The sequence below is a fragment of the Genypterus blacodes genome, unplaced genomic scaffold, assembly GCF_046128005.1.
Source record: "Genypterus blacodes isolate CSIRO-AG114 ecotype Tasmania unplaced genomic scaffold, CSIRO-AGI_Gbla_v1 ptg000076l_1, whole genome shotgun sequence".
NCBI lineage: Eukaryota > Metazoa > Chordata > Actinopteri > Ophidiiformes > Ophidiidae > Genypterus > Genypterus blacodes.
In genome coordinates this window covers 1,381,831-1,524,626 of record NW_027466885.1, presented here as the reverse complement: position 1 = coordinate 1,524,626, position 142,796 = coordinate 1,381,831, and the positions used below count along the sequence as shown (strand labels likewise).

The window sequence follows — 142,796 nt, the reverse complement described above, 5'->3', positions numbered from 1 at the left end:
TAACAATTCACAAAGCTGTCTTCCTGCACTTATGGAGTACAGGTGCTGGGTGAAAGAGATTACTCATCAAACACCTTTTCCCTGTTGCCAAACTGAGAATTGGTAAAGGCTTTAAAGAGGGGGTTTCACAAGACCCTCAGAACAGGATTAGGAAAAGGCTAATTAATGCTGCAGATTGTTGCATTTCATTAATCTTAGCACCTTTACCAGCATGCATGCTTAGCAATTGATCCTAGAATCCATCTTTAACTCCATTGCAGATTAATATTGAAAACAGGTACACAGTATCAGCTCCTAAGGGATCACACTCAGAAATGGGTGGTAGAAATATCTCTTTGGCTGTCACCATCTAATTTCCCCACATACACAAACAGGCTTTTCTTAAAAAGTAAGTAGTAGTAAGTAGTAAAAACTCGGATCCTCACTGACGTTCTGTCAAAGGGTCAAAAGAAAATCGGAGATGCAACTATGCTCCTCAATTCTATGACAACATTAGGGAGGTGTGCTCAGTTAGAGTGTGAATGAATATAAATAAATTATCCCGGGATCAATCAAGAAAATCCTCAAGAAAATGATGTTCCTCACTCAGTTGTTATACATGTACACAGGCCTGAAATGCACACATGCAAACACAGCAGGACAGTATTGTGAGCTGAAATTGTACACATTAGCACCTGAGTGAAGTTCCACCTCAGGACTAACTTTCCTCATTAGTGGAAGAGTTTAAATGAAGAAGGCAGAAGCCTTTTCCATTTAGCACCAGTGATCTCTTACTTATTCAAACCATCTGCTTCAGTCAGACACAGCCAATATCTCAATTAGTGCTTTCACACACAGGACTCATACTGAAGCTCTGTAATTTCTCCCATCACCAGCAGCCACACTCTCTCACTCCAAACAATAGCACCATCTTGTTTTGATTTGATTAAAATAGATTAATTAATTACTGCGCGCCAAAGCTGTTGTTTGTGATTAATGAGGCAGTGACTCCTAATCAGCTCGTGTCCAGAGCATCCTGATTGGCTTTCCTCTGTCTCACCTTGGTGTTTGCTGCACAACTAAACTAACCTACAGTGGATGTTAACTGTTTCCAGATACTGACAGTATCTTGACATGGTCTTATTTTTTATGACTGCCTCACAAAAAAGTGCTAGTGTTCAATTTCAATGCACAAACTGCAGGAAATTACCTTCCAGATGACATCTGGATGTCAATGTCAGATCTCCTTGACACTGCTATTGACGAAGCGCTGAAGGTAAATAGAGGAAGAACCAAACCTAGAGTCAAATTCCATCACATTCCTGCTAGGTTTATAAACTGGATCAGAAGAGTTCATCTGGTGCTACCATTAACCATGCTTACTCTGCAACCAGTGTGTCTCTACATTTGAGCATATTTAGCATGCACTCTTGTCTACAGCATGTGTGTGTGAGAGAGAGAAAGAGAGAGAGAGAAGTTAACATTTTTACTAGACCAATTTAACTGTTACTGAAGCCTTTGCTTACTATCTCACCAGCTACCTAAAGTAACATTACATATGGTTATCATGCAAAGGCAGAGATTAATGTTTATCCTGGGAATCTACACCAAACATATTTAGAGTATTCTAGAAAATGAAACCCTGTGAGCATTGGAGCAATATGTGTTTGCAACCAGACTAATCTGGCCTGGACTTCCTCTTGCCAGACTAAGCATGGACTAATTAAGGGAACTAATTATGGGATGCATGGACAAGATCATATGTTGGTCTGAATAATGGTCTTGGTCAGACCAAAAATCAAACCAGTGTTGTGTAGGTGAAGGTAGCTACGGCTGTGCGCATGCCATATGCACATTCTACCAAACAGGACACACTGCATGGATAATGTGCTCATATGAATTCAACTCCAATACTGCATACAAACTGGATGCTTTTTTATAACGGCTTTATTTTGCATTATAAAACACAATCCTTTTTTCATTCATGTCTATGTGTTTCCATGGGAACCTACAGCACAGCTTCAACTCTCTGGCATGGTATTTTCTTTTATTTAACTAAACTTGAAATATTAAGAATTAGAAGAGAACAAATGTAATGTAATGTGTAATGTTGGTTGCAGCTTAATGTTAATATCCTTTGTTTTGGTCTTCTGTTAATATCCTGTCTTGTTTTGTAGTAGTCTGTTTCCCTTGCTTTGCTTCCTGCCCTCGTGTTTCCTTTTTTGTGTTACCTGATTGTTTTCACCCGTTGTATCGTATCCTACCTGTTCCCCATTTTCATCTGCCTTGTGTGTTATTAATCTGCATCTTTCCCTCTCCTCTTGTGAGTTCATCCTGGTTTTGTTCCCTTGTTCCTGTTGGCCTCAGAATACTAAGTCTCCTGCCTCCACCTTAGTATTGTCTGTATATTGCTTTGTTGCTCTGTTTTGTGTTCCTCTCTTTAAGGGGGTAAAGAGACCTGTTGCTTGCTTCCCTTACATTTTTGGTTTTGCTGTCTGAGTTATTGTTGTTTAGTTTGTTGTTCCTGATTTCAATTTTTTTTGTCCTATCACTAGTATTACTTATATTTGAGTTCTGTCTCCCTCGTTTTCCCTTTTGCCTGTTAATCGTGTTCCTTGTGTGTTCTGTACTTGTGAGTCTGTCATTAAACCCGATTTGCTCTGATGTCCTTTGTTGCCCTGCCCCTTTGAATTCCCCTGTAACACTTCATTAGAGTCCAGAGAGGTTTTCACACCTAGTGGCAATTCCCTGCCATGATTTTAAAGCTCTATCTACTGTCTACGTGCCACACACTGACCTCCATTCCCTTCACTGTAGCTTCTGATGGGAAAACAAATGGGGTTTCTTGCAGCAGAATAAACAAATATAGTTTAACAGAATGGCCTTTTACAGGGGGCTCAGCGCCCTTCTTTTTACAATTTTCTGAAATGTCAGCTCCCCTCTGTACACTGTTTATCTAACCATCTAATGCCTGTCACTGAGAGAGGCAGCTGAAGACAGACGGGTTACCAGCACCACAGTGTTTTATAGAGCAGTTATGGAAGGATTGGCCTTTTTGGGGGTTTGAACAATGTTCTGGTCATTTTACACTGTGACTTTTAGGAGCTCATGACGGATGGGCCGCCTCTTCCACTTTTAACATGGAATGGTATCACTCAAAGTAGCCCTGTAATGCACAAATAACTGGCAGCCATTTTAGAATAAATGCATGGCTGTGGCAGTGGTATGTGGCAGACCTTTGAGTGAACCCAAATGGAGCCTTCTGTTTCCTATTTAGACAATGCCTGTGATCTGTCATATATACATACACTGTATACAACTGTCTACCGAGTCTTGATGCAGGCTGGATATTATCTGCTCCGCACTTTTGAGAGTTAGCGAGCGGTTTGCCTGGCATGGGATGAGATACTTATCCATGGTGATGTAGAAGCTGTCAATCTTGCTTTTCTAAATATTATTCTATTTGGTTTAATTTCTATATTTTCCTTAAAATGGAAAATGGTTGTTAGAAATGTGGTGAACTTTTTCTTGGCTGTGACTTATGTAATCAGGATTCCAGATTGAACCACTTTCCAAAACAAATAACTTTCTGTCTTCTCTTATTTAAGCCAAATAGTTAATTTAGGGATTAGTTTAAAGTACACCTTTTCATATCCATCAAACATAGACATGCTGTTCTCACAGATTCCATTTAGTGGGTACAACCTGGCTGTGATGGCTGTTTACTGGGCAACAGCCTTTGTTGAGATGCGTTGTTAAAAGATCTGATTTGTGGTTGCCTGCTGAGTGATTGATACATGTAATCCAGGCTGAATATAGGGAAATTGCTGTTTTTTCACTCGCTGATTCATTTGAAGGTGAGTGGGGGTGTTTGATGTTGCCATGTTGGATCCAGGTGGAAGTCAGCAGTAGTCCAGAGCTTTCCATTACTTGATAATGCTTTTAACAAATAGACAGAAAGGAAACAATGTTGCTTCTAGATTCACACATATTTGGCTTCACTTACCTGGTCTGTAGGAATTTCGAATATTGCGCAATTTTCTCAAGATGGAACTTAAAACCTTAAGCTGTTTTTGACATTCTGCTAACTAACAGAGGAACTCAGGCAAATGGGACCAAAGTAAAAAATAGTCACAATGCCACAATGCTTACCAATTTCAAGTGAATATCATTCTTGTTATTCTCTGTGTGGTTGCTGTAATCTCTTTGCTATGAACATTTCAAGGAAATCACTAGGAAATCAAGATAGGCAGAACATTTGGCACCACATGAACACCATGTCATGCATAATTGAAAGCAGGAGCCATGTTTTCTGCATTTACAATCACCAAAGACAAATGAGTCAATCGTCAGCCTAATGGCAGCAGGAAGCCAGCGGCAGGGGAAGAGAGTTTGTGTAGTATGCCCCAAAGTGTCCCTAACCCAGGCATGGTGGGCCAGCGGGGAGCCTATCTCATTACACATGGCCCTACATGGGATGTTAAGCTCTCACTCTGCTTTGACTCATCATTGGTCCAGAAGGGGACTGGGAGCCAAAGGGGGACTGGAGCAGAAACCTTTGTGTTCACTTCCTATCTCTATCTCATCTTTATCCAATCGCACAATCTCCCTAAAGCACCCCTGTAGAACAGTGGAGGCATTATTTTGTGACAGAATCTCTCAGACTATTAGGCACCCAGAGGCACCTTTGGGAGTCATATTTCTCTTTCTTTACCTCTCTCGCTCGTCCACTTTCTTCCCCTACTGTTTCCCTCTCAATCTCACTCCCTCTCCTGGCAACACAGCTGTTATCGTTTGCAGATGAACGCTAACATGTTCACATACACATACTTGGAGAAGCACTTCCCTATGAACGTTTGTCATTCACTTACACACATGCACACACACACACACACACACACACACACTGCCTATGGCATGCACTCTTGGTCATGGACCTTGTTAATATCAGAGGAAGGGTGGTGACTACTGGTTATATTAGCAATGTTAACCCCCCTTTTTTTTTTTTTTTTTTTTTTTTTTTTTTCCCTTTTTGGTGTCTTCTCTATAATTACTAAAAAAGAGACAACCATTATAATGCTTATTGTCTTTATGGCTGTAGCTAAGAATCCTATGGAGAAAAATAACTTTCTCTCTTTTATCAAAAAGGAGAAAGTGGAAATTGCTGTCATGTAGGAAAGTCATTTGAATACTCAGAACAGGTATTCAGGTAAATATTTACCACTTGGTTAAGCATAGGGAAGATGGTGAGCAGAGGAACGAAAAAATCGGCACCCACTTCCTGTATAGTCTCGAGCTTTGTGATTACATCGTGATATACCTCTTAAGTCACCTTAGTCTTGTGTATTAGGTAACTTTTCTCTAAGACACACAGTACACACATTTTGAAGAATCCACTGCATAACCTGGTAGCTTTGGCTTTGTACTTTCTTTTTACCCTCGTTTTTGTATATATATTTTATACATTCCAACAGTGGTGGGAGGATATGGTTTCTGTCAGTTTGTTTTCCAGCATTTAAATCCCTGAGGCATGTGGGATGACAAAACACTGCTGTAGGATCCAGACTGCAGCAGAGGACCAGAGCTCTTCTGAATGATGTGGTTATGGAGTGAAATCCCATTATCCTGCGACTGGGAGATGTGGAAATGCACAGAGGTGTTGATTTGCTGTCAAAGGTTAGCAACTAGGCTGCACAATTTTCACTGGTGTCTACACACAGCTTAAGCACTGCACTGTAAATTTGTTGGATCCATTGGAAAACTACGTGTCAGTGAGGATATGATCCATACTGCTCCAGAAATTAAGGGAACACTTAATCATCACTCTGTCCTTATCCTTCCTGATTGATTCTTCTCTAGAATTGTGTTCTGCTAGTGTCCTTGTCACTGCTGGTACATTAGATGGCACCTGTAGTGGAGGAGATACCAGGAGACCAACTGTTACACAAGGGGAGCCGGACAGGGCCGTGGATGGGCATCAAACCAGCAGCAGGACCGGTATCTGCTACTTTATGCCAGGAAGAACAGGAGGTTCACTGCCAGAGCCCTATAAAATGACCTCCAGCAGGCTACTGGTGTACATGTTTCTGACCAAACAGACTCTATGAGGGTGGTTTGCTTTTTCAAATACAATGTTGAATCATCCATATGGGTTAAAGTCTTTAAAACCAATAATTGCACAGTGTACCATGGGGCAATGATGTCAACTTACTTATGAATCTGTGTGTTTTTCGTTGTCTGATGAAATTTTTGTCACAAACATAAAAGTTAGTATCAGTGACCTCCAACAATATGCTTACACGTGAACGCCTTCATGGACAGAAACTTTATAAATTAACACATAAATTGCCCAATCTTTGTTTCCCCTGTCTCCATTGTTGGCTTGTTTACAATTACATTGCCTGGAGCGGATCGCGATGTGCGTTCAACGGACAGCTTTCCTCATCTTTATGGCTTTCCCTACAAGGTCGTTGATTTATTCTAGTGCCTATGAGCGTTACAGAGACCAGTTGCAGACAGAAAATAAACATATGGCTTATTAATCTTTGCTCGTAAAGAGATGATGGCTGCTTAGTTTGAGGTTGTTTTCAGAGCAGGAATTAAAATGTGTTGTCCCATCAATCAGTTTTAATTGTTTAAACAGGCAAAATAATTCTGTAAATAAAAATATGGACTTCTTAATACTGCACAGAATTATTGTTGCTTAACAATTAATTAGATCTGTTACACAGTCCTTCTTGTGGCTCTTCACTTTATTTGTTTACGTGGCTCATTATTGAATCGATTGGTTTATAATTAAATTTCAAAATATAAGTCAACAATTAGGGCAGATTATTTTAGCTCTGTTAATAAGTGTTTTCTGCAATCAAGTGTAATTCTTGCCCATTGTAGCAGAGCCATGTGCCTTATTGAGGATTGCCTTGTCACTACATCAACCTGAGTTAACAGCTTGTCTCTACATGGAAGGACCACTGACATAATAAGTTATGGTTAACAGCACTCTATGCATATGTGCACTGACAGACCCCAGTGAATTAATCACTCTTTATTCAATGAATGCCTTTGTAGTAAAAAGGCTCATTTCACCCATCTTGTCTGATTTTACGTTACTTCAGATTGGGATTTCAAGCATTAACAGACAAAAGAATCCTTGAAATCCATGGTCATCAGTCAACAGTGGTTCTTAGATCACACGTCCACCGATTTTGTGGAGTACCAATTTAGTAGAAGGTGCAAACGGCAGCCTGCAATAAAACTCCAGGATCATGTTCATCAAGATCTAATGCTAGGAACTTGTAAATGAATTTAATCTCCTTGTGTGAAATAGTATTATAACATCTTGGTTAGAATGCTTGGTGAATTGTAATGTCGCAGTGGGGGGAAAATTATGCAGGAGGAAACATCAATATGTCATCCCGCTGCACCATTATGACAACCAGACTCCAAACTCAGGTGCACACCAAATAAACAGCACCAATACAGAACAAACAGGTGGTATCCATACACACACCCAGGTTCAGCTCAGTTCAGTTAAAGCTTGAAATAAATCTGAGTCAAATACATAAAGTGAAAAGCTTTGTGTGAGGAGAAGCTGTGACAGTGGGTTGTATGCAACTGTAACTATGGTAACATGAATGCTTCCCCTCGATGTGAGCAAACGGTTTGACAGCCACAGTATGGTTGTATGGCTTAATTTCACCTATTATAACCCACATAGTTATTCAATTAATATCACTAAGATTGTTCAATTGATTAATTGATACATATACAGCATATAACTATATTTCATCACAGTTGTACCTTTAGTTAAGTCTGCGTGTATTAGAACTGTGCAGAAACTGAACAGAACTGGGCAGTTTCTGCAAAGTTGATCTGCTTCTTCTTTTTCACTGGTAATATCTCAGTAGTGACGCAACATACCACCAGCTAAACCGTTATCATGTGGGTTTATATAAGGTTTAGATTTGCCAACAAACAAAACAAAACAAAACAACAACAAGCAAACTTAAGCTATTTGGATCCAGGGATGATTTTCTTGTCTGTGACCCTTTTTACACCTTGCGTTAAAAAGGAATCTCAGTATTCAGGCCTATTAACTGAATATTTTACACCATGTATTATGGCTGTCCCACACACTTTGCATTAATATGTGATTTTAGTTTAATCTTCCCATACATCTGGAAGAAATCAGACCACACAAATTCTGTTTCCTGCAACTCCAAAACGTCTTCTTCAGCACCGCACAGTCTACAAATAAGCTGTCTCTGGATAGAGGAATAAAGCAGGAAACCATATGGGACTCAGACACTCTGAGTGTCTGTGTTTATTGTCCTGTTGTCTTACTGACACTGTGCATGTTGCTGATGAACTGCAACAGGATGTGGATTCTTACCTCAATTAGGCACAAATATATAATTCCAGGACCTGAAGTGGTTCTGCTTGCTGAGAGCAAAACAGGTGCTTCAGGGATAGAGTATGCAAGAGAGAGAGAGAGAGAGAGGGAGAGAGTCACATATGAGGAGAGAGAGGAAAAACTAGAGAGATACTTGGTTGTAGGAGGCTCTGGAGGCTTAAATTATTGTCGTGAGCCTGACGTCTGCTGCAGTCATATTAAACAACAGCTTGTCTGTAGAAAGAAGCTCCAGGGCTATTGGTTTATCCTCCCTCTCCTTCTCTCCCCTCTTGTTTTTCTCCCTTCTTTTTCATTGTGTCTAGATATAAATGATACACATGTATCTGTGTGCATGTTTGGTTTGGTGTGTCTTTTAGTTCAGTGTCTAACCATGCAAATTTGTATATTTTGGTGTGCCTTTGTTGTGTATCGGGTGTGTATTTGTGTACATTTATTTCTGCTTGTTTGTCTTTGTGTGTACTTGTGTTTGTTGTGCACTGTATGTGTACACTTGTGTAATGCCTCCTTGTATCAATGTGTGTGAGCTTGTGTGTGTGTGTGTGGACTACAGTTTGCGGAGGCACTGTGTGTATTTGGAAAATACACACAGTGCCTCCTGTGTGCCTGGCTATTGATTTAGAAATGACCAGCCGGCTCACTCACACCATCTGCTCTGCTAGGGAAGAACGACAGAAACAGAGAGCAGGAGAGCGAGAGAGAGAGAGAGAGAGAGAGAGAGAGAGAGAGAACAGCAGAGGAACAACAAAGCAACTGTTCTCTGTACTGTTCTGTTCTCTCACGTCTGCAGCATTTTAAAACACGTAGAAGGAAAAAAGAAAAAAAAGAAAAAAAGCCAATCTTTCCCCTTGTTGCAGTGTGATGCAGGTTTTCTGGTGGAGAGGTTGCTGACTGACCAGCAAGGTCACATGTAAAGAGTTATTAAGAGCTAGTTCAATAATGCAATGATACTGACAATTATTTAGAACCAAATTGTGAAACTCCTGACAATAAGTGTGTGTTTTCCGCTCTTTTCAGCCATTTTTTTTTAAAGAAAATGACATGTCCTTTCTTCATTCTTTTTTTACTATAATATGCACAACGTGGATGCACTCAATAGTACAAATTATACCAACTAACATCAAACACAGGGAAGATGGCCAGACAGAGATGGCTCCAGTTCATTGTGACACTGGTTACACTGTGGTAAATACTTTGTATGTAATCAAGGAGATCAAAGGTTGCAGATGAGGCAGGTGATTCCCAACCTGTTGCTTTTTCTACCTACCTAACTACCAATGTAGTGTGAATTATGGATCCAGGTTGGTAATTCTTCATCACTGGAGTCCTAACTGTAACAACTGCAACGCCTTGTAAGATCTATTTCCTTTAGGTCTCTATTTTTCCTGCATGTATATCTCCACATCAAGCAAGCTGCAGGCTGTAAGAAAGCGTTTCAAGATCAAATATCATAGGAAAACACTTTCTAAGGCAACGGTCAATATATGAGTATCTAACAAAACCAATAACTTCAAGTAGAGTAGCTTTTAGAGGCTTTTCCGCATGATTCATGGATCACATTCTGAGTCCATTCCAGACTACGGGTCCACTGTGGACCTGCTAAGTGACTGCCAAATATACCAAAAATTCTCATTCAGATTTAATTTGATTGAATGAATGATTAAATATCACTGAACTCTATGCACTCAATTTGGACACAACCACATTCCCATTGAAAGACTACGGGTCCTTCCCACCACACTCATTCTTGTTACCTGATTTCCTTCTACTCCCTCCTTCTATTCCCCTCATTGCTTGCATCACAACACAGAACATGTCACTGAATTAATAAGAAAACATAAGGAACACCAATCATTATGGTTTTTTAAAAATCTACCTCTCCTGCTTTCCTACTCGGTCCTCATTTTAGCCGCCTCCCCTCCACCTCCTCCCCCAGTGGACGTCTGTCTGCAGCTTGTTATCCGTTGGCGTGAGGCAGAGTGTGACAGCGTGATAATCCATGCCGATGTGTGCCGCTGACCCTGTGATATGCTGCAAGACCTGCCCTGTGTATATGTGTGTTTCTTTGCTGCTTTGTTGCCTTTGACATCTCCCATTGTTGCTTGGATGTTTTTGTCCTTGTGTGCGAGCCTATGTGTCTGTGCATGAGTGCGCATTCTGATTTACGACTCCATCCAAACGCTTCTTCCTCCTCCTTTTCGTCATCTTCATTTATTTGGTCTTCCTTAACAGGCGTTCTGCCAATATGCATATTCTGCTTCAATCACACAGGATGTGAGGACGCTTTGCTGTTTGATATCCAGTAGAAGTAGCAGAGAGACCCTTTCACATTTACCACTGCTGATATACAAAGACATCTAACCACTGTAGTTTCTGATTAGCTGACATTAAAATATTCAATAACAGTTACAATATCAGTTTGGACCTGGGTCAACATTTGAGCGTGTGTGCGCTCTAAAGATTTAAAGGCCTCAATATGCATCATCCAAAGTGCCTGTCGTAGTAAATAAAGTCATAAAGGCAGAAAATCCCTTTCACAAATGAAATTGAGCCGGGCTGCAGCTACCAAAATTTGTAGCAACATATCCAGCAATCCAACAAGCATGCAACAATTGACCCAGGTGTGGTGAGGTGTGAAAGTGAGTTGGGTTTTCTTTTCTCTCTCAAGCTCTCTTTTTGGTAAAATGCTCCAGTGCCTTAAGGAGAGAAGTGAAAGTAAAAGTTTGCACTGTTATTGCTGTATCTCAATTTGTATGTGTGTAGATTACAGAATTCCTGTTATCAACCCATGTTTGCAATGGAAGACGGCAAAATGTTCTGGAACAATTCTGTCATGGACTTCATCCAAGTGGATGAAACTATACTTGGGCCATAAACCTCCCATGAGCTCTGCATTCAGAGAGAAAGCCCAAGAAGAGGGGCAGGTGCTGACATCGTGCCTCATGGAGGTAGCATGTGGCCACAGTGGGGGCCAAACCGTCCAAAATTCCAATAATAAGGTGGAAAAATATGTCCTCTGCCTCAGTTTGGGGAACAGTGTAACTACACTTATGAGATATGAACTGGAAGTGTGTTGTTAACTGGTGAAACGGACCAAATTATGAGTTAAAAGGACTGGAACCACACTTTAATAAGTCAACGATGATGATTCCCACACAACAGCAGCAAGTTGTCCATGTTTAATCATAATGTAAATAGAGAAAATGTTGCGCTGTAACTGTGTATACACTGTTATATATATATATATACATATGGGAATCTCCCTGCATGGCCCTCATGTGGGGTTATTATGTCATTTCTAGCCAAAGTTGCTGGCTTGATATCATGCTGGTCCTCATTTCCATTTGCCTATATCTCATTTATGCAAGAGCTGTTTCTTAATTATGTGTGTTTTTACCTTACATTCATTTCAGTTTGTGTACATGTCTTACCATTTACACCCGTTATTGTGATACATTACTTCTTTTCCCCTGTGTTCTGCTGTGGGAGAGGAGCTGGTGGTTGCGGATGTGAAAGATTTTGCGTCAGAAATAAACAGATGTCAGCTCCAAAGGTATCCAAGAAGAATGCAGTTATCTCTCTTCATTCACCCATCAAACAAAAGCAGAGACAGAAACCTCTGTTTACAATAGTTTCATTAATGAGGAGCAACACAATAACATTTCAAACAGGTGTGTCACCGTAGGGGCTAAATCTTAAAGTATCTTCCAAGGACAAACAGTGTCTGTGTTTATTGTACAGTTTGTCCCACACTGGCCAGGCTTTGATCAAATGCAAATGTATGTGCTGTGGAATATGTTTCCTTCAGATTTGAATATGCAATCATGTTCTTCCAATACCTTGACACTATATACTGCATGTTGCTTGGTTGCAGCACGTGTCCGTTTCATTTAATTAATTTTAATGCCCAGCTTCTCACTTTATTTAATTATGACCCGGACACACATAGAACACACATACACATAGCGCAACATGGACAGGAATAGAAATCTGGTTATGGCTATTATCGTCATGGTAACCAGATGACAGCGAGCATAAAGCAACCTCTCTCCACCCCTCCGTCCCTCCCTCTCTCTCTCTCTCTCTCTCTCTCTCTCTCTCTCTCTCTCTCTCTCTCTCTCGTGTTGGTAGAATTGCCTGAAAGTAAAGGTATTATTGTGTTGGACTCGTTCCAAGTATTCCCTTGTTCCATCTTCATACACAATCATGCATTCACACACACACACGCACACACACACACACACAGTGTCACATACAGCGCACATCATCTACAATTTTCTATAGTCATGCATACCTGTATATGGGCTTGAACATGCAGCAGCACGTACACACATGAAAGAATAAATGTATGTTCTAGTTGTAGTTCACACGCACATAAACGCACAATTTCCACATCTGCACTAGTACTTTTTTGTGTGAGGGTATAGCCAGAGCTCCCTCTGCTGCTGAGAAGTGTAACTGCAGCTACCTTCACCACATCAGCAGTATCATCATCATCATAATTGTCACCATTATCCCCAAAACTTTATGCTTGTCAATATTGAATGGAATTAATGAATACGTTTTGATTGCTAAGGTTGTTTCTTTTACATGATTTTTTTTAATTTTGTGAACTTTTCTTTATACAGTTCCCAACAACAAAAATTGATACATACATTAGACATATATGAATTTAATTATGTAATCTTCCTTGTGAAGTTTAATATATGGTGTTGACTGCTGCATATGGCTCAGTAGTTATTTTCTATAAGTTCTTACTGTAGTTTACCGATTTTGCCATTTCTACATATTGAGCAAAAAAACCTAAGGAGGTTTCTTGTCTTGATTTGCAGCACAATTTCAGCAGTGTTGGCTGTGAATAATCCATCCTGAGTGTAAAGAAGTGGAGAGGAAGAGAAGAATTAGAAAGATCCAAACACATTACACACGTGCAATCACATGCCCACACACACCTGGCACAGTAACTTGTTCTCTTGTGTATCTGGTCAGTAATCAGTCCCAGATGAAGGTTGTGTTATTTCAATTTAATCAGATACACTCCTTATGGCCTCCTTACGCCTCATACCATTCACTCATTTGCCTGTTATCCCAGACGGTTGTCTAACAACATGAGACACATTGTAAAACCGTGAGCGATATCATGCCGGCTGCAGGCAAACTTCAGTCTGAGCTGGCAGTTTTACATTTTAGACATCCAACAGATGCTCAAATATCCAGCACAGCTTACATTAAAGATGTTTGAAATGATCTTGCAGAATGTCGTAGAATGGTGTAGAAAAATAAATAAGGGGGTTTAAGTTCCCATAAGCATCTTGGACATGAATGAATTAGTTGTATGAACATGTATAAATGATTGTTTGATGCCTGATCATACCAAAGTGATCACAGATAGTTGGGTAAATCAAAAGCAGGATGCTGAAGATGGAGCTCCCAGGCAAGAGGAAAAGATGAAGGCCAAAGATGAGGTTCAGAGATGTGGTAAGGGGGCATGCAGGTGGTTGGCACAACAGCGAGAGGATGCAGAGGACAGGAAGTGATAGAAACAGATGATCCACTGTGGCTACCCATAACTGGAGTAGCCGAGATGGGGGGGGGGGAAGAAGCGATTAGACAACAATGACAAATAGTTTCCTCCATTTTTCTCCATTTTTCAGTGAATATCAAGCAGAAGAAATAAAAGGGAAAAAGCAGAGATGCCAGCTGTTTCCACATGCAGCTGCTCTCTGGCATCATTACACATTACATGTTTGCTCACACAGTCCAAACACATGCATGTAAGATTGGCTCCATCTCCTCATGACCCTGCACATGGGTATAAAGGGCTGAGTGGATCGCATCTGTCCAGCAGACCCCAAAGTGTAGTATAATAGAACAGAGCAAACAGACATTTGTCCTGGTGTGAAGTATAAATTGGCCTCTAAAGAACAATCCTGCACTCATGGTAGTTCGAGAACTGAATGGAGGATGTTCCAGTTTTAGTTTTGCATCATTTTTGGGGACTCTGACCAAGTTTTTGAGGTGGAACTGAGGTGAGCAGGAACCAACTTTTCCGCAATTTATGCAGTGGCAATGCTCCCAACAATCTCTGACGGGACGAGCATGCATGTGATTGGATAGACCGTTGAATTAACGGGGGTGTGGACGAGCTGGTTGACCGACAGACACAGAGCCGATTGGAGAAAGTAATGAATTAATGCAACATAGTTGACCACAAGCACGGGGTGACGGAGACAAAGAGGGCTGTGACTGGGAGGCAAGTCACAGTGGTTTGTCTTTCAGCGTGATGCTGTGTTAGGCCGGCTTCACGGTGTCTCTTGGCATCTTTGCTGGCATATCGTGTTGATTACAAACAGCCTGCAGGGTCAGAGCCCAGCCTTTTTATTCTGGGAGAGGATTTATTTTCCTCGGTGGGGAAGAGCGAGATGGGGAGCCATTCACACTCCCAAAGGCTGTAGTCATGCATAACCAAAACTACTGTGAAAGTGTGTTTTCTGGAGGAAAACGGACACAGCCTTAGTGGAAAATGCCAAACAACATAATTAGTGTTGTAGCAAGTGAAAATTATCCTGGACTAAAAAGATATGTTTTATTAGTTTTTTTTTAAAACCGAAGTATAAGAGCAGAAATGAGATGACCATGATTAATATGATCAGATACACCGGCAGAACACAGCAGGCTCACAGGAGGACCCACAAACTTTTAACTTCAGCTGTCTTCAGCTGACTCCTGCCATCCGGCACACAGACTGGTTGCCCTCCTGCCCTCTGGGAGGCGCTACAGGAGTCTCCGCACGAGAACCACCAGGTTCAGGAACAGTTTTTTCCCCACAGCTGTCTCCCTGCTGAACTCCCTCTATGGTTGACACACTTGGCTTTTTCAGTTGATCTTCCTGATTTGTTTGGACACCCCTGCATTACTGTATATACTCTACTGTAAATACCCCTCTGTAGCACATATTTAATCATTTTTATTTTGGGTGGTTAGACATTGCAATGCACAAATAACAAGGTGTATAAATTAATCTTTCTCCTGGGTGCAGATGGCTAAAATCAATAACAAACCTTATATGAGAAGTGAAAACACATTAGGGTTAGGGTTAGGGTAAGGGTTAGGCTTTTGAAGTGAAGAAGTAGTGACAAAATGGAACAAAACATGGATCAGTCTGCTTGCGTTCAAGCAATTGTGCACTATTTGATGCAATAAAATAAGTAGAGAAGACAAAAAGATTAGATTAGATTAGATTAGATTAGATTAGATTAGATTAGATTAGATCAGATTCAAAGTTTTGTCATTGCATGTCACAGGTACAAACAACACAATTTCTCTAACCAGAAGTGCAAAAGCGATAATTGTACCTTGTTGTTTGTGCATTGCAATGTCTAACCACCCAAAATGAAAATGTCTACTTTAAAAGTTGATAATAACTACATTTCACATCCAGCCTAAAAGTTTAGTCAGTTTTAGATGATTTGGTTTCCTGCAATGCGTGTGCTGCAGTGCTAAACACTGAACACGTCCATGTGCATGATTTATCTCCTATATTAACACCTGTCTCTTCACTCACTTTGACAATTTAATTATAGAATCATCAGGACTGGTAAATCATATACAAAATGAGCTAAATAGAAACTGTCAAATGATGCACTTTGACAAACAAACATTCCTGCAAGTACTCTGCTGGAAAATATAAATGACACCGCTTTAAGTGGAGTTGCCTTGATGAAAATTGTGGCGCTTATCTTCACTATCGGAAATTAATGATACACCGTTCTGCAAAATCACATGCAAATAAGCCGGAGTAAGTGTAGTTTTAACATTATTTCCTTATTCTATTGATGATGCTGCTGAACGTTGAATTATGGTTTCTATCTATCTATCTATCTATCTATCTATCTATCTATCTATCTATCTATCTATCTATAAAATGATGTAAAAAATGAGACTAATACGTTATGATGTTGTAAAATATTGAGTGAGGAATCTAAATCAACGAGAAGATCATTAGTTAACTTTTCCAAACTTAAAAACTCATTTGTCATTTGATGGATCAACATCTTTCTTTACAAAATAAGAAAGCGTGTCAAACAAGCTGACAAAACTGATTAATAACCAGTAATTAAAACAAGGAGTCACTGCAGTAATATTGGATTTTCTACAGCCTGGAGGTTACAACATGCACTTCCAACCAAGGACCAATGTGCTCTGTTTATGTTTCTTTGTCTTGGTGAAGATGAACTGTGATAGACTAGCAAACACTTTCCCACATGTGGGGATTGTGGCCAATCACATGCTGTTTCCAAATTGTTAGTGTTGCTGCCATGTAGACAGAAAGACACAGAGAAATGTGAGTAGAGGATATCCCCTCAGTGTGAACTAATATATCCACAGCGTTTGTGTCAATGTAATAGAAAAGTGTTTTATCACTAAAACAACAGAAAAAGGAGGAAAAGTGAGCATATGTCTTCCTTCTGTTTTAGTGCCTGTCAAGATGCAGTGCAATGGTGCCAACAAAGAAGTGTTTGAATACCTGAGCAGTAGGGGTTCAGGTCTGTGAATCGTAGGCTCATACCAATGGACCGCTCAAAATTTCCACCTTGGGCATTGTAGTTTTTTCCCAGTCGCTTTGGTACATTTCTCAGATCAGAATTGAAATTCTGCTTGTTGAACCTCCACACCATCCAGTGTCCATCCATTTGTGTGCATCATAAAAAGCAATTTCTCATTCTTTTGAACAAATTGTAAATGCTTTGGCACAGTCATGCAAATGACCATGTGCAATTGTCTGCTGTTCCCTACATTCATATCAATTGCTTTTGTCTCACCTCACAAAACATCTAGACATTAGTTCATTTTATAAGTCATTACATGCAAAATGGGTAAACAAGTTGTCGTAGCCTCTCATGCATATTTCTATACATTTCTATTATACTTTTTTATAAATGTGTCCTGAACTGATGAATTGCTCTCAGGTGAAGCTTGACTTTCACAAATGAAGGGGAATGTGTGAGGTGTTAGATCAACCAATGATCAACCAGTTCTCTCAGATAGCTTCGAGTCCTGATGTGAAGTAACTGATGTAAAAAGAAATTGGCTTTTTTGGCTGGCCCTGGTTTTTGTTTTGCTTTTCCGTACATGTACGTAATCTCATCAACCTTCAATTGGCACACGACAGAGCACAACACAGTGCTCCAATCTCTGACAATGGAACATAAAGGAAATGATCTTATCTGTGATCAATGACACAAGGACTTGTCATGTTCATTGAAATAAAACTTTACTTTTGACAGATAAACAAAGGATTTTGAGCAAGTTACATGCTTTTGCAGGTAAACCATTGTGTGTTGCCGTTTGTTGTAATTGTTTCAAGAAACAACACTTACGGTTCTGCAAAAGTTAAAGATGATTCGAGAAAAGCAACTAAGAGGAAAAGTAATCAGGCCTCACACCGCTCCTCTAACTCCTGGTCAGGCAGAAATTTGGCCACACTCAGTCGTAAATCTGGGATAACTCAGACGCCAGTTTGTGTTATTTAAAGGAAGCCACATTTATGAGAATATGCTGCTACTGGACAGAGCCAGCAAGAACAAACTAAGTAGACTTAAAAAAAAAGAGACTGAGCCAGAGCGGTGCTGTGACTGGAAGAGGAGACACAGGCAGAGCGAGAGGCTAAAGGAGCAGTTTCGATTTATGGCAGTGTGAAGGTGAGATAGATGGCTGTTTGACCAGTGGGCTGCTGAAAATGGCCAAGAAGCCCTTTATGGTCCAGGAGAGAAAATGAGGAGCCTCTCCCACACCTATCCATCAGAGCCATTTAGTGGCTTGTTGGGGCCTGTAAATGGTTGTATGAGTGTCTATGTGTGTGCTTGTGTGCTCATGCAGGCATTAGACTATTAAAGCCACCCCCGCCCCCCACTTCGCCGTCTTAATAGGTGCCAGCAAGCTCTAGCATGAGGGATGTGAGGCTGTGAGGTGAAAGGTGGAGCAGATAGTTGGCAGGATAGTTATGTTGTGCATTTGCAGACACACAAGTTATGTTTAAATCCAGGATTCAAATAGAAATTGAGCAAATATTTAAAATGCTGCTGATCGTGATGCTGAAAATTGGGATTGGTATTCAGAGACTGGGTCGTGTTTACAAACTTCTACCATAGCACACTGCTGAATATGTGTATCTTGTGGATTTAATAACACCTCAAGTCAAGTAACCTTTATTTGTAAAGCCTGATATCACATGCAATGTATCAAAGGGCTTTACAGACCCACAAGATCAGGAAAATTCCCGCCCCCGGCCCTAAGCTCTCTACGAAGACGACGAAAAACTCCTGAGAAAACCTTAATGTATCAAGCAAAACATTTTTTTGAGGTAGCATGCTACAGGTGGGTGTCCAAGATGCATAATGAATAAATAGAATTGGAATTGATGAATTGAATAGATGGCTCAAACTGTATAATAATTGTTTTAGGCAACCAAATCAACAATCTGTTCTCCTTTACAATGTTTTTGAGACCAATATCACATACAATGTCTCAAAGGGCTTTACAGGCTCACAATAACAGACACTTCCACACCCAACCCAATCTTTTAACCTGCTAGTAATATATTTAGACATTTCTATGCACATCTAAGTCTCCAGTGGAGCGCCGTGCTGATAGATTTGTGATGCAACAGGAAAGCTTTTATTGCTAAAAAACCAATACAGCTGCTCACTGGCAGAATGAAGACAAGGCTACGACATGGGAATAAAGCAGGAAACACAGGCACCGAAATAAAGGGAGGTTTTGGTTGAATAGTAGAGTGTCAAATTGATTGACTGGCTGAATTGATGTGCAGTCTGTTATTTTGCCGCGCCAGAGCCCCTTGTTCTGCTAATAGTGCCATTTGTTCATGCCGGCTGTCCCCCGATCGATAGATAGAGAGCGATATTAGCAACACCCCTCCTCTGATCACGGGGGACAGCCTTATACACAGCACTATTGGATTTCACTGGGCCATTAATGGAGGGGCATCTGACTGTTTTCCGGAGGGGCAAAAAGAGGTTAAAAGAGGCAGGGGAGGGGGGGAAAGGGGGTAAATGGAAGGAAAGATGGAGAAAGGAAAGAGAAAGCGGGGAAGGAAGATTGATGTACAGCAAGTGAAATCAATACACTACAGTGGCCACTTGTACATTTAATTTTGTCATAGCCTCCATTGGTGTGAGTTATATTTCATGTTTTGTTTCAGTATGTGCTGTTTCTTCTTTTCAAGTGCAACCCCAATATACACTCATATACATGTATACATATCTGAAAGCATGAAACATTAATCATTTTATTGACTTTCTTTTCTTTTTCACTTCATCCATTCACTATTCACACATTCTTAGTCTTCCTTATTCAAAGCAAACTCTTTTGTAACCACCTTTTAGTGTTATTTTAAATTCATAGATTTTTCTGTAAGCATGTTCTATCCATGGCCAAATTATTCTCTAATCCTATTTACCTATTATTATGTCGCCAACAATGGGAATTACTTGCATTTGTGTGTAAAAAAAGAGCAATACAGATAAAGTTATTATTGTAGTTATCATTGCAGTAACAGTGTAAAATTGGCTGCAGGGAAAAATAGCCCAATTATCTGTTGTTGATAAAGTAATGTTGCAAGTTTGTGGATCTGCTTGTGTCTACTCACTGGATGCCCCCACTCTACCCTCTAGCAATCACTGAAACACAGCACAACGGCGCATCTGTTGGTAGCCATGGGAACTGGAATTGCAAGGGCGTCCCACAGTTCATGCTGTATTTATACCCTCTGCCTTGATGAGCAGTGCCCTCTACAGCTGTGAGTGTGACTTTATGAGTAGTGACACTCTGTAGTGAAAGGGTAGTGGGTAAGTAAGGACACAGCCAAAGTGTCACAGTGGCAGTGTGGGTGTCTACAAGATACACAGGACAACGGTCTTGGCAGACAAGGACTACAGGGAAATGAGTATTCCAAGGTCCTGAGTAGAAAATCTAAAAAGATAAAACACCTTGCAGGCAGAAGATCATATTAACAAGTGGAGAATTTTAGGTGTTGCATTATTTCCTCCAGGTTGCCACAATTAAAACTACCATGTTAGATCCTGATGCAGACAGGTTTGTCAGCCTCTCCACAGCTGAGCATATAGTTACACAGTAGTTCTGCTTATATCAGAGAGAAGTCTTGTTATTGCTAGCTAGCTAGTGCTAACATTTTTTTACCCCACCCCTTGTACTGTAAGTACGTTCACTGTGCTCCACTTTCTCTCACCTATTTTACATCAAGCATTTCGTATTGTCAGCTGATTAATCTGACATGTCTTGTTGGGCCGGTCCCTCGCTCACTCTCTTCCCGTCCACTCACTGGGCAGCTCCTCGCTGTGTCTTGCTGGCAGGGAGCATGCCTATGTTCCCTCAGCCCTATGTTCCCTTAGCCCTATGTTCCCTCAGCCCTATGTTCCCACAGCCCTATGTTCCCTCAGCCCTATGTTCCCTCAGTTCTAAGATTTTTTCAAAATAAGGCTCTATGTTCCCTCATTTCTAAGATTTCTTTTCAAAATTAGGCCCTATGTTCCCTCATTTCTAAGATTAGATAACCCTAACCCTAACCCTAACCCTTATTAGAAATGAGGGAACATAAGGCTGAGGGAACATAGGGCCTAATTTTGAAAAAAAATCGTAGAAATGAGGGAACGTAGGGCCGAGGGAACATAGGGCCTTATTAGAAATGAGGGAACATAGGGCTGAGGGAACATAGGGCCTAATTTTGAAAACAATCTTAGAAATGATGGAACATAGGGCCAAGGGAACATAGGGCCTTATTAGAAATGAGGGAACATAGGGCTGAGGGAACATAGGGCCTAATTTTGAAAACAATCTTAGAAATGATGGACCATTGGGCTGAGGGAACATAGGGTTGACCCCTGCTGGGGAATACTGCACTTTTTGTTTATAGTTGGAACAATCTTTATTAGTTAATCTTTAAGCACATCAACAATAGTTATCATCATTGTCTTTTGATTCTGGTTCTTACCCATCAGTTATGTGTTGTCTTTCTGGGTTTTTTTTTCTTTGTGTGAGTGAGTGAGTGTGTGTGTGTTTTTGTGTAAGAGAGAGAGAGTGAGTAAGAGAGTGTGTACGTTTCAGTTATTTTACCGCCGCATTGCTCTCCTGTATTTTGATTTATTCTCTGTCACCTCTTCTCTATGGCTCTTATGTTATATTGAAACATTTCATGCGATTGGTGGTCTGGTAACAGTGTGGCTCTTCGAAATGGTGTTGGGCTTTGTTGTGGCTCTCTGAGCTGGACTGGTTAGCCACCTATGCTCTACCGTAAGCACGTTTTGTGCACATTTGCTTTCACTTCTTTGCTATAACACCTACAGTGAAACCTTGTCAATAACTTCTGAACCTGCCCAAATTGAATTTCAAAACTGCAGCTGAAGGTGTGCGTTTCTGACTGCATTTGTAGTTTGTAATCTTCTAATTGTATGTCTACTTTTTGTATCAAAATGTTTCACTTAGTATATATAATATATGTCCGAAATCGACACTTTCAAATGAATTAAACAGTTGCTGCTAGGGCTGTTAAACATGAGAATTTTTTTATTAGGACGTCAACGGATTCACAAGACATATCCATGTGTGATCTTATGAGGAGTGAAGGTTAAGGATTAAGTTCAGCAGTCTTGATTAAGATCTTTGTCTTGATTATTTGGTTGTCACTGAAGAAGAAAAAAGGATCTGACTGCTGCATTTATTTTCTTTGCTCTCAATAAACAAGACAAACTATTGCACACACCAACTGTCTGGAGCTCAGTCATCCTGCCCTTCCAAACCTAATAACCCAATAAACCTAATCTATCCTTAATGCAATCATGTCTATTCAAATCAAATCCCATTCCATACTTCTAATTGGATCTGGTGGATCATGTTACACCCTCTGGCTGTCTAGTTGTCAAGGTAGATACTTGCCAGCCATTGAAGCCAAGGGAGAAGACGCATCACATTTAATGGCTTTAAAGACAACATGTCCAACAGGAACGGATGAATGTGCCTGCAGACATTGTTTCCTGGTAAATGAAGGACACAGCAGGCAGTGATGACAACAAGTAACAGGACAAAATGTGTTCATTCACCTTTACTGCATTAGTAGATCCTTATGAATCCTTGTAAAATATAATCCTCGACATGTCCGCATGGTTCCAATTCTATCCCATTGCAGTATGTAGTTTTTTTTAACCCCTTAAAATCAGACTTAATAATTTGTATGTATTTCCCTTGACCTTTACACAGAGAATTCTCCATATTCTGAGAATTCAATTAAATTCATTTTGTAATGGCTCCTAGGTTTTTCCTGCATGGGTGTGTTTCTCTCTCTGTCCCTCCCATTCGGGTAGATGCTTTCCGGTGTCAGAGCCAATTAGCAGGATTGACTCTACCTGGAGAGGAGGCCTTAAAGCCTGCGTCTCCTCTCTTTTCTGTCTCTCTAACCTCCTGCCAGGATGGCTGCCTGGGCCCTATGAGTTTGTTTACTGTTGTGTTTTTGCTAATTTTGGTTAATTAAAATTAAAACTTTTGTTTAAACCAAACTCTGTACTGTGTGGTCTCCCCTTTATGTTATGATCGAGACGAGTGGTCATAACTGGGGACAAGAGACAAGGTAAGGTGAAGGCGTGTGAAGAGGCCTGAAACAGAGACAAGACAGTGAGTTTCAAAATAAAACAGGAAGTGGCACATGAGGTAAAAGAATGTGACAAATTCCAGGCTGTACCACCATTTTCAAGCTCACTTCAATTCTGATAAGGGTCATCGCAGTTTGTCCACGAGTGAACTCTTTCCCTGTCGTATTTTCTCTTTATGCTTCTCCTTTTCTCTCTTCAACCTTTCCCTGTGTGTCTGGGAAACCACATCTCCAGGCTTGTAAATAATTTAAGTTTCGATATGATGTATTTAATTCTACTCAGAAAAGAATATGAAAATATAATAACATTTGCATAATTGTGCATCAATTATACATTCAGTGGTTTTTAATGAGTTAATCAGACTTTTGGAGGCAGCTGGTCCTGTCTACAGCACAATGTGAGGTCAATCTCTGATGAATCACATGGTGAAATCTGAGAATGGGACTGGTGTGGATCCAGAGACGTGCGAACTACAGGAAAATCTGTGTCCAATTTTCTCTCTGTCTACATAGCTGTGAGGGGCTGGGCTAGGGTCGAAACTTTCACCAGCTGGTTATGTAAGGTTAGTCTGTACACAACAAAAATTTTTTTCTCTGTGGACACAACCACAAGGACGGAAACTTATGCTGACAGGTTGAAGTGAGACATTTCGTTTCCCCTGCCCCCCACCGTCCAAACACATTCAGGTAAGGTGGGCTGAAAGTGTGTGTTTGTCTGATCGACCTTATAGTGATGAAAGCGTATTTTCACCGCTGCACAGCACTGATTTACAATTGAAAAATCGGGGTCTGTTTGTTGGAGTTCCATGTATGTGGATTTCAACTGCATTATGGTGTTTACATCACGCTTGAAAATACAAAATAAAATGCCTCAGTCAGAGTATAATCAGAGTTTTACCATGCATGTTAATGTAATGATTGAAATCAGCAAGCGGGCTCAAAAACAATACATGCAGAGGAGCAGCAAAGAGGAAAAGGTGAAAATAAAACGACAGATGAAGATTACAACCAATAGAGACCTACAGTGTCTCTACAGTGTCTCATAAATGCACAGAGACACAGATTATTGCTATCCTGCCATATCTGCTTCTTTTTGTCAAGGCAGGAAACAAGGTAAGACACACACACCCACCCACACACACACAGAACAGCACCTATTTAGTGTAATAGAGATGGCTGTTCTGAATAAGCTGCGATTGGGGCTAGTATCATTAGAGGTGTCCAGTTCAGTAATGGGAAAATGGCAGAAAGAAACGTCATCACATGAAGCTGTATAATTGTGACATCACCTTCTAATCAAATTCAGGATTTCAAGTATTTTGGATTGTTAGTTGGATTTATTGCAACTAATTTAGCTGACTTTAATGTCGGCAGTTTGCTCTTTGACTCTCACCAGCACAAACATTCTGCTGCAACTGCACTGTTAAACAGTAAGAGCATATGGTTTTGGTGATGATTGTAGATTTCTTTTCATTTAGCACCTGTTTAAAGGCTTTAAACAGGCTCTCTGTGATTGTGAAAAGCCTTGTGTTCCAAATTGCATTTTATGTACCTGGAAAAGTTCCGGAAAGCGATTTATTATCCCCCAAAACTTTTTGAAAAACTTAATTATGGTAATCTTGACAAGAAATTAGGGGAATGCAACTAGTAAAAGGATGCCAATTGTTATTGATTATATGCAGAAGATCAATCTGTCAGATCTCTCGCTCTCTCTAAAAGACCGTCTAAAAGCCTCTTCTTCACAAAACTTGTTATTAAGATAACAAAAACATTTCCTTTAGAAAGACGGCCCCCTCTTTGTCGTCTGTATTTTGATTCATAATGAGTTCCCTCAACGCTGACAATGACAACTGGCTGAAAAGACACATGAGCACCTTGACCTGTGTGCAGTTCTCCCTGCAAAGCTCAGTTTGCCCGGACACACACACACACATACTGTATGTGTATGATTGTTTAAAAAGACTTTTGACGAACCTCATGTGTCAGGTTGGTCCAAGTCCAATGTCATTTAATTAAAGTCAGATTTGGAACCTAATAATGGTAAAATATGTCTTTACACGTGTGGATAGTAACGAAAGATTAATGGAGAACTTTTGAATCTTAACTGTAAAATAAGTAAAAATTAAATATTCCTTACTGAGTTTGACGCATGTGGTTAGAATTGTGAGATGTGTCATGGCTGTTGATCTCTTGAGCTGTTTCACTGAGCCATTGGGGTGAAATGAGCAAAAGTCCACTTGCACTACTTATTTGTGGCTGCTCAATAATTTAAGAGCAAATGTACCGGAAGACATGTTGGTTCATATGTCATATTATCCGCATTGGGCTGTTGTTGGGCTGTTTCAGTGTTACTGAAACCCCCCAAAGGCACATTTGATGTCTCTTATCTGTGCTGCATTAACAATGTAAGCAGTTCAACAGCACAAACAAACTGCTGGTATTTATACTAAAGTGATAAATGTCATCATATTGTAACCCAGGTTATTTGAGCAGCCTTTTTTTTCCAAGAAAGCTTGCTAAACGATAAAACACAAGTTTTAAACAGAAAATAAAGACCAGCTACCACTAAACATAGAAGAGAATTATTATTATCGTTTTTGGCAGTTTATCTAACTTCAAATCTTTTCAACCTGTTTGATGATCTTCTGATCTGCCAAAGGGGAACAGTAAAATGTCTATGACAGAGATTTATCTGTTGTATCACTATTTAGTGTGTTGCACTACTGTACAAGGGTATTTGGTTGCCTTAGGCTCTGGACAGCAGGCCAAAAACACCTGGACCATTCTTCAAACCAAACCCAGGCAGATGTTTGAACAAGAAGCATCAGTTGGATTTATAGGCCATAGGCTTCTGTGTGCGTGCGTGCGTGCGTGCGTGCGTGCGTGCGTGCGTGCGTGCGTGCGTGCGTGCGTGCGTGCGTGCGTGCGTGCGTGCGTGCGTGCGTGCGTGCGTGCGTGCGTGCAAAACTATAATTTTGTTCACCCATGAAACAGACTGCTCTTTGTCAAAGGATGCATTTGAATACATTGTGTCACAGGAGGATAGTAAACTGACAGCACTATTGGATACAGACTCTACCAGGGACAGAATTTAAAAAAAGTATATCACCCCTCCAGTATGACAATAATAATCATTTGAAAACCCCCATGTCAGCTGCTAGTGCAAATCTTGTGGTATCCATACACTATCCCCACCTTTTTTCTGCACTATATGGCTATGACAGCTATTCCAGTTTGATAGATGAAATAAAAAGACAGTGTGATTGTGTCAGTATATTATTCCTTTCAAGAGGAGCCATTTTCCTGGTTTATCATGTAATCTAACATAGAGAGATACAGAGGGCATTTACGGCAGCACTGATTTAGTGAGGAGACGAGGTGGAAACAGTTCCTTTTATGACGATGACACACCAGTCAAAGAACGTCTGCTGTGAGTTAAACATTTTGAAGTATGGCCAAATTATCCAGTCCACCAAACAACAATTACAGCCACAGGAGCAGTGCATTTTCAGCAGAATATGAGTAATTGTTGTGGTTTTAAGGAAGTAACAGTTAGCAGCTGTTCTGATTCTGTCAGCGATATTCTGTTTTCTGTACAGACACTGGACATTCATTTGAAGCTGGTTGTTTTTTCTCCAGCTGCAGGGGATTTCTGAATGTTTGCTCAAATCAATGATGAAGTGCAAAAAAATGTAAATACAAATGAATAAGCTTCTAAATGTTGCTGTGTTCAGTCCGATTCGTTTTTTAGTTTTAGAAGCATATCTTATAACAGTAGACCTGTGCATGTCAAACAGACTCTTTCTCTTTGCCACGTAAAATCTTTGAGCACTGGCAGTGTCAGAAATTTAGAATGAAAATCACAGTTGGTCTGTAAACCAGCTCAGATGGATGGCAAGCTGATGTCGTCTTTCTGCTCATTGCAGTTATCAAACTCCTAAAATGGCCTATATAAATGTAATGTCCATTTAATTGAACATTCATTATTCAGAGATTTTGAGCCTGACTCCAAATTTTGTGCAATTCATCCTTGTACAAAGCCGCAATATTAATGATTTAGTACTTAAGAACACTTTCTGACAGTAGCCAGCAGCATTACTACAAATCCATATAGATGTAACATTTTTAAAATAAACCAGAAAGCCATAGATGCTTCATTGAATCTTTGTTCAAGCTGATATAAAACTGTATGTTACTATGAATGTACAGAACATGCTGCTCCTCACCATAATCCCTGACACATTTCCCATTAAGTATGAGCAATCTCCTCACAGTCAGCAGTAAGAACAAGAGCTTAATGTTCTCTGCTGCCAAAAGAAATTATAGCAGGTGGGTTGGGTGGCACAATCAAAGGCAGGCAGTGTCATAAAGTCAACAAGCAGCTTTATTTGGTGGTGTCTGCCTGTTATTGTTCTGGGATCAGTCGCTCCTCTGTGCGATGATATGAGTTCATTTCACTGTCAGTCATCACTGTTTGAGCAATCAGTTTGTTAACCAGCTCTGTGTGTCTCAAGCAAATACACACTACATACGTGACTCAGAAACAGCATGGAGATACTGCTACTGATGAACATCAAACACATGTCCAGTCAAGTCAAGTCAATTTGATTTGTATAGCCCAATATCAACTTCAATGTGTCAAAGGGCTTTACATCAGGAAAATTCCCGACCTCGCCCAAAAGCTTTCTAGGAAGGAAAAACTCCTGAGAAGAAACCTTAATGTATGAGGAAGAAAGGAAGAAACCCCGGGAGTGGCAATTCCAAGAGATTCTCTTTCCACAAATGGAAAGGGAATTCTCGAAAGAAAGAAAGAAAGAAAGAAAGAAAGAAAGAAAGAAATGTCACTCTACAGAGAAACATGATGATGTACAAAATTTGCAGTCTAGCATTTTCAGACAGAAGGAGTCAAATAAATCTATACGTATAATCTATACACATATAGGTTTTATACATTTTCTAAAACTTCATCATCTTGGTGTAAAAACAAAAAAATCACACTTAAAAGGTGAGGTGAGCATGTGAGGTAAAAAAAATTATTTTGGTGCTCAAAATGCAGGATTAAATGAAATTCAGTTTTTTGTAATACAGTTTTTCACCAGCAAATACTTAAGGATGACAAATGACAAACAACATTTATTCAATCTGAAGAATTTGTATGTGTGTGTGGCTTGTGATCATCATGTCTCATTAGAATCTGCTTGGATTTGGAGTGTGGTGTAGACAGCCAGAACAGTATTGATAAATTCTACAATTTATGTGATCAATCAAACTGCATCATATCCATCCTATCAGAGGTGGGTCACCATAAATGTCAGACTCATATATTGGTCTAACTCTACTAATAACCTTTACAGGCTCGCACACACACACAGAGTATAAATCCCTCACTGGTCCAACCTCAAGCCATCGATCGTCTGGCTCCAGCCTGGATGAGATTCCAGATAAAGCAGCTGAAGAGGCATCAGACTGACGCTGACCTCTCCCTCAACAACAGCAACAACCACTGATACATCCAACCGCACTAAAACATGTTTGTGTCAGCTGTAAGCCCAGATTTGTGATTTGTAGCAAGCAGAAATATTAAACTAAGGCATGACATGTTACATGACAATTTTTATAGTCATGTAACATGTCTATAGATATTAGACATGTTAAGTGTCTATATATTTGTCAGCGAGGGAGATCAAGTAGCAGAATAAAACACACGAGAACAGAGTCCGGAGCGTCAGTGGGAGGCACAGGATCGGGAGCGGCAGGTGAGGACAAGGAAGCCAGCGGAGACACGAAGTTTGATTCTAGAGAGAAGCGACGTGAATAGATCTACGAAGCCCAGGAAGAGACACAGGCACAAATGACAAAAACTGACCAATCCAAGAAGGTGCAATACACATGTACAAAGCCTCCACAAGTACCGTGCAGCGTAGAACTCGCAACTATCTGGCAAAGAATGGTGGGATGATCCGGGTTTCAAATACCGCAGCTGATAACTTCTGGATGGTAGATGAGCCTCAGGTGTGTAGAGTGAGATTGCGGGAACAGGAGTCAGGTAGCCACGCCCAGACAGGAATGACAACGAGGAACGAGGGGAGAAACACGTAACAAAACATAGCGATGGCGATCAGCTCCTGACACAGAGTTATGTCTGCAGCCAGCACCATCTCAATAACATGAACAGCTTCTTTTACAATTATTAATATGGTCAGCTTTTTAACCAACTTAAGGATGTAGTCTAATTTTGTACTTTCACAATAAATATTAGGGTGCTGACACTTGTTAAAGCTTTGAATGATTTTAAGGTTAGAGAAATCAGTCGTTCTCCTGTTCTGTTTGTGTCAATGCTGCCGCAGGGGTGGGTCCCTAGCCGGTAGTTATACTATTTGATTAAAAGGAGATAAAAGAGGAATCTTCCACACCATCACGCTGTAATGATTTCCAATTGCACTGCAATTAATTTACTTTTCTGATCAACTCACTAAGGAGAGTTCTGTGTCTCTATCCTCTCTATCTATTCATTCATACACACCTCATGTGGCGGATTTAGACTTTATCATGGGTTTCTCAAAGGACTTTTCAGATCTCCACTTTTCTATTACTCTGAGTGGTTCAGCTGCAGACCGGACTTGTTGAAAATTAAATGACTTGATGTCACATCAAAACCAATGAAGATGTACCTTGAATAGCACCGTCCTCCTTTTTTCTAACCATTCCCCTCTGTTGTCATTCATCATGGCTCTTCAATTAGGACTCGGAAGAAACAATATGGCCTTGATTTCATTGGATGGTTGAATCTTTTCAACGTTGTGCTGTCCCTTCAACCTGCTGCTTTTATAAATAGTTAGATAAAAGGCAAAAATGGTGACCTGTGGGGAGCTGTTTGATCAAGCATTAGTTGTACAGTATCTGTTTTCTGTATATTGCAAAGAAATAAGATTTAATTAAATTTAAGATAAATTGATAGCATGGCCCAACATGTCAGTTTCACAGGTGATGGAAAATCATCTCATTTCCAGGATAAAAAAATATTCTACTGAAACATTTTTTCCATTGGATTAACTTGGATTAAGCAAAACCTTGATGAAAAGTACTATTTTCTGTTGGAGTTTAAAGTTGGAGTGTTGTGTAGAATTCTCAAAATTGTTTATATAAATGGTAATGATAATCAATGTTTTCATGCAGTGAAAATATTTTCAACAAAAGGATTCCACAATGTAGTTTTGGAATGAAATGACCTGAAAGCACCAGCTCAATTCAAACAGGCTGCGTATGAGGCAGGAGCAGAGAGAAACTGTAGAATTGTAAAGATAACAGCAAGAAGAAGCCTTCCTATTTGTAAGCATAAAAGATCATTACTGCTGGTATTTCAGAAATGCACAAAGAGGCAGCCATCACAGTCACACAAATGCTCTAAAACTTGAGTATCAGACAGCAACTATTAGTCTTGCCGTGCCACAACAAAATCTAAATCCTTTCAGATGTTGTCAGCATTTCAGAAGCATTTAGTTTGGGGGATTATATTCTTACATCCATCCCTAAATGCTTTCAACAATGTTCCTGCCCCCATCCTTTGACATCTTGTCTTCTTTGGCAATATTATACCCCTTTCTTTTAAGACATTCATTGTAATTAAAGGCGGTACAATACAACTGTATTATCGTGTCGGTATAATCATGAATGGTCACCCACTGTCACTAAGCAGACTACATGGACAGTTAAAGGCCACAGACTAACAGGTGCGACGTGACCTTTGAGAAGATTCACACATGCAATCTGCAGTTAGTCTGAGGCATTAATTACAGTTAATTCCCTTTATTTATCAAACAGAACCTTGCATGTTTACAGCCTCTGTCACTGCATCCTACATTGTTTGCTGGAACTTGGGTGTTAACATTTAGAATTTTATCACTTTTTATTTTTATATACATCATTACAGATATCATTTGATGAACAATGGGTTAATGTTTTATATGATTTTGCTTAAAACTACTAGATGTTGTCTGGACGGTCATGGGATCATATCCAGTTTGGAACCTACAATATGTCATCCACTCCATCCCTCTTTATTGTGAAATATCAGAAATACGAGTACATCCCACCACTATACCCCCATTGCTCTCCTGCACTCTCTCTCTCCTTAATCTTCTCTGCCAAAAGTAAGTACTCCCTCCTTCCCGGCAGGTGGCCTGATGCAACAAGACTTTGATCTACTGCGACCTTTTAACAAATTCTCCATTTCCTTGTGGAGCTAAAGAGATCGAAGGAGAGGGGGGGGAGGGGGAGGGGGAGGAAGAGGCACTGACAGCGGGAGGAGACAAACAGACAATAGAGGAAAGATTGAAGAGGAAACAGAGGCCAAAAAACAGGTCTCCATCAAAGCACCCCCACCCCTTAGTTACCTCCTCTTCTGCTTTCTCCTCTGCTTCTCAGGGATCATCAAGCTCAGAGATCATCAAACCACAGTGTGGCAACATTTCAGGCTTGGCTGGCTTATCGGAAAAGCTGTCTGCCCGCGTTGATGCAGCACTTCCTTAACTTCCAGCACACACTGGATGGGAAAGTGGCTTCCCCCCATACCCCCAACAATCTGGAGCCTGAACAATGACTTGGCGTTTACTACTACATACCTGAGCTACTTACTACGAACAAGTCGATAAAGCCAGCCGTCTATTAACACACCAGTTGAAAAGACAATCCACCTCCCGTCTGATACCCAAGATCAGTACTGTAACTAACACCTCCACTACTGACCCCGTGGAAATAAACACCATATTTAAATCATTCTACTCCGCCCTACAACTTATGTGTGAGGTCACAGACCAGTTAAAGTTCTTATGGTTTGAATTGAAATATAGTTGTTTCGGTTCTTTTGTATATATCTACAGTATATTATATTGATTTTGCACATGTACCATGCTGCAACTGATCAATAAATCACATTCAATGCACTTCGAAGAGGTTTTCAAGTCTGCCTCCTACTTTTCCAGCTACTCTGGCCAGGCTTCCCTACAGTGTCAGATTGCAGGATTGGCGTCAGGAGTGGGAGTCGAGTCTCAAGCATCCTTAGCTGCCAACAATCACCTAATTTGCTCCTCTCTTCTTAAACCCAGCACAAACTCCTGGAACATGCCATATTGTAGACTTATCTATCCAGTTAGTCCCATTTTTTTATACCTTGAATGTATTTAAAGTGTTTGTCCCCATTCTAATATGTCTTTATGTCCAGATCTTGACTCGACTCCACTCTCCTCCTCCAGCCCTGTCTGCCTGTAGTCTCTCCTGGATTACCCCCAATGTGAGTTCGTCCCTCTGACTCCGTCCCCCGAGCCGATGACTCCTCGGGACTCCAGGCACTTCTCACTCTCTCCTTTAATGTCTCCTTTAATGAATCCTTTGGCAATCATTCTGCTGCTCATCCTTGTGTCTCTTCCATTGAATCTGCTAGCTACTAACTGTCACAGTAACAAATTACAAGTGGACTGATGCCTCTAAGAAGGCAAATGGCAGAAACTAACATGATGTGCAGATATTCTAAACAATCTTCCCCATTTGTCATTTTGTCAAGCCAGTTTTCAACACTGTCACAAATGTCCTCTTTGTACTTTGTCAGCAAATACCCCTCGCACTGTTGATAAATCCTCTAACAAAGCACAAAAAACACAAAACCTCACTTTTGACACGCATGACAAACAGTGCAGCAGATATCAAAGAGGTTCATTGCTTCAAGAAGGCCTCAGCATGCGTACCTTAGAATGGGTCTTTGTAACATTAAAGACGTCTCTCAAGATTGCGTGATGACAAAATGCAGATTGATGTTTATTTTACAATATGGAAATTCTGTACAAGAGAATCAGATCAGTGAGCACTCGATGGATTTGGTTGAAAACAGAGGTTTTATCTCCGACTCTCAAGACAGATGACGTGCTGTACTCATCATAATTTATTGAGGCCATCATCTGGCTTGAGTAAACATATTAGTCTACATTATTAATTCCAATCTCTCTCAGATTCTGTTTGTTCAATCTCAACCCTGTATAACTGAGGTCAAGTCCTTCTTCTATAGCAAACAATACCGCCAAAGGCAGAGAGAGAGAGAAGTGGAAGGTTAAATACAAACTGTTTCTAGAGAGAAGAGATACAGGCTGCGTGTTTGTGTGTCTGTGTGTGTGTAAATGGTTGTATGGATTGTCTGACCCATATCAATTTCTGAAGCAGAAATATGTTTTACTGTGCATCTAAAAATAGATTGAATTTCATTTTTCATTTCATTTTTGGGAAATGAATCCTACATATCTGCTGTTTTACTACACACTGATGTGTATAACATTTATTTTCCACGTCCAGCACCCGGCTGCTGGCTGTTATAGCAGAATCGCATATTCCAATAAATGCACATTTGACCATTTTTCCTCCACAGAAGGAAAATGATTGTACCTGACATGCTGATACTTGTAAATATCAGCCCTTATCTTACCATAGTGATGAAAATTGTGATATTGACAATATAAACTATGTACAGTATACAAGTGGCTTGCAACTTTTACAAGACACACATTACAACACAGACAATCCCGCCTCCCTAAAAACCCAATTTCATTTATTTTGATACCGATAAGATGAAATAAAAGTTGTCTTTGTGTGTTTTGCTGTTGTTTCAACCACTTTGATATTTCCCATTTCTGAACGATCATGTTCTGACTGTGTGACAGAGGAGATAATCCTTCCAAAGCCCCCCCACCTCCTCTGTGCTTTTATAAAGGTCTCTACACCGGCGCACTGCCGTCAGCCCCAAATGAATCACTCACAATTAATTACTCTCCAACTGCCAAGAGAGTCTGCAACACCCCCCACCATGTCATGGTGAGGCCGTATATACCATGTCCAGCTCAGAGGGGGGTTGTGTTTGTCACGGTCAGCTAGGACACCGCCCACACCTCCTCCCGCTGTTCTGCTGCCAGATCTGTCGCTTCAGACAAGATAACAGATGATAATGGGGCTGATGCACCAGCCAGAGCCTGCTGGGACCGGCTGCTGTTTGGTGGATGGATACAAATGGCCCCTCAAGCCTTTCCCTCATCTTATTTTGCTCATCCTTTCTTTCACTTCTTAAGACAGGGGTGTCGAACTTACGGTTTAAAGTAATCATTTTCAATATGTACTTGTACCTCTTTGTGTTACAGGTATGGTGGCTGACACCGTGTAAAAGGATTATGTATTCTGCAAAGCAGATAAAACAAATGAGACAGGCACTTTGCGTCTGTATTGCTTTGCCTCGCTCAGCAGAATGAGGGAGATCGATACAGGTGTGTGTGAGCCGTAAAATGACTGCTGCAAACAGACTGCTGTGACGTGCTGCAAACAGTCGCTCAAGTAGCGCGAAACGCCCCCTGCTGGCTTCAGCAAGAAATGTTCATGAAGCAAACAATGAAACAAAAATGAAACGTTGACTGACACATGCAACACGAAAATATACATCTTCAAGCATACAAAAACAATTCACACACCCTCCGACCGATCGGCCGACCCGTATTGTTTTATGCCCCCCTCCCAAGACTGATCGGCCGACTCGTATGGGGGGGTGCGAAACAATTCTGATTGATAAAAGGGGGGCCCTGCAGAAAAAGTTTGGGTTTCTCTGGAGTTTCTCCTTTCTTCCAGCTCAAGGTCATGTGACTTCATCAGGCGCAATTCAAGTGTGAGCTGAGCTAGCCTTCCTGCTCTCTCGATTTAAGCTATCCCTATCTAACCACAAACCTTTTGAAGGCCCTTCTTCGCAATCCATGCTCAGACGCCTGTTGCGTTGTGTTGCCTCAGTTCACTTGACCACCACATTTCTGCGTCTGAACAATATTGCACAATGAGATATTGCACAGCGCGTTTGTTTTTAGAGCGAGTATACTTGGAGCAGCGCTGGTTGAAGAGTCTGCTGCAGGAAGGAAAGATCAATATCTCTCTGTGAGACACCGCGGGTGAAGCAGCCTGTCACTGAACGAGCTGCGCAGAGGTGTTAGAAGGTTACTAAGTTACTAAGTATACTACATCACTGATGACCCATTTGGACGAGACACTACAGTCAATATTAGGAGGCTTCTGGTTTGTTTGGGAGGATACAATGTGATGATATTTTAAACATGCAAAACACACCAACACACACCAACACACACACACACAAATAGTAGACCAGTGGAGTGTATGAATAAAGTAATTCTTTAGTTCAAAGCTAAAGTTGTTTCCTCTTCTAGACCGTCAAAAGTCCAGAGAGCAAGGGTCAAATCGTTTTAAATACAGAAAACGTTTTCTCTCCCTCACATTCTCCCAATAGTTTTTCTTCACTTTATGCCCTAATTATTGCTCAAGTCCAGCCAGCAAAATCGTTTTTCCAAGTTGAACATTCTAGCAAACCTTTCACAAAGTTTTAAAAATTAAAAGTGCTTGTGTGTAGAAATCTATATTATGTATGTTTTGTAAATGTAAATTTTGGATAAGTTTACATGAGTTTTACAGATTTGTGTGGGTGTTTGTCATATATTGTGAATAGTAACCTAGTTAATACTGCAATATCTAGGTCCAGTCAATTTGCAGGGGCAGAATAGTTCACATCAGCATCTGCTGCTGCCAGGACTGTGCTACATGTCTGTTGTCAGTGTTTTTCTCCTCTTGCTGCAATAGCCAATTGGTGATGTGCAATTTTACCTTTTAATCTAGGATCCGAACTCAAATCAATAACCTTGCAGACAGTATATGGGAAATATAGGTTTCCTACTGCCTTTCTTTTTGATGAACTTACACCAGTCTGCAGGGTATGCTACGCTCTTCTTTGTTGCCCCTCCAAATTTTTGTAATTATTATTTCAGCAGAGGAAGAGGTGATGAAATGTAACCACTGAGCCACTGCACTGCATCCATTCAGTTATGAAATCTAGCAGAGTGAGAAGGGTCAAAGCTCAAGTCCATTGTGGAACAATGCAAATTCATTCATAAGACCATCTGCATTGTCTGTGCTTCTTTTCTTTACTAGCGCAGAAGCAGAGGGGGCGGGGATGGATCGTTACAGACAGACAGATTGAACAGATGGCTCAAACCCTCCCCAGTTCCAATTAATCCTTGGCTCTCACTGCAACCTGCACTTACTGGCCCAATCATCGAGCAACACTGAAACCCATATGGCTGGGAAACTCACGCAGGTGGCAGTTCATCCCAGGCACACACCCAGACACTCACACTGGCAGATATACATCTTGATACACACATACAACATACAAATACAGTATGTGAACTTCTACTCATATATAGATGCAAGCAACCGTATGTGTATACAGTAACCTTTACATCTCCAGACAAATATAAACACAACAGTAGATAAGACTTTATTTAGTCTCACAGTTTCATACGCAGTTGTGCACACACAATTTTCAGTTTGGCATTAAAAGAAGAACCAATAGATTTATTCTGGTTTAAGCTAGATTTGGTGGTGGTGGTATGTGGGTACATGACATTTTGAAAAGGAATTGTGTCTCATAGTAATTTACAAAGGAAACAAATGGTCAAGTGAGTGTAGGCAGATACACAGGCACATGCTACTCTATGACTACAGCAAATATGCTCATCAGAACTGATATTTTGCTAAATCAGGTGTGTTCAAGAGAAGCTGCCTTCTACATCTTGGCCATACCACATCACAACACCAGCCAAAATTCAAAAGGCAGCTTCACTGGATCGACCAATCTGGATTAACTAATCACAGCACATTACAGTTTCACTTTCACTTCTCTCCTTATAGTGCAGCCAGGGACAGATGGAAAAGAAGAGAACTTCATAACAAAATTAAAACCCTACTCACTGTTATGCCTCACCACACCAGCCAATCACTGCATGAATGATGTATGCAAGTCGGGTCTGAAAAGTCCAACTTTTGTCAGACACAGCCCCCCTCCCATGAGGAAAGTTGGTTTCCTTTTCTTACTTTTTTTCAATATAAAAAAGAAAAACCTCTCCTTGATAATAATCCCCGAATATTAAATATGGAGGGGAAAAAAGCTTCCTTTAGCGAACACCTTGACAAATTAACACACCTGTCAGACAGTGAATCATATTTCACCAAAAGTCATTTTCATTTCTGCTGCTGTATTTGTTGTGATAGGTCTATTTTTACTCCCATACTCCCACACAGACATCACACTGTGCTTCATCTCAGGTGATGAGTTACTAATTACATTACTTTCTTTGGTGGGTGTGAAAATGTATTGTTCTGCTCATGATGTTTATACAGCTGACACTGACTAGTTTGTGAGGAAAACTTAACTTAGTGCTTCGCACACTGACATTCACACATAAACAAGCCTTCATATACAGGCACAACCCTCCACCTCCCATCCTTGTTCCCACAAGGCCTATGAGCCAAGCAGACCGCATGATGTAGAAGGTTCAAAGATTTGACCATCACACAGATTACAGCACAAAATGAAGGAATTTCTCTCTCTCTCTCTCTCTCTCTCTCTCTCTCTCTCTCTCTCTCTCTCTCTCTATGTGTGTGTGTGTGTTTGCGCGTTTCTGCATGTGCATATGTCTGGTTCCAGATAATGAATTCAATTGAAGAGGATGGTCGGAAAAGACAAAGGATGAGGAGAAGGTGCAGGACAATGGAGAGGAAACAAAGAGAGTAAGAAAAAAACACAATGTATAATTTAAACAATATGAGAACAAAAATGTAAAAAAAATGGCCCTGTGTGACAGATCATAATAATGGTTGTTATTGATTACCAACTGCTGCTGAGAGCTTTTCGGGTTACTCAACTGTTCGGTTTAGGTACGTTGATGAGATTCTGTTGCCTGCCTATACAGTATATTGATTGCCCACGTGATCTGCATCTGCATCTGTCAAAGTTTGGGGCTTAACCATCATGCACAACATGACATTTATAGCGCTGGTGGAAGGCATTACCATGATAAGGAACAACAGTAAACAACTGTGATAGGAGATTATCAGGATTACAGGGAAGATCAGCAACAGAAGAGAGGTTTGGACGCCAGCAGTTACACAGAGATGTGAGATGGTGAGGTTTGCTCAGGCAACCCTAATCCTGGAGTAAAAACACTTACGTAGGTTTAATGGACAAGAAAGAGTCTGCAGATGCCCTCCACCAGTTTGATGACCTCATACCTGCTGACACAGTCGATGTGGTGATGATGAGCTCCATCATCAGCCCCACCACCTCCACCTGTCAAATGGACAACTGCTGTTGAAAACTACATAGTACTTAGTTTTACTGACATGTGAATTTCATAAAATTGCGTAAAACATGAGAAGCTCTCAGACACTTTTCATTTCCTCAAATTAAATCTCAGAGGAAAAAAGGTTGGAGACCCCTGACCTAGACCATCAACATACAACAAAACTCTGTTACGTATTGCCATGAAAAGTGATGATGTGAAATTTGCCCATCCACCATGCTAATTCAACATCAAGCTACTTCCGTTTCAGCTAGCAATTCCTGGTGGGTAAACAGAAAATGGACGTCAGACTGAACACTGTAACTGTGACTGTGTAGCGCAGTTAAGTGGAGGAGAGCTGAGATGGAGGCAGCTCACCATATTCTCCTTTGCACAGAAACTCCATTTGTTTTAATGAGTTAGCAGCAATCAATGGTGTTATGGATGGCGAAGATGAGAGTCAAGGCTGTTCAATGTGTGTGTGTGTGTGTCTGTGTTGGGGTGGGGGGGGGGGTGCATGCTAATAGTTCTCCATGTGTGTGCATGTGTGACTGTCAGTAATTAAAGCTCAGGCAGGGAGCCTGTGCAGTGGGAGAGAGGTATGGTTGACCTTTCCAAGTGTGACAATTAAAATGGCATCAGCAGCCTCCACGACACAGTGTGGGGGGTTGGGGGTTACAAGGCGCAAATCCCTTTTCCTTTTCTGTTCTTCATCACCTTTGTGCTTTCTGTTCTGTCATCTCATGTCAGTGTCCTGGTCTGTCATCGCTTACAAGGGCCAAGCTGAGTCAAAGGCAAAGACATGGAAAGTGTTTTTTTCCTGCTGTTGCTGGCTTCCCAAATATGGGCACACCACACCAGAGACCAAAGACCAAGACTAGAATATGTCATACTCTGTGCTTCCCAGTTAGGGCAAAACATGGAATATGTAGCTGTTTTTATTCATTACTCTGCATTCTTTATGTCAAATTCACAATACAAAATCACACAGTGATATTTGGTGTGAAGTTCATGTTTATCACATTGTTTCATCCTTATAAATAACATGCAATGCTTGCAAATTTCGATTTACAACCCTCCTCATTTCATCCCTATTTAACCACAAACCCTTTGAAGGCCCTTCTTCGCAATCCATACCCATACTCTCTCTGAGAGTAGGGCTTGTATAATTTATGGCTTGTATAATTTCCCTGCTCAAAGGAAGAGTGAGTGTCCAGAAATAACTGATCCCTTACTGCGGGGGGAAAAGTACACCCACTCACATATACAGTACAAAGAAACAGGGTATAGAGGCAGAGAAGCAGAGGCATTAGTAGAGACCCTGACAGTACCCCTCCTCCTGTGGATACCTCCAGTGACCCAAGTAGCATCAAGATGCCAACATGCTCTGCTGTAACATCACAGAAGAGGAAGTAGTGTGCCCAATGAATGACCTGAGAATAAGTCAGAAACTGTTTTTATAAATTTTAACTCAAGTCCAGCCTTCACCATGCAAGAACAGCTAAAGGGACTGCAACCCGGAAGGAGGCTGGTGTGAAGAAGTTCCCTAAAAGTAAGTAAGTAAGTAAGTTATCCCAGCCGCTTGACCCTATCAACGTCACGTCATGGCTGGAAGCTTTAAGTGGCTTTCTGTCATCCCACCTACATCGAACTCAGGGCAACATTGCTGGGTGAGTAGTTGAGCTTACACAGAAACTTTAGGCACTGTGCATCCTCTGGGGACTTGAAAACAGCAAACGTACGTCAACTCACCACTGGTTTCCCTTGTCATTCTTGGCTGTTAGAGATGGTGACTATGGTGACTATTCCATAGTCATTATTCCATAGATCCCAAGCTTCTAGCAGTTACGTTGCCGTTTTCAGTATAATTCAGGATTAGAACTTCACTACCTACTTAATTGTTCATATGTCCTATTTTATATTCTATCTGAGATCGTTATCATTTATTTGTTATAATTTGTCTGCCTCATTGACCTTTAGATAATCTACTTTAAGAAATGTGCACTGGGAGTTCACTACTTCTGATGAGATTGATTTGATTGAATTGATTTAAGAATTGGGTTTTATTCATTCCCTCCCAAATGAGTCTATCAATTAACCCGTTGGGAGGTTGTCCCCCAACAACGAGTGCCAATATAGAAAGTTTAGCCCGAGAACAATTATTTTGTTGGCATCATAACTGTATTGATTTCTATTACGTATTGTACCCTGATTGTTGTCCAGAGTTGAGAAAAGAGGAACACATAATCAAGCTGGCGTGAAAAACTGTTTGAGTGGAAGAGACAAAGATATTCAACTAATCCAGTGGATAAATAATTTGTAACATAGTCTGGATGTTTGCAACTGGTAAGTAGAACCCAAACAACACATCAATTTACTATTCAAACCCCTTGGCTGATTTAGATTCAGGCTCACCAAAGATGACAGCTTACCCAACTGATGATTCACCTCTCTGCTCATCCACATTCTACTGTTGCTGAGGACTGCACTGCAACCGTAGAGTGTCCATTATGGTGTCTTTGGGGACACAGCTCTGTCGAAGCCATGAACATTTGATGGGGACATAAGTGAAAGGCAATACGTCATAACATGACCATTTACACATAATCACCCACTCAAGAAGACCCCATAGGACAGAAATGCATAGCATGGGCCATTTACACAAGTATGTGTGTGTGTGGATTTGGGTGTTTGCACATATGCTCTGGCCTAACAGTCCATCTGACACATGCCTTATGGTAATGTTCAGAAATAAGTGACCCATGTGCCTTCTCTCTCATGGCACCCCACTGCAGTTCTGTTCTGGCTTTTTGTTCCCTGCATGTCTCTCTTTCACACACACACACACACACACACACACACACACACACACACACACATAGTTTTTTGATGGAATTATCATTGATTATTTCTCATCCTTTTTCCCAACCTGGTCCATTACAAAATGTTCTCCAGAAATTCTAACATAACTACAAAAAAATCAACAATGAAAGAAGAAGAAGAAGAAGAAGAAGAAGAAGAAGAAGAAGAAGAAGAAGAAGAAGAAGAAGAAGAAGAAGAAGAAGGAGAAGAAGAAGAAATATTTAATGAACATTTAAAAATGAATTAAATTTACTGACAATGACAATGTATTTCTTTCTTTTTTAAATGAAAACATAAAGAGATTATTAAGAAAATGTAATAAATGTCAGAAGTAAAATTACTCGTGTGTTGATGGTGCAACAGAACATCAAAATCCACATTGCCATGAAAGAGCAAAAGACGAAACATTTGTGCACTCCCATATGGTGTGACATTGGAAAAAGAGAAATTAAATATATATGCACAAATGCATTAAAAAGATGTCAGTCAAGTCAGAAAGATAGCCTCTGACACCCAAAATCATGCTCACCAATGTGTGCAGTTGTCAGTCAGCTATATTACAAAGACCTGTACAAAATTGTGGCAGGGGGCCACAGGTCACCAAAATGTATACGAGTGTGAGACACCAAGGGTGATGGTGAGTGATGTCCTTAATGTTTCTTTGGATATTCTCTGTTGTTATTGGTGTGGCTGCAGAGTGACCCTATTTTATGACTGTCTTATTCCCACAAAACATATTATTCTCCTCTCTCTCTCTGTTTTTTTTCTAGTCTGTCTAGTCTTTCACTGTTTCCTTCTTCTCATATGTATTCCTCCTCCCTCCTGCTTCTTCCAAGATGGCTTCTTTCAAAATGATCACAAGACTGGCCTGAGTGGCTCCTGAGGAGTAACTGAAAGAATGTTTGAGAAATGAGGCGACAGACAAAAGGAAGCTCAGGGGGTCCATTTCACCACAGCAGCCAGCTCTGTTATTTGGACCAACAGCTTTGCAGCAGGACAGCAGCAGTATGGAGAACAGGCCAGAAGAAAGCAATAAACACTTTGTGAAATTGATGTGAAAGTAGAAAATTTAGGAAGTGCTGCGAGGGCAAACCATATTGCATAATGTATTGTATGTATTGCTCAGCTGGCTGGGGATGCAACAATGAAATGTTTTGGTGTTCCTTTCTTTTGCTGCTTACTTCGTGTGTTCAGTTTGGCCACAAACCACTAGCTTCCCACTGTTTTTATGTTTACCTGTTTTTAAAGACAAGATATTGTGTTGTATGATGATGTGACTGTCATGCTCTCACATACTCAGTCACTGTCATTATCTGATGCAGCTGATATCATCCCCTTAACCAGCATCATCTTCAAATCACAAATTTTTGTAATTTACCTCTGTGCATTCCAGATCTCCTGTATTTCCACTCCATGCCAACAGACGGTCTTCTCCAACCTACTGCCTGTGTGCATTACTGCAGATACACAGAGCAAGCCACTACTACTCTAACAAATAGGAGAGTTTCTTACCTTGCAGTCCAGCGATTCTTGTTACTTTGGCTTCATGACAATGTGCTGACTTGCTGATTTAAGTGTGTTGGCAGTGCACAGAACAGGCGCCACCATGATAATTTAGAGTCTAATTCATGAAGTGCAGGAGTGTGTGCCAGTGAGAAGTTCTCAGATCTTCCTGAATTCTCACTTGACACGACTTCTAGGACAAGTTTGTTCAGCACCACACTGCATTTAGAGGATCATTAATTCTTTTTTGCACTGGCAGGTGAGGCAAAAGGTGCTTGGTGACAGATATTACAAGTGTAAGTTTACATTGTATTCATTCATGTATTCATGTCATAACAACATGGAATAATGAGTTAAAGTCACACATATTTGTTTACCATAAAATTCTCTGGTTGACTCTGGTCATTTACATTTAGAGCCACAGGGCTTTAAAATGTTGCCACTCTGGCAATCAGACCTCTTAACAATTATTACTTACCCAAAACACATACATATGAGCGATACCAAAATAACCCCTTAAGAATGAAAGAACATGAAAAACTCCTTCCCTGATTAAGTTCACAAACCTGGCAGGCGTTTAACATTTAAATGTAAAGAGTGGCTTAGTATAATGCATTGCAAAATTAGATGACAGCTGATGTAACAAGAGAGGTGTTTATAAACTAAAATTGAGTTGCTGCCGTCTGTGAGTGATGCACTTCTGTTTGCCACAGCTCTTACACATCATAGCAAACCAACACATCCTTGCCTGTCTTGCGGCCAAAAACCTCAGCTGCGTGTCGAAGAAAAAAATGTATACGCCACCGTTAAGTGGCTCAGGCTTCCCTGACTCAGCCTAGTGTGCTCCCTCAGCTCACCAAAGTGTGGAGTCAGTGAGTCGGCACATTATGATACAGCCTTTGACGAGGACGTTTGAGACCCAGTTTTGCCTTTAGGATATTGAGCCTGCTCAGCCCTTTTTTTGTACCTTTGCATGATTTTTTTTGTACCTTTGCCATGAATTGTGTGGCTTTTTAGTTTAAAGTGACAAAGTCCTTTTTTATACGTTGAATATTTTTATTGAATAACGCATTTGACATGACAATAAACATGCAGTTATGAGACATTTTGGAGAGTTTTTATACACAGAGAGGGGGAGAAAAGACAGACAAGGAGAACTAAAACAATAAACAGAATAAGGGTGGGTTACAAAGTATACATACAGACCAACCAACTGGAAGCTGGCCTGACCAGTTTTGGCTGTTCAAAATATATCCTGTGTCCTCCTGTGCTAATGCAGCAGTCTCTAATACTGGGAATGACAGTGGCCAAAAAACTCTCAATAAAGGACTAGAAATTGTTCTCCCCTCCTTCCTTCCAAAAATGGTTGGCTCAAAGGATTTACAGATGGAAAGAATCTAACGAATTCTAAATGATTAAAGAATTTAGGAGGAAACTATGAGTGTAGTGTATGTAGAAGTGTTGCAATAAGAACTTGACCCTTATTTCTTATGTAAAGTACAGCACTTTGTTACAGTTAGTACAATTGCCAATCTCTTTTTCTTTTACCTTTTATTCTTTGGCCTTGTTTCTGTGTCCATTGTGTTACTCTTGTTAGAAAGAGATTTATTTTTAGCATAAGAATAAAGTAAAATGTACTGATAATTCAAAGAAGACAGCCAAGCCTAGTACAATGGCTTAAATATCAAAATACTTATAGAGTATTTCCTTAATTGAGAAGCCGATACCTCACAGAACATTATCATCCTTAATTCTGAAACACAGCCTGAGCGACTGTTCTCTCCCGTTTGCTCATATACAACTTTTTTCTCAGGAAATACCACTTTATTCTCTAAACTTTTTTTTTCTCAAATTATTACAACTTTATTCCCCTAATATTATCATTTTTCATCTATTACAACTTTATTCTTGTAACATATAAACTTTTTATAAAAATTATTTTGAAGTATAAAATGCCTCATTAGAAATTACAAGAACTTACTGTATGTGGATTTGTGCAGCACTTAATTACACACCTTTCAGTTGTCATGGCATCATAAAAGTGTCTGGGGTGTTATTTCTTTCTATCTGGCCTCACTTAACTTCACCATAAGGTCAAAACGATTAGATCATACACACACTCAATTAATGTAGTAAAATCAGGAGGAAAAACACTGCTGGGCTCAAACTGATTTTTATCACGGCTCTGCTAATTGGTTTATTCTTTATTCTGAATGGCAGACTAAAATGAGAACAGGAGAAGCCAGTTTTGAAAAAAAAAAATAATAATGATTGTGATTTGACTTCTTAATGCAGGATCTACAGGGAATCAGTTAGCTGTGTTTTACTGTCACGTTTGTTCTTGATGGTAATTAAACAGAGAAAAGTGGCTTGGAGAGCCACACCACTATTAATCTGTGGCGGTTTGGAGTCCTTAGAGATTGTTCATAGACACATAAAATGATAATTAACTCAAACGTGTATATCTGTGTCGATAATTAAAGAAATGAGAGGAATGCCAATCAGTGAACCAGTGAAGTGATAAGGTTCCAAGGTGACGTGAGCTGGTCCTCTGTGGGTTCTGCCCACAGCATGACTTCAAACTATTATTTAAGAAAGAAATTAAGAAAAAATGCTGTGATAATTACGTTTCAATGAACTTTCATAGAAAAAAAAACAATGGAACCAAAACAGAATGGACTCTGGAATCCTGGAATCTCGTAGCATTCATGTCATGGCATTCGTAAATAGGTATCAAATATCGGAAATATCACCTAAAATGCTCTTGGATGTTAATTCTGTGGAAATTATTATATTGTGTAAAATTGCAGGGATAACCTGATTATTTACTTTGCCAAGAATGATGCTGCTGGACACTTTGACCTCTCAAATCAAAATTTGCATTTAAAGGCAGGAGTTGTCATTCTGCACACAACATAACTTTTCAAGAAAACTTTCTAAATATGCCACCATGCCACAAACATGTCAGTTTGGCTTTTACTCATCAATACCCAACCTTGCCTCTGTCTATCTGAATGTGTTTAACAAGCCAAGTGCACTGACTCAGGCGGAATAACAGGATGCAGAACAAACAGCTCTCCAGCAATTACTAGATCTGATATATAATTTCACCCTCCTCTTGGTTTACAAGCTGTAGAAAAACAGTCATAATTCTGCGTTTGGATGGGGGTTATTAACTGCTGGCACCATGTGCTGTGAGGCTGACGCTCCCAAAGCACAGGCGGTAATGAGAGGTAACACCTGGCATATACTGCGTAATAGGTATGTGAGTGTGTGTGTGTTAGAGTTTGAGAGAACAATGCAATAATTAACAGGGCTGTACAGGTGCTGAATATCCAAACTATATATGCTTTTAACTGCGGCTTCTAGCTATTGTTATTGTGTACATGAAGGTAGTCTTTGTCCTCCTGATTAAAATCAAGGATCGATTCACAAGAGTGCCATGTTGCTCGGATAAGCAATCATTAAAATGTATTCACTCTCAATTAATTACTGAGGGAAAGTGAATATAGATTTAAAAAATCCTATTAAAATAATTTATTTATGTTCAGTATCTCCTTATCACATATGCCATTGTACAGTACACATTCTTTTTTAGAAACAGTCGTAAATAGCCGGCCATCCCTGTCTCAGAGGGAGAGATAAAACTATATGATTAAGCAGCTACATACTGTATGTGCATGGGAATGAGACAGATGATCATTACATTACATTACATTACGATCGTTTGGCAGACGCTTTTATCCAAAGCGACTTACATTACATTACCACCCTTCGCAGAGGGGGGAGCAATTGAGGGTTCGGTGCCTTGCTCAGGGGCACCTCGGCAGGGGCTCGAACCGGCGACCCTCCGGTTCCCAAGCGGAAGCACTACCCACTGAGCCACTGCCTCCCTCTGCCACACCTCAGAACATCAGGAGACGAAACAGCAACGGAATTCTGTGGATACCAGCATTGTACTCTCGATATTGAACATCATTTATTTTAGGTAATATACATTAAAATAATGTTTACAATTTTTTTTTAATGTAAATAATAAAACACTGAGGGGAAAAAAATCTGCTAAATTTTTTTCTGTCAATCAAGGTGAACAAACTTATTATTATGTGATGTTTAATGAAAATGAATAGATAAAAAAAATCCAAAATCTAATTAAATACCGTGAACACTAAATTCCACTCTGCTAACTGATGATGGAAGTGAGTGCACGGAGCCAGCAAGCATTTTATTTCGACATTAAATAGACACTGTTTACTTCAAGAGAAGAGACTGTTATTTCATGTGATACTTGATAAAGCCTCTGTAGCCTGATTTTAGATATGTGATTTAACATTGCAATTTAACATCGCAATTTAAAACGTGTCTCATTCACTCTTCATTCAGACTGGCACTGAAAAGCAGGTGAAGCCCCAACCAAACCTTGAATGTTGATATGTTTCAAATAAACTACAACAAACTTAGAACTTAGAGTTTAAATGAACATGAAACACGCATCATCATTCTCATTCACTCACACACATTTAGTCCATTTCAGGAATTACTCCCATAATCCTTTGCGCCGCTAAAGCAGAAGTATCCATCCGTGTCGCTCCACCAGCCGCTTCAGTATTAGCCTAATGTCTGACAGGTTAACATGGATTGGAAAAAGAGAAAGAGGGGAGCAGAAAAGGCGAGTATAAAAAAAAAAGTGTTGGAAGAGAACATGGTGAAATGTGCAAAATTGACGTACTTTGTGGTGGCAGCAGCTTGTGATTGATGAGGAACAGGAAGGTAACGTCATTGTACAGTGCCAAAATGTCATGGGTGTGTAAGCCCAATATACCATTGCATATAAACCTTAATTCCAGTTTAGGTTCATGAATTCTAAAGCATGGCTAGTGTTTTCATGAATAACTACTTTGTTATTTGCAAAATGGTTGTAAAGGAGCATGACCGTCTAATTTTGAAAGGTATTTTGCTATATTTTTGTTCTACTCTGATCAACCACAACCAGGCCCTGTAACTCTTGCTGATGAGGAGTCACAGTATCCTTCTGTATTTAGTATTCATTGTGAGGGAGATACATGCTTGTTATAGAAAAATAAATAGACGATAAAAGGCTAACCACGTGCAGTATTGCTTTCAGTCTAGCCTCCATTGACATGACTGAAAATGGAGGTTTTGGCCACCAAAGCCAGAAAGAAAATCCACCTCAAATCATTGTTGTAGCTGTACAAATATGTATGATAATTTTATTATTAACTATTCCATTCTATTAGAGATATAAAATCATTAATTAAATTATCCTCTTTCTGGTTGATTGTTTGGAAAAGGCCTATAATGTTTTGGTTTGGTTTACAGACAGATTGTGATGTTTTCTTCACAATTATTTGCCTTTTTTTTTTTAAATCTACAGTCATTCAACTTACGAACTTCACAAAAAAATGGTAATCTTTGTTTTTGTTACTTGCTACTTAACTGGGAAAACCAGCCAGATTGTAAGTAACACAACAAATCAATTACATGCAAAGGGGTGATTGGATATAACCAGTTGAGATGATTCCTGTTTTAGTAGCTATTGTACTATTTTGAGTTTCTCCAGGCACAGCTGCCATTCACAACAAAATTATCAGTCATCTTCCAGCTGCCAATTTGGCAGCTCTTATATTATCAAATAGAACACACTGTACAGTACACAGACTCCAATGTACCAACATCAAAATATGCCCCATGGTGTTGATTGTAGAAAAAAATCCCATATTCGAAGCTTTCGTGGAGCTCATTGAGGTTTATTAATGTTTTCATTTTCACATCTATCTAGCCATGGAATTCAATTTGTAGCCAGAGCTTGGAGAGCGCTGCTTCTTCCACTTGGGGTAGTAACTATTGATGTAGGCCACATGCTCCTCTGGCCTCTAGCGAGCAGCCCAATTTTCTATCTATTTACGCCACAGTTATGACCCCATTGATTTCAAATAGCCCTGCTGCTATGGTGGCTCATCTGTGATGCATGCAGTGACAGCAGCTGATCAACAGCGTGGGAGCAGCTGAAAGCCTAAGTGGGCTGGCTAAATGGGCCAGCTAAATGTGTGCTTTGTCTCTTGTCAATGCAAGCGAGTCATCAATTATGCCAGTGATATTGTATGGCAGAAGTTGTAGGTTTGACATATATTGACATACATATCTTTCAAAAAGGACGTTTTAGGGACCCAAGCATGAAGTGCTGGAATCCTATGGTTTTTGCTCAGATTTTAGAAATTTGGAGACAATAACATCGAGCCATGTGAGAACAATCACCACCACTTGACAATCTGCAGTGTTTGCCGTCGGACAATACCAGCAACCCCCCCCCCCCCCATCCTTCTTACAGTACAGCAATCTCACAACTTTGAGAGTGGGTTAGTGTGAAGAAGACTTAAGTTGTGTCCTTGTGTTGAGGACTTGTTGTGGTTGTAACTCTATAAGATGTCACTTATTTAAAATCTTCACAGTAGAGTAGAACTGAGCAAGGGACTGATTGAAATGTGTAATCAGAGTAAACTGCAAGATCCTATTGATTCCATCCATGTATAAGGCTTTTTGCCTTCAATCACAGTAAAGACAAATAATTGGAAATCTGAATGCATGTAAACGTACTGACTGTTTCTCTCTCCCTTCAGTGTCCTCCACATCCCTAACTGTCTGCAAGCTAATTGCAGTAATTAAATTGTGTGACCTTCAGTCTCAACCAGTTCCTGTATAGCCTGATCTGGGTATTACTGGAGTGTGAAATCAATTTACTGCTAATCACTGGAGGTGGGTGTCTGTAGGCTAGGTCTGGGGAGACAGTGGACACATGAGATAAAAGCAGCTCTGAATCTACTGCCTCTGCTCAAACAACAGAAAGAGGAAAGGAGAATAGAGGAAATCAATGTCTTAGAAATGTATAAAAAAAAATGGTCACAGCAATTGTGAATGCCATTATTAGGCCACACATGTTTCCAACAATATAGATTTTCCACATTTGTAATTGATGAATGATGTTTCACTGCTTCTCTGAATACATCAGAATGCTGTGTGCATACTAAACATCAACCACAATGAGCAAGTTACAAACAAGCATCTGTATGGGACCCAGGATGACTGAGAAGATAGTAGCCGGGGGAATGAGGCCCTAGGCCTGAAAACAAGGTAGTAGAACTGAAGAAGCTTTTCTATTGAGAGGTGAAACATCTTCAAGCCTTTACAAGCAAGTCCAGCTGCCAAAGATTAACTTTTCCATGGATACCATGACCTGGATGACTGAGAACCTTCACAGACAAGGTAGATACATTAAAATAAACTAGCCATAGGGTTGGAGACACATATTTCCGTATTTATGAGTAGATTAATCTTGTGTTGTAAAAAGGCCCAAAATTTTGCCGAGCCTGGCAACGCAAGGCTGTTTGTGTGGTTGAACTTTGTCCTGCTGAGTGTGGTGTCACTTTTGCACACAGCATTTGAAAATCACCAAGCTGGAGATGAACGTAAAAGAGCGATTACGATACTGTATGGAAAGCAAATATAAGTGCAAGAAGATCGTAAGGCGCAAAGCCGTTCACAGACGGAGATTACATGAAAGAATCGTTTACTAAAATATGAGATAATCCACTCAAAAACAAAAGTGTCCTTGAAGCACAAACATAACATATTCGCTTTCCCATCTTTCATGAAACTGCCTTTCTTCTGCATCAATTTTTTCTTTGTGATCATCTGTAGGTAGCCTATTTCTCAACACCACTTGGAACAACAGTTTGAAAATCACCTTCGTTAAACGCTGATCTGACGCTCCGCGGGTCACAAAATCGAGCAATGTACGCTTATCAGCAGCATAGACGTTTATTTTGCTCTCCCGGGCCACATCAAATGACGTGGCGGTTGAGTTTGACACCTTTGATGTGAATGGACAAGAAATACCTTCAGAGAAAATACCTTCATACCTAATCTGGCATTCACTAATTTGCATGTGGAATTACAGCACCAAGCTTCAATCTTGAGTGTCTCAGTGTCAACGCTATGTTACTGCCATCAGCCATGGCATGTGTCCTCGACAATCACCATTTTACAGCAGGACCTTCTTCTCCCTCCACTCCTTCACACACCTTGGACACCCTCAGGGAACCCTAGGGGATGCTGGATGCCATTTTAACTACGGGTGTCTGGTGACTTATAACTCACACCATCAATAGTTTTCTCTGCTCTTTGAGCAGTCACTTACACTGCAAAGTAAGAACACACACACACACATGCTGTGAGCCCTCGGGCTGTTCTATTGGTATGCAGACAGTGGCTTGCATTTTAGGTAGGGGTTTCACTTGCTATCCTTCAGACCTGATCAAGCTGTACTGTGGTCCAGCTGTGTGTGTTTGTGTACTTGTGTGTGTATGTATGTGTGGACAATTTTTATGTGTTGCTGCATGTCAGCTGCATCCATCAGGTGACTGATGGGTCACAGTGGGTCACTGTATTGCTTACATACACACACACTACAGCTGTAAGATTACTACCCCACAACTACCTAGGAACAATAGCTCATTATCATATTTTATGAATATCAAACTAGTTGCTGCAGAAATTCATTCAAGCAAGGTCCATGGAGTAGTTCAAGCAGAAAACTCGAGCAACTTGTCAGAACAACTTTATCTCATCATTCTGCTTTGGTTCAAGAACTTCACAAGAGTTTGCAAACGGAAGATAGTTGCATGCATGTTTGCATTCAGAGTTGAGATTTGTGTGCTGGGATTTTCTGCCGGAATTGCATTCTTCAGACCCACCTGAGGACTTCTCATGTGATTTACGCAAACAGGACAGAGTTTCTCCTAAAATGATCTTTGTTTACTATTAATCGGGCAACAAAAAGACTTTGGATCTTAAAGTCCAGGCTCCCTTGGGTCAGCATAATGTGTATGATGTATGATGTGTGTTGATTTGTTTGATGTAAATATCAAACAAATCAATGCACTCAATCCACTATTATGACATGATATTGAAGTGATACAGTATATTTTGTGAGGCATCTAAGGATACAATAATCATACTATAAACGTGGGGTGTTTTTTTTTTTTTTTGCACATTAGGCATATTATTATCCGTATCAGAACTTCATAGTACCACCCCCTTTCAGTGAAGTAATCACTGTGGTTATCAGGTAATTGCAGGTATATGGCTCCTGTCAATGGCCTCAGTGCTCAGGGGCAATCCCCTTCCCCACCATCACAAATGACATTCTGAAGCTCTTGTGGCAGCTTGATATACCCATAGATACGAATGTACCACATGGCTTTGCAAAAATCACAGACTCCCAAACAGATGTGCTTGTGTGTAATAACAGGCTGCCTCTGCAGACAAACAACCACATGCCCACAACATGTGAAATATTTCCCTCTACATTCAAATGTTACCACAGATCATTGTGATTTTTTTTTTCATCTGTAGTTCTTCGTCCATCTAGACATCCATATGAACTGAGGAAGCAGTGATGATGGCTGCACACACACCAAGCCAGCCTAGTGCTCTAATCCTTCTTCTCTGCCTTAAAATGTGGTTAAGACTTTGTGGACCTTTAATAGTGCTTTGGCTTGTATAATTATTTCATATTTCCATCCATTGCAGCGTTTTCTTTCAAATGTGTCCACAAGGTTGTGCATTGGTTGATTAAGGTATGTAAATCCAGATATGGGCCACTTCACAAAGAAGATGTAAATATAAACAAAATCCAATGTACGACTGTTAAACATTTTTTGTCCACAGATGTTGATCATGTTAGTAATGCTACTTCTCAACATCTTTGTCAAAGGCAGTGTTATTTTTTTGTGCTATTTTTTGCCCTCAATGAGAACAACCTGCAATCGTCAAGACAAACAGTCTGACTAATAAACCAACAGGAAGAACAGAGGACCGACAGGGAGAACCATCAAGTTTGATTATTTGACTCTCAGCCCTGATGCCCTTTACCGTCTTCCCTGTCATCCGTCTGCTGTGTTTTCTTAATGAAAAACCGGCGGCTGGGCCCATTCCAGATCTATCTGTGGTAGAAAAGTCCCGGCTGGCCAACACAGGCACTGATCAATAGCCTGCAGAGAAGATGACTGGAGCCCTGGACACTTAGGACTTAATGGGAGGGAATGGGACTGGAAGTAGAAAGAGCAGAGGTGTGCTCTTAAAGGCTGGCCCGATAATCTTGGCAGAGAGAAAAACCTCTGCGAGACATGAGGAGAGTGTGTGTGCAGGCCTAGAGTGGGGGGTTGGAGAGGGAATTATGTTTAATTGAGACAAAATGGTCACTCAGGGTTGCTGTTTAGGCTCGAAGGTTTTGGTCTTGGAGAGACGGTCTGTTTTTGCTTGAAATAAACTCCTATTGACTTTTCAATTGAGGTTCTGGCTGCTGTGAAAAGCCAAATATATGTTGTCTATTATGAGCACCTTCAAAGTCAAGTTACAAGATAGTATTTTCATGAGGTATTAAACATTTTTACGAATTGGAATGTGTGTGCGTGTCTCATTTGCGGTGCGAACGCGTCTGTGGAGCACCACTTCACCAAAGTCCACAGAGAGCCGGCTCTCTTAGGTGAACGTTGGGAGCCGGCTCCCGTCAGAGAGCCATTTTAATTTTTTTTGCAACCTAATACAAGGTGGACTGATAGGATGGTCTTCTCCGTGCCATTAACACAGAGACGACTGAACGTTTGACCTGATGTTGTGCCATTCGACCAATTCACGTGAATACAGACAAGGATCATAACATCAAGGGTAGGGGTGGGGCGTGCTAATAGTCTACTACTGGAAGCAGCTATTCTTGGTGAGCTGAGCCACTGGCTCTGGCTCACTAAAAAGAGCTGGGATTCCCATTACTATTTAGCAGGCTATGAACAGAGAAGGTAAAGGAGCTCCATAAGAGGGAACTTAAGAGGATACACTCATGCAGACACTCTCTGTCATCTCACTAACATCAGAACAGACTGAATGCATGTGAAGTACAGATGGTATGGGAACTACAGGGAATTCCCAGAATTACAGGGAATGTGAAGGGGAAATTGTGACAGTGATATATGGACAGAGAGAAAATGTGAAATATGAAAGGTATAGTATTAGTAAAATAGTCAAATAAGTACATTGTTTTGTTTACTATGAGCTTAATATGATGTGAATTCATTAGTGTGAGCTTGACACTGAAAATGTGTACAGAAAAAAACAAGCTCATGTTGCTGAATTTAAGAGCTTTTTGATACAAAATGTGAGTGTTGGACATCAACATTTTGTAAATGTTCACACAAAAGACGCTTATTCAGCTGGTTTGGATGGAGAATCAGCCATGTGGATAAATGTTACTAATTATGTAAAACATGAGTAGCTTTCAAACATTTTTATTTTGTCAAATCAGCTCTCAGAGGCAAAAATAAGGTTGGAGACCCCTGCTCTGGACCAACCTTACATCCTCATCATTCAAATACATATATGTTAAAATGATAGATGCAGTTTCAACTTACATAGCAAGGTTTTTAGATTTTAACATCTCAACAACTATTGTCATATCATTATCATTATATTACTATCACATGTACTACTCTACAAAAAGATACAGAGACAAATCAATTAAATGCATAGGTATGTATTGACACTATATTGTTCAGTACTTGTATTGAAGCATTGGCTGATCAGAACCATTAACGGGTTGTATTGCGATACCCAGCCTGAGGTGGGAGACGTCACAGGCAGCAATAACAATCCTGTGTGTTCTTCTGTAATCTCCAAAGGAAAGGAACCAAAGTTTGTCTAAACAGGTTTTAGTCAGTGGATTTACAGACAGCCTGTTATCACTCGAATGCAGCTTCAAAATAGGTGAATGGGCTTGTAAGTAGATGTGTTATTTTCCTGTGTTAGTGTTCCTGTGTTGAAAGGATCTATTTTAATTGCTTTTTGGATTCAGGTGCTGGAGATTGTGTTTGCCCTGTGGGTGTATATTAGGGGATTAGCTCACACAGAGAGGTGCGGGTACATAAATCTCCTGAGAGAAAAATTATGAAATTTCAAACACAATGTTCATCAGGGTAAAAACAGGAGGAAAACTACTCAGAATTCATTTTAAATGTCAGATGTCAAAGGGGCCTGCAGACACTGTGGAGATCGAGAGGAGTTAGAAGACAGAATGTGATGGAGAGAGATTAATCGCAAAAAAAAAGAGGAAGAGTCTGACATTAAATGTTGGGTCACAGTGTGTGTGCCTCATTGCAGCAAAGGGGAGACTTTTCTCTCTTTGGAGGAAAGGGAAAAGACAGAAGCTACAAGTCAGAGCTTTTGAGAATCCCCCAAACCATGAAACAACTCCTCCTTTAAACACACACTGACCTCCATGCTGAATGATGTGGCGAGTGAATGTGAGTGAGAGTGAATGTCTGAATATAGCCTTATAAACTACAGGGCAATATTTACACAAAACCAATAAAAGTTGCACAGCATGTCATTGTCACATGATACAAATTGACCAATCAACCAATCACATGAATTGACTCTAGCTCCCCTCTGAAAAGAAAATACACCTGCTGAACACAAAATAAGTGCAAACTTTGCAATAAAAAGCGAAACTATAAAAAGAAATCAGAGTTGACCAACAAAATAATATAGCTGATATGTAAAGACAGACCCCAGAAAACACACTGACAAAATAAAACAACTGAATTTTGACACTGTTTTCCATCTTGAGTGAGTGTGGTTGTTGAGATTTGGCTTGGTCTGTAGATGAAAGTAATTGGAAAGGTAATGTATGTAATGTATACATTTTTTGTGTCTTTATATTTGTATGGTAATGTAGTTTTGAAATAATTTAACATTTAAACATAGAACAAAAACAGACACACAATTCATACATGTTTACGAGCCAACCTTTATTTACTTTAGCTGCTGCAACAATATAATCTCCCCACAGGGAAATTAAGTTGCACAGGATGCATTAATATTGACACAGACACACAAGCTCAGTACATGCTCAACATGACAAGCATATGGTGACACACAAGCACATTCAAGCAAGAAAACGCGCTTTTATATAACGGCTATTCAACCACCTCATGAACACAACAACGGGTACACACACACACACACACACACACACACACACACACTCCTTCGTTCTCTGGAAACGTTCCAGTGTTATTTAAAGAAGTCCAATTAAACATAATGCTCAACATAATCTCTCTCTTCAATTTCATTAACTTGCGTTTCTACAGAAAGACAAGCGAGATGAGGGCTGACGGGGGCCTCCCACGCCTCTGACTGCCAAGGCCAGCAAAGCCCTGCCACAGTGCAACAGCAGCCTCTAGTGGCAAGATGGAGCTTCTCCTCTGCTACCTTTAATTGGCTGGATTTAACTTAAACCAGGGTCAAACATCCAGCACTGTGTCAAAGGCTAATTTCTTGCAGGTGAAACAGGATTATTTTTCAGGCTTTTAAGATGTCATGAAGGAACAATTTACTACATGGTGTCTGCTGCATAGCTGCACAGGGACCAATGATGATGTCAGGGTAAAGGGTTTTTGTCTTCTCTGGATCTCTCTTTGTTCAAGTAATAAAGACATTACAATACCAAGAAATAAATCAACTGAATGAAGTCACACTGTGAAAACTAAATTTTAGTGCTCCGTCTATAATGTGACCCTAAAAAGTACAAAATATCTGCCAGTCTAGTCTGTCTGCCAAGAATGTTTCAACATTTCAAAATCAACATCATTGTGAATTTCATGATGTAGTGCGGCTGTCTTGTTTCATGAAGCTGATTCACGACGCTGAAATTAATTAATAGAAATAAATAGTCTGCTATTGCATTGTGTTGGCGTTTCATTTATTCATACATAATGGCAGCATAACAACACATGGCTCCTGAACAGAACAATATTAATCTGAGTATTGCCAAATTAATCTTCTTGTCATTGTGTCCTGCATTCCTTATGCTGTCCGTTTAATTTTTCCACATCAATGCATCACTGTTCAGGAGTCAACTCTGAATCCTGCAATTTCAGAGTTTCTCACAAGTCCTTGAACACACCATTTTTCCGCAGAAGCCATCAATAAATCTTTGTTGTGTCTAACCAGGTGTGTTACATGTTGTTGTCAGTATGTTAAACAAGTAAAGTCACAATCAAAATGATTCTTTCAGGGTGTATGTGTGTGTTTTGCTTGATCTATTTCCAAAGACGTCTACCAACACTATTTGACAAACTACATTACAAATTAAGAATAATCTTTTTGTGTGTTATTGCACCCACATCTTTCCAAAACTGCAGGCATGCAAACCCATAAGAGCCCAGCTTCATTTTCCATCTAAGCTTTCATGTGCATATCAAAGCCCCTCATCAAAAATTTATAACGCTCCTCTAAAAGAATACACCTAAAATACAGCAAGGTAGGCCTCATTGAAATGTGAAGCATGTAAAAGAGCAATACGCCAATGATACGGCGCAGCAGGAAAATAATATTAATGAGGACCTGGGAGAGCTGTATGTGAGCGTGATGTTGACCCCATGTCAGTCTACTCTGATTGACCCCTCTGGAAGTCGGCTGCAGGCCAGAAGAGCTGCATTTGTGTCAATTCCCAGACTCCTCCACAGAGAGGGAATGGGGAGGATCTGGTGGCTGTGTGGCATAACTCTCAGATTTTATTAGTGCTCTGTTCCACATTTTCTCAACTCCCTGTCAACATGGGTAAGTGGATGACAAAGTAAAGTACAATTATCTGTGACCTGTTCAAAAGGGTTAAAGAAGCCAGATGCATTTCCCTCTCCTTTGGCCCAAATGTTTGTAAAAGTTCCTTTGGTTTACATTCAATGCCACAACTCAATGTGCACACAATGTGAAGTATTGGGGCTTTTAGTGTATTATTATTACATGTATTATTATTATTATTATTATTATTATTATTATTATTATTATTATTATTGTCGTTGTTGTTGTTGTTAACACTTGAGGGAAACAATGCATGTGAAACAATGATATCTTAGCAACAGGCATATTTAATTGAAAAATATTGCTATCATCTTATCCTTTCAGTAGCCTATATCAGAGAAACACTAATCATTTGCAGAGCTCCATTCTGTTTCAATCACAATTGTGTTGTGTCTTGTGTCCACCTTTATTCTTGAGCGTATGGTTCTGCATGCTAATGAACTGATGCAGCCCCACTGTTACACCAATTAGCATGTATGCTGCTAATGTGGGAAAGTGGTGGCTAGCATTAAGGCTAATAGAAACAGGTGTTCACCAGCATTACTCTCAGTCTGCATAGGGGAGAGAGGGGAGGGGGGTTGGTAAACCATAATTGTCTTCTGTCATCCTTTATTTAAGCCTAATAATTGGTGTTTTTTATTATAACGCCGAATCAAATGATTGCTTATGGGAGCAAGATGGAATGATCACGTGTAGATGAGTAATTCCTGTCAGAGGAGCTCGTGTGTATTGTCCTATCTTTGATGATTCTATGGAAAGTGTACTGAGCTATTCATGCTAGATGCAAAATCAGACCCTGCAGATGCTATTTTCCAAACAAGGGGATTGTTGAAGAAAAAATGCTTTATATTTCAGCAGGACTTAGCTCCAACTACTTCTGCTGCGGCCATGGATTGCTGGGGAGCATAAGTTACCATGGCGACAGAGTGAGATGAGAAGTGAGTCAGCTATGTGATAGGGAAATGTCCGACCAGCACAGAGAGATGCGCTCCTGATGTTTACATCCTTCCGAGTCATTTTCGTTGAGTGGCGCTTGTGTTGTGTGCCAAGCCCCGCCTCTTCCGTGACAAATTCTCTCACACACAGATACAAGCGTGCACGCACACAGGTGTTACCACACACACACACGCTAGTCACTTGGCATTCAGACAGGTATGATTGTGCGTAGTGATACATGTGCGCTTTTACCAGTATGTGTGTGCAATTTGTGGGGGGAGTAAAGATTAGTTTGTTTTATCAATTATATTTTTATTAAATTCTTTGGTTCCTTTTCCTTCGTCTTCCTTTTCTCCCTGTCCTCCATCTTCTATCATTTCAAAGCCTTGCCCCCCATGTGCCCTCCTTCGGCATTGTCATCCCAGCGAATGCCATTTCTTATTTCTATTTCAAAAAATTGTGAAACCAATAACCAAGCAAGAAGTTATTTTTCAACATCTTCCCATGATATTAGTCGATCTCTCTGCATGCTGGAGATACTGTGTCGGGTGACTCAGGGTTTGATTAGGAGATTAAAGTTTTCAGCAATTCAGGTATGAGGTGCAATCTTGTTTTCTTTTTTAATGGAGGAAAATGTTCCAGCAGGAGCGGGAACATTACATTGTGAGGATTTGATTAGCATACTCATGAATCTGATTGGAGGTTTTGGTGTCTGTGTTTTCTTCCGGTTTTATTTTTCTCCCATTCTTTTTTCCTTCATTTCACTTCCTGCCCTTTAGTCTCTTGAGTGTTACCCATTGGTTTCACCTGTGTCTGTTAAGTTCCCCTTGGTTCCATGTTCCCCTCACCTCCTGATCCTCATTCCCTCCTTACTCCTAGTGTTTACTCCATGTTTTTCGTTGCCCCTTGCCCGTGTGTTATGCTTCCCTGTCAGTGCTATTGTGACTTTTTCCTTGTGTTTTTGGTCCCTGCTGTGGTTTATTTCTGTGTTGTCCTTGTTTTGTCCCTGTGCTCTGTGTTTCCCTGGTTGTGTTATTGTATTTTATTAAGTTTAGTCCTTGTCCCTGTGTTTCGTACACTCTGGTCTGGTTTTTGTTCTCGTGCTGCGTTAGGTTGTTAGCGACAGTGTTCCTCAAGTATACTGGAGGATGTGGCTTCACATTTCCTCTCATGTCTTGAAGCAGTTTAGAGGACACATGCAGAATTTCACAGTCCACAGCTCCAGTATGGACTGAATGGGCACTTGCTATTGTTACTGGTCCTTTCATGAATCTTTTCTAAAGGTATTTGTCCTTGACTGTGCAGCAGCCTGGTCTGACAGGACAAGTCAAGTGTGCTGCAGACATGCAGGTTACACAGAGTGAATAATCATATTCTAAAATAAGATGCAGTCCATTGATGACCATGTTCTTTTGCCTGATTTTGGTGCAATTCACACACTCATGGGGAATTATGAGTTGTACGCCTGTCAGAGAGAAGATGGTGGAAACCTGCTTTCCAGTTTTCAGGTCATTGGTCTGGCATAGCCTGTACATCTGTGAAGTAAGAAAGAAGTGGAACATGACCATTTCCTTTTGTGCCAAGTTAAATTGGCATGAGTCAGATGTTGTACTGAAGATGGCAATATGGGCAGAGTTGAACTTGCGTTCCCAAGTAACCGGGACCAGTAATTGTGCAGCCTGGGGCAGAGAAAAAACATGTGGCTTAGGTTACAGTGAGGATTCAAACATCTATTTCATTTGTCCTCTACTTTTATGTACATTCCAGCCAATCTGGATTTAGAAAAATTGACACTGTGTACGACCTTAAACTGGATGAGAGCGAGAGAGCCATTTGTTAGACTTTAGTCAGGCTAAAATATAAAGCACTTTCTCTTGACCAAACACTTTATTTGGAAAATAGCGTCACAATGTATCTGCAGGATCGCCTTGATGTACCTTTGCGGGGCTTACCCATATGAGGCAGCACAAGGTCATTTAAATAGCTGCAAAATAAGCTTAAATTCCCTGAGTATGTTCTTTACCAATGCAAAGATTGATGGCAGAAACCAGACATTTATGTACGCTTCTTAGTTACTTTGCTGTGTGTTTCACTCTGCCTTGATTGCTAAACTAAAACAACATTGAGTAGAATTATGCTTAGTCTAAGGTGACATTCGATCAAAAGGACACCAAAGGCCATTTGTACTTTGCAAATTAAGTCAAATCAAATACAGCTTTATAAGTGCATTTGACATGAATTTTGAATGTTGTGACAGGTCACTTTACAGAGAATAATAAGAAATAAGACAATTACGTGTACACAAGCTCCTCTGACGTGAATTACATACCCACATGCAATCGTTCCATCTTGTTCCTATAGGCTTGTCTTTGCAGACACCCTCCCTTTTATGGGAGCATGCACATCTACAGATTAAGAAGGTCAACATTGTTGATTAGCAGCGTTGTGATACCGATTAAACCTGATTGCGGGTTTTTGATTTTGTCAAACCAGCTTATGCAAACAAGGTCAAGGACTGTTGAGCTTCCTTTGTAGTACAAGCTCTAAATGAATCGCACTTCTGACTGTGACATTTTCTCTGCCTGCATTTTTCTCTGAGAAGCCCCAATGCATGCATTTGAGGAAAATTAAGCACAGATTAAATGTAGACTTTACAGAAAATAATGTCACGCCAGCACAGTGAAACCCTGTTGTTGTTGTTGTTGTCAAATCCTGTTATTGATTGTGATTCACTGTAATGAAATGACTGTGTTAAAACATACATTTTACAATATTTCAAATATGGAACTGTAATTTGTTTAGAATTTGCATTGTATTCTATTTTAAATTTTTGTATTTGACAGGATTTATTTCACAGTGCATGATGTCAATCTGTATGCACTGTTTATAATGGTTTCTTCTGGTATCAGATTTTGTCTTGGCACTCAGTACCCTGTAACACATACCCACACACAAACACAAAAACATAAAATTTGCTTTCTGATTCTAGGTCAACTCTCAATCAGCTGCAATAAAATGACACTTCATGTTATATAGAAGTAAGATGTACTTAAGGTAAGATGTACTTCCTCTCACACAGTCACAAACGTCATCACAGCAAGTCCCAAAGAAAGGAGCTTCGGATAAGGTTACTGAGCTGATCTCTTTATGAGCGCTCTATTCCTTTCATTGCTTCTGCTACTAATCAAGGATGTAATTAGTGTTTGCAAGAGAAGTGGTTTATGTCTGAGATACAATGAAACAATGGCTTACAGTGACATGAACATGATGTTCATCATGCATGCATAGGTACAGAATAAGGGTCATAGCAACAGCAAATTGGAATATGAAGAAAAATCCACCACATTAATGGCTAATTATGTGTGTAGGGGTTATATAGTAAACCTTATCTAGTTTTCTGTACAAAGCAACAACTTTACAAAATAAAGTTGTGAATACACTACTGGTATTGGTTGTTACTTTGTCTGCAAAACTTATCCTCAACGTTTGACTGGAAAGACAGCCTGTTCTACCATAGCAACAATAAAGGGTAAGGCATTTCATTTCAACAATCCAAACTTGGGAACTTCACAGGGGAGCAGTGCCATTGTGCTTTTCAAAGGGAATAATATGTGGAGAACGGTCTTCTCTACAAATTTGCCACAATGATCAACTTTACTGCAATTATCATCATTTCATTTTTACTCAAGCAAAAGCTTTTTAGATAACAATAACAGTAAGTAAGAATTATGTATTAATAATAAATTATGACTTTCTTTTATGCATTCTTCCACCCTACCTCTATTGTAAAGGCTTCTATCTTCAGTAAATACGGAATCAAGTGAGATTAAGTGACTTTGTAAGTCATCAAGTCCATGTCTTGTTATATTGATCTGGTATACAGGGTGAAATAGGGAGAAGTGATTAGAATGGCCTCAACCTTGTTCCTGCTTCTTGCTGTTTATCGGCGCACCCATTAAAAGACAATGACAGGTGGACTGGGTCTATCTCACCATTTGCCAGTTGACCACACCGTAAAAGTCGGTGGGTCATGGCCCCCGGTACTGCGATAAGCGGAGATCGCCAAATTGGAGGAGGACTGATTACCTCCCTGAGGAGAGGTGTGATGAAGCTCTTGGCCCTGTCTGAGTTGTCTACTTCTATTTCATCCAGTACTCTATCTCTTTTAGCCTCCCTCCATCACTGCTCAGTTAATTCTGTCCTCGCGTTATTGGTCCATCTGCGTGAGTGTTTGGATGTGAGTCTCTTTGTTTCATTCTAACTTGTCTCTTAATTTCTTGCCTTTTGACCACGGGATATATATTGAGAAATCTAGCTGCGTTCATGTTGCAGCTTTCAGTACACTAATGAACAGCTATTTTCATTAGTGTACAGCTCAGGATTTGTTGTTTAAAAAAAGATGGAGCAGCAAAACATGCAATCACTATTACCTAAATGGAACACTCATGACAAGAGCTGCAGTAAGTGTAAACTCTGACAGATGATTCGGTGTGAATGAGGCTACGTGACTACTGGACTGATGCTGGTATTTTTCCAAAATATACCTCTGCTAAAAGTGACCAGCCAGGTTAAATCCTTTGGGCTTCCAGCATCGTTCATCTGCTTACATTATACTGACACCAGGTGGTGATGTAGAAGAACAACACAATTATAAGGATGACCTGAATACATCCTAACAATATGAACGATATAAAAGACTTCATGCCCTTCAAAACATTCTTGATGCTTTTCTGTATGTCACTTAACCTGGACGTCCTCTTCTTTTCATTCAGAGAACTCACTTGGCAAATAACACAGACAGATCCCCATAGATCCATTCATTCATGGTCATATTTGTTAGATAAAGAATAAGAGCATTTCTGAAAGACTGCTGCACAGCCTGCGCCTGCTCACAACATTAACTGTGTGTCACACCGAACTTATCCTTCCTTAACTTTCTCCTCCCCAATTAAAAAAAACCAAAGATATATAGACAAATTCTTGCCGATGTGGTAGGCCAATTAGCCCACCAAATTCACTGTCATCGGCTGACTTCAGTGTATTCCTCTGAGAATTGGCCTCCTGCAGTGCTTTGTGCTGCTGTTGTTTTCCCTTCCCTAAGCGCTTTATTTCAGCTAATGAGCAAAGTGCCAGACAATAATCAGCTACACTCTTTTTCCTCTGATAGTATTTGTGCAAGCGATGCTCTTTCTCCAGAATGTCAGCAGAAAGGAGCAAGAAGTAATTACAGAGAAATGGCAGCTTTAGAACTTGTCATGCTTTTATAAAAATGGACTTCTGGGTTTATGATTGGTAGCCCACCTCAGTATACATGTACTCACAAATCAACAGAATGTATGTTTCCCCACCCAAACATGACTGAGCTGACATTATAATTTATCTGACACCTTTGGTTGTTATAAAGCTAAATCTTGAATAAGAAAACATGATAAAGGCAGATGCTAATTCTGTGGACAAGATGATGGTATGGTTCACTGTGAGAAGTATGAGGAATAAAGAAGAAATATAATAATAATATAACCTCAGAAAAGAAAACAATACAATCTGATTTAATAGATATTTTAGAAAAAGCTCAGGAGTACTCACTTATTTTGTTTCATCACCTCAGAACAACTTATTTAAATTGGTAGGATATAAGGTTGTTTTATTGTAAATAATAGCGCTATTAATTAGATAGTCTGACCACACTCCATACCAGTTAGTGGCGGTAAAGCGCCAATACGTTGTTTGCCAACCGCCAATAAACATCAAGAAGAAGAAAATGAACAAGCAGTTGAGGGGGAAGAAGAAGAAGAAAAAGCAGCAGCAATGCATTGTGGGTAACAGAGCGGCGGCTCACTGAAAGGCACGCTGACATTGGAAGTAACAGTTTCAAGAGGTGATTTTGCAGGTAAGTTATTTCCTAACTGTTATGATTCCGTCCCTATAGTGTGGCGGATATGACACGAAACTAAGAGAGATACTACCATTACATTTTTTAGATAAAAGTCATTTTATAACAACCCGAATGAGGCGTTCAACTGATGTAAGACGATTTAGCAGCTAACGTTAGCAGAGTGGCTAAATGTCCTGGCTAAGGCTACATTTGACAGTAGTTGTTAATTGAGCCCCGTTGTGTTTTAAAAAGTCCCCGTCACATTCTGTCAGTGTTTTTCCTAAAGTGTTATCCACAGTATTGTCTCTAGTGCAGCCTAAATCTTGATCTTTCGATGCGAGCCATAAGGTTAACTAAGGTGACATTTGCTTCGACCACGGCTAGCTAAGACCCATATACACGAAAGCGTTAAGATTTGTCTATATCTATTGCTATTCTGTTAAAATAGTTGTGACAATACATTTATCTGCTCTATCCTTAACTGCGTAAACATGTTGTAGTCTGCTAGCAGGCCACTTGTTTGTGTGTGTGTCCCCTCACACTGTGGATAGCATTCATTTATGTTGGATGTGTTATGTGCTGCTTCATAATAGAGGGAAGGATGGGAGCCTCATTTTCCTCAGTAGCTGCTCCTACAGTGAAAGCAGAGCCAGCAGCAGTGGCCGTGTCTCCGCAGGGCGACCTCACACACCAACAAGCCCAGCCTACCAAAGGTGCGACCCGGGGAGGGACAGGATTCTTATTCAATTCTACCATTTTTGTGATCATGCAGATGTTACATTTAATAATAACTTTTATCTTTCTATGTTTGATCTAGAGTCCCCACCTTCAGTGTGTCCGATGCATCAAGCGCAGCCCGTCAGTGGTAGGTGTGAAAGAGAAAGTCTGTCTCTTCACATCACATCTGCAGTGAAACAAATCATTTGTCCTTTGTCTCCTGCAGCGTCTCCTCCGCCAGAGTGTCCGATGCACAAGGCTGAACCGGGTCCAGTCCACCAGGACCGGGCGTATGAGTTTGTAGAGTGTCCCATGAAGGCAGGAGCAGCAGCAACAGCAGCCATGAAGAGTGATATTGACCCGGCAAACATGGTACGTCTTTACCTCGGGAAACCTCCGTAATTTGTGGGCTCAGTTAAAAAAGGAGCAAGACAGACGAGTGTGAAGAAACAAGGCAGTTATCTAGATCTCTCTCTCTCTCTCGATCTGTTTGTTGTGATTTGGCGCCATAAGAAGTTGAATTGATTTGAACAGAACAAAGCAGCCTATTTGAGCACAACTGACAATCCATCAAAAGGCTCTTTTGAATGTTGAATCATTGTACTTGGATGATGTGTCCGTTGTTTCAGTATCGAGTTACGCTAAAACACTTCAAACTCTAGTCTCCAAAGGTCCATTATGTTGTTGTTGAATCGTCTTCCCTCCTTGTGTCACGTGCAGATGCCCCCGCCTAACCAAACTCCAGCTGCAGACCAGCCCTACCCCCTGTCCGTCAACAGAGAAGAGTCCAAGATTCCCAGACACAACACAGAGAACAACTGGGTTTACCCCTCTGAGCAGATGTTCTGGAATGCCATGCTGCGGAAGGGGTCAGTTGATGATTTAAACGTCGAGCAAAAAGTTCGGAAATTTGTGTTTGGAAGATTATTTCTCTGTTGTAACAATGCTTCTTGGCAATACATTTTATACTGTCGGAAAGCCTGTTTAGTCCCCTTTTAAATGATGCCCCATTTGTTAAGAACATGCATTTGTGGGAGGAGCAGCACAGCTGAGTATGTGGGTTGCGCTCATGAAAAATTTGCCAAACCTTCTCTGCCAATGCCAAACAGCTTATTCTGCTGTTGCTATTGACTCTCGTTCGTTGTTGTTAGGTGGAGTGGATGATTGAAGTCTATCAGTAACTAGGAAGAAACAAGACATTTTGGCAATTTTACAATTTATTAATTTAACAAACAGTCAGGAGCCTCAGTAGCTTGTGGAAGAAACACACACAGCCACAACAGCCTGGCACCTCCTCCTCATGCTGGTCACCAGCCTGGTCTTGGTTTAAAAAGGTTCAAGGTTTAAAAGGTTCAAGGTTTAAAAGGTTCAAGGTTTAAAAGGTTTTAAGGTTTAAAAGGTTCAAGGTTTAAAAGGTTCAAGGTTTAAAAGGTTTTAAGGTTTAAAAGGTTTTAAGGTTTAAAAGGTTCAAGGTTTAAAAGGTTTTAAGGTTTAAAAGGTTTTAAGGTTTAAAAAGACCCATAAAACAGTGACCCACCCTCCCTCTATCTGGGCTCTCAAAGGGACCAGCTGGACGCCAGGTAAGGTTCATGGGTTCAGGTTTATTGACTGTTTGTTAAATGAATAAATTGTTAATTTGCCAATATGTCTCGTTTCTTCCTTGTTACTGATAATCATCTTAATCCACCTAACAACACCAAACAAGAGTCAATAGCAACAGCAGAATAAGCTGTTTGGCATTGGCAGAGAAGATTTGGCAAAGTTTTCATGAGCGCAACCCACATACTCAGCTGTGCTGCTCCTCCCACAAATGCATGTTCCTTACAAATGGGGCACCATTCAAAAGGGGACTAAACAGGCTTTCCAACGGTATAGTGTGTGTGTGTGTCTTTAATATGTTAAAGTATTATCCACCAATTATTGTCAGTTTGCCCTACTGTTCATTTTGAACTGACATCAATGCGTTTGCTTGCATATATTTTCTTTTTTGGTTTGTATTTACATTGCAAGTTTGATCATAAATTTCATTTAAAGTTGCATTAATGTGTATGTTTATACATGTAGACGCCACGCTGCAGTTAACTTTTTGCTAACAACACTCCTGTATGCAGTTCTCTCAAGTATTGATAAAGTAAGAGGATATGTTATTCTAGTTTCCCAAGCCAGGTTTTTGGTTTCTCGACCAAGAGGTTTCACAGTTCAGAATAATAAAAGCCTATGTCTAAATGTATTGCATTTTTGTGATCATATCTAAATCAGCGCCATTCATGTTCATTGGCTTTTTCTGCTGTTTGCTATTCATGCAGTCTGAACAAACGGACCAAAACATTGCTCCAATAAATCAGTGTCTGTTGTATCCCCTTATGCTGCAGGTGGCGCTGGCGTGAGGATGACCTTGCCGCTAATGATATGACCAACATTATTAAAATCCATAATCGGAACAATGAGCAGGCCTGGGAGGAGATCCTGAAATGGGAGGCCCTTCATGCAAAGTGAGTTTCAGTGCTATTCAGATACATTGGATCCAAAACGTATCCAGAGACATTTAAAACTATGAATATCATTGCATTAGTTAACAAAATTTCAAAATGGCACTTATTTCATCATTATTTTAGATATACAGTATATATTGGCAAAAGAAGTTTTGGCGCCACTGTCCATTTCTTGAATTCTGCACACTTCCCAGTATGACTGTGAGGATCAGATGTGAAAGATGATATGGTAAAGAACTTTACCCTGAAAACTAACTTGGTTGGTAAAGAAGTTTGGTAATTGATATGATGAAATGACGGCATTGACAACATGAATGCTTGTTTTGGATCAAACTCATCTCACTATCACAGTTGGTGGTAGTGTAAAACTCACAATTTATCAGAGGTAAAATTGACAAAATATGTAGAACTAATAGCAACAAAATTGACCATGCTATGGAATACACCGGCACCTGTGGCGTGGTCTTTAGTGAACTTTGGGTCAAAGGCGTGAAACTTTGCACAAGTATACTGTATGTTTGCCCCTACCGAGGACTAGTTTTGGATATGGAAGTTTAAAAACTCAACAAAATAGCACAATATCAAATGGTGGTCAATTACATTACATTGCCTTGCAGGGAATGTCCATGTGGCCCGACACTGAAGAGGTTTGGAGGCAAAGCCAAAGAGTTCTCGCCCAGAGCTCGCGTTCGCCACTGGATGGGGTAAGCTTATTATTTCATTAGTAACTGACGCATTTCTCACAATTGCAATTCATTTATATAGTTATACATGAACTGGATTGAATGGTGGGCATTTCCTTTGTTTGGTTGTTTCATATCATAAAATGGCCTCCAGGTTTATGCTGATTTTCGTGTTGATTGCTTCATGAAATAAATTTCCGTCACTCTTCTCCACCCCATTAGTTATGAGCTGCCGTTTGACCGCCACGACTGGATCATTGACCGATGTGGAAAGGAGGTGCGTTATGTCATCGACTACTACGATGGCGAAATCCAAAAAGACACCTATCAGTTCTCCACGCTGGATGTACGTCCCGCCTTCGACTCTTTAGATGCCATCTGGGATCGCATGAAGGTCGCTTGGTGGCGCTGGACCTCATAGAGAACTCTTGAGAAATGGACAAACATGCAGGTCACAATTATACACGGACAATGAAATGACCATTGGAGAATGTGTGGTGCTGTGAAACATAATATAAAGAAGACCCATGAAGAAAATCACCCAGGCTGGCTTAGTATTATTAGCACATCCATTTAGACCAGTGGTTCTCAAACTTTTTACATCAGGTACCACCTCAGAAGATATTTGGCTCTCTAAGTACCACCACTATGGCCGATGTTAAAGTACAGTAGCGTAGCCCTACCCTATTCAGCTGCTATGCAAAATTAGATAAGATTCAACTTTATTGTCATTGAGCAAAGTACAGGTACAAGCCAATGAAATGCAGTTAGCATCCAACCAGAAGTGTAAAAATGTACTATAATATATACAGAATAAACTATAATGTAAGCAGGAAGCAAATTTATCCCTTATAAGAGTATTGTTTATTTATATATTGCTGCTGCCCGTGATTTTCACCGACAAATGCGCCGCCATCGACACCAACAAGTGCGCCGGCACCGGCAAGTGCGCCAGCAAGGCCAGACTTGCTTTAAGTCGCATTTCCGATGTTTTTATTTGATTCGTCCGCGTACCACCACAGGGAGCCCGCGAACCACTGGTGGTACCACAGTTTGAGAACCACTGATTTAGACTAAAGCGGGGTATTCTCACACATGCTTATAGTCGAGATTTCAGTGCTTTGCAGTTCACAGGTCTTTAACAGTTTCATGTTTAGTGTGGATTGAATTGGTAAAATTCTTGCCGCTTTTCAATGCAGCAGGAAATCACTTTTGGTACTTCTGTAGATGTCGGTGGCTCCTTTGGGATCAGTGGTGATTCCTCTCAGCTCATGTTTCATTAAAGCAAATAGCATAACATCAGTCACAAATGAAAATATATTCAAACATAATATTTATCCTGCAGTGGAATTCAACAGCATGTAAGTTAAATTGTTGCTACTGATTAACTTAAATAAATATCATTCCCTAGGCTCTAGGTACTCCCTTGCTGATGACATTAAACACTTTGCAATCCAAGTGATAATCCTCTGAGCTCGAGAGTTGACGTGATTCAACAAACTTGTGGGGCATTTTCCTTAACGGTGTAAAGCTAATCACTCTAGTTGCACTTTGAATCCAGTATGCTTGTTGTCTTCATCTTCATACTGTAACCTGACATGTCTTATGTTTGGTACAGTGTTGTGTTGTACAGTGAATCCCAGTACATGGTAAGGAAGTGCAATAATTGTATTGGACTGAATACATTTCGCCATCCATCTTAACTGTGTCTTCCGCTTCAACCAGTATAAGGAAACTGCTCAGCTACATTCACATTATGCATTGGGTAAAGGGGCTGCACGATTAATTTTTAATGATTAATCTGGAGATCCTTTTTTTTGCATTACTTGATTAATCTAAAGATTATTTAGCGCTCAATAAACAGTGAATTTCCACAAATTAAATATCCAACTTGTCCCGTTAATAGTTCAATATGTTATTCAAAGCATCTTCTCTTGAAAACAAACAAATGTAACTAATGCAAAGTATGCACTGCATTTTACCACAACAAAAAAATATATTAGATTTGCATATATGTGTGTCGATGTGTCGCAATGACGTAAGTTGTCTTCGTCAGGTATAAACAACTGGAGAATAAGCTGCAGTGGAAAAAAGTCTCCCATGATTGTTCATTTTAGCCGCAGCTTGTCCTCCAATGGAATCTATGCTTTTACCTGAAGTAGACATCTTACGTCATTGCAACGCATTGATGCACGTTTATGGCAATCTATGTATTATCGTAATCGATTATGTCAAAGCGTCGTCCCAGCCCTAATTGGGTATAACCTTCCCAGTGATGTCCGCTACTGAACTGTACATGGAATTAAATGTCTCTACCTTTTCCCCTCACTGGCTACAACTAGTGTTTCCAATGATTGGCAAAATGTCTTAAATCTTTTATCCCAGTCCATTGAGTGTACCATATGATTGACCGTCCTGTGGCAGGGGTTTGTTTTATAAGTTCTGATTTTGGCACGTTTTAGTGGGTATGATTGATGACTGCTGAACATGTGATAATCATTTTGATTGTTGGTGGAACACATAGGATATTGCAGTCTTTTGTTTTTGAATGGGCCAGGATGGATATCAGAATTTTCAAATAATTCCACCCATTTTCCTTGCTTTGATAAGGTACAGATGACCGGTTCATGTTTCATCTAATAGCAATACCACCAATAAGTTTTTTTTTTTCTTTTTTACCCATAAAATATTCAAAGGCATACCTTATTTGCTTCAAAATGAAAAATCTTTTAAAACTGCTTTATCAATAGGCTAAAACAGAGGTTCCCAAACTTTTTCTTTCACGCCCCCCTTTTATAGATCAGAAGTTTTTAGCGCCATCTTTGTTGCATGTTTTTATATTTTCTTGACTTTTGGGACACAGAAACCTTAAATGTCACCATTCTTAAATATGTCTAGAAATAACTAGTTAATACATTTATTTCTACTGAAAAACCTCATATAATTTGTTCACTGTGGATTACACCTGTCATCTTGGAGCTTGGCTCAAATTGTCATTGTTTAAAAAAAGCTTTAGAGTTACAGTCACATTGTTAGCAGCCCGTAAGGAGAGATGCAGTCTTTCTAAAATATAACGGAAGTGGTCATTTCTATTTGCAATGCTCCTCACTGGGTACATGGAGACATAAGTCATCACATCAGGAAGAGCTATACATGAAAAGCAGGTTATCACTTCAAGTCAGCAGCAGCAGTGCAAAAAAAAAGAAAAATCATACTTTGAACACTTCAAATAAGTCTCCTGCATCACAGTTGGTACAGAACCAAACAATCAAAGTATCAAGAAGCTACAACAAGTTATCACGCTTAAGAGCTTAAAAAGCTACTTGGGAGCATGTTGAGAATTTTTCAGGATCATGATTCTAATCTTGATAGTTTATTGGATTAAGTGTGCAACAGCTTCACAATCAATTCAAAAAATGAAATAAAATCAAACACAGCTTTATAAATATAACCTGTATATATGTGAGAATTATTATTTATTTTTTTTATGCTAGCAGATATGTATTTTCGTGTTGCATGTGTAAGTGAGTCAACATTTCATTTTCATTGTTTGCTTTGTGAACATTTCTTGCTGAAGCCAGCAGGAGGCGCTTCGCCTCGTGTTTGCAGCAGCAGTCTGTTTGCGGGAGTCATTTTACGGCTCATACACACCTGTATTGATTTCCCTCATTCTGCTAAGCGAGGGGAAGCAATACGGACGCAAAGTTCCAGTCTTCCAGACTTGTTTTATGTGCTTTGCAGAATCTATAATCTTTTTTACATGGTGTCAGCCAGTACCTGTAACATACATAGATAGATAGATAGATAGATAGATAGATAGATACGACAAATTAAATACTGTCTCCTCCTTGTCGTATACTCAGTCTTCTCATGGCCGTGGCGTGGCAGTCTTGAATGCAGATTATGGACTTTCATAGCCAGCAGTGACATCACACGACACACAGATGATCAACATATGGTACCTTGTTGAGGTTGAGGTTCTGGCAGAGATTACAGCAAGTCATTAGGGGTTTACATGTTCTGTAAACAAAACATTTAAACATCTCTTAATCTTGAGGAATTATGTTACCTAATTTGCCAATGAATTTAAGTCATGCATTCATTTTTTTTTTTTTTTTTTATGTACAAACTGTGACTTGTGACTAATAAATTCTAGTATAAATACGTCATGGCAGGGGTGGGCAAACTTTTTGGGTCGTGGGCCACATAAAGAAAACAATTAGGATTAATGGGCCAAACAATACTAACAGTCGGGATTTTCCAACCAGTTACACTGCAAAAAAAAACAGTTTTTTGGACCAGAAGACCTCTGTGCCATAGAAAATAAATTTTCTATCAAAGTGACCATACGGCATTACCGAACACTTTAACTGTTGACATCACAGTAGTTTGTGTATGTGCTCACATATTACAGTAGGCATATCTGTATCTTAGATTTAATCTGCAATACATCTTAATTTTGATACAATGATATTCTTTCAAACTCTCATTGAAAAACAGTTCAAACTAAGAATAGGAGAAAATATCAAGAGAAGGGAAAGGCAGTCTCAGTCAACATTCTTTTGCGAGTACTCAGAGTGGTACATCAAGTTATTCTTGCCTTTTCAGAATCCTGAAGTTTGCCTCCGGGGCACTGCCGAGGTGCCCTTGAGCAAGGCACTGAATCCCCTAACTGATTCAGTCGGAGCTGCATCATGGCTGTCATGCACTGCCCCTGTACTGCATGTGTGGAGAGGATGCCTTATTATATTATTCTTTAATATAATACTCTTTCATTTAACCCTAAGCTCAAATAAAGCATTTTGTTTAATTTCTAAAAAATACATGTGGAAACCGGCAAGATTGAGAGAACATTGTTATGGCATCCTACGTACAATGACCTTTTTTTAAATATAAACATAGTTTACCTACATCTTTTACTTCATTAAACTGAAACCCTGCCACAGTGGATATACTGTCAGGGCAGCTACTAAAGACCCTGATATAATGTAGACCCCAGCTGTGAAATTTACATTTATTTGGAAACTACACAAAGATACACACAGCTTTACTTTGAAGTAAATGAGATACATATTGATTAATTATATATTATGTGATGTGGTGGATTTTTTTGATCTTATTCGGTTTTAATATAAGAGGTTAGTGATTAGAGGTTAGTGAAAACGTTCAGCCTTTGATGGCCACATATGGTCTAAAGTTAGAAAAAAGGTTTACCCTTAACAAGTCATTTAGCAAAGTAAATCTAAGGATATAATATGAGCATTGGTGTGAATTATTTTTTTGGTGTATCTGTCCATGTTAGTTTAGTGTCCTTGGTAAGCTTGACAGTTCAATGAGCCTGGTGATTAAGTTGGCTGTTATCACCGACTGATTTCATTCTGTCCTGCCCAGGACCCCGAGACACACATTATTATTTTTGTTGTTGTTGTTGTTGTGGTGGTGGTATTGGTGGTGTTATATGACACTGTCCTTTTTATTCCATTTAGTCCACTCATTTTCTTTTTGCCTTTCAGATCATCAGCTCTGACACTACTGCTGGCTTGACAGTAGCCATGACAACACTACCAGGAAGGACATAGTGATGAGGTTGATCTTATGACTGATTCCACTGGAAATTTCTACAAGAAAAAAGGAAACTTTTATTAGTATTATTATTATTATTTCATTTCGTTTCAGGAATAATCAATGTGGAAATTCTTATGGCACAAGAGTAAGTATTGCTTACGAATTATGGTGCCGTCCACAGTAATGATGCTCAGTTCAATGTCGAAGCCTGTGTTGCCTGAAGCTATATTCAGCAGAACATTTGCAACCTGAGTAGCATTAGGAACAGATGTGGCATCAAATCCCAGGGTGATGTTGTTGATGATTGACCCACGACTGTAAAAGGAAAAATATTGTTTGACATAAATCTTTTATATTTTCTTACATTTCTTCAAGTTAAAAAAAATACCAGTTACCTGAATGACTCCACACCCAGGGTTCTGAAGGAGGAGAATTGTTTTTTGTATTCTGGTGAAAGCTATAAAAACAAAAGATAAATGATAGCATAGTCAATTTCCAATGATTATCCAATAGTTTCTCTCTTGTTTTGCTGAGAATACCAAAATGTGCATTTATAACAGTAGATTGAGGAAGGAAGCTGCCCTGTAATGTTCCCCTTGATGTTAGTGAAGGATAAGGAAAGATAATGAAAGTTTCATTCAATTTTGTTAATTAAGTATTACTTACAGTATCCTGTATCAGTTTAGCTCGAGCTTCAAAAGCCTGAGAGGATTGATTCAACAACTCTGACATAAAAGTTTCGTTGGATCGAAATGTCAGCTGCAGCGTTTTGAGTGCTGCTGTAGTAGTAGCATTTGTTGTAGTTGCAGTGGTTGCAGGTGCAGGAGTTGCTACAGAAATATTTGAAAGGAAAACATTTAACACTTTCTCTGCTGCACAAGAAAAACAATTGCCTTTTCCAAAATTATTTTGTAGTTGACAATTTTGAATTGTGTCAAAAAGCAAAGTAGTGATAGACAACGGTATTCACAGGGTGTAGTCATCTTTTATTACATAAAACAGTTTAACCAAAGTAGGCGATTATAGGATTTTATACTGATAAGGGAAAAGAAATGGAAGTAATACTTACCAAGTATTTGGATGGAGTTGGGAACAAAGGTGACGTTGAAGGTGTTGTTATTCACAGCATCTACTAAGGTCTTTACAACGGCATCACTCTGTGGGACTGCGCCAACAGAGGAGTTGAACCAAATGCTTATATCAGCTATAGTGCTATTGAGCTGTTGTTTTGTTGAGCTTGGCCTGCATCACAAAGCCAAAAATTAATACGTCACAGATAAACTGAAATGAAAATAAATGACAATGGTGATGATGATGCAAATTTGTAATCTAAAAGGACTTCTGGTTGCACTAATGTTAAAGCTCTCCTGAATGTTTGGCTTGTTATTTATGCTTATAACTCTTACTCTATACACACATCACAAGATACAGCAAAGCTCACAATTAGCAGCCCTGTGTTTAGCAATTGAATGAGCACAAACGTTTTTTCAGGGGAAAATTAACTTTAAAGATTTTGAGCGTTGTTTCTGTAAATGTATGACTTATACAGTCATTCAAACTAAATAATTTGCACCAACAACTCACAGAAAATATCCATAATTAAGTAAAACAAACAAAATACGATCCACCCTGTCAAATTTTCTTTCAACACATGAAATTGGTGAAGATATCTAGAATAATTTTGAGCTTTGATGTATATCTATGATGTGATTATAAAGGGTTATAAGCAAAATTAACAAGCCAGCCAATGCAGGCAAGTTTAAAGAGAAGTATTACCTGAGACTGTCAAGACGGCAAGCTTCAAAAAGTTCACCAAATCTCTGTTTGTAGCTGTTTTCACACTGCAAGATAAAAAGAAAATGAAAAGAGCTTTAGGAGGTTTTCATTTTAATATTGTAATATCACAATTTAATAATAATGAATATGATTGTATAAGTATTAATTGAACATACACTGAATTTGAATAAGATGTGTTTTCAATAAAAATGTCTTCCAATTGATTCTATCACAGCACCAAAAATTTTTAATTGTTTATACTCACACCAGGGACAATTCGCGATTCCATATTTTTGAAACTTTCACTGTTTCTGTCAGCAAAATCTGGATCATAAGTTTCCGCAACTTCACTTTTGACAGTAAAAACAGCAGAGGAAGGTGTCGATGTGGTGGTTGTTGGTGCAGCTGTAGTGGTTGTTGTGGGTGCAGCCGTAGTGGTTGTTGTGGGTGCAGCCGTAGTGGTTGTAGCCGTAGTTGTTGTTGTGGGTGCAGCCGTAGTTGTTGTTGTGGGTGCAGCCGTAGTGGTTGTTGTGGGTGCAGCCGTTGTGGTGGTTGTGGATGCAGCCGTACTTGTTGTTGTGGGTGCAGTTGTAGTGGTTGTTGTGGGTGCAGTTGTAGTGGTTGTTGTGGGTGCAGTTGTAGTAGTGGATGTGGGTGCTGTTGTAGTGGTTGTTGTGGGTGCTGTTGTAGTGGTTGTTGTGGATGCAGTTGAAGTGGTTGTTGTGGGTGCAGTTGAAGTGGTTGTTGTGGGTGCAGTTGTAGTGGTGGTTGTGGGTGCAGTTGTAGTAGTGATTGTGGATGCAGTTGTAGTGGTGGTTGTTGGTGCAGTTGTAGTGGTGGTTGTGGGTGCAGTTGTAGTTGTGGTTGTGGGTGCAGTTGTAGTGGTGGTTGTGGGTGCAGTCGTGGGTGCAGTCGTAGTGGTGGTTGTGGGTGCAGTTGAAGTGGTTGTTGTGGGTGCAGTTGTAGTGGTGGTTGTGGGTGCAGTTGTAGTAGTGATTGTGGATGCAGTTGTAGTGGTGGTTGTTGGTGCAGTTGTAGTTGTCGTTGTGGGTGCTGTCGTAGTGGTTGTTGTGGATGCAGTTGTAGTTGTGGTTGTTGGTGCTGTAGTAGTTGTTGTTGTGGGTGCAGTTGTAGTGGTTGTTGTGGGTGCAGTTGTAGTGGTGGTTGTGGGTGCAGTTGTAGTGGTGGTTGTGGGTGCAGTTGTGGTGGTTGTAGTGGGTGCTGTCATAGTGGTGGTTGTGGGTGCAGTTGTAGTGGTTGTTGTGGGTGCAGTTGTAGTGGTGGTTGTTGGTGCAGTTGTAGTGGTGGTTGTGGGTGCAGTTGTAGTGGTGGTTGTGGATGCAGTTGTAGTGGTTGTTGTGGGTGCAGTTGTAGTGGTGGTTGTGGGTGTAGTTGTAGTGGTGGTTGTGGGTGCAGTTGTGGTGGTGGTTGTGGGTGCAGTTGTAGTGGTGGTTGTTGGTGTAGTTGTAGTGGTGGTTGTTGGTGCTGTAGTAGTTGTTGTTGTGGGTGCTGTCGTAGTGGTTGTTGTCGGTGTAGTTGTAGTGGTGGTTGTGGGTGCAGTTGTAGTGGTGGTTGTGGGTGCAGTTGTGGTGGTTGTTGTCGGTGTAGTTGTAGTGGTGGTTGTCGGTGTAGTTGTAGTGGTGGTTGTTGGTGCTGTAGTAGTTGTTGTTGTGGGTGCTGTCGTAGTGGTTGTTGTCGGTGTAGTTGTAGTGGTGGTTGTGGGTGTAGTTGTAGTGGTGGTTGTGGGTGCAGTTGTGGTGGTGGTTGTGGGTGCAGTTGTAGTTGTGGTTGTTGGTGCTGTAGTAGTTGTTGTTGTGGGTGCTGTCGTAGTGGTTGTTGTCGGTGTAGTTGTAGTGGTGGTTGTGGGTGTAGTTGTAGTGGTGGTTGTGGGTGCAGTTGTGGTGGTGGTTGTGGGTGCAGTTGTGGTGGTGGTTGGTGGTGTAGTTGTAGTGGTGGTTGTTGGTGCTGTAGTAGTTGTTGTTGTGGGTGCTGTCGTAGTGGTTGTTGTCGGTGTAGTTGTAGTGGTTGTTGTGGGTGCAGTTGTAGTGGTTGTTGTGGGTGCAGTTGTGGTGGTGGTTGTGGGTGCAGTTGTAGTGGTGGTTGTTGGTGCAGTTGTAGTTGTCGTTGTGGGTGCTGTTGTCGTGGTTGTTGTGGGTGCAGTTGTAGTTGTGGTTGTTGGTGCTGTAGTAGTTGTTGTTGTGGGTGCTGTCGTAGTGGTTGTTGTCGGTGTAGTTGTAGTGGTGGTTGTGGGTGTAGTTGTAGTGGTGGTTGTGGGTGCAGTTGTGGTGGTGGTTGTGGGTGCAGTTGTAGTGGTGGTTGTTGGTGCAGTTGTAGTTGTTGTTGTGGGTGCTGTCGTCGTGGTTGTTGTGGGTGCAGTTGTAGTTGTGGTTGTTGGTGCTGTAGTAGTTGTTGTTGTGGGTGCTGTCGTAGTGGTTGTTGTCGGTGTAGTTGTAGTGGTGGTTGTGGGTGTAGTTGTAGTGGTGGTTGTGGGTGCAGTTGTGGTGGTGGTTGTGGGTGCAGTTGTAGTGGTGGTTGTTGGTGCAGTTGTAGTTGTCGTTGTGGGTGCTGTCGTAGTGGTTGTTGTGGGTGCAGTTGTAGTTGTGGTTGTTGGTGCTGTAGTAGTTGTTGTTGTGGGTGCTGTCGTAGTGGTTGTTGTCGGTGTAGTTGTAGTGGTTGCTGTGGGTGTAGTTGTAGTGGTGGTTGTGGGTGCAGTTGTGGTGGTGGTTGTGGGTGCAGTTGTAGTGGTGGTTGTTGGTGCAGTTGTAGTTGTCGTTGTGGGTGCTGTCGTAGTGGTTGTTGTGGGTGCAGTTGTAGTTGTGGTTGTTGGTGCTGTAGTAGTTGTTGTTGTGGGTGCTGTCGTAGTGGTTGTTGTCGGTGTAGTTGTAGTGGTGGTTGTGGGTGTAGTTGTAGTGGTGGTTGTGGGTGCAGTTGTGGTGGTGGTTGTGGGTGCAGTTGTAGTGGTGGTTGTTGGTGTAGTTGTACTGGTGGTTGTTGGTGCTGTAGTAGTTGTTGTTGTGGGTGCTGTCGTAGTGGTGGTTGTCGGTGTAGTTGTAGTGGTGGTTGTGGGTGCAGTTGTAGTGGTGGTTGTGGGTGCAGTTGTGGTGGTTGTTGTCGGTGTAGTTGTAGTGGTGGTTGTGGGTGTAGTTGTAGTGGTGGTTGTTGGTGCTGTAGTAGTTGTTGTTGTGGGTGCTGTCGTAGTGGTTGTTGTCGGTGTAGTTGTAGTGGTGGTTGTGGGTGTAGTTGTAGTGGTGGTTGTGGGTGCAGTTGTGGTGGTGGTTGTGGGTGCAGTTGTAGTTGTGGTTGTTGGTGCTGTAGTAGTTGTTGTTGTGGGTGCTGTCGTAGTGGTTGTTGTCGGTGTAGTTGTAGTGGTGGTTGTGGGTGTAGTTGTAGTGGTGGTTGTGGGTGCAGTTGTGGTGGTGGTTGTGGGTGCAGTTGTGGTGGTGGTTGGTGGTGTAGTTGTAGTGGTGGTTGTTGGTGCTGTAGTAGTTGTTGTTGTGGGTGCTGTCGTAGTGGTTGTTGTCGGTGTAGTTGTAGTGGTGGTTGTGGGTGTAGTTGTAGTGGTGGTTGTGGGTGCAGTTGTGGTGGTGGTTGTGGGTGCAGTTGTAGTGGTGGTTGTCGGTGTAGTTGTAGTGGTGGTTGTTGGTGCTGTAGTAGTTGTTGTTGTGGGTGCTGTCGTAGTGGTTGTTGTCGGTGTAGTTGTAGTGGTGGTTGTGGGTGTAGTTGTAGTGGTGGTTGTGGGTGCAGTTGTGGTGGTGGTTGTGGGTGCAGTTGTAGTTGTGGTTGTTGGTGCTGTAGTAGTTGTTGTTGTGGGTGCTGTCGTAGTGGTTGTTGTCGGTGTAGTTGTAGTGGTGGTTGTGGGTGTAGTTGTAGTGGTGGTTGTGGGTGCAGTTGTGGTGGTGGTTGTGGGTGCAGTTGTGGTGGTGGTTGGTGGTGTAGTTGTAGTGGTGGTTGTTGGTGCTGTAGTAGTTGTTGTTGTGGGTGCTGTCGTAGTGGTTGTTGTCGGTGTAGTTGTAGTGGTTGTTGTGGGTGCAGTTGTAGTGGTTGTTGTGGGTGCAGTTGTGGTGGTGGTTGTGGGTGCAGTTGTAGTGGTGGTTGTTGGTGCAGTTGTAGTTGTCGTTGTGGGTGCTGTTGTCGTGGTTGTTGTGGGTGCAGTTGTAGTTGTGGTTGTTGGTGCTGTAGTAGTTGTTGTTGTGGGTGCTGTCGTAGTGGTTGTTGTCGGTGTAGTTGTAGTGGTGGTTGTGGGTGTAGTTGTAGTGGTGGTTGTGGGTGCAGTTGTGGTGGTGGTTGTGGGTGCAGTTGTAGTGGTGGTTGTTGGTGCAGTTGTAGTTGTTGTTGTGGGTGCTGTCGTCGTGGTTGTTGTGGGTGCAGTTGTAGTTGTGGTTGTTGGTGCTGTAGTAGTTGTTGTTGTGGGTGCTGTCGTAGTGGTTGTTGTCGGTGTAGTTGTAGTGGTGGTTGTGGGTGTAGTTGTAGTGGTGGTTGTGGGTGCAGTTGTGGTGGTGGTTGTGGGTGCAGTTGTAGTGGTGGTTGTTGGTGCAGTTGTAGTTGTCGTTGTGGGTGCTGTCGTAGTGGTTGTTGTGGGTGCAGTTGTAGTTGTGGTTGTTGGTGCTGTAGTAGTTGTTGTTGTGGGTGCTGTCGTAGTGGTTGTTGTCGGTGTAGTTGTAGTGGTTGCTGTGGGTGTAGTTGTAGTGGTGGTTGTGGGTGCAGTTGTGGTGGTGGTTGTGGGTGCAGTTGTAGTGGTGGTTGTTGGTGCAGTTGTAGTTGTCGTTGTGGGTGCTGTCGTAGTGGTTGTTGTGGGTGCAGTTGTAGTTGTGGTTGTTGGTGCTGTAGTAGTTGTTGTTGTGGGTGCTGTCGTAGTGGTTGTTGTCGGTGTAGTTGTAGTGGTGGTTGTGGGTGTAGTTGTAGTGGTGGTTGTGGGTGCAGTTGTGGTGGTGGTTGTGGGTGCAGTTGTAGTGGTGGTTGTTGGTGTAGTTGTACTGGTGGTTGTTGGTGCTGTAGTAGTTGTTGTTGTGGGTGCTGTCGTAGTGGTGGTTGTCGGTGTAGTTGTAGTGGTGGTTGTGGGTGCAGTTGTAGTGGTGGTTGTGGGTGCAGTTGTGGTGGTTGTTGTCGGTGTAGTTGTAGTGGTGGTTGTGGGTGTAGTTGTAGTGGTGGTTGTTGGTGCTGTAGTAGTTGTTGTTGTGGGTGCTGTCGTAGTGGTTGTTGTCGTTGTAGTTGTAGTGGTGGTTGTGGGTGTAGTTGTAGTGGTGGTTGTGGGTGCAGTTGTGGTGGTGGTTGTGGGTGCAGTTGTAGTTGTGGTTGTTGGTGCTGTAGTAGTTGTTGTTGTGGGTGCTGTCGTAGTGGTTGTTGTCGGTGTAGTTGTAGTGGTGGTTGTGGGTGTAGTTGTAGTGGTGGTTGTGGGTGCAGTTGTGGTGGTGGTTGTGGGTGCAGTTGTGGTGGTGGTTGGTGGTGTAGTTGTAGTGGTGGTTGTTGGTGCTGTAGTAGTTGTTGTTGTGGGTGCTGTCGTAGTGGTTGTTGTCGGTGTAGTTGTAGTGGTGGTTGTGGGTGTAGTTGTAGTGGTGGTTGTGGGTGCAGTTGTGGTGGTGGTTGTGGGTGCAGTTGTAGTGGTGGTTGTTGGTGCAGTTGTAGTTGTCGTTGTGGGTGCTGTCGTAGTGGTTGTTGTGGGTGCAGTTGTAGTTGTGGTTGTTGGTGCTGTAGTAGTTGTTGTTGTGGGTGCTGTCGTAGTGGTTGTTGTTGGTGTAGTTGTAGTGGTGGTTGTGGGTGCAGTTGTAGTGGTGGTTGTGGGTGCAGTTGTGGTGGTTGTAGTCGGTGTAGTTGTAGTGGTGGTTGTGGGTGTAGTTGTAGTGGTGGTTGTTGGTGCTGTAGTAGTTGTTGTTGTGGGTGCTGTCGTAGTGGTTGTTGTCGGTGTAGTTGTAGTGGTGGTTGTGGGTGTAGTTGTAGTGGTGGTTGTGGGTGCAGTTGTAGTGGTGGTTGTGGGTGCAGTTGTAGTGGTTGTTGTGGGTGCAGTTGTAGTTGTGGTTGTTGGTGCTGTAGTAGTTGTTGTTGTGGGTGCTGTCGTAGTGGTTGTTGTTGGTGTAGTTGTAGTGGTGGTTGTGGGTGCAGTTGTAGTGGTGGTTGTTGGTGTAGTTGTAGTGGTGGTTGTTGGTGCTGTAGTAGTTGTTGTTGTGGGTGCTGTCGTAGTGGTTGTTGTCGGTGTAGTTGTAGTGGTGGTTGTGGGTGTCGTTGTAGTGGTGGTTGTGGGTGCAGTTGTGGTGGTGGTTGTGGGTGCAGTTGTAGTGGTGGTTGTTGGTGCAGTTGTAGTTGTCGTTGTGGGTGCTGTCGTAGTGGTTGTTGTGGGTGCAGTTGTAGTTGTGGTTGTTGGTGCTGTAGTAGTTGTTGTTGTGGGTGCTGTCGTAGTGGTTGTTGTTGGTGTAGTTGTAGTGGTGGTTGTGGGTGCAGTTGTAGTGGTGGTTGTGGGTGCAGTTGTGGTGGTTGTTGTCGGTGTAGTTGTAGTGGTGGTTGTGGGTGTAGTTGTAGTGGTGGTTGTTGGTGCTGTAGTAGTTGTTGTTGTGGGTGCTGTCGTAGTGGTTGTTGTCGGTGTAGTTGTAGTGGTGGTTGTGGGTGTAGTTGTAGTGGTGGTTGTGGGTGCAGTTGTGGTGGTGGTTGTTGGTGCAGTTGTAGTGGTGGTTGTTGGTGCAGTTGTAGTTGTCGTTGTGGGTGCTGTCGTAGTGGTTGTTGTGGGTGCAGTTGTAGTTGTGGTTGTTGGTGCTGTAGTAGTTGTTGTTGTGGGTGCTGTCGTAGTGGTAGTTGTCGGTGTAGTTGTAGTGGTGGTTGTGGGTGCAGTTGTAGTGGTGGTTGTGGGTGCAGTTGTGGTGGTTGTTGTCGGTGTAGTTGTAGTGGTGGTTGTGGGTGTAGTTGTAGTGGTGGTTGTTGGTGCTGTAGTAGTTGTTGTTGTGGGTGCTGTAGTAGTTGTTGTTGTGGGTGCTGTCGTAGTGGTTGTTGTCGGTGTAGTTGTAGTGGTGGTTGTGGGTGCAGTTGTAGTGGTGGTTGTGGGTGCTGTCGTAGTGGTTGTTGTCGGTGTAGTTGTAGTGGTGGTTGTGGGTGCAGTTGTAGTGGTTGTTGTGGGTGCAGTTGTGGTGGTGGTTGTGGGTGCAGTTGTAGTGGTGGTTGTGGGTGCAGTTGTAGTGGTGGTTGTGGGTGTAGTTGTAGTGGTTCTTGTGGGTGCAGTTGTAGTGGTGGTTGTGGGTGCAGTTGTGGTGGTGGTTGTGGGTGCAGTTGTAGTGGTGGTTGTTGGTGCAGTTGTAGTTGTCGTTGTGGGTGCTGTCGTAGTGGTTGTTGTGGGTGCAGTTGTAGTTGTGGTTGTTGGTGCTGTAGTAGTTGTTGTTGTGGGTGCTGTCGTAGTGGTTGTTGTCGGTGTAGTTGTAGTGGTGGTTGTGGGTGTAGTTGTAGTGGTGGTTGTGGGTGCAGTTGTGGTGGTGGTTGTGGGTGTAGTTGTAGTTGTGGTTGTTGGTGCTGTAGTAGTTGTTGTTGTGGGTGCTGTCGTAGTGGTTGTTGTCGGTGTAGTTGTAGTGGTGGTTGTGGGTGTAGTTGTAGTGGTGGTTGTGGGTGCAGTTGTGGTGGTGGTTGTGGGTGCAGTTGTAGTGGTGGTTGTTGGTGCAGTTGTAGTTGTCGTTGTGGGTGCTGTCGTAGTGGTTGTTGTGGGTGCAGTTGTAGTTGTGGTTGTTGGTGCTGTAGTAGTTGTTGTTGTGGGTGCTGTCGTAGTGGTTGTTGTCGGTGTAGTTGTAGTGGTGGTTGTGGGTGCAGTTGTAGTGGTGGTTGTGGGTGCAGTTGTGGTGGTTGTTGTCGGTGTAGTTGTAGTGGTGGTTGTGGGTGTAGTTGTAGTGGTGGTTGTTGGTGCAGTTGTAGTGGTGGTTGTGGGTGCAGTTGTAGTTGTGGTTGTTGGTGCTGTAGTAGTTGTTGTTGTGGGTGCTGTCGTCGTGGTTGTTGTCGGTGTAGTTGTAGTGGTGGTTGTGGGTGTAGTTGTAGTGGTGGTTGTGGGTGCAGTTGTGGTGGTGGTTGTGGGTGCAGTTGTAGTGGTGGTTGTTGGTGTAGTTGTAGTGGTGGTTGTTGGTGCAGTTGTAGTTGTGGTTGTGGGTTCTGTCGTAGTGGTTGTTGTGGGTGTAGTGGTAGTTGTGGTTGTTGGTGCTGTAGTAGTTGTTGTTGTGGGTGCTGTCGTAGTGGTTGTTGTCGGTGTAGTTGTAGTGGTGGTTGTGGGTGCAGTTGTAGTGGTGGTTGTGGGTGCAGTTGTGGTGGTTGTTGTCGGTGTAGTTGTAGTGGTGGTTGTGGGGGTAGTTGTAGTGGTGGTTGTTGGTGCTGTAGTAGTTGTTGTTGTGGGTGCTGTCGTAGTGGTTGTTGTCGGTGTAGTTGAAGTGGTGGTTGTGGGTGTAGTTGTAGTGGTGGTTGTGGGTGCAGTTGTGGTGGTGGTTGTGGGTGCAGTTGTAGTGGTGGTTGTTGGTGCAGTTGTAGTTGTCGTTGTGGGTGCTGTCGTAGTGGTTGTTGTGGGTGCAGTTGTAGTTGTGGTTGTTGGTGCTGTAGTAGTTGTTGTTGTGGGTGCTGTCGTAGTGGTTGTTGTCGGTGTAGTTGTAGTGGTGGTTGTGGGTGCAGTTGTAGTGGTGGTTGTGGGTGCAGTTGTGGTGGTTGTAGTCGGTGTAGTTGTAGTGGTGGTTGTGGGTGTAGTTGTAGTGGTGGTTGTTGGTGCTGTAGTAGTTGTTGTTGTGGGTGCTGTCGTAGTGGTTGTTGTCGGTGTAGTTGTAGTGGTGGTTGTGGGTGTAGTTGTAGTGGTGGTTGTGGGTGCAGTTGTGGTGGTGGTTGTGGGTGCAGTTGTAGTTGTGGTTGTTGGTGCTGTAGTAGTTGTTGTTGTGGGTGCTGTCGTAGTGGTTGTTGTCGGTGTAGTTGTAGTGGTGGTTGTGGGTGCAGTTGTAGTGGTTGTTGTTGGTGCAGTTGTAGTGGTTGTTGTGGGTGCAGTTGTAGTGGTGGTTGTGGGTGCAGTTGTAGTGGTGGTTGTGGGTGTAGTTGTAGTGGTTGTTGTGGGTGCAGTTGTAGTGGTGGTTGTGGGTGCAGTTGTGGTGGTGGTTGTGGGTGCAGTTGTAGTGGTGGTTGTTGGTGCAGTTGTAGTTGTCGTTGTGGGTGCTGTCGTCGTGGTTGTTGTGGGTGCAGTTGTAGTTGTGGTTGTTGGTGCTGTAGTAGTTGTTGTTGTGGGTGCTGTCGTAGTGGTTGTTGTCGGTGTAGTTGTAGTGGTGGTTGTGGGTGTAGTTGTAGTGGTGGTTGTTGGTGCAGTTGTAGTTGTCGTTGTGGGTGCTGTCGTAGTGGTTGTTGTGGGTGCAGTTGTAGTTGTGGTTGTTGGTGCTGTAGTAGTTGTTGTTGTGGGTGCTGTCGTAGTGGTTGTTGTCGGTGTAGTTGTAGTGGTGGTTGTGGGTGCAGTTGTAGTGGTGGTTGTGGGTGCAGTTGTGGTGGTTGTTGTCGGTGTAGCTGTAGTGGTGGTTGTGGGTGTAGTTGTAGTGGTGGTTGTTGGTGCAGTTGTAGTGGTGGTTGTGGGTGCAGTTGTAGTTGTGGTTGTTGGTGCTGTTGTAGTTGTTGTTGTGGGTGCTGTCGTAGTGGTTGTTGTCGGTGTAGTTGTAGTGGTGGTTGTGGGTGCAGTTGTAGTGGTGGTTGTGGGTGCAGTTGTGGTGGTGGTTGTGGGTGCAGTTGTAGTGGTGGTTGTTGGTGTAGTTGTAGTGGTGGTTGTTGGTGCAGTTGTAGTTGTCGTTGTGGGTTCTGTCGTAGTGGTTGTTGTGGGTGCAGTTGTAGTTGTGGTTGTTGGTGCTGTAGTAGTTGTTGTTGTGGGTGCTGTCGTAGTGGTTGTTGTCGGTGTAGTTGTAGTGGTGGTTGTGGGTGCAGTTGTAGTGGTGGTTGTGGGTGCAGTTGTGGTGGTTGTTGTCGGTGTAGTTGTAGTGGTGGTTGTGGGTGTAGTTGTAGTGGTGGTTGTTGGTGCTGTAGTAGTTGTTGTTGTGGGTGCTGTCGTAGTGGTTGTTGTCGGTGTAGTTGTAGTGGTGGTTGTGGGTGTAGTTGTAGTGGTGGTTGTGGGTGCAGTTGTGGTGGTGGTTGTGGGTGCAGTTGTAGTGGTGGTTGTTGGTGCAGTTGTAGTTGTCGTTGTGGGTGCTGTCGTAGTGGTTGTTGTGGGTGCAGTTGTAGTTGTGGTTGTTGGTGCTGTAGTAGTTGTTGTTGTGGGTGCTGTCGTAGTGGTTGTTGTCGGTGTAGTTGTAGTGGTGGTTGTGGGTGCAGTTGTAGTGGTGGTTGTGGGTGCAGTTGTGGTGGTTGTAGTCGGTGTAGTTGTAGTGGTGGTTGTGGGTGTAGTTGTAGTGGTGGTTGTTGGTGCAGTTGTAGTTGTCGTTGTGGGTGCTGTCGTCGTGGTTGTTGTGGGTGCAGTTGTAGTTGTGGTTGTTGGTGCTGTAGTAGTTGTTGTTGTGGGTGCTGTCGTAGTGGTTGTTGTTGGTGTAGTTGTAGTGGTGGTTGTGGGTGCAGTTGTAGTGGTGGTTGTGGGTGCAGTTGTGGTGGTTGTAGTCGGTGTAGTTGTAGTGGTGGTTGTGGGTGTAGTTGTAGTGGTGGTTGTTGGTGCTGTAGTAGTTGTTGTTGTGGGTGCTGTCGTAGTGGTTGTTGTCGGTGTAGTTGTAGTGGTGGTTGTGGGTGTAGTTGTAGTGGTGGTTGTGGGTGCAGTTGTGGTGGTGGTTGTGGGTGCAGTTGTAGTTGTGGTTGTTGGTGCTGTAGTAGTTGTTGTTGTGGGTGCTGTCGTAGTGGTTGTTGTCGGTGTAGTTGTAGTGGTGGTTGTGGGTGCAGTTGTAGTGGTTGTTGTGGGTGCAGTTGTAGTGGTGGTTGTGGGTGCAGTTGTAGTGGTGGTTGTGGGTGCAGTTGTAGTGGTGGTTGTGGGTGTAGTTGTAGTGGTTGTTGTGGGTGCAGTTGTAGTGGTGGTTGTGGGTGCAGTTGTGGTGGTGGTTGTGGGTGCAGTTGTAGTGGTGGTTGTTGGTGCAGTTGTAGTTGTCGTTGTGGGTGCTGTCGTCGTGGTTGTTGTGGGTGCAGTTGTAGTTGTGGTTGTTGGTGCTGTAGTAGTTGTTGTTGTGGGTGCTGTCGTAGTGGTTGTTGTCGGTGTAGTTGTAGTGGTGGTTGTGGGTGTAGTTGTAGTGGTGGTTGTGGGTGCAGTTGTGGTGGTGGTTGTGGGTGCAGTTGTAGTGGTGGTTGTTGGTGTAGTTGTAGTGGTGGTTGTTGGTGCTGTAGTAGTTGTTGTTGTGGGTGCTGTCGTAGTGGTTGTTGTCGGTGTAGTTGTAGTGGTGGTTGTGGGTGTCGTTGTAGTGGTGGTTGTGGGTGCAGTTGTGGTGGTGGTTGTGGGTGCAGTTGTAGTGGTGGTTGTTGGTGCAGTTGTAGTTGTCGTTGTGGGTGCTGTCGTAGTGGTTGTTGTGGGTGCAGTTGTAGTTGTGGTTGTTGGTGCTGTAGTAGTTGTTGTTGTGGGTGCTGTCGTAGTGGTTGTTGTTGGTGTAGTTGTAGTGGTGGTTGTGGGTGCAGTTGTAGTGGTGGTTGTGGGTGCAGTTGTGGTGGTTGTTGTCGGTGTAGTTGTAGTGGTGGTTGTGGGTGTAGTTGTAGTGGTGGTTGTTGGTGCTGTAGTAGTTGTTGTTGTGGGTGCTGTCGTAGTGGTTGTTGTCGGTGTAGTTGTAGTGGTGGTTGTGGGTGTAGTTGTAGTGGTGGTTGTGGGTGCAGTTGTGGTGGTGGTTGTGGGTGCAGTTGTAGTGGTGGTTGTTGGTGCAGTTGTAGTTGTCGTTGTGGGTGCTGTCGTAGTGGTTGTTGTCGGTGTAGTTGTAGTGGTGGTTGTGGGTGTAGTTGTAGTGGTGGTTGTGGGTGCAGTTGTGGTGGTGGTTGTGGGTGCAGTTGTAGTGGTGGTTGTTGGTGCAGTTGTAGTTGTCGTTGTGGGTGCTGTCGTAGTGGTTGTTGTGGGTGCAGTTGTAGTTGTGGTTGTTGGTGCTGTAGTAGTTGTTGTTGTGGGTGCTGTCGTAGTGGTTGTTGTCGGTGTAGTTGTAGTGGTGGTTGTGGGTGCAGTTGTAGTGGTGGTTGTGGGTGCAGTTGTGGTGGTTGTAGTCGGTGTAGTTGTAGTGGTGGTTGTGGGTGTAGTTGTAGTGGTGGTTGTTGGTGCTGTAGTAGTTGTTGTTGTGGGTGCTGTCGTAGTGGTTGTTGTCGGTGTAGTTGTAGTGGTGGTTGTGGGTGTAGTTGTAGTGGTGGTTGTGGGTGCAGTTGTGGTGGTGGTTGTGGGTGCAGTTGTAGTTGTGGTTGTTGGTGCTGTAGTAGTTGTTGTTGTGGGTGCTGTCGTAGTGGTTGTTGTCGGTGTAGTTGTAGTGGTGGTTGTGGGTGCAGTTGTAGTGGTGGTTGTGGGTGCAGTTGTAGTGGTGGTTGTGGGTGCAGTTGTAGTGGTGGTTGTGGGTGCAGTTGTAGTGGTGGTTGTGCGTGCAGTTGTAGTGGTGGTTGTGGGTGTAGTTGTAGTGGTGGTTGTTGGTGCTGTAGTAGTTGTTGTTGTGGGTGCTGTCGTAGTGGTTGTTGTCGGTGTAGTTGTAGTGGTGGTTGTGGGTGTAGTTGTAGTGGTGGTTGTGGGTGCAGTTGTGGTGGTGGTTGTTGGTGCAGTTGTAGTGGTGGTTGTTGGTGCAGTTGTAGTTGTCGTTGTGGGTGCAGTCGTAGTGGTTGTTGTGGGTGCAGTTGTAGTTGTGGTTGTTGGTGCTGTAGTAGTTGTTGTTGTGGGTGCTGTCGTAGTGGTAGTTGTCGGTGTAGTTGTAGTGGTGGTTGTGGGTGCAGTTGTAGTGGTGGTTGTGGGTGCAGTTGTGGTGGTTGTTGTCGGTGTAGTTGTAGTGGTGGTTGTGGGTGTAGTTGTAGTGGTGGTTGTTGGTGCTGTAGTAGTTGTTGTTGTGGGTGCTGTAGTAGTTGTTGTTGTGGGTGCTGTCGTAGTGGTTGTTGTCGGTGTAGTTGTAGTGGTGGTTGTGGGTGCAGTTGTAGTGGTGGTTGTGGGTGCTGTCGTAGTGGTTGTTGTCGGTGTAGTTGTAGTGGTGGTTGTGGGTGCAGTTGTAGTGGTTGTTGTGGGTGCAGTTGTGGTGGTGGTTGTGGGTGCAGTTGTAGTTGTGGTTGTGGGTGTAGTTGTAGTGGTTCTTGTGGGTGCAGTTGTAGTGGTGGTTGTGGGTGCAGTTGTGGTGGTGGTTGTGGGTGCAGTTGTAGTGGTGGTTGTTGGTGCAGTTGTAGTTGTCGTTGTGGGTGCTGTCGTAGTGGTTGTTGTGGGTGCAGTTGTAGTTGTGGTTGTTGGTGCTGTAGTAGTTGTTGTTGTGGGTGCTGTCGTAGTGGTTGTTGTCGGTGTAGTTGTAGTGGTGGTTGTGGGTGTAGTTGTAGTGGTGGTTGTGGGTGCAGTTGTGGTGGTGGTTGTGGGTGTAGTTGTAGTTGTGGTTGTTGGTGCTGTAGTAGTTGTTGTTGTGGGTGCTGTCGTAGTGGTTGTTGTCGGTGTAGTTGTAGTGGTGGTTGTGGGTGCAGTTGTAGTGGTGGTTGTGGGTGCAGTTGTGGTGGTGGTTGTCGGTGTAGTTGTAGTGGTTGTTGTGGGTGCAGTTGTAGTGGTTGTTGTGGGTGCAGTTGTGGTGGTGGTTGTGGGTGCAGTTGTAGTGGTGGTTGTGGGTGCAGTTGTAGTGGTGGTTGTGGGTGTAGTTGTAGTGGTTCTTGTGGGTGCAGTTGTAGTGGTGGTTGTGGGTGCAGTTGTGGTGGTGGTTGTGGGTGCAGTTGTAGTGGTGGTTGTTGGTGCAGTTGTAGTTGTCGTTGTGGGTGCTGTCGTAGTGGTTGTTGTGGGTGCAGTTGTAGTTGTGGTTGTTGGTGCTGTAGTAGTTGTTGTTGTGGGTGCTGTCGTAGTGGTTGTTGTCGGTGTAGTTGTAGTGGTGGTTGTGGGTGTAGTTGTAGTGGTGGTTGTGGGTGCAGTTGTGGTGGTGGTTGTGGGTGTAGTTGTAGTTGTGGTTGTTGGTGCTGTAGTAGTTGTTGTTGTGGGTGCTGTCGTAGTGGTTGTTGTCGGTGTAGTTGTAGTGGTGGTTGTGGGTGTAGTTGTAGTGGTGGTTGTGGGTGCAGTTGTGGTGGTGGTTGTGGGTGCAGTTGTAGTGGTGGTTGTTGGTGCAGTTGTAGTTGTCGTTGTGGGTGCTGTCGTAGTGGTTGTTGTGGGTGCAGTTGTAGTTGTGGTTGTTGGTGCTGTAGTAGTTGTTGTTGTGGGTGCTGTCGTAGTGGTTGTTGTCGGTGTAGTTGTAGTGGTGGTTGTGGGTGCAGTTGTAGTGGTGGTTGTGGGTGCAGTTGTGGTGGTTGTTGTCGGTGTAGTTGTAGTGGTGGTTGTGGGTGTAGTTGTAGTGGTGGTTGTTGGTGCAGTTGTAGTGGTGGTTGTGGGTGCAGTTGTAGTTGTGGTTGTTGGTGCTGTAGTAGTTGTTGTTGTGGGTGCTGTCGTCGTGGTTGTTGTCGGTGTAGTTGTAGTGGTGGTTGTGGGTGTAGTTGTAGTGGTGGTTGTGGGTGCAGTTGTGGTGGTGGTTGTGGGTGCAGTTGTAGTGGTGGTTGTTGGTGTAGTTGTAGTGGTGGTTGTTGGTGCAGTTGTAGTTGTGGTTGTGGGTTCTGTCGTAGTGGTTGTTGTGGGTGTAGTGGTAGTTGTGGTTGTTGGTGCTGTAGTAGTTGTTGTTGTGGGTGCTGTCGTAGTGGTTGTTGTCGGTGTAGTTGTAGTGGTGGTTGTGGGTGCAGTTGTAGTGGTGGTTGTGGGTGCAGTTGTGGTGGTTGTTGTCGGTGTAGTTGTAGTGGTGGTTGTGGGGGTAGTTGTAGTGGTGGTTGTTGGTGCTGTAGTAGTTGTTGTTGTGGGTGCTGTCGTAGTGGTTGTTGTCGGTGTAGTTGAAGTGGTGGTTGTGGGTGTAGTTGTAGTGGTGGTTGTGGGTGCAGTTGTGGTGGTGGTTGTGGGTGCAGTTGTAGTGGTGGTTGTTGGTGCAGTTGTAGTTGTCGTTGTGGGTGCTGTCGTAGTGGTTGTTGTGGGTGCAGTTGTAGTTGTGGTTGTTGGTGCTGTAGTAGTTGTTGTTGTGGGTGCTGTCGTAGTGGTTGTTGTCGGTGTAGTTGTAGTGGTGGTTGTGGGTGCAGTTGTAGTGGTGGTTGTGGGTGCAGTTGTGGTGGTTGTAGTCGGTGTAGTTGTAGTGGTGGTTGTGGGTGTAGTTGTAGTGGTGGTTGTTGGTGCTGTAGTAGTTGTTGTTGTGGGTGCTGTCGTAGTGGTTGTTGTCGGTGTAGTTGTAGTGGTGGTTGTGGGTGTAGTTGTAGTGGTGGTTGTGGGTGCAGTTGTGGTGGTGGTTGTGGGTGCAGTTGTAGTTGTGGTTGTTGGTGCTGTAGTAGTTGTTGTTGTGGGTGCTGTCGTAGTGGTTGTTGTCGGTGTAGTTGTAGTGGTGGTTGTGGGTGCAGTTGTAGTGGTTGTTGTTGGTGCAGTTGTAGTGGTTGTTGTGGGTGCAGTTGTAGTGGTGGTTGTGGGTGCAGTTGTAGTGGTGGTTGTGGGTGTAGTTGTAGTGGTTGTTGTGGGTGCAGTTGTAGTGGTGGTTGTGGGTGCAGTTGTGGTGGTGGTTGTGGGTGCAGTTGTAGTGGTGGTTGTTGGTGCAGTTGTAGTTGTCGTTGTGGGTGCTGTCGTCGTGGTTGTTGTGGGTGCAGTTGTAGTTGTGGTTGTTGGTGCTGTAGTAGTTGTTGTTGTGGGTGCTGTCGTAGTGGTTGTTGTCGGTGTAGTTGTAGTGGTGGTTGTGGGTGTAGTTGTAGTGGTGGTTGTTGGTGCAGTTGTAGTTGTCGTTGTGGGTGCTGTCGTAGTGGTTGTTGTGGGTGCAGTTGTAGTTGTGGTTGTTGGTGCTGTAGTAGTTGTTGTTGTGGGTGCTGTCGTAGTGGTTGTTGTCGGTGTAGTTGTAGTGGTGGTTGTGGGTGCAGTTGTAGTGGTGGTTGTGGGTGCAGTTGTGGTGGTTGTTGTCGGTGTAGCTGTAGTGGTGGTTGTGGGTGTAGTTGTAGTGGTGGTTGTTGGTGCAGTTGTAGTGGTGGTTGTGGGTGCAGTTGTAGTTGTGGTTGTTGGTGCTGTTGTAGTTGTTGTTGTGGGTGCTGTCGTAGTGGTTGTTGTCGGTGTAGTTGTAGTGGTGGTTGTGGGTGCAGTTGTAGTGGTGGTTGTGGGTGCAGTTGTGGTGGTGGTTGTGGGTGCAGTTGTAGTGGTGGTTGTTGGTGTAGTTGTAGTGGTGGTTGTTGGTGCAGTTGTAGTTGTCGTTGTGGGTTCTGTCGTAGTGGTTGTTGTGGGTGCAGTTGTAGTTGTGGTTGTTGGTGCTGTAGTAGTTGTTGTTGTGGGTGCTGTCGTAGTGGTTGTTGTCGGTGTAGTTGTAGTGGTGGTTGTGGGTGCAGTTGTAGTGGTGGTTGTGGGTGCAGTTGTGGTGGTTGTTGTCGGTGTAGTTGTAGTGGTGGTTGTGGGTGTAGTTGTAGTGGTGGTTGTTGGTGCTGTAGTAGTTGTTGTTGTGGGTGCTGTCGTAGTGGTTGTTGTCGGTGTAGTTGTAGTGGTGGTTGTGGGTGTAGTTGTAGTGGTGGTTGTGGGTGCAGTTGTGGTGGTGGTTGTGGGTGCAGTTGTAGTGGTGGTTGTTGGTGCAGTTGTAGTTGTCGTTGTGGGTGCTGTCGTAGTGGTTGTTGTGGGTGCAGTTGTAGTTGTGGTTGTTGGTGCTGTAGTAGTTGTTGTTGTGGGTGCTGTCGTAGTGGTTGTTGTCGGTGTAGTTGTAGTGGTGGTTGTGGGTGCAGTTGTAGTGGTGGTTGTGGGTGCAGTTGTGGTGGTTGTAGTCGGTGTAGTTGTAGTGGTGGTTGTGGGTGTAGTTGTAGTGGTGGTTGTTGGTGCAGTTGTAGTTGTCGTTGTGGGTGCTGTCGTCGTGGTTGTTGTGGGTGCAGTTGTAGTTGTGGTTGTTGGTGCTGTAGTAGTTGTTGTTGTGGGTGCTGTCGTAGTGGTTGTTGTTGGTGTAGTTGTAGTGGTGGTTGTGGGTGCAGTTGTAGTGGTGGTTGTGGGTGCAGTTGTGGTGGTTGTAGTCGGTGTAGTTGTAGTGGTGGTTGTGGGTGTAGTTGTAGTGGTGGTTGTTGGTGCTGTAGTAGTTGTTGTTGTGGGTGCTGTCGTAGTGGTTGTTGTCGGTGTAGTTGTAGTGGTGGTTGTGGGTGTAGTTGTAGTGGTGGTTGTGGGTGCAGTTGTGGTGGTGGTTGTGGGTGCAGTTGTAGTTGTGGTTGTTGGTGCTGTAGTAGTTGTTGTTGTGGGTGCTGTCGTAGTGGTTGTTGTCGGTGTAGTTGTAGTGGTGGTTGTGGGTGCAGTTGTAGTGGTTGTTGTGGGTGCAGTTGTAGTGGTGGTTGTGGGTGCAGTTGTAGTGGTGGTTGTGGGTGCAGTTGTAGTGGTGGTTGTGGGTGTAGTTGTAGTGGTTGTTGTGGGTGCAGTTGTAGTGGTGGTTGTGGGTGCAGTTGTGGTGGTGGTTGTGGGTGCAGTTGTAGTGGTGGTTGTTGGTGCAGTTGTAGTTGTCGTTGTGGGTGCTGTCGTCGTGGTTGTTGTGGGTGCAGTTGTAGTTGTGGTTGTTGGTGCTGTAGTAGTTGTTGTTGTGGGTGCTGTCGTAGTGGTTGTTGTCGGTGTAGTTGTAGTGGTGGTTGTGGGTGTAGTTGTAGTGGTGGTTGTGGGTGCAGTTGTGGTGGTGGTTGTGGGTGCAGTTGTAGTGGTGGTTGTTGGTGTAGTTGTAGTGGTGGTTGTTGGTGCTGTAGTAGTTGTTGTTGTGGGTGCTGTCGTAGTGGTTGTTGTCGGTGTAGTTGTAGTGGTGGTTGTGGGTGTCGTTGTAGTGGTGGTTGTGGGTGCAGTTGTGGTGGTGGTTGTGGGTGCAGTTGTAGTGGTGGTTGTTGGTGCAGTTGTAGTTGTCGTTGTGGGTGCTGTCGTAGTGGTTGTTGTGGGTGCAGTTGTAGTTGTGGTTGTTGGTGCTGTAGTAGTTGTTGTTGTGGGTGCTGTCGTAGTGGTTGTTGTTGGTGTAGTTGTAGTGGTGGTTGTGGGTGCAGTTGTAGTGGTGGTTGTGGGTGCAGTTGTGGTGGTTGTTGTCGGTGTAGTTGTAGTGGTGGTTGTGGGTGTAGTTGTAGTGGTGGTTGTTGGTGCTGTAGTAGTTGTTGTTGTGGGTGCTGTCGTAGTGGTTGTTGTCGGTGTAGTTGTAGTGGTGGTTGTGGGTGTAGTTGTAGTGGTGGTTGTGGGTGCAGTTGTGGTGGTGGTTGTGGGTGCAGTTGTAGTGGTGGTTGTTGGTGCAGTTGTAGTTGTCGTTGTGGGTGCTGTCGTAGTGGTTGTTGTCGGTGTAGTTGTAGTGGTGGTTGTGGGTGTAGTTGTAGTGGTGGTTGTGGGTGCAGTTGTGGTGGTGGTTGTGGGTGCAGTTGTAGTGGTGGTTGTTGGTGCAGTTGTAGTTGTCGTTGTGGGTGCTGTCGTAGTGGTTGTTGTGGGTGCAGTTGTAGTTGTGGTTGTTGGTGCTGTAGTAGTTGTTGTTGTGGGTGCTGTCGTAGTGGTTGTTGTCGGTGTAGTTGTAGTGGTGGTTGTGGGTGCAGTTGTAGTGGTGGTTGTGGGTGCAGTTGTGGTGGTTGTAGTCGGTGTAGTTGTAGTGGTGGTTGTGGGTGTAGTTGTAGTGGTGGTTGTTGGTGCTGTAGTAGTTGTTGTTGTGGGTGCTGTCGTAGTGGTTGTTGTCGGTGTAGTTGTAGTGGTGGTTGTGGGTGTAGTTGTAGTGGTGGTTGTGGGTGCAGTTGTGGTGGTGGTTGTGGGTGCAGTTGTAGTTGTGGTTGTTGGTGCTGTAGTAGTTGTTGTTGTGGGTGCTGTCGTAGTGGTTGTTGTCGGTGTAGTTGTAGTGGTGGTTGTGGGTGCAGTTGTAGTGGTGGTTGTGGGTGCAGTTGTAGTGGTGGTTGTGGGTGCAGTTGTAGTGGTGGTTGTGGGTGCAGTTGTAGTGGTGGTTGTGCGTGCAGTTGTAGTGGTGGTTGTGGGTGTAGTTGTAGTGGTGGTTGTTGGTGCTGTAGTAGTTGTTGTTGTGGGTGCTGTCGTAGTGGTTGTTGTCGGTGTAGTTGTAGTGGTGGTTGTGGGTGTAGTTGTAGTGGTGGTTGTGGGTGCAGTTGTGGTGGTGGTTGTTGGTGCAGTTGTAGTGGTGGTTGTTGGTGCAGTTGTAGTTGTCGTTGTGGGTGCAGTCGTAGTGGTTGTTGTGGGTGCAGTTGTAGTTGTGGTTGTTGGTGCTGTAGTAGTTGTTGTTGTGGGTGCTGTCGTAGTGGTAGTTGTCGGTGTAGTTGTAGTGGTGGTTGTGGGTGCAGTTGTAGTGGTGGTTGTGGGTGCAGTTGTGGTGGTTGTTGTCGGTGTAGTTGTAGTGGTGGTTGTGGGTGTAGTTGTAGTGGTGGTTGTTGGTGCTGTAGTAGTTGTTGTTGTGGGTGCTGTAGTAGTTGTTGTTGTGGGTGCTGTCGTAGTGGTTGTTGTCGGTGTAGTTGTAGTGGTGGTTGTGGGTGCAGTTGTAGTGGTGGTTGTGGGTGCTGTCGTAGTGGTTGTTGTCGGTGTAGTTGTAGTGGTGGTTGTGGGTGCAGTTGTAGTGGTTGTTGTGGGTGCAGTTGTGGTGGTGGTTGTGGGTGCAGTTGTAGTTGTGGTTGTGGGTGTAGTTGTAGTGGTTCTTGTGGGTGCAGTTGTAGTGGTGGTTGTGGGTGCAGTTGTGGTGGTGGTTGTGGGTGCAGTTGTAGTGGTGGTTGTTGGTGCAGTTGTAGTTGTCGTTGTGGGTGCTGTCGTAGTGGTTGTTGTGGGTGCAGTTGTAGTTGTGGTTGTTGGTGCTGTAGTAGTTGTTGTTGTGGGTGCTGTCGTAGTGGTTGTTGTCGGTGTAGTTGTAGTGGTGGTTGTGGGTGTAGTTGTAGTGGTGGTTGTGGGTGCAGTTGTGGTGGTGGTTGTGGGTGTAGTTGTAGTTGTGGTTGTTGGTGCTGTAGTAGTTGTTGTTGTGGGTGCTGTCGTAGTGGTTGTTGTCGGTGTAGTTGTAGTGGTGGTTGTGGGTGCAGTTGTAGTGGTGGTTGTGGGTGCAGTTGTGGTGGTGGTTGTCGGTGTAGTTGTAGTGGTGGTTGTGGGTGTAGTTGTAGTGGTGGTTGTTGGTGCAGTTGTAGTGGTGGTTGTGGGTGCAGTTGTAGTTGTGGTTGTTGGTGCTGTAGTAGTTGTTGTTGTGGGTGCTGTCGTAGTGGTTGTTGTCGGTGTAGTTGTAGTGGTGGTTGTGGGTGTAGTTGTAGTGGTGGTTGTGGGTGCAGTTGTGGTGGTGGTTGTGGGTGCAGTTGTAGTGGTGGTTGTTGGTGCAGTTGTAGTTGTTGTTGTGGGTGCTGTCGTAGTGGTTGTTGTGGGTGCAGTTGTAGTTGTGGTTGTTGGTGCTGTAGTAGTTGTTGTTGTGGGTGCTGTCGTAGTGGTTGTTGTCGGTGTAGTTGTAGTGGTGGTTGTGGGTGCAGTTGTAGTGGTGGTTGTGGGTGCAGTTGTGGTGGTTGTAGTCGGTGTAGTTGTAGTGGTGGTTGTGGGTGTAGTTGTAGTGGTGGTTGTTGGTGCTGTAGTAGTTGTTGTTGTGGGTGCTGTCGTAGTGGTTGTTGTCGGTGTAGTTGTAGTGGTGGTTGTGGGTGTAGTTGTAGTGGTGGTTGTGGGTGCAGTTGTGGTGGTGGTTGTGGGTGCAGTTGTAGTTGTGGTTGTTGGTGCTGTAGTAGTTGTTGTTGTGGGTGCTGTCGTAGTGGTTGTTGTCGGTGTAGTTGTAGTGGTGGTTGTGGGTGTAGTTGTAGTGGTTGTTGTGGGTGCAGTTGTAGTGGTGGTTGTGGGTGCAGTTGTGGTGGTGGTTGTGGGTGCAGTTGTAGTGGTGGTTTTGGGTGCAGTTGTAGTGGTGGTTGTGGGTGCAGTTGTAGTGGTGGTTGTGGGTGTAGTTGTAGTGGTTGTTGTGGGTGCAGTTGTAGTGGTGGTTGTGGGTGCAGTTGTGGTGGTGGTTGTGGGTGCAGTTGTAGTGGTGGTTGTTGGTGCAGTTGTAGTTGTCGTTGTGGGTGCTGTCGTCGTGGTTGTTGTGGGTGCAGTTGTAGTTGTGGTTGTTGGTGCTGTAGTAGTTGTTGTTGTGGGTGCTGTCGTAGTGGTTGTTGTCGGTGTAGTTGTAGTGGTGGTTGTTGGTGCTGTAGTAGTTGTTGTTGTGGGTGCTGTCGTAGTGGTTGTTGTCGGTGTAGTTGTAGTGGTGGTTGTGGGTGTCGTTGTAGTGGTGGTTGTGGGTGCAGTTGTGGTGGTGGTTGTGGGTGCAGTTGTAGTGGTGGTTGTTGGTGCGGTTGTAGTTGTCGTTGTGGGTGCTGTCGTAGTGGTTGTTGTGGGTGCAGTTGTAGTTGTGGTTGTTGGTGCTGTAGTAGTTGTTGTTGTGGGTGCTGTCGTAGTGGTTGTTGTTGGTGTAGTTGTGGTTGTGGGTGCAGTTGTAGTGGTGGTTTTGGGTGCAGTTGTGGTGGTTGTTGTCGGTGTAGTTGTAGTGGTGGTTGTGGGTGTAGTTGTAGTGGTGGTTGTTGGTGCTGTAGTAGTTGTTGTTGTGGGTGCTGTCGTAGTGGTTGTTGTCGGTGTAGTTGTAGTGGTGGTTGTGGGTGTAGTTGTAGTGGTGGTTGTGGGTGCAGTTGTGGTGGTGGTTGTTGGTGCAGTTGTAGTGGTGGTTGTTGGTGCAGTTGTAGTTGTCGTTGTGGGTGCTGTCGTAGTGGTTGTTGTGGGTGCAGTTGTAGTTGTGGTTGTTGGTGCTGTAGTAGTTGTTGTTGTGGGTGCTGTCGTAGTGGTAGTTGTCGGTGTAGTTGTAGTGGTGGTTGTGGGTGCAGTTGTGGTGGTTGTTGTCGGTGTAGTTGTAGTGGTGGGTTTGGGTGTAGTTGTAGTGGTGGTTGTTGGTGCTGTAGTAGTTGTTGTTGTGGGTGCTGTAGTAGTTGTTGTTGTGGGTGCTGTCGTAGTGGTTGTTGTCGGTGTAGTTGTAGTGGTGGTTGTGGGTGCAGTTGTAGTGGTGGTTGTGGGTGCTGTCGTAGTGGTTGTTGTCGGTGTAGTTGTAGTGGTGGTTGTGGGTGCAGTTGTAGTGGTTGTTGTGGGTGCAGTTGTGGTGGTGGTTGTGGGTGCAGTTGTAGTGGTTGTTGTGGGTGCAGTTGTAGTGGTGGTTGTGGGTGTAGTTGTAGTGGTTGTTGTGGGTGCAGTTGTAGTGGTGGTTGTGGGTGCAGTTGTGGTGGTGGTTGTGGGTGCAGTTGTAGTGGTGGTTGTTGGTGCAGTTGTAGTTGTCGTTGTGGGTGCTGTCGTAGTGGTTGTTGTGGGTGCAGTTGTAGTTGTGGTTGTTGGTGCTGTAGTAGTTGTTGTTGTGGGTGCTGTCGTAGTGGTTGTTGTCGGTGTAGTTGTAGTGGTGGTTGTGGGTGTAGTTGTAGTGGTGGTTGTGGGTGCAGTTGTGGTGGTGGTTGTTGGTGCAGTTGTAGTGGTGGTTGTTGGTGCAGTTGTAGTTGTCCTTGTGGGTGCTGTCGTAGTGGTTGTTGTGGGTGCAGTTGTAGTTGTGGTTGTTGGTGCTGTAGTAGTTGTTGTTGTGGGTGCTGTCGTAGTGGTAGTTGTCGGTGTAGTTGTAGTGGTGGTTGTGGGTGCAGTTGTGGTGGTTGTTGTCGGTGTAGTTGTAGTGGTGGTTGTGGGTGTAGTTGTAGTGGTGGTTGTTGGTGCTGTAGTAGTTGTTGTTGTGGGTGCTGTAGTAGTTGTTGTTGTGGGTGCTGTCGTAGTGGTTGTTGTCGGTGTAGTTGTAGTGGTGGTTGTGGGTGCAGTTGTAGTGGTGGTTGTGGGTGCTGTCGTAGTGGTTGTTGTCGGTGTAGTTGTAGTGGTGGTTGTGGGTGCAGTTGTAGTGGTTGTTGTGGGTGCAGTTGTGGTGGTGGTTGTGGGTGCAGTTGTAGTGGTGGTTGTGGGTGCAGTTGTAGTGGTGGTTGTGGGTGTAGTTGTAGTGGTTGTTGTGGGTGCAGGTGTAGTGGTGGTTGTGGGTGCAGTTGTGGTGGTGGTTGTGGGTGCAGTTGTAGTGGTGGTTGTTGGTGCAGTTGTAGTTGTCGTTGTGGGTGCTGTCGTAGTGGTTGTTGTGGGTGCAGTTGTAGTTGTGGTTGTTGGTGCTGTAGTAGTTGTTGTTGTGGGTGCTGTCGTAGTGGTTGTTGTCGGTGTAGTTGTAGTGGTGGTTGTGGGTGTAGTTGTAGTGGTGGTTGTGGGTGCAGTTGTGGTGGTGGTTGTGGGTGTAGTTGTAGTTGTGGTTGTTGGTGCTGTAGTAGTTGTTGTTGTGGGTGCTGTCGTAGTGGTTGTTGTCGGTGTAGTTGTAGTGGTGGTTGTGGGTGTAGTTGTAGTGGTGGTTGTGGGTGCAGTTGTGGTGGTGGTTGTGGGTGCAGTTGTAGTGGTGGTTGTTGGTGCAGTTGTAGTTGTTGTTGTGGGTGCTGTCGTAGTGGTTGTTGTGGGTGCAGTTGTAGTTGTGGTTGTTGGTGCTGTAGTAGTTGTTGTTGTGGGTGCTGTCGTAGTGGTTGTTGTCGGTGTAGTTGTAGTGGTGGTTGTGGGTGCAGTTGTAGTGGTGGTTGTGGGTGCAGTTGTGGTGGTTGTTGTCGGTGTAGTTGTAGTGGTGGTTGTGGGTGTAGTTGTAGTGGTGGTTGTTGGTGCAGTTGTAGTGGTGGTTGTGGGTGCAGTTGTAGTTGTGGTTGTTGGTGCTGTAGTAGTTGTTGTTGTGGGTGCTGTCGTAGTGGTTGTTGTCGGTGTAGTTGTAGTGGTGGTTGTGGGTGTAGTTGTAGTGGTGGTTGTGGGTGCAGTTGTGGTGGTGGTTGTGGGTGCAGTTGTAGTGGTGGTTGTTGGTGTAGTTGTAGTGGTGGTTGTTGGTGCTGTAGTAGTTGTTGTTGTGGGTGCTGTCGTAGTGGTTGTTGTCGGTGTAGTTGTAGTGGTGGTTGTGGGTGTAGTTGTAGTGGTGGTTGTGGGTGCAGTTGTGGTGGTGGTTGTGGGTGCAGTTGTAGTGGTGGTTGTTGGTGCAGTTGTAGTTGTCGTTGTGGGTTCTGTCGTAGTGGTTGTTGTGGGTGCAGTTGTAGTTGTGGTTGTTGGTGCAGTTGTGGTGGTGGTTGTGGGTGCAGTTGTAGTGGTGGTTGTTGGTGCAGTTGTAGTTGTCGTTGTGGGTTCTGTCGTAGTGGTTGTTGTGGGTGCAGTTGTAGTTGTGGTTGTTGGTGCTGTAGTAGTTGTTGTTGTGGGTGCTGTCGTAGTGGTTGTTGTCGGTGTAGTTGTAGTGGTGGTTGTGGGTGCAGTTGTGGTGGTGGTTGTGGTTGCAGTTGTAGTGGTGGTTGTCGGTGTAGTTGTAGTGGTGGTTGTGGGTGCAGTTGTGGTGGTGGTTGTGGTTGCAGTTGTAGTGGTGGTTGTCGGTGTAGTTGTAGTGGTGGTTGTGGGTGCAGTCGTAGTGGTGGCTTGACCTGTAGTTGTGGTTGTCAGCACAGCTGTAGTGGTTGTTGGTGGTGAAAACATTCAAAGAAAGAGAAAGAAAATACAAAGTTGGAAGGAAAATTAATAGATTTCCTTTAATTGGTCTTTTGGTGGACTATTTTTGTACTTTTCTTCTGCAACCATTGCTTTCTATTTTTTTTAAAACTGTTTATTGCTCATACATTTCTATCTATTACAGTCCTTTTTTGGGGGGGAAACTACTAAATAAATATTGACATTTACTCGCTATTGGTCAGGATCACTGTTCCCTGTAAGCTGCTCGTCTGCGCAATCGCGCACTGCTCGCACATTTTCAGCACACAAGAAGATCTATGCTGCACATAAAATAAAATTCAACATAAATTTTAAAGGAATTAGACCAATAACCTTTTTTTCGGTACCATTTTGCAATGTAACTCAGTGAGTGACAGGTGTCCAGCCAATGATACGATACGGTTCACTTACGGTATTAGACGATCGCGGACAGCAATTTCCCCCCCCCCCCCCCCCCCACCGCACCGGGCATGAAATATTAACTTGAGGCATGACAAAATGTTATTGTACAACAAAAGACAACATGTCGAGACAGAGAGAGAGAGAGAGAGAGAGAGAGAGAGAGAGATAGTTGAGAGAAATTTTAACTTAGCGGTAGGTGTGCCCTCTAGTCAGGTTCTTTTAAGTTTTGTTACACAGTAGCTCTTACCCATTAGAGTCATCAATGTGAAGAGAAGTGGTCTGACATCCATCCTGTTTTCTTTTAAATCTGCAGAATAATACAAATATAAAACAATGCAATGGCAGAACTGGCATGAAAAAAAATATTTGCAATCTCATTGAATCAATGCTTTCTCCATTTTGCTAAAGATTCAGTCACCTAATACTCATAGTTGTTTTGTTTTAAATTTTAGGAACTCCTAGGGTAAATCCTCTGTATATCTGATGCAATAGTATGGCATGGGTGTGTGAATGCTTGTGTGAGTGTGTGTGTGTGTGTGTGTGTAAGTGCTGATTGAGTGCAGCATTGACTTGATATTGCCTTCACCAAACAGCAAAGAGGTGGAACCCCAACTAACACCAGCCGAGCAACAAGCAGCACCAGCGCAGATACCCGGCAAAATAAACAAAACCCAACCCCCTGATCCGCCGTTTGTTGCAGAAACCTTATATGTCACCATTCTCAAAAAAGTAGAGATATAATTACTTAATACATTTATGTCTATGGAAAACCTCTTATAATTTGTTCACTATGGATTGTGATTACACCTGTCATCTTGGAGCTGGGCTCAAATTGTCATTGTTCTAAAAACCCTGAGCTTGGAGTTACAGTCACATTGTTAGCAGCCTTGTTGGTCATTTCTATTTGCAATGCTTCCCACTAGGTACATGGAGACATAAGTCATCACATCAGAAAGAGCTATACATGAAAAGCAGGTTATCACTTCGAGTCAGCAGCAGCAGCAGCGCAGGAAAAAAAATCAGACACTGTGAGCACTTCAAATAAATCTCCTGCATCACAGTAGTGAAAGAACCAAACAACAAAGTTTAAAGAAGCTCCAACAAGTTCTCACGCTTAAGAGCTTAAAAAGCTACTTGGGAGCATGTTGAGAATTTTTCAGGTTTCATTATTCTTATGTCAATCAATCAATTCAAAAAAATAATTAAATTAAACAAAGCTTTGCAAATATTTACATACATATATATAACATTATCAGACTTACGACAAACTAAATAATCTCTCCTTGTCGTAGGCTTCTTTTAGTTATGTCTATTTGTTCAGAGTCTTCTCATGTGGTCCATCTCACGTTAAATGCTGTCTTGAATGCACATTATGGACTTTTACAGCCAGCAGTGACATCACATGACACACAGATGATGAATATTCAAAAATTTCCTCCCACCTTCACCATAAAGCAAGGTCTAAATCACAAGACGCTCTCAGAGGCAATTGTTACCTTATGCTCTTGGCTGAACTACATGCCTGACGCACTTTGCATTGTTTTGTTAGAGGAATTTCTCCATTCCACTCACCTGCCGTGTTTCGTACCCCCAGTTCTATTAGAAATGCTAGCAAGTCATTAACGGTACCAAATGCACAAATGCATATAAAACATGTAAATGTAACAGAAAAACAGCTTAATGCAGTACAGCACTTTTAACAAAACCAGTGTTATTGTACAGTTTCAGTTAACATTCCTCCACAACCGTACAGCAGCCCTGAATGTTTCCTTCTTATGAGTATTCAGAGCACCATATACTCATAGTTGTTTTACATTTTAGGAACTCCTAGGGTAAATCCTCTGTATATCTGATGCAATAGTATGGCATGGGTGTGTGAATGCTTGTGTGAGTGTGTGTGTTTAAGTGCTGATTGAGTGCAGCATTGACTTGATATTGCCTTCACCAAACAGCAAAGAGGGGGAACCCCAACTAACACCAGCCGAGCAACAAGCAGCATCAGCGCAGATACCCAGCAAAATAAACAAACCCCAACCCCCTGATCCGCCGTCTTGGTCGCAGAAACCTTAAATGTCACCATTCTCAAAAATGTCCAGAAATAACTACTTAATACATTTATGTCTACTGAAAACCTCTTATAATTTGTTCACTGTGGATTGTGATTACACCTGTCATCTTGGAGCTGGGCTCAAATTGTCATTGTTCAAAAGACCCTGAGCTTGGAGTTACAGTCACATTGTTAGCAGCCCTTAAGGAGAGATGCAGTCTTTCTAAAATATAACAGTGGTCATTTCTATTTGCAATGCTCCTCACTAGGTACATGGAGACATAAGTCATCACATCAGAAGCATGTTATAAATTCAAGTCAGCGCCAGCAGTGCAGAAAAAAACTAAATCAGACACACTGTGAGCACTTCAAAGAAGTCTCCTGCACCACAGTAGTTAAAGGACCAAACAATCAAAGTATCAAGAAGCTCCAACAAGTTCACACGCTTAAGAGCTTTAAAAGCTACTTGGGAGCATGTTGAGAATTTTTCAGGCTTCATGATTCTAATGTTAACAGATTGAGCAACAGTGTGCAACAGTTTCACAATCAATTCAAAAATGAAATAAAATAAAATACAGCTCTATATATATACAGTGTATATATATATATATATATACAATATTATTTTAATTTTAATGTCCTTTATTGTTTTGCCCTATCTGTTGCTGTAACAATGTAAATTTCCCAGTTGTGGGACGAATTAAGGATTATTACATACTTACGACAAATTAAATAAATACTGTCTCCTCCTTGTCGTAGGCTTTTTTTTAGTTTTGTCTATTTATTCAGAGTCTCACATTAGTGGCTGTCTTGAATGCACATTATGGACTTTTATAGCCAGCAGTGACATCACAGGACACACAGATGATGAATATTCAAAAATGTCCTCCCATCTTCACCGTAAAGCAAGGTCAAAATCACAAGACGCTCACAGACGTCAATTCCTCCACAACTGACAAACAGCCCTGAGCACTTCTGTCTTGCGAGTATTCAGTGCTCCAACCAGTTTCACTGCAAGCCAAACTTCTTTTACCCAAGAAAACCTCTGTGCCGTGGAAAAAAATGTTTTTAATCAAAGTAACTACACGACATTACGAACACTCTAGCTGTTGACATCGCAGTAAAGGGCAGTCTCAGTCAACATTCCTCCTAAACCATTCAGCAGTCCTGAGCGTTTATTTCTTGTGAGTAGTCAGGGCGGTCCTTCAAGTTATTCTTGCCTTTTCAGAATCCTGATGAGTCAAACAAAGCTACAGAAGTTCTATTTCTTACATAGATAGAAACACACAGTGTGTGTTTCAGTGGTGGTCCATAAGTTGAATAATGTAATCGTAAACAATGTAGAAACTCAAAGTTTAAAAAGGAAGGGAGGGGTAAATAAATGGTATAAAAGGATGAGTTTGTTACGTAGCCTATGTAAAGATAGACAATGGGCTTATTAGCACCTTGATCCTGAGGTTCCCGATTCCCACCCTTGGCGTGAATTAAGTTGTTCATTCTATACTGAGAGGTTCATTTTTTATTCTTGAAAATCACAGATTTTTTTTTAGATATTATTGATTATTAATATTAAATCAGCAATGTGAATAATCCTGTAGTGAATGTCAATGTTTAAATATAATTTCATATATTTAGCAGCAGTTTTGTGGAATAGAGAATTGCATATAATTAAACTGGTATTTTGACTACATTTTTCAGTAGCTTGCAGGCATATCAACATCATTCATATTTATCATCTTTCATAGGTCAGTACAGTTAACGTAATTGTTGTCATTTTTGTGCAGTTAACCACTGAAACCATTTCAGGGAACAAATTGAAAGAAATTACCTTTGATTTATGACAATAATAAATGTAACAATAACAGCAAACACAAAGGAGAACAATAAACATATTTACAACACATATAAGAGATGAAACCTTTACAGAATAATACAACATTTTCAAAGCTATATTCAAAGTCGATTCAGTGCAATAAGTGTCCATGCACCTTGGAGGGGAGGAGGCAGAAGAGGTGTCAGTGTGTCGGGCTGGGACAGGGGCCTCATGCCACAGCTTCAGAGTGAAAAATGGTGTTTGCAATCCACCCCAGCTGTCTTTGGTCCTGCACAGGGATGGTCATCTTACCCAGAATGTAGGTGCAGCCCCAGCACTGGAATGCTGAACTCCTCCAGGCTCATCCTGGAAGACAACAACAAAGAAGAACAAGTTTATTGCATAAAAGAAAGATGTACAAAAGATGACTTACAACAGAGCCAGAACAATACAAAGATGTAACTTGCCAGAGACTGGACTGCCAGGCAGGTGTTAATAGCAGAGCTCCTCATAGAGGATGAAGCTGGGCTGGTGGTCCTCATAGAGGATGAAGCACGGCTGGGGTTCTCAAAGAGGATGGAGCAGGCATGAGGCATTTCTCAATCTGAAATTATTAGTAATTACTCAGTATTAAGCCATGGAGTCACTCAGTGTACAGTCCTTCATCTGACTGATATTATCTGCACCATTGTATTGTCCAAGCTACCAGCATAGTAATGACTGTATTAAGTGTTGATGCTTACCTTCTGATAGAGATCCTGCCACTTCCATTGCTTTGGGTTTGGGGCTTCTGATGCTCTGAGGTTTAGTGCTCATCTAAAGATAACATGGAAATAGCAATAGTTACAACAATGTATCACAGCATAAACATGATGTGAATATTGAAGGATACAGTAATACAGCACTGCACAATAGGCAACCGACACTAATAACGTGATTTATTGCAATCAGATACAGTAATGACTAATGAATATATCTACAGCCATTAACAGCTGTCATCTATCTAGATAACATAGTGTAATTAATACATAGTGTAATTAATACTGTAGGTACTTTAAGCAAACCCACCATAGCTCTCGTCAACAATTACAACACAGTGTGACACTGACCGCAGCACATAAACACACTGAGTGTAACGTTATCATTATGAAACATAATATGTTGAGAAGTATAATCATGATGAGTTACAGTCGGATTAACGTCGAGACGTCACAGGTAACTAACTGACCAAGATATAGGCTTTTCACAAAAATTTACAATTTGGTCCATGGTTACTCTGTCATTTTCAAGAATTTGACCATGATTAAGGTTTTCCCCAGACTTGCAGCAAAGAATCCTCGTGCCATCTAGATTGCTGTGTTTGAAGTTCTAGCCCTCTAGCTCTCAAATTGGCTGAGATATGGGCTTTTTACAAACATGTGACCAATTTGGTAACAATCCGTACACCTCGGCTGTAACTTTACCGGTTTAGCCTCATTAGACCACTTATTTTGAAGAACTGGAATCCTCCGGCAATCTAGCACTCTAGCTCTTCAATTGGCTGAGATATGGGCTTTACAAAAAAACTTGACCAATTACGTCCATGGTCATTTTCAAGAACTTGACCAAAATTAAAAAATTCCCCAAACTTGCAGCAAATAAATCCTAGTCCCATTAGCATTGCTTTGTTTGAAATTCTAGCGCTCTAGCTCTTAAATTGGCTTTACAAAGAAAGCTTTGCCGAGATATGGGCTTTTTAAGTTTTCTCTAGTTTTCCAAAATGAGGACCGCGGGGTGTTGGGCTTCAAATCTTCTGCCCTGGCAGAAGGATTGGTGGTTTGTCGATGGGTAATGGTTCGCAATCAGAGTCCATGTCAGACAAACAAGGAAAATCAAGCAGGCGGCAGATCTAAAGGAGTTGTGTTCACTGGGCCAATGCCTCCGTCTTTTTACCCAGAGGGAAGAGGGGTCTCCTATCTGTACTAGGTCAGCAGCACGGAGAGGATGGGGTCAGGGACCTGGCCTCCTTTTATTCCTCAAACGACATCACAGGCAAGGGTTAACATCTGACCAATGTCGCCACAGCTGAGTCTGACACTTTCACATCAAGGTGTTTTTGAAAAGGGGTTGTATCCTAGGTAGTCCAGGGATCTGTAGTTTTCTTGTCTGTTTGTGAACAAAGGGAGTACATCCCCCTCTATTTAAGGGGTTGGAATGGCCCATGCAGGCCTTTATGGATGGATTGGAATGTGACATGTAGGCCCCAACAACACACAGATGCCGGATGTTTAAAAATGTCCTCCCACCTTCACTGTGGAAAGTCTAAATCACAAGATGCTCTCAGAAGTCAATTGTTTCCTTATGCTCTTTGCTAAACTACCTGCCTGACGTACTTTGCATTGTTCTGTGAGAGGAGTTTCTCCATTCCACTCACCTGCCATCTTTTGTACCTTGTTGAGGTTCCAGTTCTAGCAGAAATGCTAGCGTCATTAGGGTTACCGCATAAATATAGTATACTTCCAACAGCCCTGAGCGTTTCTGTCTGTTGAGTATTCAGGGCGGTCCTTCAAGTTATTCTTGCCTTTTAGAATCAAGAAGAGCCAAAAAAAAGCTACAGAAGTTCTAATACTTACAACGATAGAAACACATACTGTGTGTTTCAGTGGTGGTCCATGAGCTCAACAATGTAGAAATGCAATGTTTGAAAAGGAAGGGAGTTGTAAATAAATGGTATTTGTCGTGTTCAAAATACTTCATCAGGGCGGCAAGAAGGACTTCAAGTTGAGAGAGATCTGGTTTAAGCTGTTTAATAAGCGAAAAAGGTTAAAGTTGTGATACAGAGCAAAACTCAGCTGAGGTCTCATGGTCTCAATGTGGGGGGGTGCAAGGTGCAATATGAATAAGTACCGCCTCAGGTAAATGAATGAGGCAATACTTCTTTGTCTCGCTGCAGGAGAATGAAAAATGGCCCCCCACCCAAACCGATCAGCCGTCCCGTATTGTTTTATATCCTCCCCACCCCCTTCCCTCACGTTACACCAAGCAGCCGTCCCGTATTGTTTTACATCGTATCTCCCCCAGTCAGACCGATCAGCCGCCCCATATTGTTTTATATCGACACGGACACGTATGCACGAAAGCTTCTGATCTGTACAAGGGGGGCTCGGAAGAAAAAGTTTGGGAACCACTGGGTAAGATATTACTCATTAAATTTGATTAATTGAATTTATTTAGAAATTAGGAGTGTAAACATAGTAAGTACTAACTGTGTTATCTACTACTAAACGGAAGCTCGCCATCAGATGTATAACTTTCTGCTCTCGCTCAGTGCCAGTGTATGAAAAGTAGGACTGGTGTTTTTGTTTGTAGTATCTTTGAACATAATAACCCTTCATCACCACAACAGATCCCATGCAAATCACTCAAACACAATTGCCATTGACTTCTGTGAAAAAGTATGAATTTTCCCTGCGTTTCTGTAACTTTTGGCAATCATTTACTTTTTCCTCTCTTTTTGGTCCGCCATGATAAATAAGGTAAATGTAATTTTTTAACCAAAGTAAACAAGGGAGGCATCAGGCAGGACATTTCACGTTAAACCTGCACCAAATCAAATATGCAGATCCGAGCCACTGTGGCGACCCCCGACGGGAGCAGCCGCAAGACCAAGAACACTATGCTCTAATGGGCCACAACCCATGCTATTTTAAAAATTTATACAGGGCCACTAAAAAACGATATTCCTCCAAAAAAAACTACCTATCGTGGGAGAGATAAACCATTTCCAACAAAAGTTGCACTAACTAACACGAAGCTCACAGAAAACCTTTTGTTTGATTATAAAAATACATGTGAAAACATGTGTGGCAAGATTGAAAGAACATATATTTGGCATCATACAGACCATAACCTTTTTTCAGATACAAACGTAGTTTTCCTACATCTTTTACTTCATTAAACTGAAACCCTGCCACACTGGATATACTGTCAGGGCAGCTACTAAAGACCCTAATATAATGTAGACCCCAGCTGTGAAATTTACATTTATTTGGAAACTACACAAAGATACACACAGCTTTACTTTGAAGTAAACTAGATACATGTTGATGTATTATATATTATGTGAACTGAAACACAAGACACATTTTTGGGGAATAAAAAAACTGGTAGATATGATTTTTTTTATTAGGTTTTAATACAGGGGGCGGCAGTAGCCAGACCATAGGGATTCAGCTTGGGAACCAGAGGGTTGCCGGTTCGACTCCCGTATGGACCAAGTAAGTGAAGTGGTAGCTTGTGAGTTGCCAGTTTGCCTCCAGGGCACTGCCGAGGTGCACGTGAGCAAGGCACCGAACCCCCAACAGCTCCATGGGCGCCGCATAATGGCTGCCCTGCACCCCCCTGTAATGCATGTGTGTTTCTGTGTGTGATATGTAAGGGGGGTGCAAGACAAATTTCAATTGCGTGCGATTTGATTGCGAATTGCATGTAATATGACAATAAAAGTATCTTAATCTAAAAGAGGTTAGTGAAAACATTCAGCATTTGATGGCCACATATAGTCTAAAGTTAGAAATAAAGGTTTACCCTTAACAAGTCATTTAGCAAAGTAAATCTAAGGATATAATATGAGCATTGGTGTGAATTATTTTTTTGGTGTATCTGTCCATGTTAGTTTAGTGTCCTTGGTTAGCTTGACAGTTCAATGATCCTGGTGATTAAGTTGGCTGTTATCACCGACTGATTTCATTCTGTCCAGCCCAGGATCCGAAGACACACATTATTATTGTTGTTGTTGTTGTGGTAGTGGTGGCCACAACAATGTCCTTTTTATTCCATGGAGTCCAGTCATTTTCTTTTTGCCTTTCAGATGGTCATCAGCAATGACACTACTGCTGGCTTGATAGTAGCCATGACAACACCACCAGGAAGGACGTCGTGATGATGTTGATCTTATGACTGATTCCACTGGAAATTTCTACAAGAAAAAAGGAAACTATGATTATTATTATTATTATTTAATTTCAGGAATAATCATTTGGATAAGTGGAAATTGTAATGGCACAGCAGTGAGTAATCCTTACGTATTATGGTGCCATTCACACTAATGGAGTCTGTCTCAATATTGAAGCCTGTGATGCCTGAAGCTATATTCAGCAGAACATTTGCGACCTGAGTAGCATTAGGAACAGATGTGGCATCAAATCCCAGGACGATGTTGTTGATGATTGATCCAGGACTGTAAAAGGAAAAATATTGTTTGATATAAATCTTTTATATTTTCTTACATTTCCTCTAGTAAAAAAAATACCAGTTACCTGAATGACTCCACACCCAGGGTTCTGAAGGAGGAGAATTGTTTTTTGTATTCTGGTGAAAGCTATAAAAACAAAAGATAAATGATAGCCTTGTCAATTTCCAATGATTATCCAATAGTTAATCTCTTGTTTTGCTTAGAATACCAAAATGTGCATTTATAACATTAGATGGAGAAAGGAAGCTGCCCTGTTATGTTCCCCTTGATGTTAGTGAAGGATAAGGTAAGATAATGAAAGTTACATTCAATTTTGTTAATTAAGTATTACTTACAGTATCCTGTATCAGTTTAGCTCGAGCTTCAAAAGCCTGAGAGGATTGATTCAACAACTCTGACATAAAAGTTTCGTTGGATCGAAATGTCAGCTGCAGCGTTTTGAGTGCTGCTGTAGTAGTAGCATTTGTTGTAGTTGCAGTGGTTGCAGGTGCAGGAGTTGCTACAGAAATATTTGAAAGGAAAACATTTAACACTTTCTCTGCTGCACAAGAAAAACAATTGCCCTTTCCAAAATTATTTTGTAGTTGACAATTTTGAATTGTGTCAAAAAGCAAAGTAGTGATAGACAACGGTATTCACAGGGTGTAGTCATCTTTTATTACATAAAACAGTTTAACCGAAGTAGGCGATTATAGGATTTTATACTGATAAGGGAAAAAAAATGGAAGTAATACTTACCAAGTATTTGGATGGAGTTGGGAACAAAGGTGACGTTGAAGGTGTTGTTATTCACAGCATCTACTAAGGTCTTTACAACGGCATCACTCTGTGGGACTGCGCCAACAGAGGAGTTGAACCCAATGCTTATATCAGCTATAGTGCTATTGAGCTGTTGTTTTGTTGAGCTTGGCCTGCATCACAAAGCCAAAAATTAATACGTCACAGATTAACTGAAATGAAAATAAATGACAATGGTGATGATGATGCAAATTTGTAATCTAAAAGGACGAATGTTTGGCTTGTTATTTATGCTTATAACTCTTACTCTATACACACATCACAAGATACAGCAAAGCTCACAATTAGCAGCCCTGTGTTTAGCAATTGAATGAGCACAAACGTTTTTTCAGGGGAAAATTAACTTTAAAGATTTTGAGCGTTGTTTCTGTAAATGTATGACTTATACAGTCATTCAAACTAAATAATTTGCACCAACAACTCACAGAAAATATCCATAATTAAGTAAAACAAACAAAATACGATCCACCCTGTCAAATTTTCTTTCAACACATGAAATTGGTGAAGATATCTAGAATAATTTTGAGCTTTGATGTATATCTATGATGTGATTATAAAGGGTTATAAGCAAAATTAACAAGCCAGCCAATGCAGGCAAGTTTAAAGAGAAGTATTACCTGAGACTGTCAAGACGGCAAGCTTCAAAAAGTTCACCAAATCTCTGTTTGTAGCTGTTTTCACACTGCAAGATAAAAAGAAAATGAAAAGAGCTTTAGGAGGTTTTCATTTTAATATTGTAATATCACAATTTAATAATAATGAATATGATTGTATAAGTATTAATTGAACATACACTGAATTTGAATAAGATGTGTTTTCAATAAAAATGTCTTCCAATTGATTCTATCACAGCACCAAAAATTTTTAATTGTTTATACTCACACCAGGGACAATTCGCGATTCCATATTTTTGAAACTTTCACTGTTTCTGTCAGCAAAATCTGGATCATAAGTTTCCGCAACTTCACTTTTGACAGTAAAGACAGCAGAGGAAGGTGTCGATGTGGTGGTTGTTGGTGCAGCTGTAGTGGTTGTTGTGGGTGCAGCCGTAGTGGTTGTTGTGGGTGCAGCCGTAGTGGATGTAGCCGTAGTTGTTGTTGTGGGTGCAGCCGTAGTTGTTGTTGTGGGTGCAGCCGTAGTGGTTGTTGTGGGTGCAGCCGTTGTGGTGGTTGTGGATGCAGCCGTACTTGTTGTTGTGGGTGCAGTTGTAGTGGTGGTTGTGGGTGCAGTTGTAGTGGTTGTTGTGGGTGCAGTTGTAGTAGTGGTTGTGGGTGCTGTTGTAGTGGTTGTTGTGGGTGCTGTTGTAGTGGTTGTTGTGGATGCAGTTGAAGTGGTTGTTGTGGGTGCAGTTGAAGTGGTTGTTGTGGGTGCAGTTGTAGTGGTGGTTGTGGGTGCAGTTGTAGTAGTGGTTGTGGGTGCTGTTGTAGTGGTTGTTGTGGGTGCTGTTGTAGTGGTTGTTGTGGATGCAGTTGAAGTGGTTGTTGTGGGTGCAGTTGAAGTGGTTGTTGTGGGTGCAGTTGTAGTGGTGGTTGTGGGTGCAGTTGAAGTGGTTGTTGTGGGTGCAGTTGAAGTGGTTGTTGTGGGTGCAGTTGTAGTGGTGGTTGTGGGTGCAGTTGTAGTAGTGATTGTGGATGCAGTTGTAGTGGTGGTTGTTGGTGCAGTTGTAGTGGTGGTTGTGGGTGCAGTTGTGGTTGTGGGTGCAGTTGTAGTGGTGGTTGTGGGTGCAGTCGTGGGTGCAGGCGTAGTGGTTGTTGTGGGTGCAGTTAAAGTGGTTGTTGTGGGTGCAGTTGTAGTGGTGGTTGTGGGTGCAGTTGTAGTAGTGATTGTGGATGCAGTCGTAGTGGTGGTTGTGGGTGCAGTTGTAGTTGTCGTTGTGGGTGCTGTCGTAGTGGTTGTTGTGGGTGCAGTTGTAGTTGTGGTTGTTGGTGCTGTAGTAGTTGTTGTTGTGGGTGCTGTCGTAGTGGTTGTTGTCGGTGTAGTTGTAGTGGTAGTTGTGGGTGCAGTTGTAGTGGTTGTTGTGGGTGCAGTTGTAGTGGTGGTTGTGGGTGCAGTTAAAGTGGTTGTTGTGGGTGCAGTTGTAGTGGTGGTTGTGGGTGCAGTTGTAGTAGTGATTGTGGATGCAGTCGTAGTGGTGGTTGTGGGTGCAGTTGTAGTTGTCGTTGTGGGTGCTGTCGTAGTGGTTGTTGTGGGTGCAGTTGTAGTTGTGGTTGTTGGTGCTGTAGTAGTTGTTGTTGTGGGTGCTGTCGTAGTGGTTGTTGTCGGTGTAGTTGTAGTGGTGGTTGTGGGTGCAGTTGTAGTGGTTGTTGTGGGTGCAGTTGTAGTGGTGGTTGTGGGTGCAGTTGTAGTGGTGGTTGTGGGTTCAGTCGTGGGTGCTGTCGTAGTGGTTGTTGTGGGTGCAGTTGTAGTTGTGGTTGTTGGTGCTGTAGTAGTTGTTGTTGTGGGTGCTGTCGTAGTGGTTGTTGTCAGTGTAGTTGTAGTTGTGGTTGTTGGTGCTGTAGTAGTTGTTGTTGTGGGTGCTGTCGTAGTGGTTGTTGTCGGTGTAGTTGTAGTGGTGGTTGTGGGTGCAGTTGTAGTGGTTGTTGTGGGTGCAGTTGTAGTGGTGGTTGTGGGTGCAGTTGTAGTGGTGGTTGTGGGTGCAGTTGTAGTGGTTGTTGTGGGTGCAGTTGTAGTGGTTGTTGTGGGTGCAGTCGTAGTGGTGGTTGTGGGTGTAGTTGTAGTGGTGGTTGTGGGTGCAGTTGTGGTGGTGGTTGTTGGTGCAGTTGTAGTGGTGGTTGTTGGTGCAGTTGTAGTTGTCGTTGTGGGTGCTGTCGTAGTGGTTGTTGTGGGTGCAGTTGTAGTTGTGGTTGTTGGTGCTGTAGTAGTTGTTGTTGTGGGTGCTGTCGTAGTGGTTGTTGTCGGTGTAGTTGTAGTGGTGGTTGTGGGTGCAGTTGTAGTGGTGGTTGTGGGTGTAGTTGTAGTGGTTGTTGTGGGTGCAGTTGTAGTGGTGGTTGTGGGTGCAGTTGTGGTGGTGGTTGTGGGTGCAGTTGTAGTGGTGGTTGTTGGTGCAGTTGTAGTTGTCGTTGTGGGTGCTGTCGTAGTGGTTGTTGTGGGTGCAGTTGTAGTTGTGGTTGTTGGTGCTGTAGTAGTTGTTGTTGTGGGTGCTGTCGCAGTGGTTGTTGTCAGTGTAGTTGTAGTGGTGGTTGTGGGTGTAGTTGTAGTGGTGGTTGTGGGTGTAGTTGTAGTGGTGGTTGTGGGTGCAGTTGTAGTGGTGGTTGTTGGTGCAGTTGTGGTGGTTGTTGTCGGTGTAGTTGTAGTGGTGGTTGTGGGTGTAGTTGTAGTGGTGGTTGTTGGTGCTGTAGTAGTTGTTGTTGAGGGTGCTGTCGTAGTGGTTGTTGTCGGTGTAGTTGTAGTGGTGGTTGTGGGTGTAGTTGTAGTGGTGGTTGTGGGTGCAGTTGTGGTGGTGGTTGTGGGTGCAGTTGTAGTTGTGGTTGTTGGTGCTGTAGTAGTTGTTGTTGTGGGTGCTGTCGTAGTGGTTGTTGTCGGTGTAGTTGTAGTGGTGGTTGTGGGTGCAGTTGTAGTGGTTGTTGTGGGTGCAGTTGTAGTGGTGGTTGTGGGTGCAGTTGTAGTGGTGGTTGTGGGTGCAGTTGTAGTGGTGGTTGTGGGTGTAGTTGTAGTGGTTGTTGTGGGTGCAGTTGTAGTGGTGGTTGTGGGTGCAGTTGTGGTGGTGGTTGTGGGTGCAGTTGTAGTGGTGGTTGTTGGTGCAGTTGTAGTTGTCGTTGTGGGTGCTGTCGTAGTGGTTGTTGTGGGTGCAGTTGTAGTTGTGGTTGTTGGTGCTGTAGTAGTTGTTGTTGTGGGTGCTGTCGTAGTGGTTGTTGTCGGTGTAGTTGTAGTGGTGGTTGTGGGTGTAGTTGTAGTGGTGGTTGTGGGTGCAGTTGTGGTGGTGGTTGTGGGTGCAGTTGTGGTGGTTGTTGTCGGTGTAGTTGTAGTGGTGGTTGTGGGTGTAGTTGTAGTGGTGGTTGTGGGTGCAGTTGTGGTGGTGGTTGTGGGTGCAGTTGTAGTTGTGGTTGTTGGTGCTGTAGTAGTTGTTGTTGTGGGTGCTGTCGTAGTGGTTGTTGTCGGTGTAGTTGTAGTGGTGGTTGTGGGTGCAGTTGTAGTGGTCGTTGTGGGTGCAGTTGTAGTGGTGGTTGTGGGTGCAGTTGTAGTGGTGGTTGTGGGTGCAGTTGTAGTGGTGGTTGTGGGTGTAGTTGTAGTGGTTGTTGTGGGTGCAGTTGTAGTGGTGGTTGTGGGTGCAGTTGTAGTTGTCGTTGTGGGTGCTGTCGTAGTGGTTGTTGTGGGTGCAGTTGTAGTTGTTGTTGTGGGTGCTGTCGTAGTGGTTGTTGTCGGTGTAGTGGTGGTTGTGGGTGTAGTTGTAGTGGTGGTTGTGGGTGCAGTTGTAGTGGTGGTTGTTGGTGCAGTTGTAGTTGTGGTTGTTGGTGCTGTAGTAGTTGTTGTTGTGGGTGCTGTCGTAGCTGTTGTTGTCGGTGTAGTTGTAGTGGTGGTTGTGGGTGCAGTTGTAGTGGTTGTTGTGGGTGCAGTTGTGGTGGTGGTTGTGGGTGCAGTTGTAGTGGTGGTTGTTGGTGTAGTTGTAGTGGTGGTTGTTGGTGCTGTAGTAGTTGTGGTTGTGGGTGCTGTCGTAGTGGTTGTTGTCGGTGTAGTTGTAGTGGTGGTTGTGGGTGTAGTTGTAGTGGTGGTTGTGGGTGCAGTTGTAGTGGTGGTTGTTGGTGCAGTTGTAGTTGTGGTTGTTGGTGCTGTAGTAGTTGTTGTTGTGGGTGCTGTCGTAGCTGTTGTTGTCGGTGTAGTTGTAGTGGTGGTTGTGGGTGTAGTTGTAGTGGTGGTTGTGGGTGCAGTTGTGGTGGTGGTTGTGGGTGCAGTTGTAGTGGTGGTTGTTGGTGTAGTTGTAGTGGTGGTTGTTGGTGCTGTAGTAGTTGTGGTTGTGGGTGCTGTCGTAGTGGTTGTTGTCGGTGTAGTTGTAGTGGTGGTTGTGGGTGTAGTTGTAGTGGTGGTTGTGGGTGCAGTTGTGGTGGTGGTTGTGGGTGCAGTTGTAGTGGTGGTTGTTGGTGCAGTTGTAGTTGTCGTTGTGGGTGCTGTCGTAGTGGTTGTTGTGGGTGCAGTTGTAGTTGTGGTTGTTGGTGCTGTAGTAGTTGTTGTTGTGGGTGCTGTCGTAGTGGTTGTTGTCGGTGTAGTTGTAGTGGTGGTTGTGGGTGCAGTTGTAGTGGTGGTTGTGGGTGCAGTTGTGGTGGTTGTTGTCGGTGTAGTTGTAGTGGTGGTTGTGGGTGTAGTTGTAGTGGTGGTTGTGGGTGCAGTTGTGGTGGTGGTTGTGGGTGCAGTTGTAGTTGTGGTTGTTGGTGCTGTAGTAGTTGTTGTTGTGGGTGCTGTCGTAGTGGTTGTTGTCGGTGTAGTTGTAGTGGTGGTTGTGGGTGCAGTTGTAGTGGTCGTTGTGGGTGCAGTTGTAGTGGTGGTTGTGGGTGCAGTTGTAGTGGTGGTTGTGGGTGCAGTTGTAGTGGTGGTTGTGGGTGTAGTTGTAGTGGTTGTTGTGGGTGCAGTTGTAGTGGTGGTTGTGGGTGCAGTTGTAGTTGTCGTTGTGGGTGCTGTCGTAGTGGTTGTTGTGGGTGCAGTTGTAGTTGTTGTTGTGGGTGCTGTCGTAGTGGTTGTTGTCGGTGTAGTGGTGGTTGTGGGTGTAGTTGTAGTGGTGGTTGTGGGTGCAGTTGTAGTGGTGGTTGTTGGTGCAGTTGTAGTTGTGGTTGTTGGTGCTGTAGTAGTTGTTGTTGTGGGTGCTGTCGTAGCTGTTGTTGTCGGTGTAGTTGTAGTGGTGGTTGTGGGTGCAGTTGTAGTGGTTGTTGTGGGTGCAGTTGTGGTGGTGGTTGTGGGTGCAGTTGTAGTGGTGGTTGTTGGTGTAGTTGTAGTGGTGGTTGTTGGTGCTGTAGTAGTTGTTGTTGTGGGTGCTGTCGTAGTGGTTGTTGTCGGTGTAGTTGTAGTGGTGGTTGTGGGTGCAGTTGTAGTGGTGGTTGTTGGTGTAGTTGTAGTGGTGGTTGTTGGTGCTGTAGTAGTTGTTGTTGTGGGTGCTGTCGTAGTGGTTGTTGTCGGTGTAGTTGTAGTGGTGGTTGTGGGTGTAGTTGTAGTGGTGGTTGTGGGTGTAGTTGTGGTGGTGGTTGTGGGTGCAGTTGTAGTGGTGGTTGTTGGTGCAGTTGTGGTTGTTGGTGCTGTAGTAGTTGTTGTTGTGGGTGCTGTCGTAGTGGTTGTTGTCTGTGTAGTTGTAGTGGTGGTTGTCGGTGTAGTTGTAGTGGTGGTTGTGGGTGCAGTTGTAGTGGTGGTTGTGGGTGCAGTTGTGGTGGTTGTAGTCGGTGTAGTTGTAGTGGTGGTTGTGGGTGTAGTTGTAGTGGTGGTTGTTGGTGCTGTAGTAGTTGTTGTTGTGGGTGCTGTCGTAGTGGTTGTTGTCGGTGTAGTTGTAGTGGTGGTTGTGGGTGTAGTTGTAGTGGTGGTTGTGGGTGCAGTTGTGGTGGTGGTTGTTGGTGCAGTTGTAGTTGTCGTTGTGGGTGCTGTCGTAGTTGTTGTTGTGGGTGCTGTCGTAGTGGTTGTTGTCGGTGTAGTTGTAGTGGTGGTTGTGGGTGTAGTTGTAGTGGTGGTTGTGGGTGCAGTTGTGGTGGTGGTTGTGGGTGCAGTTGTAGTGGTGGTTGTTGGTGCAGTTGTAGTTGTCGTTGTGGGTGCTGTCGTAGTGGTTGTTGTGGGTGCAGTTGTAGTGGTGGTTGTTGGTGCTGTAGTAGTTGTTGTTGTGGGTGCTGTCGTAGTGGTTGTTGTCGGTGTAGTTGTAGTGGTGGTTGTGGGTGTAGTTGTAGTGGTGGTTGTCGGTGCAGTTGTGGTGGTGGTTGTGGGTGCAGTTGTAGTGGTGGTTGTTGGTGTAGTTGTAGTGGTGGTTGTTGGTGCTGTAGTAGTTGTTGTTGTGGGTGCTGTCGTAGTGGTTGTTGTCGGTGTAGTTGTAGTGGTGGTTGTGGGTGTAGTTGTAGTGGTGGTTGTGGGTGCAGTTGTGGTGGTGGTTGTGGGTGCAGTTGTAGTTGTGGTTGTTGGTGCTGTAGTAGTTGTTGTTGTGGGTGCTGTCGTAGTGGTTGTTGTCGGTGTAGTTGTAGTGGTGGTTGTGGGTGTAGTTGTAGTGGTGGTTGTGGGTGCAGTTGTGGTGGTGGTTGTGGGTGCAGTTGTGGTGGTGGTTGGTGGTGTAGTTGTAGTGGTGGTTGTTGGTGCTGTAGTAGTTGTTGTTGTGGGTGCTGTCGTAGTGGTTGTTGTCGGTGTAGTTGTGGTTGTGGGTGTAGTTGTAGTGGTGGTTGTGGGTGCAGTTGTGGTGGTGGTTGTGGGTGCAGTTGTAGTGGTGGTTGTTGGTGCAGTTGTAGTTGTCGTTGTGGGTGCTGTCGTAGTGGTTGTTGTGGGTGCAGTTGTAGTTGTGGTTGTTGGTGCTGTAGTAGTTGTTGTTGTGGGTGCTGTCGTAGTGGTTGTTGTCGGTGTAGTTGTAGTGGTGGTTGTGGGTGCAGTTGTAGTGGTGGTTGTGGGTGCAGTTGTGGTGGTTGTAGTCGGTGTAGTTGTAGTGGTGGTTGTGGGTGTAGTTGTAGTGGTGGTTGTTGGTGCTGTAGTAGTTGTTGTTGTGGGTGCTGTCGTAGTGGTTGTTGTCGGTGTAGTTGTAGTGGTGGTTGTGGGTGTAGTTGTAGTGGTGGTTGTGGGTGCAGTTGTAGTGGTGGTTGTGGGTGCAGTTGTGGTGGTGGTTGTGGGTGCAGTTGTAGTGGTGGTTGTTGGTGCAGTTGTAGTTGTCGTTGTGGGTGCTGTCGTCGTGGTTGTTGTGGGTGCAGTTGTAGTTGTGGTTGTTGGTGCTGTAGTAGTTGTTGTTGTGGGTGCTGTCGTAGTGGTTGTTGTCGGTGTAGTTGTAGTGGTGGTTGTGGGTGTAGTTGTAGTGGTGGTTGTGGGTGCAGTTGTGGTGGTGGTTGTGGGTGCAGTTGTAGTGGTGGTTGTTGGTGTAGTTGTAGTGGTGGTTGTTGGTGCAGTTGTAGTTGTCGTTGTGGGTGCTGTCGTCGTGGTTGTTGTGGGTGCAGTTGTAGTTGTGGTTGTTGGTGCTGTAGTAGTTGTTGTTGTGGGTGCTGTCGTAGTGGTTGTTGTCGGTGCAGTTGTGGTGGTGGTTGTGGGTGCAGTTGTAGTGGTGGTTGTGGGTGCAGTTGTAGTGGTGGTTGTTGGTGCAGTTGTAGTTGTCGTTGTGGGTGCTGTCGTAGTGGTTGTTGTGGGTGCAGTTGTAGTTGTGGTTGTTGGTGCTGTAGTAGTTGTTGTTGTGGGTGCTGTCGTAGTGGTTGTTGTCGGTGTAGTTGTAGTGGTGGTTGTGGGTGCAGTTGTAGTGGTGGTTGTGGGTGCAGTTGTGGTGGTTGTAGTCGGTGTAGTTGTAGTGGTGGTTGTGGGTGTAGTTGTAGTGGTGGTTGTTGGTGCTGTAGTAGTTGTTGTTGTGGGTGCTGTCGTAGTGGTTGTTGTCGGTGTAGTTGTAGTGGTGGTTGTGGGTGTAGTTGTAGTGGTGGTTGTGGGTGCAGATGTAGTGGTGGTTGTGGGTGCAGTTGTGGTGGTGGTTGTGGGTGCAGTTGTAGTGGTGGTTGTTGGTGCAGTTGTAGTTGTCGTTGTGGGTGCTGTCGTCGTGGTTGTTGTGGGTGCAGTTGTAGTTGTGGTTGTTGGTGCTGTAGTAGTTGTTGTTGTGGGTGCTGTCGTAGTGGTTGTTGTCGGTGTAGTTGTAGTGGTGGTTGTGGGTGTAGTTGTAGTGGTGGTTGTGGGTGCAGTTGTGGTGGTGGTTGTGGGTGCAGTTGTAGTGGTGGTTGTTGGTGTAGTTGTAGTGGTGGTTGTTGGTGCTGTAGTAGTTGTTGTTGTGGGTGCTGTCGTAGTGGTTGTTGTCGGTGTAGTTGTAGTGGTGGTTGTGGGTGCAGTTGTAGTGGTGGTTGTGGGTGCTGTCGTAGTGGTTGTTGTCGGTGTAGTTGTAGTGGTGGTTGTGGGTGCAGTTGTAGTGGTTGTTGTGGGTGCAGTTGTGGTGGTGGTTGTGGGTGCAGTTGTAGTGGTGGTTGTGGGTGCAGTTGTAGTGGTGGTTGTGGGTGTAGTTGTAGTGGTTGTTGTGGGTGCAGTTGTAGTGGTGGTTGTGGGTGCAGTTGTGGTGGTGGTTGTGGGTGCAGTTGTAGTGGTGGTTGTAGGTGCAGTTGTAGTTGTCGTTGTGGGTGTTGTCGTAGTGGTTGTTGTGGGTGCAGTTGTAGTTGTGGTTGTTGGTGCTGTAGTAGTTGTTGTTGTGGGTGCTGTCGTAGTGGTTGTTGTTGGTGTAGTTGTAGTGGTGGTTGTGGGTGTAGTTGTAGTGGTGGTTGTGGGTGCAGTTGTGGTGGTGGTTGTGGGTGTAGTTGTAGTTGTGGTTGTTGGTGCTGTAGTAGTTGTTGTTGTGGGTGCTGTCGTAGTGGTTGTTGTCGGTGTAGTTGTAGTGGTGGTTGTGGGTGTAGTTGTAGTGGTGGTTGTGGGTGCAGTTGTGGTGGTGGTTGTGGGTGCAGTTGTAGTGGTGGTTGTTGGGGCAGTTGTAGTTGTCGTTGTGGGTGCTGTCGTAGTGGTTGTTGTGGGTGCAGTTGTAGTTGTGGTTGTTGGTGCTGTAGTAGTTGTTGTTGTGGGTGCTGTCGTACTGGTTGTTGTCGGTGTAGTTGTAGTGGTGGTTGTGGGTGCAGTTGTAGTGGTGGTTGTGGGTGCAGTTGTGGTGGTTGTTGTCGGTGTAGTTGTAGTGGTGGTTGTGGGTGTAGTTGTAGTGGTGGTTGTTGGTGCAGTTGTAGTGGTGGTTGTGGGTGCAGTTGTAGTTGTGGTTGTTGGTGCTGTAGTAGTTGTTGTTGTGGGTGCTGTCGTAGTGGTTGTTGTCGGTGTAGTTGTAGTGGTGGTTGTGGGTGTAGTTGTGGTGGTGGTTGTGGGTGCAGTTGTGGTGGTGGTTGTGGGTGCAGTTGTAGTGGTGGTTGTTGGTGTAGTTGTAGTGGTGGTTGTTGGTGCTGTAGTAGTTGTTGTTGTGGGTGCTGTTGTAGTGGTTGTTGTGGGTGTAGTTGTAGTGGTGGTTGTGGGTGTAGTTGTAGTGGTGGTTGTGGGTGCAGTTGTGGTGGTGGTTGTGGGTGCAGTTGTAGTGGTGGTTGTTGGTGCAGTTGTAGTTGTCGTTGTGGGTGCTGTCGTAGTGGTTGTTGTGGGTGTAGTTGTGGTTGTTGGTGCTGTAGTAGTTGTTGTTGTGGGTGCTGTCGTAGTGGTTGTTGTCGGTGTAGTTGTAGTGGTGGTTGTGGGTGCAGTTGTAGTGGTGGTTGTGGGTGCAGTTGTGGTGGTTGTTGTCGGTGTAGTTGTAGTGGTGGTTGTGGGTGTAGTTGTAGTGGTGGTTGTTGGTGCTGTAGTAGTTGTTGTTGTGGGTGCTGTCGTAGTGGTTGTTGTCGGTGTAGTTGTAGTGGTGGTTGTGGGTGCAGTTGTAGTGGTGGTTGTTGGTGCAGTTGTAGTTGTCGTTGTGGGTGCTGTCGTAGTGGTTGTTGTGGGTGCAGTTGTAGTTGTGGTTGTTGGTGCTGTAGTAGTTGTTGTTGTGGGTGCTGTCGTAGTGGTTGTTGTCGGTGTAGTTGTAGTGGTGGTTGTGGGTGCAGTTGTGGTGGTGGTTGTGGGTGCAGTTGTAGTGGTGGTTGTCGGTGTAGTTGTAGTGGTGGTTGTGGGTGCAGTCGTAGTGGTGGCTTGACCTGTAGTGGTGGTTGTCAGCACAGCTGTAGTGGTTGTTGGTGGTGAAAACATTCAAAGAAAGAGAAAGAAAATACAAAGTTGGAAGGAAAATTAATAGATTTCCTTTAATTGGTCTTTTGGTGGACTATTTTTGTACTTTTCTTCTGCAACCATTGCTTTCTATTTTTTTTAAAACTGTTAATTGCCCATACATTTCAATCTATTACAGTCCTTTTTTGGGGGGGAAACTACTAAATAAATATTGACATTTACTCGCTATTGGTCAGGATCACTGTTCCCTGTAAGCTGCTCGTCTGCGCAATCGCGCACTGCTCGCACATTTTCAGCACACAAGAAGATCTATGCTGCACATAAAATAAAATTCAACATAAATTTTAAAGGAATTAGACCAATAACCTTTTTTTCGGTACCATTTTGCAATGTAACTCAGTGAGTGACAGGTGTCCAGCCAATGAGACGATACGGTTCACTTACGGTATTAGACGATCGCGGACAGCAATTTCCCCCCCCCCCACAGGGCATGAAATATTAACTTGAGGCATGACAAAATGTTATTGTACAACAAAAGACAACATGTCGAGACAGAGAGAGAGAGAGAGAGAGAGAGAGAGAGAGAGATAGTTGAGAGAAATTTTAACTTAGCGTTAGGTGTGCCCTCTAGTCAGGTTCTTTTAAGTTTTGTTACACAGTAGCTCTTACCCATTAGAGTCATCAATGTGAAGAGAAGTGGTCTGACATCCATCCTGTTTTCTTTTAAATCTGCAGAATAATACAAATATAAAACAATGCAATGGCAGAACTGGCATGAAAAAAAATATTTGCAATCTCATTGAATCAATGCTTTCTCCATTTTGCTAAAGATTCAGTCACCTAATACTCATAGTTATTTTGTTTTAAATTTTAGGAACTCCTAGGGTAAATCCTCTGTATATCTGATGCAATAGTATGGCATGGGTGTGTGAATGCTTATGTGAGTGTGTGTGTGTGTGTGTGTGTAAGTGCTGATTGATTGCAGCATTGACTTGATATTGCCTTCACCAAACAGCAAAGAGGTGGAACCCCAACTAACACCAGCCGAGCAACAAGCAGCACCAGCGCAGATACCCGGCAAAATAAACAAACCCCAACCCCCTGATCCGCCGTTTGTTGCAGAAACCTTATATGTCACCATTCTCAAAAAAGTAGAGATATAATTACTTAATACATTTATGTCTATGGAAAACCTCTTATAATTTGTTCACTATGGATTGTGATTACACCTGTCATCTTGGAGCTGGGCTCAAATTGTCATTGTTCTAAAAACCCTGAGCTTGGAGTTACAGTCACATTGTTAGCAGCCTTGTTGGTCATTTCTATTTGCAATGCTTCCCACTAGGTACATGGAGACATAAGTCATCACATCAGAAAGAGCTATACATGAAAAGCAGGTTATCACTTCGAGTCAGCAGCAGCAGCAGCGCAGAAAAAAAAATCAGACACTGTGAGCACTTCAAATAAATCTCCTGCATCACAGTAGTGAAAGAACCAAACAACAAAGTTTAAAGAAGCTCCAACAAGTTCTCACGCTTAAGAGCTTAAAAAGCTACTTGGGAGCATGTTGAGAATTTTTCAGGTTTCATTATTCTTATGTCAATCAATCAATTCAAAAAAATAATTAAATTAAACAAAGCTTTGCAAATATTTACATACATATATATAACATTATCAGACTTACGACAAACTAAATAATCTCTCCTTGTCGTAGGCTTCTTTTAGTTATGTCTATTTGTTCAGAGTCTTCTCATGTGGTCCATCTCACGTTAAATGCTGTCTTGAATGCACATTATGGACTTTTACAGCCAGCAGTGACATCACATGACACACAGATGATGAATATTCAAAAATTTCCTCCCACCTTCACCATAAAGCAAGGTCTAAATCACAAGACGCTCTCAGAGGCAATTGTTACCTTATGCTCTTGGCTGAACTACATGCCTGACGCACTTTGCATTGTTTTGTTAGAGGAATTTCTCCATTCCACTCACCTGCCGTGTTTCGTACCCCCAGTTCTATTAGAAATGCTAGCAAGTCATTAACGGTACCAAATGCATATAAAACATGTAAATGTAACAGAAAAACAGCTTAATGCAGTACAGCACTTTTAACAAAACCAGTGTTATTGTACAGTTTCAGTTAACATTCCTCCACAACCGTACAGCAGCCCTGAATGTTTCCTTCTTATGAGTATTCAGAGCACCATATACTCATAGTTGTTTTACATTTTAGGAACTCCTAGGGTAAATCCTCTGTATATCTGATGCAATAGTATGGCATGGGTGTGTGAATGCTTGTGTGAGTGTGTGTGTTTAAGTGCTGATTGAGTGCAGCATTGACTTGATATTGCCTTCACCAAACAGCAAAGAGGGGGAACCCCAACTAACACCAGCCGAGCAACAAGCAGCATCAGCGCAGATACCCAGCAAAATAAACAAACCCCAACCCCCTGATCCGCCGTCTTGGTCGCAGAAACCTTAAATGTCACCATTCTCAAAAATGTCCAGAAATAACTACTTAATACATTTATGTCTACTGAAAACCTCTTATAATTTGTTCACTGTGGATTGTGATTACACCTGTCATCTTGGAGCTGGGCTCAAATTGTCATTGTTCAAAAAACCCTGAGCTTGGAGTTACAGTCACATTGTTAGCAGCCCTTAAGGAGAGATGCAGTCTTTCTAAAATATAACAGTGGTCATTTCTATTTGCAATGCTCCTCACTAGGTACATGGAGACATAAGTCATCACATCAGAAGCATGTTATAAATTCAAGTCAGCGCCAGCAGTGCAGAAAAAAACTAAATCAGACACACTGTGAGCACTTCAAAGAAGTCTCCTGCACCACAGTAGTTAAAGGACCAAACAATCAAAGTATCAAGAAGCTCCAACAAGTTCACACGCTTAAGAGCTTTAAAAGCTACTTGGGAGCATGTTGAGAATTTTTCAGGCTTCATGATTCTAATGTTAACAGATTGAGCAACAGTGTGCAACAGTTTCACAATCAATTCAAAAATGAAATAAAATAAAATACAGCTCTATATATATACAGTATATATATATATATATATATATATATACAATATTATTTTAATTTTAATGTCCTTTATTGTTTTGCCCTATCTGTTGCTGTAACAATGTAAATTTCCCAGTTGTGGGACGAATAAAGGATTATCTTATCTTATCTTATTTCCTATCTATATATATATATTATACATACTTACGACAAATTAAATAAATACTGTCTCCTCCTTGTCGTAGGCTTTTTTTTAGTTTTGTCTATTTATTCAGAGTCTCACATTAGTGGCTGTCTTGAATGCACATTATGGACTTTTATAGCCAGCAGTGACATCACAGGACACACAGATGATGAATATTCAAAAATGTCCTCCCATCTTCACCGTAAATCACAAGACGCTCACAGACGTCAATTCCTCCACAACTGACAAACAGCCCTGAGCACTTCTGTCTTGCGAGTATTCAGTGCTCCAACCAGTTTCACTGCAAGCCAAACTTCTTTTACCCAAGAAAACCTCTGTGCCGTGGAAAAAAATGTTTTTAATCAAAGTAACTACACGACATTACGAACACTCTAGCTGTTGACATCTCAGTAAAGGGCAGTCTCAGTCAACATTCCTCCTAAACCATTCAGCAGTCCTGAGCGTTTCTTTCTTGTGAGTAGTCAGGGCGGTCCTTCAAGTTATTCTTGCCTTTTCAGAATCCTGATGAGTCAAACAAAGCTACAGAAGTTCTATTTCTTACATAGATAGAAACACATAGTGTGTGTTTCAGTGGTGGTCCATAAGTTGAATAATGTAATCGTAAACAATGTAGAAACTCAATGTTTAAAAAGGAAGGGAGGGGTAAATAAATGGTATAAAAGGATGAGTTTGTTATGTAGCCTATGTAAAGATAGACAATGGGCTTATTAGCACCTTGATCCTGAGGTTCCCGATTCCCACCCTTGGCGTGAATTAAGTTGTTCATTCTATACTGAGAGGTTCATTTTTTATTCTTGAAAATCACAGATTTTTTTTTAGATATTATTGATTATTAATATTAAATCAGCAATGTGAATAATCCTGTAGTGAATGTCAATGTTTAAATATAATTTCATATATTTAGCAGCAGTTTTGTGGAATAGAGAATTGCATATAATTAAACTGGTATTTTGACTACATTTTTCAGTAGCTTGCAGGCATATCAACATCATTCATATTTATCATCTTTCATAGGTCAGTACAGTTAACGTAATTGTTGTCATTTTTGTGCAGTTAACCACTGAAACCATTTCAGGGAACAAATTGAAAGAAATTACCTTTGATTTATGACAATAATAAATGTAACAATAACAGCAAACACAAAGGAGAACAATAAACATATTTACAACACATATAAGAGATGAAACCTTTACAGAATAATACAACATTTTCAAAGCTATATTCAAAGTCGATTCAGTGCAATAAGTGTCCATGCACCTTGGAGGGGAGGAGGCAGAAGAGGTGTCAGTGTGTCGGGCTGGGACAGGGGCCTCATGCCACAGCTTCAGAGTGAAAAATGGTGTTTGCAATCCACCCCAGCTGTCTTTGGTCCTGCACAGGGATGGTCATCTTACCCAGAATGTAGGTGCAGCCCCAGCACTGGAATGCTGAACTCCTCCAGGCTCATCCTGGAAGACAACAACAAAGAAGAACAAGTTTATTGCATAAAAGAAAGATGTACAAAAGATGACTTACAACAGAGCCAGAACAATACAAAGATGTAACTTGCCAGAGACTGGACTGCCAGGCAGGTGTTAATAGCAGAGCTCCTCATAGAGGATGAAGCTGGGCTGGTGGTCCTCATAGAGGATGAAGCACGGCTGGGGTTCTCAAAGAGGATGGAGCAGGCATGAGGCATTTCTCAATCTGAAATTATTAGTAATTACTCAGTATTAAGCCATGGAGTCACTCAGTGTACAGTCCTTCATCTGACTGATATTATCTGCACCATTGTATTGTCCAAGCTACCAGCATAGTAATGACTGTATTAAGTGTTGATGCTTACCTTCTGATAGAGATCCTGCCACTTCCATTGCTTTGGGTTTGGGGCTTCTGATGCTCTGAGGTTTAGTGCTCATCTAAAGATAACATGGAAATAGCAATAGTTACAACAATGTATCACAGCATAAACATGATGTGAATATTGAAGGATACAGTAATACAGCACTGCACAATAGGCAACCGACACTAATAACGTGATTTATTGCAATCAGATACAGTAATGACTAATGAATATATCTACAGCCATTAACAGCTGTCATCTATCTAGATAACATAGTGTAATTAATACATAGTGTAATTAATACTGTAGGTACTTTAAGCAAACCCACCATAGCTCTCGTCAACAATTACAACACAGTGTGACACTGACCGCAGCACATAAACACACTGAGTGTAACGTTATCATTATGAAACATAATATGTTGAGAAGTATAATCATGATGAGTTACAGTCGGATTAACGTCGAGACGTCACAGGTAACTAACTGACCAAGATATAGGCTTTTCACAAAAATTTACAATTTGGTCCATGGTTACTCTGTCATTTTCAAGAATTTGACCATGATTAAGGTTTTCCCCAGACTTGCAGCAAAGAATCCTCGTGCCATCTAGATTGCTGTGTTTGAAGTTCTAGCCCTCTAGCTCTCAAATTGGCTGAGATATGGGCTTTTTACAAACATGTGACCAATTTGGTAACAATCCGTACACCTCGGCTGTAACTTTACCGGTTTAGCCTCATTAGACCACTTATTTTGAAGAACTGGAATCCTCCGGCAATCTAGCACTCTAGCTCTTCAATTGGCTGAGATATGGGCTTTACAAAAAAACTTGACCAATTACGTCCATGGTCATTTTCAAGAACTTGACCAAAATTAAAAAATTCCCCAAACTTGCAGCAAATAAATCCTAGTCCCATTAGCATTGCTTTGTTTGAAATTCTAGCGCTCTAGCTCTTAAATTGGCTTTACAAAGAAAGCTTTGCCGAGATATGGGCTTTTTAAGTTTTCTCTAGTTTTCCAAAATGAGGACCGCGGGGTGTTGGGCTTCAAATCTTCTGCCCTGGCAGAAGGATTGGTGGTTTGTCGATGGGTAATGGTTCGCAATCAGAGTCCATGTCAGACAAACAAGGAAAATCAAGCAGGCGGCAGATCTAAAGGAGTTGTGTTCACTGGGCCAATGCCTCCGTCTTTTTACCCAGAGGGAAGAGGGGTCTCCTATCTGTACTAGGTCAGCAGCACGGAGAGGATGGGGTCAGGGACCTGGCCTCCTTTTATTCCTCAAACGACATCACAGGCAAGGGTTAACATCTGACCAATGTCGCCACAGCTGAGTCTGACACTTTCACATCAAGGTGTTTTTGAAAAGGGGTTGTATCCTAGGTAGTCCAGGGATCTGTAGTTTTCTTGTCTGTTTGTGAACAAAGGGAGTACATCCCCCTCTATTTAAGGGGTTGGAATGGCCCATGCAGGCCTTTATGGATGGATTGGAATGTGACATGTAGGCCCCAACAACACACAGATGCCGGATGTTTAAAAATGTCCTCCCACCTTCACTGTGGAAAGTCTAAATCACAAGATGCTCTCAGAAGTCAATTGTTTCCTTATGCTCTTTGCTAAACTACCTGCCTGACGTACTTTGCATTGTTCTGTGAGAGGAGTTTCTCCATTCCACTCACCTGCCATCTTTTGTACCTTGTTGAGGTTCCAGTTCTAGCAGAAATGCTAGCGTCATTAGGGTTACCGCATAAATATAGTATACTTCCAACAGCCCTGAGCGTTTCTGTCTGTTGAGTATTCAGGGCGGTCCTTCAAGTTATTCTTGCCTTTTAGAATCAAGAAGAGCCAAAAAAAAGCTACAGAAGTTCTAATACTTACAACGATAGAAACACATACTGTGTGTTTCAGTGGTGGTCCATGAGCTCAACAATGTAGAAATGCAATGTTTGAAAAGGAAGGGAGTTGTAAATAAATGGTATTTGTCGTGTTCAAAATACTTCATCAGGGCGGCAAGAAGGACTTCAAGTTGAGAGAGATCTGGTTTAAGCTGTTTAATAAGCGAAAAAGGTTAAAGTTGTGATACAGAGCAAAACTCAGCTGAGGTCTCATGGTCTCAATGTGGGGGGGTGCAAGGTGCAATATGAATAAGTACCGCCTCAGGTAAATGAATGAGGCAATACTTCTTTGTCTCGCTGCAGGAGAATGAAAAATGGCCCCCCACCCAAACCGATCAGCCGTCCCGTATTGTTTTATATCCTCCCCACCCCCTTCCCTCACGTTACACCAAGCAGCCGTCCCGTATTGTTTTACATCGTATCTCCCCCAGTCAGACCGATCAGCCGCCCCATATTGTTTTATATCGACACGGACACGTATGCACGAAAGCTTCTGATCTGTACAAGGGGGGCTCGGAAGAAAAAGTTTGGGAACCACTGGGTAAGATATTACTCATTAAATTTGATTAATTGAATTTATTTAGAAATTAGGAGTGTAAACATAGTAAGTACTAACTGTGTTATCTACTACTAAACGGAAGCTCGCCATCAGATGTATAACTTTCTGCTCTCGCTCAGTGCCAGTGTATGAAAAGTAGGACTGGTGTTTTTGTTTGTAGTATCTTTGAACATAATAACCCTTCATCACCACAACAGATCCCATGCAAATCACTCAAACACAATTGCCATTGACTTCTGTGAAAAAGTATGAATTTTCCCTGCGTTTCTGTAACTTTTGGCAATCATTTACTTTTTCCTCTCTTTTTGGTCCGCCATGATAAATAAGGTAAATGTAATTTTTTAACCAAAGTAAACAAGGGAGGCATCAGGCAGGACATTTCACGTTAAACCTGCACCAAATCAAATATGCAGATCCGAGCCACTGTGGCGACCCCCGACGGGAGCAGCCGCAAGACCAAGAACACTATGCTCTAATGGGCCACAACCCATGCTATTTTAAAAATTTATACAGGGCCACTAAAAAACGATATTCCTCCAAAAAAAACTGTATACCTATCGTGGGAGAGATAAACCATTTCCAACAAAAGTTGCACTAACTAACACGAAGCTCACAGAAAACATTTTGTTTGATTATAAAAATACATGTGAAAACATGTGTGGCAAGATTGAAAGAACATATATTTGGCATCATACAGACCATAACCTTTTTTCAGATACAAACGTAGTTTTCCTACATCTTTTACTTCATTAAACTGAAACCCTGCCACACTGGATATACTGTCAGGGCAGCTACTAAAGACCCTAATATAATGTAGACCCCAGCTGTGAAATTTACATTTATTTGGAAACTACACAAAGATACACACAGCTTTACTTTGAAGTAAACTAGATACATGTTGATGTATTATATATTATGTGAACTGAAACACAAGACACATTTTTGGGGAATAAAAAAACTGGTAGATATGATTTTTTTTATTAGGTTTTAATACAGGGGGCGGCAGTAGCCAGACCATAGGGATTCAGCTTGGGAACCAGAGGGTTGCCGGTTCGACTCCCGTATGGACCAAGTAAGTGAAGTGGTAGCTTGTGAGTTGCCAGTTTGCCTCCAGGGCACTGCCGAGGTGCACGTGAGCAAGGCACCGAACCCCCAACAGCTCCATGGGCGCCGCATAATGGCTGCCCTGCACCCCCCTGTAATGCATGTGTGTTTCTGTGTGTGATATGTAAGGGGGGTGCAAGACAAATTTCAATTGCGTGCGATTTGATTGCGAATTGCATGTAATATGACAATAAAAGTATCTTAATCTAAAAGAGGTTAGTGAAAACATTCAGCATTTGATGGCCACATATAGTCTAAAGTTAGAAATAAAGGTTTACCCTTAACAAGTCATTTAGCAAAGTAAATCTAAAGATATAATATGAGCATTGGTGTGAATTATTTTTTTGGTGTATCTGTCCATGTTAGTTTAGTGTCCTTGGTTAGCTTGACAGTTCAATGATCCTGGTGATTAAGTTGGCTGTTATCACCGACTGATTTCATTCTGTCCAGCCCAGGATCCGAAGACACACATTATTATTGTTGTTGTTGTTGTGGTAGTGGTGGCCACAACAATGTCCTTTTTATTCCATGGAGTCCAGTCATTTTCTTTTTGCCTTTCAGATGGTCATCAGCAATGACACTACTGCTGGCTTGATAGTAGCCATGACAACACCACCAGGAAGGACGTCGTGATGATGTTGATCTTATGACTGATTCCACTGGAAATTTCTACAAGAAAAAAGGAAACTATGATTATTATTATTATTATTTAATTTCAGGAATAATCATTTGGATAAGTGGAAATTGTAATGGCACAGCAGTGAGTAATCCTTACGTATTATGGTGCCATTCACACTAATGGAGTCTGTCTCAATATTGAAGCCTGTGATGCCTGAAGCTATATTCAGCAGAACATTTGCGACCTGAGTAGCATTAGGAACAGATGTGGCATCAAATCCCAGGACGATGTTGTTGATGATTGATCCAGGACTGTAAAAGGAAAAATATTGTTTGATATAAATCTTTTATATTTTCTTACATTTCCTCTAGTAAAAAAAATACCAGTTACCTGAATGACTCCACACCCAGGGTTCTGAAGGAGGAGAATTGTTTTTTGTATTCTGGTGAAAGCTATAAAAACAAAAGATAAATGATAGCCTTGTCAATTTCCAATGATTATCCAATAGTTAATCTCTTGTTTTGCTTAGAATACCAAAATGTGCATTTATAACATTAGATGGAGAAAGGAAGCTGCCCTGTTATGTTCCCCTTGATGTTAGTGAAGGATAAGGTAAGATAATGAAAGTTACATTCAATTTTGTTAATTAAGTATTACTTACAGTATCCTGTATCAGTTTAGCTCGAGCTTCAAAAGCCTGAGAGGATTGATTCAACAACTCTGACATAAAAGTTTCGTTGGATCGAAATGTCAGCTGCAGCGTTTTGAGTGCTGCTGTAGTAGTAGCATTTGTTGTAGTTGCAGTGGTTGCAGGTGCAGGAGTTGCTACAGAAATATTTGAAAGGAAAACATTTAACACTTTCTCTGCTGCACAAGAAAAACAATTGCCTTTTCCAAAATTATTTTGTAGTTGACAATTTTGAATTGTGTCAAAAAGCAAAGTAGTGATAGACAACGGTATTCACAGGGTGTAGTCATCTTTTATTACATAAAACAGTTTAACCGAAGTAGGCGATTATAGGATTTTATACTGATAAGGGAAAAAAAATGGAAGTAATACTTACCAAGTATTTGGATGGAGTTGGGAACAAAGGTGACGTTGAAGGTGTTGTTATTCACAGCATCTACTAAGGTCTTTACAACGGCATCACTCTGTGGGACTGCGCCAACAGAGGAGTTGAACCCAATGCTTATATCAGCTATAGTGCTATTGAGCTGTTGTTTTGTTGAGCTTGGCCTGCATCACAAAGCCAAAAATTAATACGTCACAGATTAACTGAAATGAAAATAAATGACAATGGTGATGATGATGCAAATTTGTAATCTAAAAGGACGAATGTTTGGCTTGTTATTTATGCTTATAACTCTTACTCTATACACACATCACAAGATACAGCAAAGCTCACAATTAGCAGCCCTGTGTTTAGCAATTGAATGAGCACAAACGTTTTTTCAGGGGAAAATTAACTTTAAAGATTTTGAGCGTTGTTTCTGTAAATGTATGACTTATACAGTCATTCAAACTAAATAATTTGCACCAACAACTCACAGAAAATATCCATAATTAAGTAAAACAAACAAAATACGATCCACCCTGTCAAATTTTCTTTCAACACATGAAATTGGTGAAGATATCTAGAATAATTTTGAGCTTTGATGTATATCTATGATGTGATTATAAAGGGTTATAAGCAAAATTAACAAGCCAGCCAATGCAGGCAAGTTTAAAGAGAAGTATTACCTGAGACTGTCAAGACGGCAAGCTTCAAAAAGTTCACCAAATCTCTGTTTGTAGCTGTTTTCACACTGCAAGATAAAAAGAAAATGAAAAGAGCTTTAGGAGGTTTTCATTTTAATATTGTAATATCACAATTTAATAATAATGAATATGATTGTATAAGTATTAATTGAACATACACTGAATTTGAATAAGATGTGTTTTCAATAAAAATGTCTTCCAATTGATTCTATCACAGCACCAAAAATTTTTAATTGTTTATACTCACACCAGGGACAATTCGCGATTCCATATTTTTGAAACTTTCACTGTTTCTGTCAGCAAAATCTGGATCATAAGTTTCCGCAACTTCACTTTTGACAGTAAAGACAGCAGAGGAAGGTGTCGATGTGGTGGTTGTTGGTGCAGCTGTAGTGGTTGTTGTGGGTGCAGCCGTAGTGGTTGTTGTGGGTGCAGCCGTAGTGGATGTAGCCGTAGTTGTTGTTGTGGGTGCAGCCGTAGTTGTTGTTGTGGGTGCAGCCGTAGTGGTTGTTGTGGGTGCAGCCGTTGTGGTGGTTGTGGATGCAGCCGTACTTGTTGTTGTGGGTGCAGTTGTAGTGGTGGTTGTGGGTGCAGTTGTAGTGGTTGTTGTGGGTGCAGTTGTAGTAGTGGTTGTGGGTGCTGTTGTAGTGGTTGTTGTGGGTGCTGTTGTAGTGGTTGTTGTGGATGCAGTTGAAGTGGTTGTTGTGGGTGCAGTTGAAGTGGTTGTTGTGGGTGCAGTTGTAGTGGTGGTTGTGGGTGCAGTTGTAGTAGTGGTTGTGGGTGCTGTTGTAGTGGTTGTTGTGGGTGCTGTTGTAGTGGTTGTTGTGGATGCAGTTGAAGTGGTTGTTGTGGGTGCAGTTGAAGTGGTTGTTGTGGGTGCAGTTGTAGTGGTGGTTGTGGGTGCAGTTGAAGTGGTTGTTGTGGGTGCAGTTGAAGTGGTTGTTGTGGGTGCAGTTGTAGTGGTGGTTGTGGGTGCAGTTGTAGTAGTGATTGTGGATGCAGTTGTAGTGGTGGTTGTTGGTGCAGTTGTAGTGGTGGTTGTGGGTGCAGTTGTAGTTGTGGTTGTGGGTGCAGTTGTAGTGGTGGTTGTGGGTGCAGTCGTGGGTGCAGGCGTAGTGGTTGTTGTGGGTGCAGTTAAAGTGGTTGTTGTGGGTGCAGTTGTAGTGGTGGTTGTGGGTGCAGTTGTAGTAGTGATTGTGGATGCAGTCGTAGTGGTGGTTGTGGGTGCAGTTGTAGTTGTCGTTGTGGGTGCTGTCGTAGTGGTTGTTGTGGGTGCAGTTGTAGTTGTGGTTGTTGGTGCTGTAGTAGTTGTTGTTGTGGGTGCTGTCGTAGTGGTTGTTGTCGGTGTAGTTGTAGTGGTGGTTGTGGGTGCAGTTGTAGTGGTTGTTGTGGGTGCAGTTGTAGTGGTGGTTGTGGGTGCAGTTAAAGTGGTTGTTGTGGGTGCAGTTGTAGTGGTGGTTGTGGGTGCAGTTGTAGTAGTGATTGTGGATGCAGTCGTAGTGGTGGTTGTGGGTGCAGTTGTAGTTGTCGTTGTGGGTGCTGTCGTAGTAGTTGTTGTGGGTGCAGTTGTAGTTGTGGTTGTTGGTGCTGTAGTAGTTGTTGTTGTGGGTGCTGTCGTAGTGGTTGTTGTCGGTGTAGTTGTAGTGGTGGTTGTGGGTGCAGTTGTAGTGGTTGTTGTGGGTGCAGTTGTAGTGGTGGTTGTGGGTGCAGTTGTAGTGGTGGTTGTGGGTTCAGTCGTGGGTGCTGTCGTAGTGGTTGTTGTGGGTGCAGTTGTAGTTGTGGTTGTTGGTGCTGTAGTAGTTGTTGTTGTGGGTGCTGTCGTAGTGGTTGTTGTCAGTGTAGTTGTAGTTGTGGTTGTTGGTGCTGTAGTAGTTGTTGTTGTGGGTGCTGTCGTAGTGGTTGTTGTCGGTGTAGTTGTAGTGGTGGTTGTGGGTGCAGTTGTAGTGGTTGTTGTGGGTGCAGTTGTAGTGGTGGTTGTGGGTGTAGTTGTAGTGGTGGTTGTGGGTGCAGTTGTAGTGGTTGTTGTGGGTGCAGTTGTAGTGGTTGTTGTGGGTGCAGTCGTAGTGGTGGTTGTGGGTGTAGTTGTAGTGGTGGTTGTGGGTGCAGTTGTGGTGGTGGTTGTTGGTGCAGTTGTAGTGGTGGTTGTTGGTGCAGTTGTAGTTGTCGTTGTGGGTGCTGTCGTAGTGGTTGTTGTGGGTGCAGTTGTAGTTGTGGTTGTTGGTGCTGTAGTAGTTGTTGTTGTGGGTGCTGTCGTAGTGGTTGTTGTCGGTGTAGTTGTAGTGGTGGTTGTGGGTGCAGTTGTAGTGGTGGTTGTGGGTGTAGTTGTAGTGGTTGTTGTGGGTGCAGTTGTAGTGGTGGTTGTGGGTGCAGTTGTGGTGGTGGTTGTGGGTGCAGTTGTAGTGGTGGTTGTTGGTGCAGTTGTAGTTGTCGTTGTGGGTGCTGTCGTAGTGGTTGTTGTGGGTGCAGTTGTAGTTGTGGTTGTTGGTGCTGTAGTAGTTGTTGTTGTGGGTGCTGTCGCAGTGGTTGTTGTCGGTGTAGTTGTAGTGGTGGTTGTGGGTGTAGTTGTAGTGGTGGTTGTGGGTGTAGTTGTAGTGGTGGTTGTGGGTGCAGTTGTAGTGGTGGTTGTTGGTGCAGTTGTGGTGGTTGTTGTCGGTGTAGTTGTAGTGGTGGTTGTGGGTGTAGTTGTAGTGGTGGTTGTTGGTGCTGTAGTAGTTGTTGTTGAGGGTGCTGTCGTAGTGGTTGTTGTCGGTGTAGTTGTAGTGGTGGTTGTGGGTGTAGTTGTAGTGGTGGTTGTGGGTGCAGTTGTGGTGGTGGTTGTGGGTGCAGTTGTAGTTGTGGTTGTTGGTGCTGTAGTAGTTGTTGTTGTGGGTGCTGTCGTAGTGGTTGTTGTCGGTGTAGTTGTAGTGGTGGTTGTGGGTGCAGTTGTAGTGGTTGTTGTGGGTGCAGTTGTAGTGGTGGTTGTGGGTGCAGTTGTAGTGGTGGTTGTGGGTGCAGTTGTAGTGGTTGTTGTGGGTGCAGTTGTGGTGGTGGTTGTGGGTGCAGTTGTAGTGGTTGTTGTGGGTGCAGTTGTAGTGGTGGTTGTGGGTGTAGTTGTAGTGGTTGTTGTGGGTGCAGTTGTAGTGGTGGTTGTGGGTGCAGTTGTGGTGGTGGTTGTGGGTGCAGTTGTAGTGGTGGTTGTTGGTGCAGTTGTAGTTGTCGTTGTGGGTGCTGTCGTAGTGGTTGTTGTGGGTGCAGTTGTAGTTGTGGTTGTTGGTGCTGTAGTAGTTGTTGTTGTGGGTGCTGTCGTAGTGGTTGTTGTCGGTGTAGTTGTAGTGGTGGTTGTGGGTGTAGTTGTAGTGGTGGTTGTGGGTGCAGTTGTGGTGGTGGTTGTGGGTGCAGTTGTAGTGGTGGTTGTTGGTGTAGTTGTAGTGGTGGTTGTTGGTGCTGTAGTAGTTGTGGTTGTGGGTGCTGTCGTAGTGGTTGTTGTCGGTGTAGTTGTAGTGGTGGTTGTGGGTGTAGTTGTAGTGGTGGTTGTGGGTGCAGTTGTGGTGGTGGTTGTGGGTGCAGTTGTAGTGGTGGTTGTTGGTGCAGTTGTAGTTGTCGTTGTGGGTGCTGTCGTAGTGGTTGTTGTGGGTGCAGTTGTAGTTGTGGTTGTTGGTGCTGTAGTAGTTGTTGTTGTGGGTGCTGTCGTAGTGGTTGTTGTCGGTGTAGTTGTAGTGGTGGTTGTGGGTGCAGTTGTAGTGGTGGTTGTGGGTGCAGTTGTGGTGGTTGTTGTCGGTGTAGTTGTAGTGGTGGTTGTGGGTGTAGTTGTAGTGGTGGTTGTGGGTGCAGTTGTGGTGGTGGTTGTGGGTGCAGTTGTAGTTGTGGTTGTTGGTGCTGTAGTAGTTGTTGTTGTGGGTGCTGTCGTAGTGGTTGTTGTCGGTGTAGTTGTAGTGGTGGTTGTGGGTGCAGTTGTAGTGGTCGTTGTGGGTGCAGTTGTAGTGGTGGTTGTGGGTGCAGTTGTAGTGGTGGTTGTGGGTGCAGTTGTAGTGGTGGTTGTGGGTGTAGTTGTAGTGGTTGTTGTGGGTGCAGTTGTAGTGGTGGTTGTGGGTGCAGTTGTAGTTGTCGTTGTGGGTGCTGTCGTAGTGGTTGTTGTGGGTGCAGTTGTAGTTGTTGTTGTGGGTGCTGTCGTAGTGGTTGTTGTCGGTGTAGTGGTGGTTGTGGGTGTAGTTGTAGTGGTGGTTGTGGGTGCAGTTGTAGTGGTGGTTGTTGGTGCAGTTGTAGTTGTGGTTGTTGGTGCTGTAGTAGTTGTTGTTGTGGGTGCTGTCGTAGCTGTTGTTGTCGGTGTAGTTGTAGTGGTGGTTGTGGGTGTAGTTGTAGTGGTTGTTGTGGGTGCAGTTGTAGTGGTGGTTGTGGGTGCAGTTGTAGTGGTGGTTGTGGGTGCAGTTGTAGTGGTGGTTGTGGGTGTAGTTGTAGTGGTGGTTGTGGGTGCCGTTGTGGTGGTGGTTGTGGGTGCAGTTGTGGTGGTGGTTGTCGGTGCAGTTGTAGTGGTGGTTGTCGGTGCAGTTGTAGTGGTGGTTGTGGGTGCAGTTGTAGTGGTGGTTGTGGGTGCAGTTGTAGTGGTGGTTGTGGGTGTAGTTGTAGTGGTGGTTGTGGGTGCAGTTGTAGTGGTGGTTGTGGGTGCAGTTGTAGTGGTGGTTGTGGGTGTAGTTGTAGTGGTGGTTGTGGGTGCAGTTGTAGTGGTGGTTGTGGGTGCAGTTGTGGTGGTGGTTGTCGGTGCAGTTGTAGTGGTGGTTGTCGGTGTAGTTGTAGTGGTGGTTGTGGGTGAAGTTGTAGTGGTGGCTTGACCTGTAGTGGTGGTTGTCAGCACAGCTGTAGTGGTTGTTGGTGGTGAAAACATTCAAAGAAAGAGAAAGAAAATACAAAGTTGGAAGGAAAATTAATAGATTTCCTTTAATTGGTCTTTTGGTGGACTATTTTTGTACTTTTCTTCTGCAACCATTGCTTTCTATTTTTTTTAAAACTGTTAATTGCCCATACATTTCAATCTATTACAGTCCTTTTTTGGGGGGGAAACTACTAAATAAATATTGACATTTACTCGCTATTGGTCAGGATCACTGTTCCCTGTAAGCTGCTCGTCTGCGCAATCGCGCACTGCTCGCACATTTTCAGCACACAAGAAGATCTATGCTGCACATAAAATAAAATTCAACATAAATTTTAAAGGAATTAGACCAATAACCTTTTTTTCGGTACCATTTTGCAATGTAACTCAGTGAGTGACAGGTGTCCAGCCAATGATACGATACGGTTCACTTACGGTATTAGACGATCGCGGACAGCAATTCCCCCCCCCCCCCCCCCCCCATGAAATATTAACTTGAGGCATGACAAAATGTTATTGTACAACAAAAGACAACATGTCGAGACAGAGAGAGAGAGAGAGAGAGAGAGAGAGAGAGAGAGAGAGATAGTTGAGAGAAATTTTAACTTAGCGTTAGGTGTGCCCTCTAGTCAGGTTCTTTTAAGTTTTGTTACACAGTAGCTCTTACCCATTAGAGTCATCAATGTGAAGAGAAGTGGTCTGACATCCATCCTGTTTTCTTTTAAATCTGCAGAATAATACAAATATAAAACAATGCAATGGCAGAACTGGCATGAAAAAAAATATTTGCAATCTCATTGAATCAATGCTTTCTCCATTTTGCTAAAGATTCAGTCACCTAATACTCATAGTTGTTTTGTTTTAAATTTTAGGAACTCCTAGGGTAAATCCTCTGTATATCTGATGCAATAGTATGGCATGGGTGTGTGAATGCTTGTGTGAGTGTGTGTGTGTGTGTGTGTGTAAGTGCTGATTGAGTGCAGCATTGACTTGATATTGCCTTCACCAAACAGCAAAGAGGTGGAACCCCAACTAACACCAGCCGAGCAACAAGCAGCACCAGCGCAGATACCCGGCAAAATAAACAAACCCCAACCCCCTGATCCGCCGTTTGTTGCAGAAACCTTATATGTCACCATTCTCAAAAAAGTAGAGGTATAATTACTTAATACATTTATGTCTATGGAAAACCTCTTATAATTTGTTCACTATGGATTGTGATTACACCTGTCATCTTCGAGCTGGGCTCAAATTGTCATTGTTCTAAAAACCCTGAGCTTGGAGTTACAGTCACATTGTTAGCAGCCTTGTTGGTCATTTCTATTTGCAATGCTTCCCACTAGGTACATGGAGACATAAGTCATCACATCAGAAAGAGCTATACATGAAAAGCAGGTTATCACTTCGAGTCAGCAGCAGCAGCAGCGCAGAAAAAAAAATCAGACACTGTGAGCACTTCAAATAAATCTCCTGCATCACAGTAGGGAAAGAACCAAACAACAAAGTTTAAAGAAGCTCCAACAAGTTCTCACGCTTAAGAGCTTAAAAAGCTACTTGGGAGCATGTTGAGAATTTTTCAGGTTTCATTATTCTAATGTCAATCAATCAATTCAAAAATGTAATTAAATAAATCAAAGCTTTGCAAATATTTACATAATAAGTACTTACATATATATAACATTATATATACTTACAACAAACTAAATAATGTCTCCTCCTTGTTGTAGGCTTCTTTAAGTTATGTCTATTTATTCAGAGTCTTCTCATTTAGTCCATCTCACATTAGTGGCTGTCTTGAATGCACATTATGGACTTTTATAACCAGCAGTGACATCACATGACACACAGATGATGAATATTCAAAAATGTCCTCCCATCTTCACCATAAAGCAAGGTCTAAATCACAAGACGCTCTCAGAGGCAATTGTTACCTTATGCTCTTGGCTGAACTACATGCCTGACGCACTTTGCATTGTTCTGTTGGAGGAATTTCTCCATTCCACTCACCTGCCGTGTTTCGTACCCCCAGTTCTATTAGAAATGCTAGCAAGTCATTAAGGGTACCAAATGCATATAAAACATGTCAATGTAATAGAAATACAGCATAAATGCAGTATAGCACTATTTACAAAACCAGTGTTATTGTACAGTTTCAGTTAACATTCCTCCACAACCGTACAGCAGCCCTGAATGTTTCTTTCTTATGAGTATTCAGAGTGGTCCTTCAAGTTATTCTTGCCTTTCCAGAATCCTGAAGAGGTTAAAAAAAGCAATAGAAGTTCCAATACTCAAAGAAATAGAAACACAAAGTCTATGTTTCAGTGGTGGTCCATAAGTTCAATACTGTAATTGTAAACAATGTAGAAAAGCAATGTTTTAAATAGAAGAGAGGGGTAAATAAATGGTATTTCAGGATCAGCTTGTTATGTAGCCTATGCAAATAAAGTCAATGGGCTTATTAGCACAACAAATAGGTTACCATTAGTTAGATATTATTCATTAAATTTGAATAACATAATAACCTTTCTTTACCGCAACGAATCCCATGCAAATCAAACAAACACACCACACACCACCGTGTAAAAAATTTTCAGCCCTCATTTTCAGTGTTTCCGTCTTTTCGGTTCTGCCAAAATGAATGGTCTTTTTTTTTAAATGTATGCCTAACCTCTAAAAACAGCCCACGAGTCATAGTTTGGCCATGCCACAAACTTTTTGGGTCATGGGCCACTTAAAGAAAAGAATAAGAATTAATGGGCCAAACAATACTAGCAGCGGGGGAGTTCCAACCAGTTATATTGCAAGAAAAACTTCTTTTTTTGAGACCACAAAACCTCTGTGCCATCGAAAATTGATTTTCTATCAAAGTAACTATACGACATTACCAAATACTACAACTGTTGACATCTCAGTCGATTGTTGATATGCGCACATATTACAGTAGGCATCTCTGTGTCTCAGATTTAATACAATAATATTCTTTCAAACACGTCTTCAAAAAACAGTTCAAACTTAGAATAGGAGAAAATACCAAGAGAAGGAACAGGCAGTCTCAGTCAACATTACTCCACAACCATTCAGCAGCCCTGAGCGTTTCTTTCTTATAAGTATTCAGAGCAGTCCTTCAAGTTATTCTTGCCTTTTCAGAATCCTGAAGAGGCAAAAAAAGCTACAGAAGTTCCAATACTTACAGAGGTAGAAACACATAGTGTGTGTTTCAGTGGTGGTCCATAAGTTCAATACTGTAAGTGTAAGAATGTAGAAAAGCAATGTTTAAAAAGCAAGGGAAGGGTAAATAAGTGGTGTTAAAGGATAAGTTTGTTATGTAACCTATGTAAATTAAGTCGCAACAGATCCTAGATCCCAGATCAAACAAACACAGTTCCCATTGACTTCTGTGAAAAATAATACATTTTCCCAGCGTGTCGGAAATTTTCGCCACTCATTTTCTATTTTCTGTCTTTTCGGTCAGCCAACATAAATAAGGTAAATGTAATTTTTTTTTACCGAGTTAAACAAGGATTGCAACCGGAAGAACATTCAACATAAAACCTATGCCAAATTAAATATGCGGATGAAATCTGCTGTGGCGACCCTCGACAGGAGCAGCGGAAAGACTATGTTCTCATGGGCCATATTACATTCTATTTTTAATATTTATACCGGACCTTTGAAAAGCAGCACATGAGCCATTGTTTGGCCATGCCACAAAGTTTTTGGGTTGTGGGCCACATAAAGAAAACAACAAGGATTAATGGGCCAAACAAAATTAACCGTGGGGGTGTTCCAACCAGTTACACTGCAAGAAAAAAGTTTTTTAGACCACAAAACCTCTGTGCCATCGACAATTAATTTTCTATCAAAGTAGCTATACTTTGACTATACTTCAATTGTGGACTAATTATAACAGTTGAAGTGATTACCAATCACTTCAACTGTTGACTGTCGGACTTTATAATAGATCTACCTCGGGTCGGGGGATGGACAGTGGGATATAGGGATCTGAGGTCTTTGCCCCATCTGTGACTTCACCAAAGCCCACTGCAACTTTTGGCGGGACTTTCCGGCTGCCAGCAGGTCAAAGAGCCGGCCTACACGGTGAACGATGGAAGGTGAACGATGGAAGCCTGCTCCCTTTTTTATTTTTCCTGCAAATGAATACAAGACAGAATGATGATCTTCTCCGTGCCACGAACACAAGGGAGACTGAACATTTGAACTGATGTTGTGCCGTTCGACCAATTCACATGAAAACAGACAAGGATTATAACATCAAGCAGGGAGGGGCAGGGCGTGCTGACGGTCCACTACAGGTACAGATCATGACAGAGAGAAGCAGAGATGAGTGACAGCTGGAAAAAAGGCAGCATTTGGATGCATTTTAACAATTGTGACAACATAAAGGCAGAATGCAGAATTAAGCCGTCATGTCGAGCAGGGTCCACAAAAAACCTTCACAGACATGAGAACTGTGTATCCAACAGTTCAGTTGGAAGAAAAAGCTACTGTCAGTGCTTCTACAACTGTTGGGATTTAGAAGCTCCACCCAGGCTCTCAATCCAGTGTATGTTCTTTCAAACAGGAAAACACATTCCAAAACTGTACGACAGAGAACATGCGTCATTGCAAGAACATTCCAAAACTAAAAGTACCACATTCTCTGTCATCTCATTAACATCAGAACAGACAGAATGCATGTGAAGTACAGATGATACGGGAACTACAGGGAATTCCCAGAATTACAGGGAATGTGAAGGGAAATTGTGACAGTGACATGTGGACAGGCAAATGTGAAACATGAAAGGTAAAGTATTGCTAAAATAGTAAAATAAAAAAAGTAACTAATAATACAAAAAAACATGGTTATGTTGCTGAATTGAAGTGCATTTTGATACAAAATGTGAGTGTTGAGTGTTGGATATCAACATTTTGTAAATGTTCACACAAAATACGCTTCAGCGGGTTTGGGTGGAGAATCAGCCACGTGGATAAATGTTACTAATAATGTTAAACATGAGTAGCTCCCGGACATCATTAGTTTGTCAAAGTAGCTCTCAGAGGCAAAAGGTTGGAGAACACTGCTTTATAGCATATCGCACAACACATTGCTGTATATCATATATACCACACGTGTATGCTGTACAAGTTGTATATATTGTAAGTACTCTTACTCCCAAGCAGATGCACAATCTGCACTTTATACCCTTTGTCCTCCTTCTGTACTTTGTACTTGTTATGTACTTTGTTCCCCTATTGTATGTACTTCGTACCCCTTATTGTGTGTACTTAATTATCTGCATGCACTCTTGCACATTTTTTTTGCACTCGAGGTGATTTCTCTTTTCATTCTACACTGTACTGCAACTGTTGTACAGTAATTTCCCTCGTTATAAACTTTTATCTTATCTTATCTTTGACATCTCAGTGGATTGTTGATATGCGCACATATTACAGTAGGCATCTCTGTGTCTCAGATTTAACACAATAATATTCTTTCAAACTGGTCTTCAAAAAAACTGTTCAAACTTAGAACAGGAGAAAATCAAAAGAAGGAAAAGGCAGTCTCAGTCAACATTCCTCCACAACCATCCAGCAGCCCTGAGCATTTCTTTCTTGTTGGTATTCAGAGCGGTCCTTCAAGTTATTCTCGCCTTTTCAGAATCCTGAGTAAAAAGTTGCACCTTGCTCGCCATCAGATGTATAACTTTCTGCCGTCACTGTGCCAGTGTATGAAATGTAGGACTGATTTTTCATTTTGTAGTGTCTTTGAACATAATAATCTTTAATCACCCCAACAGATTCCATGCAAATCAAAACAAACACACTTCCCATTTGCTTAATATTATATTTAACCCGCGTAATGTCCTCAGGGTCAAATTGAAGCAGATGACACCACGGTGATAGGCCTGATCAGAGGCGACGATGAGACGGCCTTCAGGGAGGAAGTACGGCACCTGACCACGTGGTGTGCTGACAACCTGGCACT

The 142,796-nt window shown here is 42.6% G+C and overlaps 2 protein-coding genes across 2 annotated transcripts; both read left to right on the top strand.

Annotated features, from left to right (window-relative positions):
- Nucleotides 1-64,067: 64,067 nt before the first annotated feature.
- hccsb (holocytochrome c synthase b) lies at nt 64,068-69,755 on the top strand. Its single transcript, XM_076158289.1, has 8 exons — nt 64,068-64,175; nt 64,754-64,873; nt 64,978-65,025; nt 65,104-65,249; nt 65,598-65,746; nt 67,250-67,369; nt 67,987-68,073; nt 68,275-69,755. Exons 2-8 carry the CDS (start codon nt 64,762-64,764, stop codon nt 68,471-68,473), a joined length of 861 nt encoding a protein of 286 aa, XP_076014404.1. The 5' UTR covers nt 64,068-64,175; nt 64,754-64,761; the 3' UTR covers nt 68,474-69,755.
- A 5,721-nt stretch (nt 69,756-75,476) lies between these two features.
- On the top strand, nt 75,477-139,065 carry LOC143006968 (uncharacterized). Its single transcript, XM_076158348.1, has 5 exons — nt 75,477-75,495; nt 75,754-76,323; nt 111,295-111,489; nt 132,406-133,188; nt 139,058-139,065. The coding sequence occupies exons 1-5, from the start codon at nt 75,477-75,479 to the stop codon at nt 139,063-139,065; spliced, it is 1,575 nt and encodes a 524-aa protein (XP_076014463.1).
- Nucleotides 139,066-142,796: the final 3,731 nt, after the last annotated feature.

Coding starts and splice junctions, on each gene's coding strand:
- hccsb (XM_076158289.1), top strand. CDS start 64,762: ATGGGAGCCTCATTTTCCTCAGTAGCTGCTCCTACAGTGAAAGCAGAG. Junction 65,026..65,103: donor TCAAGCGCAGCCCGTCAGTG/GTAGGTGTGAAA, acceptor TGTCTCCTGCAG/CGTCTCCTCCGCCAGAGTGT. Junction 67,370..67,986: donor TGGGAGGCCCTTCATGCAAA/GTGAGTTTCAGT, acceptor ATTGCCTTGCAG/GGAATGTCCATGTGGCCCGA.
- LOC143006968 (XM_076158348.1), top strand. Junction 76,324..111,294: donor AGTCGTAGTGGTGGTTGTGG/GTGCAGTTGAAG, acceptor GTGCAGCCGTAG/TGGATGTAGCCGTAGTTGTT. Junction 111,490..132,405: donor AGTTGTAGTAGTGGTTGTGG/GTGCTGTTGTAG, acceptor GTGCAGCCGTAG/TGGATGTAGCCGTAGTTGTT.